The sequence below is a fragment of the Equus caballus genome, chromosome 6 (genome assembly GCF_041296265.1).
Source record: "Equus caballus isolate H_3958 breed thoroughbred chromosome 6, TB-T2T, whole genome shotgun sequence".
Taxonomy (NCBI): domain Eukaryota; kingdom Metazoa; phylum Chordata; class Mammalia; order Perissodactyla; family Equidae; genus Equus; species Equus caballus.
In genome coordinates, this window is record NC_091689.1 from 53201492 (window position 1) to 53320891 (window position 119400).

At 41.1% G+C, this 119400-nt stretch overlaps 2 protein-coding genes and 1 pseudogene across 6 annotated transcripts; 1 reads left to right on the top strand and 2 right to left on the bottom strand.

The window, feature by feature from the left end:
- Window positions 1–6615: 6615 nt before the first annotated feature.
- Window positions 6616–32707, bottom strand: MANSC1 (MANSC domain containing 1). 3 transcript variants are annotated; one of them, XM_023643137.2, is made up of 5 exons: window positions 23544–24260; window positions 20748–20872; window positions 19400–19720; window positions 15631–15771; window positions 6616–8310 (listed from the first exon to the last, which is right to left on the bottom strand). In XM_023643137.2, exons 3-5 carry the CDS (start codon window positions 19620–19622, stop codon window positions 7373–7375), a joined length of 1302 nt encoding a protein of 433 aa, XP_023498905.1. In that variant the 5' UTR covers window positions 19623–19720; window positions 20748–20872; window positions 23544–24260; the 3' UTR covers window positions 6616–7372. The 3 variants fall into 3 exon arrangements, with proteins under 3 accessions (XP_023498905.1, XP_070126020.1, XP_023498904.1); XM_070269919.1 differs by lacking the exons at window positions 20748–20872; window positions 23544–24260 and adding an exon at window positions 32588–32707; XM_023643136.2 differs by lacking the exon at window positions 20748–20872 and having other exon boundaries at window positions 23801–24318.
- On the top strand, window positions 32535–115540 carry BORCS5 (BLOC-1 related complex subunit 5). Of its 3 annotated transcripts, none has more exons than XM_014740554.3 (4): window positions 32535–32775; window positions 35615–35758; window positions 90851–91008; window positions 114819–115540. In XM_014740554.3, the coding sequence occupies exons 1-4, from the start codon at window positions 32535–32537 to the stop codon at window positions 115047–115049; spliced, it is 774 nt and encodes a 257-aa protein (XP_014596040.2). In that variant the 3' UTR covers window positions 115050–115540. The 3 variants fall into 3 exon arrangements, with proteins under 3 accessions (XP_014596040.2, XP_001501395.1, XP_070126021.1); XM_001501345.5 differs by having other exon boundaries at window positions 32711–33167; XM_070269920.1 differs by lacking the exon at window positions 32535–32775 and adding an exon at window positions 32845–35220.
- Window positions 49657–49865, bottom strand: LOC111774066 (U2 spliceosomal RNA; annotated as a pseudogene).
- Window positions 115541–119400: the final 3860 nt, after the last annotated feature.

The following is a 119400-nucleotide window of genomic DNA, read 5'->3' on the forward strand; positions in this document are numbered from 1 at the left end:
CTGAAAGGTATAAAAAGTACAAGTCATTCTCTAGCTACTAGGCAGGTGTCTAATTGTCTTCTCGGGCAGTCTGACCTCTCTCGCCTTGTGTGTATTTTCCTCTGAGAGATTGAATATGCAGACAGACAGTGGCCAAACCATATCTGACAACAGAACTCTGACCTACAGCCTCTGCTGTGACCAGCTGAGGAAGCCAAACCACTTGGCTTCCACTTTGGGATCCCCAACCCCTTTCCAAGCAGGACCAGCCTGAGAAAGCCAAATATGCTCCCCAAACCAATCACACAGGATGCCCTGCTTCTTTGTAGACCAACCCCACCTTTCCCATGCCAACACCCCCTAATCAGAGCATAGCTGAAAAGCCTCCCCTTTTTTCCACTATAAAGCTCCCCCTCTCCTCTGCCTGCCTTGAGTCTCTGCCAATTGCAAATGATGGTGGCTGAGTCCCTTACGACAGCAAGCTCTGAATCAATAGCCTCTGTGCTCATTTGGCTTGTCTTCGTTTATTTCCACACCACTGAATGAATAATGGAGGAGGTTATGAGGCCAAGGTATGAAAAATCATCAGTTATTGAACATTCGTAAAGTGCTTCAGAATCATTTTAGTGTGCCTTGTAAACACCTAGTGAAATACTGATCTCCCCATTCTAGAGCTGAGAAAATTGAGAAGGAACCAGGAGATGAAGCAATTTGCCCGGAGCTGGGATCAGAACACAAACCCCCTGTGTCTGGGGTCTGTTGTTTATGCGCTGAGCTCAGGCTGCACTCTGGAATCATTACCATTTTAAAGCATTTTACTCTGGGTTGAGTGAATATTAAGAAGTAGATCGCATTTCAGCCCGACAGGCGCTAAAGTATTGTTTTTAGTTTGTTTTTCTAAGTCTGAGTAGACGACATATGGCCTCCATTAACTTTACTATGTAGCACAATTTGGAAGATAGTTTCTTTTCCAAAATATTTTTCACCGTAATTTAACATTTTAAAGTTCAGCACACACCATCAACCCTTGATACTTGTTTTTCTCAAGCTTGTGCCCTTTCCCTCTGCACTGCAGTGGGGAGGCAGGGGGGTGGGTCATAAATCCAGCCAAAGGGACGCTCTGTCGCTGTGGCAGGGCCGGGTGAGGGGGCAAGGGTAACCGTGCTGCACTGGACAGAGTCCTCGTAATGCAAGAGCTTTCCTTTTTTTTTTTTTTTTTAAAGATAAGAAGCTTTTTGTTTTTTTCTCCCCAAGTCTTAGGATTGCTGATGATGTTGACCGAAGGGGATATGAAGAAAAGTGAGACGTGCAGAACCTGGCTGGAGGCTGGGAAGGCCTGCCTGAAGGGAGGGGCAGGTGAGAAAGGATGATTCTTGTAGCTCCCCACTGTCTGCAGAATAATCCAGCTGTCTCGGTTCCTCTCTCCCCTGGGGCATTCACCAAGCAGGCTGTGTGGTGGCAGCATTTGGCCTGTGTGCCACTGTACCAGGTTAGCCCAGTGTGGCACATCCCAGTGGTTTGTTAGGGGACCCTGGCTGAGGCTATGTATACTTTCATTAAATATTAAACAATAACAGCTGTTTGCTGGCTAACAGTTCTTCTGTCCAGTCCCTGGAATCCTCTTATTCCCCCCTACTCACTCACTCATGAACTTACGCACTAGCTCCAAATTCCACTTCTTCTACATTATCCTTTCAGAGTTCTTCATTTTGGGGGCTTTTTTTTTTTTATGCGATGTGTGCAAATGTGTGTGATCAAGTGTGTGTCGTGGCAGCTGGGAAAGGTTTGCTTTTTTCCTCTCATCGTGCAAGTGAGCAGCTTTCGGTGATGGTAGAAACAGGCCATCTCCGAGGCGGCAGGCAGCTCAAGCAGAGCCTGCCCATTCCATGTGTCTCCCAAATCCCGTTGGAGCCAAGCCTCCGAAGGCGGATAGGCTGCTGGAGGGGAAGGCAGGTCTCAGGGCCTGAGGAGTTGAGGGGGGTGCTGGGAAGAGAGCGGAGAAGAAGAAGAGTGCTGAGGATGGCGTAGGACGGATCTGTGGAAAAGCCCACCATTCCTAACCTGTAATTCTTGTCTGGCTGCATTTGGGCTTCGTTCATATCATGAAAGAAAGGCCAAAAAGCTGAAGAGTTTGGAAGTCTAGAAGACGTTAAAACTAACAGACCTTTGCTGCTCACTCATTCAGTGCGCGGGCCGCCAGACATCATCCCAGGAGGAAAAGCAAGGCTGGAGAGCAGAGGACCGGGTTGGGCAGGTCTTTCCATTCTGTGAGCTGTGGTTTTCTTATCCTTTACTGCACTGAAATTAGGACTAAATGAGAACAAAGTAGGCCTGAGCTCTAGCCACAGGTGGCAAAGAATAAATGATTCTAACAGATTTTTAAAAAAAGGAAGATGCATTGCTAATCTTCCAGATGCTTTCTGTATTGCTGGGAAGACAAATCACCCACATAAAAAGGTGAATTCAAATAGAAAGTTGCATAGGTAATTCTGTTGGCTCTTGATAAAGACAGTATTTGCATATAATCATTGAAACAGTTTAGTCTTTCGTTAATCCTATGTGTCCTCATTTTCTATTATTTAAATGTCAATGGGTGTTTCTCATTGAGAACAGATGAAAAACAAATGGTTACTAATGACATTATAAATTACATAACATACAATGAGATTGGAACTGAAAATTGGACCCTCACCCCCAGGGTCTGAGTGTGTGTTCGGTGACGCATTATTTCCGTAGGGACACACCCCTGCTCGTGGAAGAACAGTGTGGTGAAGAGAACATTGAATCAGAAGGCCAGAGTGCTCCGTTCCGCTTTTGACTCTTTTGCTAACCAACATCGTAATCTGGGGACCCATCACTTTGATTCTGAGCCTTAGTTGGGCTATAAAAGTGCTCTCACAGTTAACTTAATTTAAAAATTAACCAGGGCTCGGCCGGGTGGCGCAGTGGTTAAGTGCACACGTTCCGCTTCGGTGGCCCAGGGTCCGCCAGTTCAGATCCCGGGTACAGACATGGCACATCTTGGCAAGCCATGCTGTGGCAGGTGTCCCACATATAAAGTAGAGGAAGATGGGCACGGATGTTAGCTCAGGGTGAGTCTTCCCCAGCAAAAAGAGGAGGATTGGTAGATGTTAGCTCAGGGCTAATCTTCCTCAAAAAAAAAAAAAAAAAAAATTAACCAAAAATTTTAAGAGCACAAAGACACATTCTGTCAGCTCATCCTCTCAATAGGCTAAGTAAACTGTACGACCTCAACTCTAAGGAGAGTAGTAAACAAAATCAAAACGCTTATCTACTGATTCCCCGGCACATGGTCTTCGTTAAAATAAGAGTATACACTTCATCTTTGTGCACCTGGCTTGCATCCCGTTCTCCTAAAAAACGCATGTATGTGGGGTCTTGCCTGGATTTTCTCTTCATGATATAGAAGCTGTTGCATGGACAGGCGATCACATTACTGCCTGTTGCAGAAAGGAATGAACTTTAACGAACAGGTTTTAAAATTCACTCATGATCATTTATCGAGTGTCTGCTGTGTGCCAGGGACACTATTAAGAACGGGAGAATCAGATATCACATATCGCGGGCTCGCGGTGTAATACATAAACCGATGCGTCAGAAGATCCCGTGGAAGTGTCTTGCTAATGATATAAATCAAGAGCTGTGCCAGAAATCCTTGAGGAATCACAGCTCTCCTGGGAGGGTCTGGGAAAACCGTGGTGGAGGTGATGTTTGAGCTGAGTCTTGAAAGCTGAGTGGAAATCTGCCAGGCGAAGAAGGCAAAAGGGCCTTTGCATGCAGAGGGAATAGCACGGCTCATGAAAGTGAGAAACAGGGAGAAGGCGTGTGTCGCGGAGGCCCAGGTTGTGTGGGAGGGAAGGCTGGAGCTAGAGCACGGTCATGTGCTGCGCTCAGTGGGGCCTCACGCCCGCAGGTATCAGGGAGGCACAGAGTGCACGGTGTGATGTACTGTGTGTGTTGTGTTTTAAGGTAACTGGAGGTCACATGGAGGGAGCGTGTGACTTGGGAGCGAAGCAAGGAGAAACAGGTTGGGGACACCAAATAGAAGGCGGCCGTGGGAAGCGTGGACTTTGAGAAGTGTTTTTGAAAGAGAACAGATGACATGTGGTAAACACTGGGTGCAGAGGCTAGGGGAGAGGCAAGAGTAGGGTACGACTTTGAAGTTGCTCAATACGGGGAGATGGGGTGGCTGGGGGTACTATTAATAGAGGTGTGAGAACACGGGAATGGGATGGACCCTCCACTCCAGTGGGCCCTTAACTAAAGAGGGCCCGTTAACTTTGGCACAGGTGGTCAGTGATCAACAAGAGGACAGGACGTCAGTGGCTGAGAAAGTGGGTGAAGCCCACCCCGGAATGAGATCGCTGATGGTAATTGCCATGCTTTTGGCTCAAGGTAACATTTAGTTCAACACCATTTAAAAGTTGTTATCTAGAATGTGGCTGATCTACTGCAAACCTCTTTTTTGGTTACACTGTGTATCCTTCCAGTTATGAGAATGTAAAGGGTAAGAACTGTGGAGCCAGATTACCTGGGCAAGTGACCTGAGGCACGTCACTTAAATCTCTTTGTGCCTCAGTTCCTCATCTGCAAAATGTGGATAAAAATTCTTCATGAGGTTGTTATAGGAATGAAATGACTTAGTATATGCAAAAGTGTGCCTGGCATATACTGTAAGTACCTTGAAAATGTTTGTTATCATTATTAATAAGTAAAGGAATACCAGACTAAAAGTGATACAAATATTAGAGGTTTATTATCACAGAACGAGATTGGAAGTGGGCAATTCCAGGGTTAGTGCCATTGCTTAACCAAGTTATCAAGGATCAGACTCTTCCCATATCCCACCCTGCCACGATCAGCTTGTTAGTGATTTCTCCCCTCATGGTGGCAGAAAGGCTGCAGTAGCTCCAAGTGTCAAGTGGTAGTCCCTACATGACCAGCATTCCAAGCAGGAAATAAGGAGTTGGGGGCAAAAAGGGCTTTCTTCCTTGTGGAGTCCTCACTTATCAAGGAGGAGAAGCCCCCATTAGGTTTCTTTTCAGCTAGAACTAGGTCAAAGGCTCATCGCTAACTCCAAGAAGAGCTGGGAAAGCATCGGACACTTCCAACCTATAACAAATGAGGCAAAAGTGGAGCTGGGGCTGGCTGTTGCGTGGATAACCTGTAGTGCCCACCACAGTCTGGGAGCCAGCGTTTCAAGAATGCCTCACTCAGGCCAGGGGTCACTGAGAAACAAGAATGTAGCAGGGCTTCATCCAGACTGAATGGGCCACTGGCTTCATTCTTCAGGGGTCATTAGCTTTTTTAGGAATAGTCTTTTAACCCAGGTGAGTGTTTTGTTGGTGAAATATGGAGACAGGATATTTTTGATCAGGGAGTCTTTCCTGGTCTTCTCACTTGTTCTAGGCTGTTTCCTTCTCCTCCTACAAACCAGAGGGGACTCAAAATTCAGTGCACCTTGTCTAAAAGGTTGGCCAGGCTAGTCACTGTTAAAGTTATTTGAAAGAAAGCAAATGCAAGCTTCTTCCCCTCTGATTGCATTTGCAGCAGCCTTGCCCACTGCGATTGGGGTATAAGCAGAGACCTGTGTGAGAAGAACGCCTGTCTCCTCCTTAGAAGTATGTCTTAAATCCAGCTGTTCCCTTACAACTGCATCCCCACGGTCACTGCCAGAGTGTGGGCCCACAGCATCTCTCATCCAGACCACTGCTACCACCTCCCGTCGGGGCTCCCAGTCAAGTTTCTCCATCGCAAGAAAGATTGCATGCAGCAAGGTGTGCGGAGCCACAAAAGAACCAGGAGAAAGCTTTTATAAACATCCACAGAAAGCCTCATTTCCGCTATCTAATTCCGTTAACAAAGAGAGGAGAAATTTTAAAATTCCAAGGCACTTAGTTACTAATCTGATTGTGGCCTGCATGTGGCTATTCAATAAGTACTTGTTAAATTAAACTGATTCAAGGTTTTATTTATTCAACCTACTGAAAGCTTATGTAAACCCCTTGGAGATTTGTGTCAAGCTGTTAAGTTGGAAAATATATGAAAAGTAGTATTTTCAACAGCCCAGCTTTCCTCTTAATGAGCTTTATGAGCTTAGTGTAAACCAGGGGGGCAGGGGAGGGGCTCCAAGAGAGAGGACAGGGAGGAGGAGGTGAGGAGGAAAGAGGAGAAAAGCCAGTTTCTGTCATTTCCGACATTAGTCTTCATTGCTATACTTGTTAGCCAGCTACTGCCCTCTAGCGCCCACTGTATAAAGATCGCACCTGAATTCCATGTTTATCTTTAAAAACCCTGGTGACACCAGGAAGGGACGAAACCTCTTGATTTGCAGGTAAACAAAATGAAATTCAGAGAGATGAGGGGTCACGCTGACCAGGCGGCCTCCTGAATTGTTAGTTACCCCACTGTAGTTCATCTGGCAAATTCTTTATTAAAAAGCATTTCTCACGTATTTCGGTAACTAATCAATAAAAATTATAGCATACTAACCACGTAATAATAATTTTAAGTGCGATCTATTATTTCCAATGTTATTCCAAATAAAGCCAAAATTGAGGGTTGGTCAAGTTTAGAGAAGGATTTATAAATAAAATTACTACACTTTAAACTTAGTAAAGTTTAGAAAATGCCTTTATTACTTTTGCGGGGGGGTGCGGGGGAATAGTGAACCAGAACAGACCCCAAGTAGATTTGGCCATTTATCAGAACTGACTTATCATCGACTCCATGTAGGCTAATTGTCTGCTAGAATTCTCCCAAAGGAATCTCTTTGCTCATTGATGGGAAAAGGGGGGCGGGGGGTTTTTATCATTTTAACTTAGAACACATATTTTCACCATTTAATCATTTTGCTGGTGGGAATAAACTGAAAGTTATCCAGCTGGATGTGTCACTTACAAGAACATTACTGAGTAACAAAAGATTTATTCAAATATTTAATTGGAAGGAAATACATCTGGAATAAGTTTTATTGGAATTCATATAAAAAGGAAAGTAAATCTATGAGAATTAATATCATAAACAGTTGACTTTATCTGGAACCAGAAATATTAACGAACCGGAGCCTAGAAGTCTTACCCAGTTTTCCTTGCAAAAAGCCAGTCATTTTCCAATTTATATGGCAATTATACTTTATTACTTTGGGGGGAGCTTGTTTTCAGATAATATTTTAGAGACAGATCACTCAAATTACCTATTTATTTCCTTTCCCCGCTTCTCCTCAAAAAACAAGCAAAAAGAAAATGGCAGAGGGCATTGGCCTGTCTTCAAAATACTTCAAAAAATCCTGCTAAGATCAGCGAGTCAGCAGAAACTCACTGTGTTTGGCCCACTAGGAACTATACGAATTAAGAGACATCGAGTTTCGTCCTTAGATGTCAACATAGATCCCATTGATCAAATAATCGAGTCTCGAGTAACGTTTCCTGCGGAGGGACTCGGAGAGCATCCTACCCAGGAGGACAAGGCCGATGGCGAGAAACAGAACACCAAAGAGCAGGGTCCCAGTGAGGAGCCACTTTTCAAAGGCAAGGCCGTGTAGACTTCGGGGAACACTGCTCAGGGAAGAACCACCTGGACTGGCCTTCCCATTTCCCTGGGAAGCAGTGGCATTCGTAGTGGAAGAACCCACATCGGACAAAGGTGGTGTGGCAGGGCTATGGGCAGCCTCTGTGTTCAGAGTTGGGGTGGACATTTCTCTAGAGGGCACCGTGTCTCGTGGGCCCGTCAGAGCCGTGGGTGCCTGAGAGACGGTCATCGGAGCTGCCGTTGTGGTCAGGCCAGCTTGCGGTGTCACCACAGCATGTGTCAAAATTGTAGGAATGAGGACTGTGGGAGGCTGAGATGTGAGCCTTGCTACAGGTCGAGCTGAGGTGGGCTCCTGTGGTTGGGAAGTCACAGAAGGTGTCACTGGCACACTGGCGGCGGGGAGGAGCGTGGGCTCCGGAGTGGCGGAGATGGCGTGGAGGGAAGCCTTGGCCCCTGTCGTGAGGAATGCTGTCACATTTTCAGGCAACACATGAGCTATTTGTTGTTCTGAGGTAAATCGTGAACTCTGAGAACGGCCTTTTTCTTTATAAACAGGGAACGGTGGACCCGCTTGATCCATCTTGAGTAGTTTCTCTGAGTGATCTGAGGACCCCAACTTCTGAGAAAATGCCTCTCTCCACGCGACACCAGTGGGCTTCGAATCACCTGTCACAGGAGGGGCCGTGGGGGTGACTGCTTGTGAAGACCGGCCACGGAAGAGAGGACCTTCTTGGGCTAACTCTTGGCTTGGCAAATCAGTGCGGGCCAAAGACGGGAAATCTGAAAATGTAAAGGAAATAAAAGGGAGACTTAAATATTTCCATGCTGAGGTAGGTTAAAAAAAAGTCAAACGTATCAGCTTGTTCCATAAGTCCCCAAACTGTTGATACTTGACATTTCACTGAAACTTGTGCAAAATGGAAAAATACAGATTGCTAAATCAGAACCTGATGACGCTGCCTCTCCACCAGATGCTGTGGTTTATTTCTAGAGCAATGGGACAGGAGGAAAGAGATGTGTGGAGGAGGACCAGGAAAATTAAGGCAGAGGTGGGAGGAGCAGAGACACTAAGAGGGGCTCAGCACGGGCAGCAAGAGGTTTAGGAAGATGGAGATGCTAAAGGGGCCAAGGCCAGGGAAAAAGGCTGGGCCATGGTGATGTGGCAGGATGAAGACTGTCAGGGAGAATGCCGGTGTGAGGCGCGAGCACCTGCGGGCTGTGCCAGCTGGTACTGCCATGATAAGTGGGAAGCAAGTAGTCACTAGGAGAGATGTCACGGTGGGGACGGGGAGAGCGGGCACAGGCAAGAAAGGTGCATGGAGGCCATGGGACAACGAGGAGAGGAGGCGGAATCCCAGTGATCTGCCTTCGACAGGGAGGAGCAGGCGGAGGGCACTGGAGGATCTGGTCTTTGCGGGCAGAGGCCAAAGCAGCAGGAGACGGCTGATGACATTTCAGTCAAAACACAGGCTTCAGCACCATGCTCAGGGGAGGAAGGCAATCCGGGATATTTAATTTTGACTGACTGTCTTTTTTTTTTTAAGATTTTTTATTTTTCCTTTTTCTCCTCAAAACCCCCCGGGTACATAGTTGTATATTTTAGTTGTGGGTCCTTCTAGTTGTGGCATGTGGGACACCGCCTCAGCATGGCCTGATGAGCGGTGCCATGTCCGCACCCACGATTCGAACTGGCGAAACCCTGGGCCGCCAAAGCAGAGCGTACAAACTTAACCACTCGGCCACAGGGCTGGCCCTAATTTTGACTTTCAAAAATTAACATTTTAGGGGCTGGCTCCGTGGCCAAGTGGTGAGTTGGCGTGCTCTGCTTCAGAGGCCTAGGGTTTCGCAAGTTCGGATCCTGGGTGCAGACCTAGTGCCGCTCGCCAAGCCACGCTGAGGTGGCGTCCTACATGGCACAACTGGAGGGACCTGCAACTGGACTATGCAGGTATGTATGAGGGGTTTTGGGGAGGAGAAGAAGAAGAAGAAGAAACAGAAAACTGGCAACAGATGTTAGCTCAGGTGCCAATCTTTAAAAAACAAATTAAAATTTTAGGGCCAGCCTCAGTGGCCTAGTGGTTAAGTTTGATGCGCTCTGCTTCAGTGGCCCAGGTTCAGTTCCCAGGCACAGACCTACACTACTTGTCTGTCAGTGGCCATGCTGTGGTGGTGGCTCACATACAAAAAGAGGAAGATTGGCAGCAAATGTTAGCTCAGGGCAAATCTTCCTCAGTAAAAAAAGAAAAAAAAGAATTAAAATTCTAGAGGCAATGTCTTAGGGTGTGAGGATCTGAGGACGACAGGACCAATATTTGAAATCACAATGGCCACACTGCTGAAATAAAGAGCAGAAAATCACACAGTCCCAACTCCTGCTGAGGAGAAACAGGCCTCAGATCCTCCTCATGGGCGAGAAAGTTGAGAATTTTGGTCTTAGTCACACACACCACAGCTGGTAAACCACAGCTCAAACCGGAAAGGCTTGTTAAAGCAATCAGGTGCAGCGAATGATCATTGGAATTGCTCTGTATTGTTCTGCTCCCTGGCTAATCATTTCTCTTCAGAGCTGCAGAAAACCCAAGCAAGGAAGCAAAGGACTTTCTTCGCATCAACTGGCTCATTCTCCCCTCTTCTCTTTCCCTTTTCTTCTTCAGCTCCCCTCAGTGCCAGTTTCTAAACTGGCCCTTACTCTTCTCTCTGCTAACAAACGATCCAGAGGCAACTTCAGACCTGCAGTATCTCCGACGACTCTCTAAGCCTCACACCTCTGCGAGCTCCTTCAGAACTGTCACTCTTAATCCATCTACCACAGGGGTCAGCAACTTATGGCCTGAGGGCCAAATCTGGCCTGTCACCTCTCTGGATGGCTTGGAAGCTAAGAATGGTTTCTGTGTTTTCAAATGGTTGGAAAAAATCAAAAAGAATAATATTTTGTGACACATGAAAATTATATGAAATTCAAATTTCAGTGTCCACAAATAAATAAAGTTTTATTGGCGCACAACCACACTCATGTGTTTACATATTGTCTATGGCCACCTCCCACTCTAAGGGCAGAGGTGGAGTACGCAGGATAGATTGCATATGGCCCACGAAGCCTAAAATCCTGGCCCGAGAAGCTTAAAATACTTATTATTTGGCCCTTGACAAAAAAAATTTGCAGATACCTGCTCTAGGATGTAGTACTCTACCCCAAAATAGAATCTGGGTGCCTGAAATTCCTCTTACCATCACCAATGCCAAACAACACTGAAGAGTTTCTGCTGCAGGTGAATTCACGTTCATAGACCTAGCATCACCACGAGATAAATGGCACCTATTTTTTTTTTATTTTATTTATTTTTTTGAGGAAGATTAGCCCTGAGCTGCCAATACTCCTCTTTTTGCTGAGGAAGACTGGCCCTGAGCTAACATCCATGCCCATCTTCCTCTACTTTATATGTGGGACGCCTACCACAGCATGGTGTGCCAAGCGGTGCCATGTCCACACCCGGGATCCAGACCGGAGAACCCCGGGCCGCCGAAGTAGAACGTGCGCACTTAACCGCTGTGCCACCGGGCCGGCCCCAACAACACCTATATTTTTAGGTAGTATCAGATATTTAAAAAGAGAGCAGGACTCAACATATTTCATTTTAAAGTTTTTAAAAAAAACACTATTTAAGAAAATGCTCTGTAATATGTGTGAACTCAGAACTTAAATAAAGCCATTGACAAGAATGACCAAAACAGCTATTTTCTTTCTCAAGAATGCAAGCTCACACAAAGCTGGGCCAGTCCCATTTCTTGAGCAGATTCCTCTACTGGCAAAGATCTTGGAACCGCGCACGGATCCTCCACACCTGCTCCACTGACCTCACCACTGGTGTTTGCCATCAGGGTGGGGTGCTTGCTCCGGGTCACAAAGAAATGAGACACAGAGGGGACCGGGAAACAGCCTTGTGCCCTCAACCCCTCTTTTGAATTTTATTTTCAAGTGATTTCATTAAATAAAAAACTTAGGGACTGACTATTATTATTTGGAAACCAGCTGAGCAAACAGACTCCCTACTGATTCTATGTCTGAATTCCCCGATTCTAATCCTTGGTAGAAATGACACACCACAAAGCTGCAAAAAAATAAATAAATAATGCCAAGCTGCAATGATGTTCTAGAAGAACAGAGTACACTATCATCTTTCAAACTTTCAGTCTGTAAATATTAGTCAATCATTTATAGGAAATAGAGTTCACCTGGAAACAAACCACCCAACAGATATCTATTTAATTTCACTCTAAATAGGAGGCAGATCATTTATTTTCATGGCGTAGTCTCAGTCCAGCAACATGGGCAGATTCATAAATAGAATTACAAACACAATTTGTAAACATCCTGTAGATATAAATAGTCTGCTGCACACCATGTACAGGCTTGGTGCCGCTTTATCACTAGATATCAACCAACCTGCTCTGGGCTGATGGCGCCCCCTGGTGGCCGCCACAGGAACTGTTGGATTCTAAGTCCACTTATTACCTTCACACTTGATCTTAAAATTAGGTTTATGCACCTGCCAAGTTCCCTTTTCTCCCACTTCTATTGGAGAGAACCTTCACCACACACTCCTTCCTTTATACATGCATTACAAAAGCAACCACATTATAGAAGTATTATGAAAATTATAAAACAAATTGAACTATAATTTCCAACATTATGTCCCAGCTACTATTAACATTTCTGTATACCTTAAAGTTAAACATTCTCTTTTTTTTTAAAGATTTTATTTTTCCTTTTTCTCTCCAAAGCCCCCCGGTACAAAGTTGTGTATTTTTAGCTGTGGGTCCTTCTAGTTGTGGCATGTGGGATGCTGCCTCAGCATGGCTTGATGAGCGGTGCCATGTCTGCTCCCAGGATCCGAACTGGCGAAACCCTGGGCTGCTGAAGCGGAGCGCCTGAACTTAACCACTTGGCCACAGGGCTGGCCCCCTAAACATTCTTTTCATGTAACTGAAAAATAACCGGATGCTGTTCACTAGAAATTTAGGTGAAATATGGTTTATTTCTATTCCTCAAACTTATTTCTTTAATACCTGCGTCGTATTCCCTCAAGTTCCATCAAATTTTACACCCAACTATTTTCTGGGAATTGCACATTTATGCTGCTTCTAGTCTTCTTTCTTTTGGTGAGGAAGATTTGCCCTGAGCTAACATTCATTGCCAATCTTCCTCTTTTTTTTTTCTTGAGGAAGATCAGCTCTGAGCTAACATTCATCCCAATCTTCCTCTATTTTGTGTGTGGCATGCCTCCACAGCATGGCTGACGAGTGGAGCAGGTCCGTGCCAGATCTGAACGCATGAACCCAAGCCACCAAAGTGGAGCACACAGAACTTTAACCACTCGGCCATGTGGCCAGCCCCCTCTAGATTTTTATTGTTATAAAATTATACAATAAACAGCTTCACACCAATAGCTTTTTCTTGTTTCGGTGTTGTTTCTTTGGTATAGGTTTTATGGAAGTAGAATTACTGGATTAAATTACCTACAATTTCTTGACTATTCTGCTTTAATTGTGAAATAGATGATAGACGTGGAGAATACACACACTGATAGTGGAAGAAAGGACGGAACGAAGAAGAGGTAGTGAGGAGGGATCATAGAGGTGAAACATGAAGGCCCGACCTCCGCATGCTGGGAGCTCCTGAAGTTCAAGAACAAATGCTCCAATCAGTGTCTGGAGCCCTGACCGGTCTGGACACTCAGACTGGGATGTCCATTTCCTGCTGGATGCTGCCCCCATCCCCACTCCGGCTATCTAACGGGCTCTGCAATGTTCCAGGTGATCAAAGATGAACAGAAAGAAGCCGCAGCCACACCACATCACAGGTCCCCAGTGTTTTTAGCCAAGATTACATACATACAGGCAGTGGAAGTGAAGGAGCCACAGCGATCAGGGCAGCCACTCTGGCTGCTGAAGCCCTGAAAAGGCAAGAGGACACCAGACCCTCTCCAGGCAAGGTAAGGTCTTGAGTGTCCTGAGAAGCCTGATTTGTTCTGTGCCACAGGCTCTCTAAAAAAATTGTTTTTTAAAATCGTGGTAAAATACACATAAGGATTTACCACTTTCACCCTTTTTTAGTATCAGTTCAGAGGCACTGAGTACATTTACATTGTTGTGTAACCATCACTATCATCCATCTCCAGAACTTTTTCATCTTGAAAAACTGAAACTTTGTACCTTATGTGCCAGTCCTTGTATCCTCAGGCTTACATCACTGCTTAGGAAGAATTCACACAAGTAATTTGGGCTTTATGCTCTTGTTTAAGGGGATGTTTATCCATCAGGTTTTCCCGGTTCATGAACAAAACTCAGACACAGCCTCACCCAGGGGACAGAGCAGAGCCAGTGCCCAGGCGCCCTGGGCAATATCACACCCCAAAGGTCCTCGCGAGTAATACAGTCCAGAGAGAAGCCTTGATTGCTCCTCCTCCCAGCCCTGAAAGCAGTTCTCTAATCTTGCCCAGCTCAGCAGACGGTGCCACCATCCGTCTAGAGGCTCAAGCCCAGAACCAGGACTCAGTTCCAATGCTCCTCTTTTCCCCGTCCCCCACAGCCACGCCGTCACCAAGTCCCGTCCACTCTACCTCTGCAACAGCCCGTATGTTTACTTCTCTCCGTCTCCTCTACCACCTGCCTGGTCCACAATGCCATGGCCTTTCACTTGCATCTCACTCCCACCTCCTACCCGTCTTCCCACATCCCCTCTTGCTGCTGCGTCATTGTCCGTTCCCAATAGAACAGTCCCAGTGAGCTTTGAGAAATCACCTTTAAAACACCAGGCTACATGCCTGCTTAAAAACTTCCATCGGCTTCCCATTACACACCTAAAATAACACCTCCCTGCCTGGCCTAGAAAGCTGTATGTCACCTCCCCCCTTGTCTTCGTTCTTGCATATCACTCTTGACATGGTTCACTATGAGTCAACCAGCTGGGAGTTTGTTCTTCAAACACTCTAAAACCATTCTGCCTTAGGGTATTGGAACAGGCTATTTCCTTGGCCTGAAACAACTTCCCACGGCCTTCTCACATCTGGCTCCCTACTGTTCGGATCTCAGTTTACGGGGTTACTTCTTCAGATGCTTCCTCTGATCACCTGATCAAGAGGGGCCACCCAGTGATTATCTATTACACTGTCTTAGCTCAGCTATCTCCATAGCATTTGTGACTATATCTTCCTGATTATCTATTTATTTGGGTTATTCTCTCGCTCTCCTAAAACATAAGTTCCAGAAGCAAGAACCTTGTTTTTCACATTCAGTATTGTATCTTTGTATTCTTGGTACACAAAAAGTGCTGGGCTGGGGGATGCTAAATAATATTTGTTGTTTATTGAATAAATGAACAAACAGGATATTATTAATAGCCAAGGGTATAATGACAAAAACTTTCTAAAACAAATACAAGGAAATTTGATACTGAAAGCATTTCATTCTGAAAAATTAACAAGCCAAAATCTCACCAAGACATAGACAAATAATTATATGATTGTTTGTGTATTTTCTGAATTCTGAACAAGTCTGTAAGTTCCGAGCATGGAGACTGTATTTCCAACGCCTTGCACAGATTTGGCACAAGGCAGACACACAAAAAACACTTCTTGAATGAACTTCCTTCCAGGTCTGGACAATCAAATACAGTGAGTTTAATTTCAGATAGTGTGATTATAAAATAATTGGAATAATGACAAACATACTGAAATTTTATATCTTCACGTGGGTCTTACCCCTTACAAAACAAGAGACCTGTGCACTTATTTCAATGTCGCTGTCATTGTTCTAAAAGGGTGTTTCCAAATGTTTCGACAAAAGGTCTGTGTGTCTTTTATCTTAGGAAGGTAAAAACAAAACTGAAACAAACAAAATACTGTCATTCAAAGGTCTTTCATTGGAAAAATGACTGGATTAATAAATTGAATTTTAAATGAGATTTTTCTGGTGTGCCTCTCTGTTTTGTGGCCCCGCCTTTGGTAGTTTTATTTCAACTCTTTCATAGAAAATATTTCACGTGAACCAGATCCTTAAATAATTCCAGTCACAAAAGAAAAGGAGCAAAGTTTTTATTACCTCTAATTATCCTGTAAGTCATCAGTCCCTTTGCTGGTTTCAGTGGACAGGCTTCCTCACTGGGACAGTAAAATAGGTAGCAATTGGGTTGTCTGGCTGTTTTTCGAGTGTCGAAGATCATCAAGTTACACACCTTGTCCCCTGCAATGAAAGGTTTCATAAGCATTATTTCGAAATAGGATTTTCTTAAGAGTAAGGCCAGCAGGAAGAACTTCATTTATTCTGGCGTCCCGAACAAACACCTCTGTTCACTTGCTTGCTGACCGCTGAATCATTTCCTTTTCCTTAGTTTAGTCCTTAAAGCAATTTTTAAAGATATTGGTTTTAAAAATCTGAAGTAAGGTAATTTTGGTAAAACCAATTTGTGTGTGTGTGTGTGTGAGGAAGACTGGCCCTGAGCTAACATCTGTGCCAGCCTTCCTCCACTTTATGTGGGATCCTGCCACAGCGTGGCCTGACAAGCCATGCTAGTTCTGCCCCGCGCGAACAACCATTATGCCACCGGGCCAGCCCCAGAACCAATTTTTAATGGTACATTTAATTTTTTAGAAATAAGCCTTCCGTTTGCAAAAATATCTATCAAAGTATACATAGAAATCCTGACTTTGCAGTCTTTACACAACTCACAACTGAGTTGGGTCTTAAGAAACGGCTCTAACCCTAATGATTCCATGTATGTCTTGTATCCTGAAGGCATTTTGGACACCTACGAAGCCAGGAGTCTGGCTTTCTTGGGTGGAGTCAGTAAATTCAGCATCATTCATATCATGCCTCCTTCCATATCGGATCTGAGTACTGTATGAAATGCAAAGTCTATTTTTTATTTTTATTAGTACCATTCTTCTTTTGATTCTTTCTTCACATTTCTGCTCTTCCTTATCATTTTTCCTTTTCTGTTTTCTTTCTTTCCTTACTTTTTACTCTTAACTTTCATTTCTGGCCTCTTTTTCTCTTCCTCTGATGTCCAGTAGAAATTACTCTCTCTATTCATCTTGGCCTCCATCTGGTGCTGTCTCACATCTTGGCCTGTGACCCCTGAGGGATCAGTATATCCCCGGTCAGGTTGAAGGTTAAGAGGCCTACAGCCTAATTATTAAAACACATGCTCTTTCTCACCACACACACACCCAAGAAGTAACTATGTGTTGACTAACCTTATTGTGATAACCATTTCACAATATATAGATGTATCGAATCATCACCACTGTGTATCTTAAACTTACACAATGCTATGGACCAAATATACCTCAATTAAACCAGGGGGGAAAACCCACATGGTCTGCCAAGTGTCACCATCACTTCTTCAAGTCAAGCAATGGTTAGGGATCAACCTTGGCTCCCTTGACGGGAAATAAGACTTAGCTAGCTTCTGCAGAGGTTTTATCATGTTCTCTCTCCATTACCCAGGTAACAAGAAAGGTTCTCTAGGTTAGCCTTCTCAGCAATGGGATAATTCTGCAATACCATTTTTGGGGGGCACTTGGGTAAAGGGAAGGGTCCATAAGTCCCCCAAGTTGTATGCAGAATTTTGTGTCCTTTGTATTCATAGGTATTTTTCTAGAGCCTACGGCTATAAACAAATTATCGAAGTGTTTTTTGAACCCCACACAGTTAAAAACCATGGCTCCATAAGTGAGGAAAAAGTCAGATCCATTAACTGAGACCACAATTACCTCTGCCCAGAGCAATAACAGTACTTTTGTGCATAGAATAAAGCAGCAAACCCTCATTTCTCACTAAACATGCAACATGGAATTGAAGAGAATGGCAAGGTTTCCTGTGTTGCCAAGAAATACCCACACGGCCTTCAGTCCTGTTTGCAGGTGAAGTGTCTATTTCACATAAATGTTGATATCAACATTTAAAGAAAAACTAGAAATTTAAATGAAATCTTTGTAATTTTCACAAATCCCTTCTACAAAGAGTGTCCAAAAGTACACTGCTCAACTTGAGAAGACCATTGAAGGGTTTCTGCCTCCTGACACCAAATACGTCGTGTCTTTTCCACGCTCATTCTCCAGTTCTCTGATTCTCTGACACCAACTGGGTGAGCTACAGCTCAATTTGATTCTAACACTAACTACCTAGAGGTAGTGTCAGATTCCATAGGTTTAAGGGCTCAGTTCCATAAGACTGCCCTCACTTCAGATGCCAGTCACAAGTATCAGGTCCCCAGATTACTCACACTGCTGTCACAAATTCAGAAGTGTGAGTACTTAACTACAAATTCACGTTCCCACAATCCCCCACCCCAAGTTCAATAATTTGCCAGAACTACTGTCAGAACTCAGGAGAATGCTATACTTACAATTATAGTTTGTTATGAAAGATACACGTGAACAGCCAGATGAAGAGGTACCCAGGGTGAGGTCGGGAAGGGTCTTTAGCACAGGAGCTCCCTTCCCTGTGGAGCAGGCGTGCACCATCCTCCCAGCACACAGAGGTGTTCACCAACTTGGAAACTCCCAGAACCCATTGTTTGGGGGGTTTTTATATAGGTTTTATTATATAGACATAATTGATTAGATCATTGGCCATTGGTGATTGAATTCAATCTCTAGCCCCTTTCCCTTACCTGGAGGTAGGGGAGTAGGGGGCCGAAAGGTCTAAGCTTCTAATCAAGGTTTGGTCCTTCTGGTGACCAGCACCCATCCTGAAGCTGTCTAGGGCCCCACCAAGAATTCCTTCATTAGCATAAACTCAAGTATGGTTGAAAGGGGTTCATTATGAATAACAAAAGAAGCTCCTATGCTCTGGAAATTCAGAGTTTTAGGAATTCTGTGCCAGGAATCAGGGACAAAGACCAAATATATATCTATTCCTTCCTTCCTTCCTTTCCTCGTTCCTTCTTTCTTCCCTTCCTTTCTTATCATACTACAACCATTATAGAAAGAAAAGGAAGTAAAGATCTAAGAGAAAACATATGATTTGCTTGGTTAATAAGAATCACTAGTCCAACATTCACTAGCTTTTCTAGGCTCCGATGGCAAGGCCTCGTCCGTCTTAGTCATTGTTTCATCTCCAGCACCTAGCAAGGCATTAGATGCCCAATGAATTTAGTGGGGTTTTTTCATTCAGGGAATTAGGACAGGGTCATAAACAACTGAAAAACAACCATTGTTTCACTTATATACTTCTCTTTTCAGGTCATGGGTTTGGAGCCTGAAATGTGCAAAGCCGTGTTCAAACCTGTGGGCCTCAGTTTCCTTCCCTGTCATGGGAATGGGTCAGGCTAAATGAATTCCCAGACCCCTTGGAGTCGTGGAAGCTGTAATTAATGGCCGGTGGCTTCCAGACTCACTTTATGCCACCAGATCCAGGAAAGGGAGACAAAATGGAGGTTTGGGGCTTCCGCTTAAAAATCAAATGCTGATTTTCCTATGGGATGAGTTAAGAATTTTACTTCTTGCCTCAACTCCCTTTCCCTGTTTAAATGTTCTTTGTAATATTACACTGTATTCCAAAACTCTATGATGACGGCAGCTAAGCATTTAAATAGGATTTTGTTTTCAATACCTTAGATGCCTGTTAGAACACAACACTGGTGGTACTCAACATTTTTTCTACCCAAACACCTGAGTGATGTGTGCACACACTCATCAGCTTAGGGGAGGGGGAGGGCACATTTGTGGAACATTCCTCCAGTAATTGTGTCACCCACCATTCCACCCCATTAAGAATCACTAGGATAAACTATTTAGCCACATTGACCAGCTACTTATGTCACAAAACACATGGAATAAAGGGTTGCCACACGACTATTATTTACCTGATATGCTTTTCGTTGAACAGCAAGAATTAATGCAGTCTTCCTGAGTTAATGTGTATATGGGCTCATTGCCTCTGATTCCCTTAGAAAGAGATGACTTGATGTCAATGACAACATCTTCTAGACTCTTGGTGGAGCAATTCTGACTGGCGGCCAGCCTCAGTGTCAAGAAACAAATTATTACAAAAGTGTAAGTTGAGCTCCATTCTTTCCTGAAGAACATTTTAAATTCCAGCGTAGTCAGCCTTCAAAGGTCAAGGATAAACCTCCCTCTGGTCTTAGTTTGCCTCAAGAAGATTGCACAGATGATGGAATTTCTCTCTAGAACAAAAATAGAAAATCATCAATGAGTTTTGTTTTTTTCTTTCTTTATTTTATTTTTTGGTGAGGAACATTAGCCCTGAGCTAACATCTGTGCCAGTCGTCCTCTATTTTGTATGTGGGTTGCCGCCACAGCATGGCTGATGAGTGGTGTAGGTCCACGCCCGGGATCCATACCCATGAACCCAGGCCACTAAAGCAGAGTATGTAGAACTCAACCACTAAGCCACGGGGCCAGACGCAAGTTTTGTTTCTTTTAACAAATCTAAGGAAGATACATTTCATTGTCTTCAAGTCAACGTAAATGACTCACAATTTATAGCAGGACAGAAATAAACAAGTATTTTTTATTCATTTCAATTTTTAATAGATTTGAGACAACCTTTCATTAAAAACTTGTTAAAGAACTAGTAAGTGCAAACACATATACCATCCCATCAATGCTTAAAAGCTGGTAAGTGTCTGTGAAGGAAGAGGTATAAACAGAAGGCATGCTCTGAGTTCTGGAATCCCTCTTCTTCTTGCCTCTCCCAGTCAGAAGGGAGAGGACGCAAAATCTTGAGACCCTGATGAAGCAGTGACAACAGGACCGGGCATATTTTCTTCCTCAGTAGTAACAATTAGCGTTTTTAAACCACCTACTTGGTGGTAGGAAATGTTCTAAGAAATTTACACATATTATCCTATTTAATCTTTATACCAGCTCTGCGAAAAAGCCATTATTTTCTTTATTTCATACATGAGGCAACTGAGGCTGCCTTTTTTGTTGCTGCCTCTCTTTAAGTATCAAACCAGAGGCAGGTAACTCTAAAAATCTAATTCTGGGAATTTGCTGGTCAGCAGGGGGAATACTGTGACTCTGTTGAAGGAAAGTTTGGAGGCAGGTGTTCCTTTTTGACATTCCTAAAAACACAAAAGTCACCCCATGTATAACGCCAACTCCACTGGTAAGCTGGTTCTTCTAGGAAAAATAAAAATAAATGTTAAACTGTCAAGGTAATACCAGAAACTCTCCTCGCCCTCTCACCTCCACATTTCCGGAATACAAATCGTTCACTGAATGACAGCCTAGAGCAGAATTACTGCTTCTTTAATCTTTTTTTCTTTTTTCTCCTGAACCCTTTGGTAGTCTGGTGAAGATTAGGATCTCTTCTGAGAGACGTGTTTTAAAATGCATAAAATGAAATATAGAGGATTACAAAGGAAGCCAGCTATATTGAAGTATAATTATCAAAGTAGATTTTTAAATGAGCCTGCAAAACTCTGATGAGAGAAGTCAAAGAAGATCTAAAGAAATGGAGAGAGATTCCATGTTCATCAATATTGTTAAGATGTCAGTTCTTCCTAACTTGATTTATGGATTCAATGCAATCCCAATCAGAATCGCAGCAGGTTATTTCGTGGGTCTCAACAAACTGATTTTAAAATTTGCATGGAAATGCAAAAAGATCCAGAATAGCCAACACAATACCGAAGAAGAATAAAGTCTGAGGACGGACACTATCCGACTTCAACACTTACTATAAAGCTCCAGTAATCAAGACAGTGTGATATTGGTGAAAATACAAACAGATCAATGGAACAGGACAGTAAGCCCAGAAATAGACCCACCAAATATAGTCATCTGATCTTTGACAAAGAAGCAAAGGTAATTCAATGGAGAAAGGATAGTCTTCCCAAAAATGGTACCAGAACAACTGAACATCCACATGCAAAAAATAAGTCTAGACACAGACTTTACACCTGTCACAAAAATTAACTCAAAATGGATCATAGACTTAAATGGAAAATGCACAACTATAAAACTCCTAGAATATAACATAGGAGAAAGTCTTTGTGACCTTAAATTAGGTGATGTTTTAGATACAACATCAAAAGCATGATCCATGAAAAAAAATTGAAGGTTGGATTTCATTAAAATTAAAAACTTCTGCTCCGCACAAGACATGTTAACAGAATGAAAAGAAATGCCACAGACTAGGAGAAAATATTTGCAAAACACATCTCTAATAAAGGACTGGTAGCCAAAATGTACAAAGAACTAAAACTTAACAATAAGAAAACAAACAACCCAATTAAAAATGGGCAAAAGATGTGAACAGACACCTCACCAAAGAAGATACACAGATGACAAATAAGCATATGAAAAGGTGCTCAACACTATGGTCATCAGGGAAATGAAAATTAAAACAAAAACGAGATATCCAAAAAACTGACAGTACCAAATACTAACAAAAGACTGCATACAAATGTTTACAGTAACTTTATTCATAACTGCCAAAAACTGGAAGCAAAAAGATGTCCCTCGATAGGCGAATGGATAAGCAAAATGTGGTCCATCCATACAATAGAACATTATTCAGCAATAAAAAGAAATGAGCTATCAAGTCACAAAAAGACACAGAGGAAACTTAATCGCATATTGCTAAGTGAAAGAAGCCAGTCTGAAAAGTATGATTCCAACTATATGACATTCTGGAAAAGGTTAAAATAGACTGACAGTAAAAAGATCAGCGGTTGCCAGCAGGAGCAGGGTAATGCATAGGTGGAGCGCAGGAGAGCTTTTAGGGCAGCGAAACTGTTCTATATGATACTGTAATGGGGATATATGTCATTACATGTCAAAACCCAGAGAACTGTGCAACATCAAGAGTGAACTCTAATGCAAACAGACTTTAGTTAGTAAAAAACAACAAAATAGTTTAAAAATAAAAAAAAAATTATATGGTAATAGAGCACAAGTCTCATACTTTCCTTGCTGTTGGGTCCAACTTTTGAAACAGTAAAATAATAAGTAACACTGATTTTTCCTACACACCAGTCTCTATGCTGAGCACTTTACATATATCATGTCACTTAATCCTTTAAGAGTTCTAATGAGATAGATCCCATTATTATCCCCATTTTTAGTTAAAAACAACTGTGCGATGTATGTGCTTCCTTATTAATCTATTAAATAACGAGTGGTATGTCTCAGAACTACCAAAATTTTCAAGTAGTGTTGAATGTAAATGGTATTTTGAGATATGTGCCATAAGTAATATGACATGAAAATATCTGTGATTTCTAGTGGTGGCAAATCGCAGCTACCTCTAACACTACTATGGCTTTTGCCTACATGCCTCTTAAAGAAGATGCTACAATTCAGTTAGAGATGAGTAAAACAATAAACTTTTCCACCGAAGTTCACAGACTTTCTGAATGCTATTCATGGACCCCCCAGGGTCAAGACTCCTGGCACAGGTTACCTTTTTATCCTGCCACATTTTGGAGTCTCTTTTCTAGCCCTAAAGAAAACAAAACAGGAACAAAAGAGAAAAACCAGGCCAGTACTTTACTTTGAATGGATTCTGACATCTCTCCTCAAGCTCTTGCAAAGAAACCTGAACTATGTAAGGAGCTGGGCTAAGCAGCTGTGTTTTCAGTACGCAGCCTCTTTATAGCGCCTGGATTGCGAGAAGTACTGAAGAGTTTATCTCATTAAAGACACTCAACAGTTATTAGGGAAATTAGTTCTTCGAATCCATTATTAGTTAGCCCTTAAAGGTCCAAAGTCAAGTTGAAGACAGAGGAAAAAGGACACAGATGGAAGGCAAAGGAAGTACCTGAGCTCTAACGCCTGCTTACGACAGTACGTGTACACAACGGTGTCAAATATTGCAAATCATTTTACTCACAGCATAACCTAACCTAATTTATCAAGATGTCACATCCTATAGAATATTAGACGATTAGCAGGTTCAATAATGGAGACAGGAGACAAATCATGCAAGAAAAAAATAGGAAAATTTCCCTTTCCTTTGAGGAAATGTATGTCGCTCACTAAACTAGTCTGCCTCTCCTGATGACGACGCGGAGCCAGTGCCATCTATGGCAGGTGCCGCTGGCCTGCCTGGAGATCCCCTCTGGGATGCCGCAGCGCCGCGAAGATCTTGCTCAGCCCTTCTTCGCTCCAGCCTGGTCCCTCGCGTGCTCCCGGAGGGGTGGAGGAGCCTCGCCGGGGAAGGGAGGAGAGCTGCTCTCGGCAGGTGGCGACGCCGCCTGCAGCCGGTCTGGAGGAGAGGACGGAGACGCCTTTACCTGGCGGCGAAAGGACCCCGGGGGTCCCGGTTGCCCTCCCCGGGCGGGGACAGTTCCAACGCAGTGGCGGGCCAGGAGCGGCGAATCCGGGCCAGGGTCTCGGCGAGGGCGGCAGGGGATACTCCGCAGCTCCGCCGCGCCCGGCAGGTTTTGTGCTTCGCAAGTTCCTGCTTCCGTTGCAGCGGCCGAAAGTTTGCCTGGGGGAAGGGCACATTCCTGCACTGCAACCCGGAGCTGCTTCCTAGCAACTTGGAGCGCGGTCCTCCGGGCACAGGCATGAGCCTCGAGCCCCTCCCCGCGGTGATTCCGGGCGCCCGCTGCAGCGCTGAGCCCAGAAGCCGCGTTCCCTGCAGCCCCAACCTGCTCACCCACGCCGGGCACCCGGGTTGTGGGCGCTGCGAGGGCGCGCTGGCAGACCCTCGCGGTTGCCTGGGGTCTGCAGCTGTGCTTTCTCCTTCCTGAAGGCCAGAGAGCGTGCAAATATACATGACGAAAGTCAGACAGTACCAAAATGTACACAGTGCAATCTGCCTCTCACATCTGCGTCCTAGTCTAGCCCAGAGCCAACAGCTGAGCGCAGTTTTTCCACGTTCAAGAGTTTACAGTGTTTTCTCCTTGGGTCATAGTTAGGAGAATCCTATTTCGATCATCGGGGGCACGGAGGGTCCTCAGAGATGGCTACTCTTGAGTTAAGTGTTACGTGCAAATCAAGCCTCAGGGAAGACATTTGGGATTCTGCAGGATTTACTTTTTATAGGTATAGAGTATTGACCTTAAACGAATAGACAGCCGGTTATTTCTCCAGCAAAAATGGATTTGGGATTAGCAAAGAATCCCAGTTCAGGGTCTGCAACCACGGTGAGTCACCTGCAAATACCCCCCAACACGCAGAGAAGAAATTCTTTTATAGAGGAGAAGAGGAAGTTGGGAGGGCTATTGTAAACGGAGAGTTGGAGGTGTAATGGCTTTTCACTGGTTGAGTTGTGCCAGTCTCTCATTTCTCTGAGCTTCTCACTGGTCAAGAAGAGGAAGCCTTTCTTCTTCGGTTGGACTCTGCTATTGCCATGGGCGCTGAGAGTTTCCCCTCTTGGCCTCCAGACTCCAATTTAATGAGGTTCTCTTTATGAATTTCCACAGGATAATAATGATGAAAACAATGGTGTGTGCTATAGTTATTAAAATTGTATCCCTAACAGTTAGCATAGTACCTGGTATGTAATAAGTACTGAGTAAATATTTAACTAAAATACGTTTGTGGATTGAATGAATGGGAAAGAACTACTAGGGCATAGGTTGTAGAAATGTATTTCTAAGTCACTGCTCACTCCAACCTCACCCCCATACACACACACACACACACACACACACACATGGAACATTACTAAACCACTGACACTTAACTTGCCAAGTGGTCTAACCTTCAACAATATCTCCACCTTGGTTGGTGTGAAGAACTTTCAGACCTAAAGCACCATGCCGTGGTAGATTATTCTTCTAGGCCTGATACAGCCAACAGCTACATCCTAGTTTTAACCAATAGCTACAGGAAGCACATGTTGACAGAGAATGCCTGTGAACAATGGTCCATTGTGTGAAACTAACTCTACCAGCTGTATCCAGAGGATGACCTACTCTTGAATTACACTAATGTTGCCAAAACTTGGTTTTAAAGAGTTACCAAAGACAGGGAAATTCCACAGTGATTTCCCATTGGAGTGATTTTCCTGTTGCAATAAGAGACTGATGTACACAGTACATTTTGATCTCAGCAGATGATATACTTGAGGGTCCAGGGGTATAGAGAAGTCACATTCTTTGAATTCTTTGAATGTGACTTCTCTTTTCTATTGATATAAAGAGATGTGACCTCTCTTTTCTATTGATATAAACTAGGTGTTTAAATTAGAAAGTACATCCATTGTCACCTCATCTCCTGAAGAGACTTTTTTTTTTTTTTTTTTTTTGCTGAGGAAGATTCACCCTGAGCCAACGTCTGCTGCCAATCTTCCTCCTCTTTTGCTTGAGGAAGATTAGCTCTGACCTAACATCTGTGCCAATCCTCCACTATTTTGTATGTGGGTTGCCACCACAGCATGAGTGACCAGTGGTGTAGGTCCACACCTGGGATCTGAACCCATGAAGCAGAGCATGCTGAACTTAACCATTATGCCACGGGGGCTGGCCCCAGAGATTCTTGATCTTCTTCTCCTGATCCTTAGAAGTCCCATTTATGTGGAGGCAGGTTTTTTAAAAAGTATTTTATTCAAAAAAACATGTACTAAACACCTGCAGGGGAAATTAAAGATCAATAAGACATGGGACCTACCTTCAAGATGCTTATAGTTAAATAGGGGAGACAGACAAATAAATCAATTGTTGTGTAAAGCATAATCGTTATGATAGAAGATGCTACCTAAGGAAGCTCAGAAGAGGGACATATAATCCAGACTTTTGGGAGGAAGTGCGTAAGCTCAATCCTTTTTTTTTTAAAGACTTTATTTTTTTAGAGCAGTTTTAGGGCCACAGTAAAATTGAGAAGAAGGCACAGAGATTTCCCATATACCCTCTGCCCCAACACATGCAGAGTCTTCCTCGTTATCAGTATCCCCAACCAGGGAGGTACATTTTTTTTACCAAGGATGAACCTACATGGACACATCATAAACACCCAAAGTCCATAGTTTACCCTTGGGACCACTTGGTGCTGTACATTCCATGGGTTTGTACAAATGGATAATGACATGTATCCATCATTATAGTATCATACAAAGTATTTTCTTTGCTCTAAAAATCCTCCATGCTCAGCTTGTTCATCCCTCCCCCTCACCCCAACCCCCAGCAACCACTGATCTTTTTATTATCTCCATAGTTTTGCCTTTTCCAGAATGTCATATAATTAGAATCACACAGTATGTAGCCTTTTCAGACTGGCTTCTTTCGACTTAGTAATAAACATTTAAGTCTCCTCCATGTCTTTTCATGGCTTGATTGCTCTTTTCTTTTTAGTGTTGAATAATATTCCATTGTCTAGATGTACCAGAGTTTGTTTATCCACTCACATACTGAAGGACATCTTGGTTGCTTCCAAGTTTTGGAAATTATAAATAAAGCAGCTATAAACAACTGTGTTTAGTTGTTTTTTTTTTTTTTTAAAGATTTTATTTGTTCCTTTTTCTCCCCAAAGCCCCCCGGTACATAGTTGTATATTCTTCGTTGTGGGTCCTTCTAGTTGTGGCATGTGGGACGCTGCCTCAGCGTGGTCTGACGAGCAGTGCCATGTCCACGCCCAGGATTCGAACCAACGAAACACTGGGCCGCCTGCAGCGGAGCGCGCGAACTTAACCACTCGGCCACGGGGCCAGCCCCATAGTTTTTTTTTTTTTTTTAAGATTTTATTTTTCCTTTTTCTCCCCAAAGCCCCCCCGGTACATAGTTGTATATTTTCAGTTGTGGGTCCCTCTAGTTGTGGCATGTGGGATGCTGCCTCAGCATGGCTTGTTGAGCCATGCCATGTCCACGCCCAGGATTTGAACCAGCGAAACCCTGGGCCACTGAAGCAGAGCGTGCAAACTTAACCACTCGGCCACGGGGCTGGCTCCCTGTGTTTAGGTTTTTGTGTGGACATGAGTTTTCAACCATAAGCTAAGTCTTGAAAAATGAAGTTCAGTTAGCTAGATGGAGAGAAAAAAGCTGATTATTCCAGACAGAGAAAACAGCATGACTATTCAGGGAATTTCATCCTGACTGGCACAGAGGTTGCCTGTGTACATACAGGAGCAGAGAGAGGGGCTGGGGTTAGAGCAAGAAGGTTCTCATATGCTGAATTTTAAACTTTATCCTGAAGCCATGGGGAGTTATTTAAGGATTTAATAGGGCAGTAAAAGGTCCAGAGACCTGATTAATATTCCAGAAAATTCTCTATGCCAGCCACATGTAGATGGATTGATGAAGGTGAGGCCAGAGGCCTGTCTTCCAAGAAATGGAATAAGTGAGGGGGCTCTGAGTGGGGCATGGAGATGGAAGAGAAATTAAAGAGAGAGGCTCTTCAGACTTGGTGAGTGGTTGGATGTGGTGGTAAGGGTAAGCCGATTTCTGGCGTGGGAGACTGGATGGATGGAGTGCCAGGCAATATAAAGATATGGGAGAAGCAGCTAGTCTGGAGTGGATAGAGGCATAATGAACTTTTAAAAACTTAAGCCCTGGTTTTATTACTCATTAGCTGTGTGATGAAGAATAAAATCCTTAACCTCTATGTAAAATTAGGAAATTGTTACCTAGTTTATAGGTAGGTCATTCGGGGCCAATATATATGAAAGTTCTTTATAAACTGGAAAGGCTGTTCGATCGTTAGTTATTGGGCATACAGGCCACATAGGTTGCTGTTCATCTGGAAGTGATTTTAAAGGTGCTAAATGGCATCAGTCCCAAATATCTCCTACCTCTAAAGCTCCTCCAGCAGAATCCTTGTATTATAAATGCCCACTTAATTTTCTTGCCACCAGACTGCAAGCGTCTTAGGGATACGGACCGGGTCTTGTTGCCTCTAGCAAGTGCCTGGTACATTACAGGCTACCACTAAACGCTGAGTCACTGAATGAAGGCATTTTATCTTCTGATATCCTTGTTCCGAATAACAGCTTTACCGAGATATAATGCACATACCATACAATTCACCTATTTAGAGTGATCAATTCAGTGGTTTTTAATATATTCACAGAGTTGTACAACCATTACCACAATAAATTTTAGAACATTTTCATCACCCCCAGAAAGAAACCCCCTCACCCTTTAATGCTCACTCCCCATTTCCCCTCCAGTCCCCTCCTCCTCAGCTTTAGGCAACCATTAATCTATTTTTGTCTCTATAGTGCCTCTTCTGCACATTTCACATACATGGAATCTACAATATATGGTGTTTTGTGACAGGCTCTTTTCACATAGCATAATGTTTTCAAGGTTTATCCATGTTGTAATGTGTATTAGTATTTTGTTACTTTTGGGGGGAGACAAATAATATTCTACTATATGGATATACCATATTTCATTTATCCATTCAGCGAAAAAAAAGGGCAACGTAGGAGACTTCAGTTTCCATGCACCACCCCCTCCTCTGTCCCCAACACACAAAGATTAACAATTAGACAAAACAAAAACAAAAACAGCTCAGAGATTGCTCTGGAGTCCACTTAAGAAACTACAGCAACACAGTAGGAAAAAACTCTGAGAATAACTGCATATGAGGAGGAGGAAGACAGCTTCATTTTGCCTGCATTATCTCCTCCCTCAAGCCAGCACTGCTCAGCACCAGGAGGGAACTTCCCAACTAGAAAGCGTTCCTCCCACCAGGAAAGGAAGAGCTGGGAGAGTGACCAGCTTCCCCAGCCTTTCAGGATGCCTCATGAAAGTCCTGCTTCAGTTTCACTCCACCCAGACTGGCAAATCTGAGACGTAAAGATATAGAGAGAGATAGCTAGGAGCGAAGAAGAAAAGCAGGAGCTAACCATAGCAGCCATGCAATGGAAGCGATTGCAGTTTATAGTCACCTGCTCTGCAGCCAAACCCAGCAGCTTTTACCACTGAAGACACCAACAGCTAGCACAACTACCACAGACCCCTTGCATATTTCACTAGATTTTGCCTCACAAGCATTTACATTCACTGACACTGGCCACCTGTGAGTCCCTGCCTGCTCCATGCCATGCCCAACTGGAGCCCAGGAACCACACTGGCAGGCCTCCGCGGCTGTGAAAGTGCAATACGCCAGCCTAGACCCCCATGGCTGATCTCCATCACGTGTGCATGCTTGAGGCTAGCCCCTTAAGCTACGTACTTGCATGCCTCCTACCCGATACCCATAACCAGCCTCCACTGCAGTGCACATGCTCAGGGGGAGACTGTGCAGCCACAGAGAGCACACTGACAGCCAAGGCCCCCACAGCTGCTTGCAGGCCTGGATCAGGCCCTGTCTTCTGTCACTGGCTTGCAGCACCACTACACTCACCTGCGGCTAGCCCCTCCAGCTGTGCACCTGCATACCCCTGTCACTGGCCTCTACTGCTGTGCACCTGTGGTAAGACCCAGCGGCCACAGTAGTGCACACTGACAGCTAGGGCCCCTGCAGCTGCCAGCGAGCACAAAGCTGGCACTGGCCCACTGCATGCCCTGGCCCCCACCACTCCATGTGTGTCTGCAACCAGCCCCTGCCACTACAGAGGAACCTGCAGCTGGCACCCTGAAGCTGAGTATACATACACCATGAGCTCTCGCTACCACTGCTGACTGCCCAAGTTCCTAGCTGCTGCACATCGACATGCCGTAAGGACCCCAACAGCCCTTGAAGACACTGTTGACCTTCCACAGTGCTCACCAAGGACCACATGGTTGTCAATGCTGTGGACCACAGCAGCCTGAGCCAAAGAGACATCATGCCCCCCCCCCACCCTTACCAGAACCAGCACCACTACACACCCCCACACTTGCTGCCCTGCACCACTAGACCTAGGGCCACAGCATACTCTAGCGTGCTTCTACCCACAGGTGAAAGTCTCCTGTTTCTGAAGTCAGACCATAAAGTCTGGAGGAGGTGACTGCCACTTTAAATGTGCAGACATCTATGCAAGGCTACAGGAATCATGAAGAATCAGAGAAGCATGGCTCTAGCAAAGAAATATAATAAACTTCCAGTAACTGGGCCCAGAGAAATGGAGATCCAGGATTGCCCAACCAAGATTCAAAATAATTGCTCTAAAGATGTTTGGAGAGCAATAAGAGAACACAGATAGACAATTTAACAATATCAGGAAAATAATACAAGAACAAAATGAGAAGTTCAACAAAGAGATAGAAAACAAAAATGAATGAAACAGAAATTTTGGAGCTGTAGAATACAATGACTGAAGTTAAGAATTCAATAGAGAGCTTCAACAACCGACTTGACCAAGCATAAGACAGAATCGATGAACTGGAGACAGATCAATTAAAACCATGCAATCAGAGGAGCAAAAAGAAAAAAGAAAGAACAGGAATGAAGAAAGCCTAGAGGACACCATCAACGGAAACAATGCACACATCACTGAAGTCCCAGAATGAACAGAAAAGAGGGAGAAAGGGATAGAAAGCTTGTTTAAAGAAATAATGGCTGAGAAATTCCCAAACATGGGGAGAAATTTGGACATTCAAGTTTATGAAGCTAATAGGTCAACCCAAAATGATTTTCTCTAAGACATAGTACAATAAAACTGTCTAAAATAAAGACAAAGAGAGAATTTTAAAACCAACAAGAGAAAAAAATTTTCTCTCATACATGGGAGCACTCATAAGGCTATCTATCAGTAGATTTCTCAGCAGAGACCTTGAAGGCCAGGAGAAAATGGTATGATATATTTGTCTATTATTCAGCTGATGAACAGAATATTCCTTTTAGAATGAAATGTTCATCCAATGGGAAGCATAAAAAACACAATCACATCAGTATGGACTAGGGTATGAAACACAAAATAAATTTTATTTCATGTGGAAGAGAGGGAACAGGAGCAAGAACATGAGCTATACTCTCTCCTTTTTCCCATCTCTCTCACCCACCCCCAAATAGGGCAGTCTGGAAGAGGAGCCAAGGGCTCTCCAGGAGGGAATGGTCACATTGCTTAGTGGGCACTCCTTGGTCCCATCAGCCTGGTGGCTTATGTAAACCTCAAGACTACAGTCAAACACCACTTCCTAGGAGCCTATTTGATCTCTCAGGCAGTTTTTAGTTCTATCTTCATATTCCCACAGAATACTAAAATTCCTTACATTCATTTGCACTTTTCTCACAGTATTATAATGGTGAGTAGAAGAAAAAGTGTGAGGTTTGAAATCAGACAGTCCTAAATCCTACTTCCACCACTTGTTGCTACCTGATGACCATGAGGGAGTTACCTGTTTGTGGACCTCAGGGTTGTTGTGAAAATTAAATGAGGTAAAATAGTGGAAATGTCTATAATGTAGTAGACTAGAAGTGACTTAATCATTCAGTCAATTTGGCACTCCTTCTGAGATTATATTTACATATATAAAAGCTCAGGGCATTTGCTTGAAATTTCGTGAAGCAAACAATATAAAATGAGTTGCAAAGTTCTGAGAACCCCAGAGCCACTCAGCTCCTTGATGGCATTGCATTACTAGGTCTACATCCTTGACCTGCCAGCACTGGCAGTTTCTGTTTTGCATTACTTGTACTCCTTCCTTACTTTTGCTTGTTTCAGAATGGCTCATGGATAACTGTCAAGGTCCTCAGAAAGTGCTTAGACTGTAGAGGCATCCACTTTCCTTTGAAGATGCACATACACCCTAACAAGTGAATCAGCATTTTCTATTTCTTCATTTTTTTCTCTCAACTCCAGCTCCTTTCTTCACCATCTAATATTTTTTGTACCGTCATCCACTGCCACACACTGAAACAGCAGCTTTGCATCCAAACAGTTGCAGATTCCAATCCTAAATCTATCTAGCTGTCTCTCCATCTGCAAAACAGGGTTTAAAATTTCACAATATATACAAATAGTGATATATGTTATAATATATAATAAAAATAATATAAAATACATAAAATAATTAAAAAAACATAAAAATCATGTTATATGTCAATTACATCTCAATAAAACAAAGTAAAACCAAAAAAACCCATACACACAACAAAAACCCGTTCTGTAAAGTTCTAATGACAGGGATTATAAAGACATGGATTAAGTGCCCAATGGGTGGGTCATGCTTAAAGGGGACGCATCATCACACAGGCAAGGGGCTTACCCCCGGTGCAGTTCTGGCTTTGAGGCGGGCGGGCTCTTTAAGGCTGCGTGGGCCTAGTCGCCTACGCCAGTCTCCCCGCCCTCCCTCGGACCTGGGGTGGGAACTCTCCAACCCGGAACTGACGGCCGCGCGCTGCCGGCGCCGCCAACCCGCGTCCCGGAAGGAGCGAGCCTGCGACGCAGGAGCAAGTGAGTGAGAGCGGCGCCGCCCGCCGGCCGCAGGCGCGGCTGAAGCCGGGCGTACCCCGCCTCCTCGCCTTGGGTTCCCCCAAAGAAGGCGGGCGAGCAGCGTGCAGCCGCTCCGTGCCTCCTTGCGCGTCGGTTCCCGAAATAGGGCCTGCCCACCCCCAGCCGCCCGCGCCCCTCCCGTGGGCTGGGCGCGCCCTCTGCACACAGCGGCCCCGCCGCGGCGCCCAGACTGTGTAGCATCCCTGCCCCGGTCCCCGGCCCCTGCTCTGTCGCCCGCCGCCGGAGCGGTGACCGCCCGTCCCGCCGTTCCTCCGCTGCCACCGCTGCCGGCACCATGGGCAGCGAGCAGAGCTCCGAGGCCGAGAGCCGACCCAACGATCTGAACTCCTCAGGTCGGTGTCCTAACTCCCACCCTCCTCCAGCCGGCCCTGTCTGCTTGCGGAGGGAGATGCCTCCCGACCTAGTGGGGTCTGGGACCGGCGGCCAGGAACGCACAGAAAGCCCTCACCACGCTTTTTTCTTAAAAAAGGAAAAAATGTCACCATCTGTCCTAGCCTTGAGTCCCCTGATGGAAGTGAGTGCCTGTGACTGCAAGCTAAGTCGGCGTGGGTGCCCATGCGCATTATTTATTTTCGAAACAGCTGTTTCTCCCAGCTACAGCCTCCTCTTTAAAAGACGACCTAATTAATTTTTGGCGTTAGTACTCATGACTGACAGTGAGATTTGGCTCACACAGTGGGTGGATCATAGACAGGACCTCTAAGAAGAGGTTCCTTCTTAAAAACGGATCTTAGAGGTTCTTTTTCAGAAGGGATGTGTGACAGGTGTACAATCGCTTTGAATCCTTGTGTGCAAACGTCTCTAGAAACTGCATTGTCCTCTTAGAAGGTGTCTCGGCTCCTTTTCTAGTATTGTGGAAGTTGGCCAAGATGTTATAGTTGGCCAAAACGATGGATTTTGGTGTTTTCCTGTATTCTCCTTCCTGTCCATATTTTTAAGATCTCTCTCAGCATTTGAGGTAGGAATAGGAGGATTATTGTGCCTGGAGTATAGTGAGCACTCAATAAAGAAAACAGCTGATGCTTAATTAAGGATCATTTGCTGGTTTTTTTTTTTTTTTGTTACCCACAAACGCTAGGAGAACTGGGCCTGCTCTGGCTAAACTGTGGGGTTGCTAATCCAAACCGGTTAAATCTGGAGCCCCAAAAGAGCCCCTGGACATAGAACTTCTCTGTTCCTGGTAGGCTGTGTAATTCAAAATGCAGAAGCTGACAGATGTGGGGGTATTCCACACTCAAGTGTGTCCTTCAAGACTAGCTCAGCCCTGCGTTCTAGAGGCTAGATTGGGACAGCTTTTAATGGTGCAGCAGCATTTACCAGTTTTGCTGCATTCTTCCATTTCCTTGGAAGACCCAGAATATGATATCCTTTATACAAATACGGTTGATAATTGGTACTCCTTACTTTCTTGCCTCTATGTCAGGCCTGAAGCATATTTAGGGGGAGGAAGTGTGGCGTCTTTCTGATGTGCTTGCTTACCTGCTAACCAACAGCATGGGCTCTAACCAATGCTATAGCATACTAACCAATACTAACCAACAGCGTAGGTTAGAGTTTGCCTGTTCCCCTGTGCCAAGTGTTTTACATGTGTTTACGTTTAATCCTCAAAGAGAGCGCGTTTTACAGACACGGGCATAGCTAGAGGCGAGCTAGAATCGAGTGAAAGCCATTTTCTTCTGGGGTCTGGGGAAGGAGGAACCACTTAACTAGGAGCAGGAAAGATTTCTGGTTGGGATTTGTAAAAGGTTAGGTAAATTACCAAAAGAGGTTAAGAGAGATTTCTTGAAGAGCCGTAAAAGTAGCAGAGATTCTAAAAGAGTGAATGCCCAGCCTCGGGAGACACTAGCTTCCAGGAGGTGGGGCTGTTCTCTGGCATCCCTGGATCAGTCTTTGGGCCATGACTACGATGAGCCTGCAAATACTACCTTCTCGAGTGTAAAACACTTTAGAGGTTCATTCTTGCCCCAACCAGAAAGATACTTAGGAAGGGGAGGATATCTTGGTCTAGGGAGTCCTTGGTAGTTTGAATCACTTCCTTCCAAATGCATTACATTCTCACAATGGACCTGAAATTGACCCGCCTCTCTAGCAGTCCTACAAATGTATGAATTTTGCCGCAGCCTAGAAGGGACCTGCAGTTTATTTCTGCGCTTCTGGGACTAATGCCTGTGACCTGGAGGGTATGACAGGACTGGTGCCTCACGACAGACCCATCATCTAGGGTTGAGAAGCAGGGGTTTTCCCGTGACTAGGATCTGTTGAACATTCCTGGCTTGCTGTGATAGGGTGGATAGACAGCTTTGCAACCCCACTGTCACAGGGTTGGGCCATGTATGCCAACAACCATAGACCTCCAGTTCCTTTCCCAAGCACTGTTGGCCTTGGGTAAGTCACAGCCGAATTTTGTACCCTCATTTCCTCATTGGTAAAATAGGCACAAGTGTCAGGAGGATCGAAGAAGTAAATATTAAAAACATAATCTGCCTACGTTTTTATGTACTGAATAATAAAATATTTCTAATTACAAAAGCAGTTTCATACATGTTATAGTGTCCTGTAATATTTGAGTTTTTTTAATACTATAGGAAATAAGGAGTAAATATATATATTATATAGAAATAAAATATGTAGAAAATAATTCATCCCCCTAGTCCATCCCCCACTGCAGGGTAACTATAGTTAGCATTTTTGTGTGTAAAATGACTACACTGAAACAGCTTTGATGAGGCATAGGTGGCTAGCTAAGATGCAGCTCCTGAGCTTATAACTTGATTTTCAGTGACCCCTTCTCCAGCTAAGCACAGAGCCAAGATGGATGATATTGTGGTTGTGGCCCAGGGCTCCCAGGCCTCACGGAATGTCAGCAACGATCCCGATGTCATCAAGTTGCAAGAGATTCCAACCTTCCAGCCACTTTTGAAAGGTAAGGCTTGCATTTTGTCTTCTCTGGACTTGCTGGAAAGCTTTGCGTAGCCCTACTTCTCTCTCTCCAGATAGCCATGTCTTACTCTTTCATCTCCTTTAGGTGTTTGCGTAAATAGCATCTTCTTGGGGAAGCCTTTCTTGATTGCCCTATTTAGAAATTGCAACCTTTTTTCCCACCTGGGTTTCTCTCTAGTACTTAATCACCACTGACTTACTGCAGAGTTTACTTATTTGTGTACTGTCTGTATTCTCTGCTAGAATGTGAGCTCCGAGATGGCAGGAACTTTCTGTGTTTTGTGCTCTGTTTTATTCTCAGCACTTGGAATAGAGCCTCAATAAAGTAGAGACTGAACAAGTGAATGAATGAATGAATGATGTTGGAGTTGGCACCTGCCTGTTTTATTTCCAGGGAAAGATTTTCATTCTTTTTTTTTTGGTGAGGAAGATTGGCCCTGAGCTAACATCTGTTGTCAGTCTTCCTGTTGTTTTTTTTTTTAAAAGATTTTATTTTTTCCTTTTTCTCCCCAAAGCCCCCCGGTACATAGTTGTATATATTCTTTAGTTGTGGGTCCTTCTAGTTGTGGCATGTGGGATGCTGCCTCAGCATGGCCTGATGAGCGGTGCCATGTCCGCGCCCAGGATCCGAACCGGCGAAACCCTAGACTGCTGCAGCGGAGCACGCGAACTTAACCACTCGGCCATGGGGCCAGCCCCTAAGTCTTCCTCTTTTTGCTTGACACCGCCACAGCATGGCTTGACGAGTGGTGTGTAGGTCCCTGCCTGGGATCTGGGCACACACCTATGGGCCACTGAAGTGCAGTGTGCAAACTTAACTGAGCTGGCCCCAAGATTTTCATTATTTTTTGTGGTCTGGACTACAGTTGACTAGTTCAGATCCATAGAGAAAATCTTTGTGACCACTGGTATACTTGTAATTCATCCTGGCAGCCATTTTGTATGAGAGGAGAGAATGTGTGCAAACCATCAGCCCTCCTGATTTGTGTATATTGCGGTAGTTACCTTGTAATATGAATTTTATTATTCAAGAATTTTACTGTATATTTTTATTAACTTTATATTAATATATGATTTTATTTTATTATTTTCATATCTCCGTTGACTAGTGGTAGTGATTTTCTATTAACTGAATGGGGTTTCTGCTATAAGAATCCCTCTTTCTGTCTCCCTCTCTCCTGAACCTAAGGCCCTGGGTTACTTCCTGGTACACTATAACGTAAAACGTCTTACATCTACATAGCAATTTGTATTAACCCTCCCCTCCGCAGCACACACATCATCCCTTTAATTCTTACGTCATTAAATATGTTTGAATGATTCGTGCCAGATCAGACGGGTGGCAGAGAGGTTGAACTTGAACCTCGTCACCAATGTCAAATCCTATACTAGTTACACTATTCCACACTGTACTTAAAAAACAAAAATAAAACAAATGGTGCTTTATAGATGATCCGTATATCATCTCATTCCTCCCAGCACTTTGTCTGCTTTACAGACGAGGAAATAGAAGCTTTCAGTCTTTTCCCACAGGCCTAAGTCTTAGGCTTTGGTGAACTCTTCTGGCTCTCGCATAGAACAACACTTTACATCCTGTTACCCATCTTACTAGTTTTCATTATTTTGAGAAATAATGTGACTCTCCAAAGACGCCACCATTAATGAAATTTTGCATATCTCCACATATCCTTGTATGGTCAGGTTAAAGGGCAATCAGATGAAATTTCTCTTTAGAAATAGAGGTGGACACCTGTATTCTGTACTCCATCCCTTCTGGAGTCGCACGTGGTATTGCCCACAGTCACAATTTTCATGCCTCTGCTTCCTGTTAGTCGTGTCCTTTCTCCTCCCAAAGTCTTCCAGTCCTAGGTGAGGTCTTCTGTGACAAATTTTTGTCCCCACTTTAGAGAAATACTAAAAACAAGCAAAAACAAAACAACAACAACAAGAAAAACACCAGAACTTTGAGATATATTTAATAATGTTTTGGGATTAGTGTTTCTTTTATAAGCATTTGAAATAATACGTATTTTATGATGATAAGTGGACTAGTGGAGAAACATCTCGGAGAAGGCTTGGTTTAAGGGCAGCTAACCTCAGAGTTAAATCGTCGCTGGGAGCCCTAAAAGTGAGTAATTCTGTAGTGCGGTTAATGCCATGCAGCTGGCCTTGGTCGCACTGATACCTGGATTTTAATGGGGACGTGGCCCCCAGCTAGCTGTGTTGCCCTGGCCTTGTTTTCACTTCTTTGAGCCTTGGTTGTTGAGAACATTGAGAATAGGTGTGGGGGAGGGGAAAGCTGGCGGGGAGCAGATTAGGAGGTGATCTGGGATTTGGCTCGGGAAGGTGGAGAAATTACCTGATGAGAGAGGCATGAAAATAGAAATGGCAACATGTGGCAGTGGCCAGACTGCAGGGAACGCAAAAGGCCAGTGAGCATTTGAGTCAATGCTCTTGTTTCAGTTGTGAAGAAGAAACCTCTTGGACAGTTATTAGAAGAGATAGGCAGTGGGGACAATTGCGTGGAAATAATAATAAATATAATTATAATAATAGTAGCTAATCCCAAATCCCCATAATCTGCATCATAGTTATTATTCTTTCCATTTTACAGGTTAAAACATTGAGAGCTAAAATTCATTGTATAAAGTCACATGGCTATTAGTGATGGCCATCTCAAGATGGCATCAGAATATTGAGTTTTTAAGTATTTTGTACATAGAATAAGACTAAACTTCCGATTTTAGCAAAGCCCTATAAAAATCTCTAGGCTGCAGGGGCTGGCCCGGAGGTGCGGTGGTTAAGTTTTTGCACTCTGCTATGGCCGCGCCTGGGGTTTGCAGGTTCAGATCCTGGGCATGAACCTAGCACCACTCATCAGGCCACGCTGTGGCAGCATCCCACATAAAAAAAATAGAGGAAGATTGGCATAGATGTTAGCTCAGCGACAATCTTGCTCAAGCAAAAAGAGGAAGATTGGCAAGAGATGTTAGTTCAGGGCCAGTCATCCTCACAAAAAGAAAAAAGGAAAAACTCTAGTCTGTAACAGGAAGCAGGGTGATGGGTGTGAGGTGGTTTGCATTTTGAAGTGCAGCATTTGTTGCAGAGCCTCCTGCTTTGACATTGTTCTGCCAGGTGATTTAAAGCCCTGCTGGGGCCTGCTGGGCTGCTCCAGGGGCCACTCATCACTGTCCCCTTTATACTCTCTTCTCTTCTTTCCCCCTTTCCTGCTTTCAGGATGAGGCTATTTCTCAAAGTAGTAAAAGGGCCACACAGTGAGGGCTGTACCCCCCCAGGTTTGATTTCAGAAAGCTTTTATTCAAGTTAATGACAGTTTATTCTTTCCAAACAATATATTCCAGTATTACACAGAGTTCACTATTGTTCCATAATGTCATATGATGGAATGCTGCCGCTGGTGGGTGATCTGCAGAGGCAGTGGCTGGGCGAGTTTAGGGCTATTTGTATGACTGAGGTAATGTTTGCATTTTTAATAAGCAAGCAGATTCTTTCTTTGGTCTTAACTCTTTTTGGATAAATATACCAGAGTCTAATTTATGCTCCATACTAATGTCAAATATCTGTTCTTTTTTTTTTAGCCAAAAGAATTTCTGTTTTTCATAGCAGTCTCTGAATTAGCAATTTATTTTGAAATATAAAATATTTAGTAGAAAATGAAAAATTGAAAAATTAGAAAGTAGCAGTAAATGGCCACAACAGAACACGAAAGCACAATGTATTTGATGTAATTAGTCAGATTTTCAGGGGTTAAACCAACCCTATAGATTTCTTGCTTAAAATGCAACCACTCATATTTTTTAATGAGTCACACTATTTTGTGTACTTCTATAGAAATGAAATATTCAACAAGAGAAATGCAACATTAATGTTTTATATATAAAGTTATAAAAATACTTATTCTGTTCATGAATGTATGCTTACATATGCCGGACACGCACGCATGCGTGGGCATGCGTGCACATATGACATTCTTTGCAACTGACCTATTTTTGTTACTGACCTTCGTTACAACATTGGATTGTCTTGCTGCGTAAGGAAGGGGCTGTCCTTGTTACCAACAAGGAAGGTCAAACACATATAGTGTAGATGCTTAAGTGATGCTAATAGCTTTGTTGGGAGTTTGTGTTTGGTTGTTAAAAACATAATGTATGGGGCCGGCCCAGTGGCCGAGTTGTTAAGTTTGTGCGCTCTGCTTCGCTGGCCCAGGGTTTCACCAGTTTGGATCCTGGGCGCGGACGTGGCACCGTTCATCAGGCCATGCTGAGGTGGCATCTGACATGCCACAACTAGAAGGACCCACAAGTAAAAATATACAACTATGTACCCTGGGGGCTTTGGGGAGAAAAAGGAAAAATAAAATCCTGAAACAAAATAAAACAAAACAAAAACCATAATATATGTGAAGTAGATTTTCACAGTTGAAAAGAGCCTGGGGCCTTTCTTGTTGGAGCAAAATCTCATGGAACAGCATTGAAGGCTCTCAGATCACATGGAACATTGAGAATGTGTTGAGATTGAAGCTGGGGAAGAATGAATCAATGGAACATGGTGGTAAGAACATGAGGGAGCTACATTTCAAATGAGCAGTTTATTCCTATCTTTCTCACCCACTCATCCATTAGCCAGACAAATGAAATATAGGTAGAAAGTCTTTGCATTTATCAGACACCTGTCTCTGCCACGCTGAGACCTCATCTCTGCTTTGGGAAATGAAGTGCCAAAGGAGGGGTTGAGAGACTGGATGTTAATCAGAGCACGGTCTTCTCTGAAGGGCCTAAAGATGACCCCTGAGCCTAGGGTTGATCCTAAGAGTATGTTTTCCCCAAACACCACGTTTGAAGAGTTGATAACTTATTGCTGATTGCCTTGCAGGTTTATTTGTGTATGTAATAGCTCTTCAGTTAACCTTTTAAACGTGGCCGTTAGCCAGCAAAGTGTGAGCGTTACTCGGAAGAGTGGGAAGCACCAGGCAAATGATCGCTTTAAACTGGTTGAGTAGGTGAAGCCACTTGGCAAGAGCAGCCCCACTTTTTCCTCACTCCGGTAAATCTCTGTACCTGCCTCCCTTCTTGTTTCTTTTCGTTAAATCTCAGAGAAGAGAGTTTTTTTCAGTTGTACTCCTTTTTCAGTTGTTTCTGTGCCTCTCTGCAACTTCACACTTCTCCATTTCACTTTTTCCTTTATCTGCTGGGACTTTGCATCTGTGCTTTCCTTGTCTCTAACATCTAGCTTAGTGAACCCCTTTCCTCTTGTGCAGACACACGGATCTCCCCATCTTTTAAGTAGAAAAGACAAAAATACCGTCTTTTGATTCCATTGTCCCTCCTGGCTACCATGCTTTCTCTTTTCTTATCTCTGCTGCCAAATTTACTGACGACATGGCCACTCTGTACTGTCACTGCATCCTTTCTGTTTCTTCCATTCTCGAAGTTCTGTGGTCAGGTCGAGGTTCTGTGGTCAGGCTCTCATACATCATTTCATTAACATTTGCTTCTTTGGAGGGTTACTAGTGGTTTCTTCTTGTGCCTAAAGTTTTTCTCAGTTCACCTTCTTCTCTTCTTTTCCATGTTTAACATAGATTTCCATCCCACCTATTAAAGCTCCCTTCCTTTAGCTTTACGACTCTTCTCCCCCCGCCCCCCTGCCATATTCTGGTTTTTCTCTCTCACTCAGTAGCCTCTATTCTCTGCACAGCATTGCCTGTGCTCTTTTGGAGTTTTGAAATATATACATCTAGATGATTCTAAGTCTTTATCATCAGCTTCTTGTCCATTTCTCCAAATATGAACTAATCAACACAGCCAGGTGTTGGTACTTTAAATTCAGCCTGCCCCATCTTCCACCTGTGTATATATTAATTTATTCGTTTCATTTATTTATTCCACAGACATTTACAGGACCTTATTTTTTATGGAAGATTAGCCCTGAGCTAACATCTGCTGCCAATCCTCCTCTTTTTGCTGAGGAAGACTGGCCCTGAGCTAACATCTGTGCCCATCTTCCTCTACTTTATATGTGGGACACCTGCCACAGCATGGCATGCCAAGCGGTGCCATGTCCGCACCTGGGATCTGAACCGGTGAACCCTGGGCTGCCAAAGCGGAACGTGTGCACTTAACCGCTGCGCCATCGGGCCGGCCCCAGGATCTTATTTTTGTTAGGTAAATAAGACGCATTCATGTGCACTTGAAAAGAATGTGTTCTACAGTTGTCGGGGATAATGTTTTAGGTCAAGGTGTGGTTGATGGTGTTTAATTAATTAATTAACTAATTCTATCACTTACTGCAAGAGATGTGTTAAAATCTCCAGCTGTGACGTGAAGTTGTCTATTCTTTTTATCCTGTCTGTGTTTTGGAAATCTGTTATTAGGCATGTACACATTATTATATTGACCCTTTTATCATTGTGAAATGTCCTTCATCTATGGTATTATGCCCTATCTTGAAGTCTGTTTTCTCTCATGGTAATAAAGCCACTCCAACTTTGTACACTTACTGTTTGCATGGTATGTCTTTTTCCATTCTTTTATTTATTTATATTTTTATCTATGTCTTTATATTTAAAGTACATCTCTTGTACACAGCGTATAGTTGGGTCTTGCTTCTGTATCTAGCCTGACAGTTTGCCTTTTAATTGGAGTATAAATTGATATGGTTGGATTTAGGTGTACCATTTTGTTCTTCATTTTCTATTTGTGCTGCTTTTGATCCCTTTCATACTCCTTTCCTGACATTTTTGGATCAACTGACTATTTTTTAGTATTCCATTTTACTTTCTCTATTAGCTTTTTTAGTTGTACTCTTTTGCATTATTATTATTATTATTTTCTTCTTCTTCTCCTCCCCAAAGCCCCCCAGTACATAGTTGTATATTCTAGTTGTAGGTCCTTCTGGTTGTGCTGTGTGGGACGCCATCTCAGCGTGGCTTGATGAGTGGTGCCATGTCTTCGCCCAGGATCCGAACTGGTGAAACCCTGGGCTGCTGAAGCAGAGTGTCGAACTTAACCACTCCGCCACGGGGCCGGCCCCTGTATTGTTTTTCAGTGCTTGCTCTAGGGATTGCAATATACATCCTTAACTTATAGTTCACATGGAGTTAATATTGTACCAGTTCACATAAAATGTAAGAACCTTCCAATGGTATGGTTCCACTCCGTCCTCCTTCTCTATGCTAATAGCTCCGTACAGTGCATCTCCGTGTCAGAAATCCCATGTGGTTTTATATATGTATATGTACTGTTTAAACAATCATCTATCTTTGAAAGAAATTAGGAGAAGAAAAAACTGTATATAGAATGTTATCTTTACCCACATGTCTTAATTCCTTCCTGTAGATTCAAGTTCCATTTGATGTCATTTATTTTTAGTCTGCAGAACTTCTTGTAGCATTTCTTGTAGGGCAGGTCAGTTGGAAACCAATTCTTTCTGTTTTTATTTAGGTGAGGATGTCAGTTTTTGTTCAGTTTCGTTATAAAGTTTCTTTCCTTTTTTTGGTAATTACTAAATTTTTAAGGAGACGTTGTGAGACTCTGTGAAATCTCATTTTTCAGCACACTTGCTTCCACCAATTATAATATGCATTGATGTTTCTTGCTTGAATTAAATATACAGAGATGGTTGCCAAATAGTGATTTTCTAACTTTATCATTCGTTCTACATTTATTAGTTTTCATTATACTGTCAGGAAGAGCTTTCTCTTCTCCCTATTTATTTATTCATTTATTTATTTGTCAGCCTGAAACGGTGAATTCTTATTTTATTCAATGTTATAATCTGTGGCAATCATTATTTTCAATCTCAAAATTCTCCAAATTTAGCCAGTTGGCGCACTGTCAATCTAGCTTTCTGTGTCCTTTTGACATATGCTCTTTATTCTTTGAATATGTTTTTATTTCCTGGCGCAATATAATGTTCCCAGTTTATCTTGTTTTTCCCTGGCCTCAGCCCTAGAATCAGGCATTTCTCCAGGAACCTCAGTTCTTTTAGTGGTGAGTGGTATTTAGAAACTGCTCCTAGGCCCTCTCAGTGGATTTAGCAAGGAAATGTGCATATGTATATACATACATACGCAGTCACACATTTACCCATGTATTTATTTCTATATTTACCTGTGTATTGAAAATGAGCTCACACTGGTGTGCTCCATATGTCTTTGATCTATAGGTTTACAGGTTTTCTCAAATACTTTGGACATTATTTCTTCCGATATTTTTCTGTCCCCACCTCTCCCTCTTTCTGGGTCTCCAGTTTCTGTGTTAGACCACTTGATATTTTCTCACAGGTCACTGATGCACCTTTCAAAATTTTTTTTTTTTAGTCATTTTCCTTTCTCTCCTCACTTAGGATAATTTTTATTGCTATGTTTCCAGGTTCAGTGGTCTTTTTTACTGTCATGTCTATACTGTCCTTAATCCCATTCAGTGTATTTTTAATTTCAGATAATTGTATTTTTCAGCTTTAGATGTTCCTCTCCTTTTTTTTTTTTTAAAGATTTTATTTTTTTCCTTTTTCTCCCCAAAGCACCCTGGTACATAGTTGTGGGACCTTCTAACTGTGGCATGTGGGACGCTGCCTCAGCGTGGTTTGATGAGCAGTGCCATGTCCGCGCCCAGGATTCGAACCAACGAAACACTGGGCCGCCTGCAGCGGAGCGCGCGAACTTAACCACTTGGCCATGGGGCCAGCCTGATGTTCCTCTCCTTTTTAAAAAAAGTCTTCATTTGGGGCCATCCCAGGGGCACAGTGGTTAAGTTTGCACGTTCCGCTTTGGCGGCCCGGGGTTCGCTGGTTCGGATCCCGGATGCGGACATGGCACACTTGTCAAGCCATGCTGTGGTGGGCATGCCACATATAAAGTAGAGGAAGATGGGCACAGATGTTAACTCAGGGCCAGTCTTCCTCAGCAAAAAGAGGAGGATTGGCAGCAGATGTTAGCTCAGGGCTAATCTTCCTCAAAAAAAATTAATAAATAAAAATTAAAAAAAATTTTTTTAAGTCTTATTTTCTCTGCTTATCATGCTTATGCTTTCCTCTACTTTTTGCACATATAGAGTGTTTTTATAATAACTCATTTGTTTGGTTGGTTGGTTGTTTTTTTGAGGAGGATTAGCTCTGAGCTAACATCTGCCATCAGTCCTCTTTGTTTTTTTTTTGCTGAGGAAGGCTGGAAGGCTGGCCCTGAGCTAACATCCATGCCCATCTTCCTCTACTTTATATGTGGGACACCTGCCACAGCATGACTTGATAAGCGGTGTATAGGTCTGCATCCAGGATCCAAACCAGCAAACCCTGGGCCACTGAAGCGGAGCATGCAAACTTAACTGCTGCACCACTGGGCTGGCCCTATAATAACTCTTTTAACTCTTGTTTGCTAGTCCATCATTGCTAGATCTGATTTTTATTGAATGCGCTTTCTCCTTGTTACAAGTCCTATTTTCCTGCGTCTTTGCATGCCTGGAAATTTTTTATTGTGTGCCAAACATTGTATATCTTATGTTTTTAGGTGCTGGATTTTGCTTTAGTCCTTTAAAGGATATTGTACTTTATTCTGACATACTCTTAGCCCTACATGAGTTTCAGAAAATGTTTGCCTATTGCTTTCCTGTAGTTCTTTCTCCAGCCTTGTGACATTTCTCCTCATAAATGCACAGCTCGTTGTGCAGTGGGGGCTGTTTGTGGGTGCCCTGTGTGGGTCTCCAGAGTGCTCTCTTAGTGAGCTCCCACCTCTCCCATATTTTGCTGGGTAACTTCTGATGCTTTAGACTCCCCAAACTCTGCCCTCTCTCTCTTCCACTCGCTGAGGCCGCTGGGCCCTTTGTGGGTATCCCTCCCTGGTCCGCATCCTGGAAACTGCCTTCTGGGAGTAAGCTGGGGAAACGATAGGGCTGGCTATTTCCTTCTCTCAGGGATCAGAGTCCCGCACTGCCTGTTAGACAGTCTCTCCACAGACTGTTGCAGATATTTTGTCTGGTTTCTAGTTGTTTATGACTGGAAGGCATCATAGCAGTTAATCCTTCATGGGCAGAAGCAAAGAGCCTCCAAAAAATGCTTTTGAATCTGTATTTTTTGTCCCTTACCACTTCTTTCATTTTACTTAAAAGCCTCGTGCCAACAGCCTTTGATTACTGTGTTGATCATTCATTTCTACAGTATGTTGGTAAACACCTGCCAAGCGTGTGTTTCAGACAGTGGAGATGCAAAGAATATAAGACACGGTTGCTGCCCCTTGGGAGTATATAGTTTTGTGAGTGACTTAGACAGGTAAATAACTCGTAAAAATATAGTTGAGTAATACGGGCCAGATGCCCAAAGACTAGGCATGTGTGGAGGAGAGTCATTCCTTTGACCTGGGAATTTGAGGCAGGCTTCACAGAGGAAGAAACGTTTGAGCCAGGCTTTGAGGGCCACACAGAGAGGACCGGGTCATGGAGGGTATTCATGGTTTGAAGTCTTCTATATAAGTAAAAAGATATAATTAAAATGTGCCAGAAGGATTCTTGATCAAAATTGTATCTAGGATGTAAGGCTTTATTTTCTTTTCTTGGTCTAGATATTAAAATTCTGATTTTACTATCAAGCCATGTTAAAATTAACTTCCTGGAATAATTAACTGTCAAATAGTTTATGTACTGATTATTCATTTTTTTGGGTTTTTTTTTAAAGTTTTTAATTTGTGTTATATTATGAATTTAAACAAAATCTACATGGTTTACTTCAGCTGGCATCCAAGGATATAGCTTTCTAAGTAACACTGTTTTCTGCCTGAGCTAGCCAGTGACTCCTGGAATATGACTCAAAAGATAGATGAATGTGTTTCCTTTTAAGGCTCCAGTTTGTCAGTAGTTTCCACGAAGTGACAGCCCAGAAACGTTCTAAGCCTGAATAGTATAAAATTTTGTCAATCATCTTCAATTTTTCTACTTTTCCAAAATCACATATAAAAATTCTTCTATTTTTTTATGTATAGTGACAGATGTTAACTAACTTATTGTGTTGATCATTTTGCAACGTATACAGTTAATCTCATCACTGTATTGTACACCTGAAGCTAATTAATGTTATATGTCAATTGTACCTTAATAAAAAAATCATTCTATTTTTGCAAACATTAGCATTTGAGACTGATATGTTTATTTAGGAAAACTGAGGTTTTACATGTGTTCCCAGAATTTAAAAAAATTCCATTCTTCCTACTCCCCAAATTTTAACTGATTATTGGACAAATTGATTTGATGGTAAGTTTTTAGTATTTGAAATTGGTAATAGGTAAGGTTTTTCACTCCTGGACACAAGTGGAAGTCACATGCTCTTATTAGAATGTGATGTTTCAACTTATTACACCAAATATTCATGTAACCAAATTCATTGGGCTCTTGCTGTTCATTAGATATTGTTAGGCTAGAGATAAAAAACCAAAAAACGTTACTTTTTTCCATGAAGAGCTCACAGTCTAGTGAGGGAAACTATATTGTTAACAGATAAATTATGATTCAACCTGGTAAGTGCTGTAAATAAAGTGTAACTCTTTAGAGAACCTAAAGGATGGGACAACTTATTCTGTCTGAGAGAAGCAGGAAGGTTGACTAGAATCAGAATAACATAGAAGAATTTATATTCATAGTCTTAATAGTAATTATTTCTAACACTTTATTACACAGAAGAAGCCACTTGGGGAAACCTTTTTAAAAATGCTGATTAGGGCCCCAAACTCAGTCCTATTTAGTAGGCTCAGTAGTAAGGCATCCTAATGTTAAACTAGCATTCCAGGTAATTCTGAAATGGGTTCATGGACCACACTTTGGAAAACACTGAGCTAGAAGTTTATGAACTTGAATCCTACTTGAAATTACAGACTGTTAGAGCATTCAACTGAATGAGTCCAGATAGTTTTTAGAGGTGTGGTTATCAAAAGAGTATTTTGGAATATGTTATTAGGTTTTTACTATTTGGGGATGAATTCTATTATTAAAACTATGATTCACATTTAATACCTGTACGTTAAATTTTGGTCTCATTGAGAATTTCATTATTTGTAGAAGAATCTGTTAAATATCACAGGTTTTTGATAGTGTTTAAATAATTTTTTTCTACCAAAATTCAGTTTCACAAAAAGCCAATAAAATGCAAAGTGATATTTTAAGGAATGAGTTTGGAGAGATAATTAATTATTTGCCTTAAATGAGCTGATGAAAAGTTTCTAACATGTTTCTAAACATGTTTACTGACATATGAAAGTGTCAATAAGCAAATATCTGTAAACAAAAAGGTGGTTTTGACTTGCAGTGTTTTTGGAGCAGACATATAACAATCGGGGGTCACTTCTGTTCTTCGTTGAGTCTTTTTAACGAGGGCTTTTCTCTAATGTAGGGTTGAAATATCTTTTATTTCAGTAAATCTTATGATGTATCAAGGTTAATATTTACCAGCTACAAGAGAAGGAAAAATGATAAATCCCAGTGAGAGGAGTTAACAGTTATATAGGCCAAAGATGCATTAAAACATTCTTTACTGCTAATAAATACCATAGTTCTTTCTCATATTTTGCCAATTTTTTTTTCATAAGGTGGCCTCCCTTTAATGTAGTTTAATTTACAGCAGTGCTCTTTTAACAGTGCTTTTGCCACTAGATGTCACTAGACTAAAACAATTGGTAAGCTAGTTGAAGCTGCTACAACCTGTGGCAATATTTGCAAAGGCCTTTGGTTAATTAAGTTTACTCTGTACCATCTGGATTTCTCATAAAACCAGGTCACAGCTTGCTTCAAGCACAAGCTGGTTGGAAAATATACATGTTCTGTGACACATTAGTATTCTATAATTAGTTATTTTAGTGCTTATCAGGACAGAAAAGGAAAAAATCTACTGCCACAGGAAACTTTTAGTGACCTTAATTTTTTGGAGAGAAAACTCTGTTTTCAGTCTATCACTATACTCAATTTATTACACCAAAAATTTATCAAGAGTTGGGATTGTGTCTTAATCATCTCTAATTTCTCAGGTCCTAGCACAAAGCTTGGCACTTGGTAAGTATTCGGTGAATGTTATTAAGCATTAGGGTAGTATACTAGATGCCATAGGGCAAAAAAGATAGGCCACGAATCCTCCTCTCAAAAAGTCTCATTTGGGAGACAAGAATCTACAGAAACATAAGCCCACAGCTCAGGGTAGTGTGCATGTACCAAATGAGTACCGTAGTCGTTAAATTCTGTGGGATTTCAGAGGATCGGCAGCTCTTGGGAGCGGGAGGCAGTGATAAGAGGTGTCCTCAAGAACGGGTATTTAGATGAAAAGGGAGGGCAGGTACAAGTGAAGAAAGTAATGCACCAAGGTTCAAGGGTGGAAAATGCAGGCAGCAAAGATTCAGAAAGGTAAGAATTCAAGCGCCATGAATTTAAGGCTTATAGTTGGACTTAATAGTTTTTTAGGGGGGTATGTTAAAAAATATTGGGGTGGAAGAAGAATATATTGGGCAATGCTTTGTAATTTACAGAACACTAGCACTTGAAGAAGGGTGAATTAAAGATGATTACTCTGTGATTTTAAAATGCTTCTGCTCCAAAGTCTATTAAGAACGCCTGTGTTTAAAAGTTATAATGTAGGGGGGCGGCCCCGTGGCTGAGTGGTTAAGTTCACGAGATGCTTCGGTGGCCCAGGGTTTGGATCCTGGGCGTGGACGTGGTACCACTCATCAGGCCATGGTGAGGCGGCGTCCCACATGCCACAACTAGAAGGATCCACAACTGAAAAATACACAGCTATGTACTGGGGGAATTTGGGGGGGTGGGAAAAGCAGGAAAAAAAAAAAGCAGATTGGCAACAGTTGTTAGCTCAGGTGCCAATCTTAAAAAAAAAAAAAGATATAAATAGAGGGCTTAGCATAGTGCCTGGTACTTAGTAAACCCTCAGTAAATGATGCTTGTTGATAATATTATTAAATCAGAAAAAAATATTAGGGACAGTCCACAAAATAACTGACCACTGTTCTTCATAAGTCAAAGTCATGAAAGACAAGGAATGACTCACGAATGGTCATACTACATTTGATCTTAGCCAAAAGGCCGAGAAGCCATGAAAAGTTGTCATAGATTGGAGGAAACTAAGGAGACATGCAGTGTGGGGTCCTGAATTGGATCCTAGAATGGAAAAGGACATTAGTGGAAAAAATGGTAATTTGAATAAGGTGTGTAGCTTAGTTAATTGTATTGTGCCAATGTTAATTTCCTGGCTTTGATAATTGTACTATGGTTCTGTACTATGTTAATATTAGGGGAAGCTGGTGAAGGACATAGAACCTATCTATACTTTATGCAAATTTTCTGAAAGTTAAATTATTTTAAATATAAAAAGTTTAAAAGTATAATATTGTCTTAGAAAAGATTACAATGCTGTATTTGGACTGTTTTCTCCTGAAAGGGCAGGTGTTAGAAGAAAGGTTTTAGAATCTCCTACATTGTATACTTTTTAGAGTAATCTGCTAGGATGGCTTAAGGCAAGAGTGAGTGCCGTTGAAGACAGGGAAGTCGAACTTCTGAGGACCCTGAGTCCATTTTAACACCTCTATACATATTGTAGTTAATAGATAAATTTCGCCAATGTCCTGGCCTTTAAGGCCACTTGAACTTTGACTCTTCAAACTGTTATTTAATACCCTCATCCCCCTTTTCAGGATGTTCACAGTAATCTAATGAGGCGTCCCGGGGCTTTACCATCAACCCATAGTCTGTATTTCAATAAGAAATGCTTTCTTACAGAATTTTGCCTATGGGCTTTCCTTATATATTTTGTCATCTTAACTTAGATTACGCTGTTGGCCCAGAACAACAGAACATCTCCTGTTTGTAGAGGTGTTGGCATAATTAGGTTCTAAAATCAATGCCTGAATTTTATATATACTTATAATCTTGGAAGTTTTTTTAATCCTCAGCAAAGACTACTTTAAAAATATATATACTCCTGTACTTTAAATGTTTAGAATAAAGGGAAGGTTTGAATGCACATATCTGGACATTCAGATGTTTTTGACCTATCATAAACAAGGGATTAGTTTTTAGTTTTTGTTTTGTTTTCCTTGTGATGCCTTTAGTATGAGGGTGATACTGGATTCATAAAGTCAGTCGGGAAGTATTTCTTCCTCTCTTTTCTGAAAGAGTTTGTAAAGGATTGTTATTATTTTTTCTTTACATATTTGATATAATTCACAGTGAAGCTACTGGGCCTGAGGCTTTCTTTACTTGGTATAAGTCTATTCAGATTTTCTATTTCTTCTTGAGTCAGTTTTGGTAATTTTTGTCTTTCTAGGAATTTGTTTATTTCATTTAAGTTATCTAATTTGTTGGCATAAAGTTTTTTATAATATTCCCTTTTAATCCTTTAAATTTCCCTGAGGCCAATAGTGATGTCCCTCTTCCATTCCTGACTTTTGTCATTTGAGTCTTTTCTCCTTTTTTCTTGTCAGTTTGGCTATAGATTTGTCAGTTTTGTTGATTTGTTCAGCAAATCAACTTTTGGTGTCACTGATTTTCTCTATTGTTTTTCTGTTTTCTGTTTCATTGCTTTCTACCGTAATCTTTATATTTTCCTTTTTTGCTTGGTTTGGATTTAATTTGCTCTTCTCTTTCTAGTTTCTTGTGGTATAAGTTTAGTTTATTGATTTGACATCTTTTTTCTGAAATAGACATTTAAAAGCTATAAATTTTCCTTTAAGCACTGCTTTAGCTGTATCTCATAAATTTTGGTATGTGTTTTCATTTTCATTCAGTTCAAAACACTTCTAGTGTCCATTTCTATTTCTTCTTTGACCCATGGGTGATTTAGAAGTATGTTGTTGAAGTTAAAAATATTTTGAGATTTCCCAAATCTTTTTCAATTTTTGATTTATAATTTAATTTCATTGTGGTCAGAGATTATACTTTCTAGGATTTAAATCCTGTTTATTGAGACTTGTGTTATGGCTTAGTATATGGGCTATCTTGGAAAATGTTCCATGTGCACTTTAAAAAAAATTAACAGGTTTTATTTTTACAGAAAAATTGAGCAGGAAGTACGAGAGTTCCCATGTACTTCCTTAATCACTCTCCCTCCAGTTTTCCCTATTATTAACATTCTTGCATTAATGTACATTTATTAGAATTGATGATACCAGTTTGATGTATTATTATTAACTAAAGACCATAGTTTACTTTAGGATTCACTCTTGGTGTTGTACATTCTATGGGTTGTGACAAATGTATAATGACATATATATACCACTACATCTGTATCATACAGAATGGCTTTATTTCCCTAAAAATCCTCTGTACTCCACCTGTTCACCCCTCCTGCCCTACTCTCAGAACCCTTGGCAACCACCGATCTTTTTACTGTGTCCATAGTTTTTCCTTTTCAGAATATTGTATAGTTGGAATCATACAGTATGTAGCCTTTTTAGATTGGCTTCTTTCATTTTGCAGTATACATTTAAGATTTCTCTATATCTTTTTGTGTCTTGCTAGCTTATTTCTTTTTATTGCTGAATAATATTCCATTGTCTGGATGTATCATAGTTTGTTTATCCATTCACCTGTGGAAGGACATGTTGGTTGCTTCCAAGTTTTGGCAGTTGTAATATAACTGCTATAAACATTCACGTGCCGATTTTTGTGTGGATCTTTTCAATTCATTTGGGTAAATCAAGGAGCATGATTCCTGATCATCTGTTAAGAGTGTGTTTAGTTTTGTAAGAAATTGCCAGACTGTCTTCCAAAGAGGCTGTACCGTTTTGCATTTCTATCAGCAGTGAATGAGAGTTCCTGTTGCTCTATAGCCTTGCCAGCATTTGCTGGTGTCATTGTTTTGGATGTTAACCATTCTAATAAGTTTGTAGTGGTGTCTTACCATTGCAATTCCCTAGTGATAGATGATATTGAATCTCTTTTCATGTGGTTATTTGCTATCTGTATATCATCTTTGGTGAGGTGTCTTTAGCCCATTTTTTAATTGGGTTGTTTATTTTCTTGTGTTGCGTTTTAAAAGTTCTTTGTATATTTTGGATACCAGTCCTTTATTACATATGTGTTTTGCTGCTTTATGCGGCTTGTCTTTTCATTCTCTTAATGGTGTCTTTCGCAGAACAGAAAGTTTTTAATTTTAATTAAGTCTAATTTATTTTATGAAGCCTAATTTTTTCTTTCATGGATTGTCCTTTTGATAGTTTATCTATAAAAACTCATCACCAAACCCAGGGTCCCCTGGAATTTCTCTTGTTATTGTCTAAGAGTTTTATAGTTTTGCATTTTACCTTTAGCTCTTTGATCCATTTTGAGTTAATTTTTGTGAAAGGTGTAAACCATGTGCACTTCTAAAGATTGTGTACTCTGCAGTCATGGGATGGAGTGTTCTATATGTGTCAGTTATGTCAAGTTGGTTGATAGTGTTCAATTGTTCTATATCCTTACTAACTTTCTGTTTAGTTTTATTGATTACTGACAGTGAAGTACTGAATTATTCACCTGTTATTGTTGAATTGTCTATTGCTCCTTTCAGTTCTATCAGTTTTCCCTTCATTTGTTTTGAGGCTATATTGTTAGGTGTGTATACATTTATACATATTGTATCTTCCTAAGGTACTCACTCTTTATTATTATGAAATCTCCTTTGTCTCTAATAATACTCTTTGTCTTAAAATTTGTTTTATCTGATATTAATATAGCCATTCTCTTATGGTTCTCTGTATCGTGTATCTCTTTTTTCATTCTTTTACTTTCAACACATTTGTGTCTTTGAATCTAAGATGTATCTCTTATAGAAAGCGTGTAGGTGGATCTTGCTGTTTTGTCCAGTATAACCCTCTTTACCTACTCTCTGCATTTTGCCTTTTTGCTATTTCTTTTCCATACATTCAGTCCTTGTCTCTTTTGTTCCTCTGTTTCCTCCTGGACTACCTTCTTTCATATTAAAGTTTTTAGTGTATTGTTTTAACTCCTCTGTTTATTTTTTTAACCATATATTTTTTGAAGTTGTTTCCTTAGTGGTTGCTCTAAGGGTTACAATTTGCATGTTAATTTATCACGATCTACTTCAGATTAATACTAACAATTGTAGTAAAATATATAAGCTTTGCTCCAATATAGCTCTGTTCTTTTCCTCTCCTTTGTGCTAGTATCATAAATAATATCTGTAACATCTATCTATATAATATCTATATCTAAAAATATAAATATATTAAAATATATATATTGTAAGCCCCAAAATATAGTGTCATAGTTATGGCTTTAAAAATGTTTACATCTTTAAGAAAGTTAAGAGAAGAAATGAGTAAAAATATTTATGGAATCTTTTATATTAACCCACATATTTACTATTTTTGGTGTTCCTCATTTCTTCTTGTGGCTTTGAGTCACCAACTGGTGTCATTTTCATTCAGCATGAAGAGACTTCTTTGAGTATTTCTTGTAATAGAGATCTACTAGCAATGAATTTTCTGTTTTTGTTTATGTGCATGTCTTTGTTTTATCTTTAGTTTTGAAGGATAAATTTGCTGGATGTGGAATTCTTGGTTGACAAAATTTTTTTGCCAGTACTTTGTATGGCATTCAATTATTTTCTAGCCTGCATCGTTTCACATAAGTCGTTTTCCTCTTGCTGTTTTCAAGATTTTCTCTTTGCCGCCGGCTTAACAACAGTTTGTTATATATCTAGGTGTTGATCTCTTTGTATTTTTCCTACTTGGAGATTATTGAGCTTCTTAAATGTGTAGATTAATATTTTCATCAGATTTGGTATACTGTTTTCTTTTCTCCTTCTGGGATTCCCATTGTGTAAGTGTTGGTATGTTTGATGTTGTTGCACAGATCTCTGAAGCTGTGTTCATTTTTCTTCAATCTTTTTTTCAGTTGTTAAGGTTGGATAATTTCTGTTTTTAGGTTCAATGGTTGTTTCTCCTGCTGTCTCAAAACTGATGTTGAACTGCTCTCGTGAATTTTTCATTTCAGTTATTGTAGTTTTCAACTCCAGGATTTCTATTTCCTTATGGAGAATCTCTCTTTGTAGATTCATTGTTGCCATACTTTTCTTTCTTTCATTGTGATATCTTGTAGTTCTGTGAACTTTGAAATATATTAACTACTTTGAATTTTTTTTTAATTTGTTTGTTCCTTCAAATTTTTTTCTTTTTTCTTTTGGTGAGGGAGATTCACCTTGAGCTAATATCCATTGCCAGTCTTCCTCTTTTTGCTTAGGAAGATTGTTGCTAAGCTAACATCTGTGCCAATCCTCCTCCATTTTGTACGTGGGATGCTACCATAGCATGGCTTGATAAGCGGTGTGTAGGTCCACACCTGGGATCCAAACCTGCCAACCCCAGGCCGCCAAAGCAGAGCATGCGAACTTGACCACTACACCTCTGGGCCAGCCCTGCTTTGAAATTTTTGTCTGCTATATCCAGTTTCTGGGATACTCAGAGGCAGTTTCTCTTGGCTGCTTTTTTCTTGAGTATGAGTTACACTTCCCTGTTTCTTTGTATGTCTTATAATTTTTTGTTGGGAACTGGACATTTTAGATAATACAGCAGCGCTGGATTCCGATCTCCCCAGGATTTTTGTTGTTTTGTTTTTTTAAATTGAGGAATATTTGACAATTAAAAATTGTATGTATTTAAAGTGTACAATTTGATGATTTGATATATATTCATTGTGAAATAATCACCACAATCAAGCTAATTAACATATCCTGTTGTTACTTTTTTGTTTGTTTGTTGTTTCTTTGTCTAGTAACAAACTTGCTTGCTAAACCTATGAAATCTGTCTTCCCTGTGATGTGTGGCCATTGATGTCACTGCTCATTTTTTAAACTTGTTTTTATTTTTAAGTCTGCTTTCCCAGGGGTTGTCCCTGTGTCTACATGGCTTACTAGTAAGCCAGTGATTGAACAGAGGTTGTTCTCAATCACCTTGATCCAGTAAGGTTTCTGTCATCTGCCAGTGGATCTGTGTGTGGTAAGTAGCACATTCAAAGTTCAGGTTGTTTTCAAGCCTCTCCCATCTTTTACATTCCGACGAGCCCTTTTACCTCTCCTCTTAGCATGCACATAGCCTCGTTGTCAGCCAGGAGTGTGTGACTTGTTAGACCCTCTTGGGTCTTTGCTGTAAATGCACACATCTTCACCCAGAAATAAGCTTGCCCTAAGTGTAATCACAACCTTGTGCTAGTGGAGCTTTTGGCCCTTCCCACTTGCCTGTCTCTGAGATAGTCAATTCCACTGATACCACTGCTGGCCGTGGGTGTTACTCACTGCTCCAAATCAACTGAGCCTCTTCCTACTGCAGGAGAAAAGCTACTTATTCTTAGAACCTGCCACATTCAGGCACAACATCCGCTTCAACTGAGGCAGGAGGGATAGAAGCCTCAGTCAGAATGCCACAGATTTCCACTGTTCTTACCAGTTCATCTGGTTTTTTAGACATAAGTGCTTCTCAGATTATTGTATGCCTTTGGTTGATTGCTCAAGCCTCACAATGGTTATTTTTATGAATTTTGTCCAGCTTTTTAGTTGGTTTTTGTGGAGAGGATTTGTTGAGTGCCTCACTTGGCTACAACAAGAAGTCGTACCTGTCCTGTCCATTTGCTTTTAATCTAGCTATGTGTTTATATTTAAAGTGGGTCTCTTCTAGCCAGCATATGGTTGAGTCTTGCTTTTCTATTCATCTTAAAAAACTTATGTCTTTTTAAACAATATCTTTAGCCTTCTTCCAGTCAATGTAATTTCAATATAGTTGGATTAGACTCTTCCATCTTGCTGTTTTCTCTTTGCAGCATCTGTTCTTTATTCCTTTTTCCCTCTTTTTCTATCTACTTTAGCATTAATCAAATCCTTTTATGAATCCAATTTTTATTTCCAATATTGGCTTATTATTTAAATCTTAAAATATTTTTTGTGGTTGCCCTAGGATTTATAATACACATCTTTAATTAATCACCACTTCACATATAGTGTAGGGTTTTTATCACAGGAAGGTTTTTATACTCCAATTTCCTCATCATATTTTGTGCTATTGTTGTTATACATTTTTCTTTTACATATGCTATAAACCCACAATACATTGCTATTTTTGCTTTAGACCAGGGGCAGCAAACTTTTTCTGTAAACGGCCTGATAATAAGTATTTTAGGCGTTGTAGGACATCTGGTCTTTGTCTCAGCTACTCAACTCTGTCGTCGTAGCGTGAAAGCAGCCGTAGACAATACATAAAAGAATGGGTGTTACTGTGTTCCAATGTAACTTGACTTACAAAAACAGGAAGTGGGTGAGATTTGGCCCTTGAGCCATACTTTGTTGACCCCTGCTTTAGACAATTATTTAGAGCTATTAAAAATAAAAAAAAAACGTATTTCATATTTACCTTCATTTCAGCCATTTCTGGAGATCTTCATTTCTTTCTGTAGATCCAGGTTTCTATTTGATATCATATTCCTTCTGCCTGAGGAACTTGCCTTAACATTTCTTGTAGTATGGATCTTTTGGTAAGGAATTCTTTCAGTTTTTCTTGGTGTGAAAAAGCCTTTATTTCTCCTTAATTTTTAAATGATAATTCTCATCTTTGTTCCTCTGCATGTAGTGTATCTCTTTTCTCTGGTTGTCTTCAAGATTTTCTCTTTTTTCCATTTTTCTTTTTTTTAAGTTAAGATATAATTTAAATATGGTAGAATTTACCCATTTCAATGTATAGTTCTGTGAATGTTGATGTTTCTGTACAGTTGTGTAACCACCCTAACGTTCAAGATGTAAAATAGTTCCATCCTTCCCCAAAGCTTTTTCTATGTCCCTTTGTAGCCAGGTTCACCTCTTACCTCGACTTCTGACTACTGTTGATCTGTTTTCTGTCCCTATAGTTTTGCCTTTTCCAGAACGTCATTTAAATGGAATCATATGGTACGTGGCCCTTTGAGTCTGGCTTCTTTGACTTAGTATAATGCATTTGAGATGCATCTACGTGGTCGTACCAGTAGTTTGTTCCTTTTTATTGCTGATTAGTATTACATCTTTTGAATCTACCGTAGTTTGTCTAGAAAGCCACTATAACAACAGTTTTGTGGCTGTAACAATGTTGACAGGATTGTTTACCAAAAGGTTTAATAAACCAGTTCATAGTAAGATCATTAGTGGCTGAACATATCAGTTTCATAATATCCTCTTCAACAGTGGGCATTATTTAAATATTTTTCTCCAAAAGGGAAATATCTTTATTCTGATTGTAAAAATAATATATGTTCATTTAAAAATTGCACAGTCTCTTCTCTAGGCTAACAGTTTCAGATCTTTGTATAACATGCTTTTGTGCATCCAGCCCTCTGATCTGAAACCTAAACGTACTCCATTTTGGCCCTTTTTTTAGAGTGTGAGCTTGAGCACTGAACAGAGTATTCCAGGTATGACCTGGATCTTCTGCCTTGCTCTGCATGCTGTATTTCTTTTAATACAGCCCAAGTTTGAAGTCGTTTATTTGGCAGCCACATTCATTTAAGTCATATTGAGTCATCTAAAACCCCGAAGTCTTTTTCACATGTGCTGATGTTAAGCCACACTGCCCTCAATCTGTATTTCTTCAGATAGTTTTTTGGACCTTCAGTGCAAGACTTTATAATCATCTGTAGGTCTGTGTCAGATGTAACCTGTGCTTCTAGCTTGCTGAGGCATTTTTTGAACCCTCATGATTAACCTACTATGAGTGACCTCATTCAAGTCACTGAAAAATGTTTAACAGGACAGAACCCAGATCAGGGAGCCAGAGAAGAGCCCTTGCCATATCATAGTCAACAGACACAGAGCTCTTGCCATCTGTTAAGGATATTTATTTTGTTTGCTAATTTCTGTTTAGTGTTTTTGGGGATAACGAGATTGCCATCTTATATGCAATTAGTGAGCTGTAATGTCAAATATTGTAAAATTTACTGAGACTCCTTTTAGTGTCTTTTTATTAGCACCGTGTTTTAATATATATACATTAATGCAGTATTTATTATGGTATCCTATGTATTGCCACTACGTATGTTTATTCTTACTACAGTACTTAATTAAAATGTTGAGGTGTTTTTCCTGAGACTTTAAACCATATTGTGGACCACACTTGCCAAACATTTGGTGGCAATGACCAGAGATAAAAATCACACCGTTGAAGGGAGAGTAAAAATTCTATTTTAAGACCTGCCCCAAACCTAAATAAGACAGCAGTGTCATGGCTGCTGCTAATTTAGACGGCATGAAATCAACAAAGAGGAACTGCTAGCCAGGGATAGTTAATATCCAAAAGCAGAAGAAATATATCTGTAAATAAATTTCATCATGACAGCTACTGTTTTCTTTGGCTGTGGTCATTGAGCAGTAGTAGATAAGCATATTAGTAAAACCACTGTGTCAGGCAATGTTCCACAGCAATGCAATAAGGAAAAATAGGGCAAAGCGTGAATATTATGGAAAGGAAACCAGACTCATAAGGGGCACATACAAGGAAAGGTAAGAGTTGTTTGGAAGTCTGGTCAAGGCCTGGAGGAAGACTAACATTAACATTGTGGCCACATAGGCTTTATCTTTCTGCTGTTCTTTCCATTTCCTGCCAATATAGTGGAAGAGATTGAAGCAGAATATCAAGGCAGCCTCACATTAAAAGCATTCGATGGACGTGAAAAAAATGTTCCCAGATATGAGCATAGCCCCTTTGGTTAGACAACTAAGCAATTCTTGTAGCAAGTTGAAGCTAATCCTCCTCTGAATTGCAAATTCGGGCAAGAAGCTGCAGTCCTGGGCCCTCTTTATTTTGGTTATGTTTTATCTCCACTTTTGTTTTGTTTTGTTTTGGTGACACTCATTGACTCTTACTCCTTCCAGCATGGGGACAGGACACAGGTTGTTGAGGCAAATACTTTGAGTTCAAATAGAAAGTATGTAGAAAGATATTAACTTTCCCTAGCCAGAGTTTTTTTTACCTAGGCCTGTACAAATACAGACATTTTTAATGAACATTTATAGTTCTTTCTAATTAATTTTGCCCACCTCTGCCAGAATCTTTCTTAAGCCTATCTCAAGTTATGTGATTCCCGCTCAGAGTGGTTGCTCCATACGGCCTGCCAGATTCAGATCTGAGCTTCTCAGCTTGACCTGAAGATCGCAGAAAGTCTTTCTGTCCTCGTCTCCTATTGTGTGCGTGTGTGTTGAGCTCCAGACTGGACTGCTCCGTTTGCTTTAGCATCTCCAGGCCTTATGCTGTTCTGTCTGAAAGCTGGCTTCTCCATTGTGGCCTGGTAAAATCTTACCATTCTTTAAGATTTTGATTGTTCTTTTATTCCACAAGTATGTGAATGGCTACTCAGAGCTCCAGGCACTGTTCTGGTAGGTGAGCCTCTAGCAAAATGTGAAGTCTTTGCTCTCGTAAAGCTTACTTTCTCATAGTTCACCCCACTAGAATGTAAGTTTGTCTCAAACCATCTCCTTCATCATCTTTTTTACTTTCTCTAAATTGATATGATACGTCTTTACACAAATTGTGATGATGAGAAAGAAAAAGGCAAGATATTTGAAGTGATCACTGTGGCTGGGCAGAGAACATTCCAAATGCTCTGGTTTTAAAAGTGTGTGTGCTAAATGTAGAAAGGAGCAAATGTAACCAAAGACAGGTATGAAAAAGTGATATGGACTTGAATGGATAGTGTCAGGATATATAAAAGCTGGGATAAACAGGCTTCTGAGGTGAGGGCCATGAAAGATAACTAGAAATACAAAAAGCTTTTTTGAGAGCAAAAGCAGCAGTAAGTAGATGGAGTCAGCTTCTTGTGCCAGCTGAGGTCATATTAACGTATGACAGAGCAGAACTATTTAACACCTCTTTGCTTCCGTATTTTCTGTCAAGAAGTAAGATAAGTAACTGGAAATGAGAGAGAAAAGGAGTAGCTAAAATCCCACGTGGAAGACATCGTAAATGCACTTAGCTGATCAAAATGCATTATTTTCTAGTGCTTGTCTCTTCACCCTCACTCTGTCCCTCCACCCCTTCCACACCCCTGCAGTCCAGGGAACTGAAAGAATTTGTAGATGAAATTACTAAACTGCCATGTTTAATGAACTGTGGAGAACAGAAGAGGTGCCAGAAGCTTAGACATAGAAAAAAGTATTCCCTTTAAAGAGAGAAGGGATGGGGGGAAAGGGGGCAATTGAAAGAGGAGAGATGATTCCAAAATGTGCATCACTGTAACATTCCATCTCTTGGTTCCAATTCTTTGTACCTACAGAGCTTACTCCCTTTAAAAATATTTATAAACTGTTATTGTGCCTCCATCAGCCTTATCTTTGCCAACTAAAATTTTTCAAGATAAGCTCCCAAGAAGATCACAAGTAAGATGCCACAGGGTTCTGACTTTTACTTCTATCTTGCTCAACATCCTGTCAGTTGACTTAGCTCCTACCAAGGGACCCTGGACATACCTGATACTCATTAAAGATTTGTTGATTGACCTTAAATAAAGAGGTGGAGGCATATTAATCAAATCTGCAGATGCTAAAATGTTGTAAGGAATATCTGACATGATGGATAACAAATCCAAGGTTCAAAATTATCTCAACAGACTTGAAAGATGGGCTGAAACCACAGTGACATTTAAAAGCAATATGACGTTTATTGACATTAGTCCTGCATTTAGATTAAAAGCAATCAGTTGCATAGGGACAAGATATGGGAAAACAGGCCCAACAGCAATTCAGTGGGGGCTTTTATTGATATCAAGATCAGAAAGTGGAAGCAGTAGTCTCAGGCCCAGTACCTGGCACTGGTCACTCTAAACCTGCGAGAGTATCCTGGGTGCCTTGTCTAAGAAGATGTTTATAAACTAGGGTATATCTGAATAGAGTGACCAGAAGGTCCTTGTCTGGAAACCTCGTCATGGAAAGAAGTCTTGAAGCAGATAAGAGTTTTTAGGTTGGAAAAGAGATGAGTTAAGGGAACATGTCTCTCTTCTAATATTAAATGCCTGCCAAATAGATAAAGATCTGATCTACTTTTGTGAAGTCCCAGTGATCAGATCTGAGGCCAATGAGGAGAAATTATTTGGAGGTAGAGTTTGGTTTGATATAAAGAACTTTCTCTAATAATCATTTTAATGGTAATACTTATTGAGCTATTACGTCAGGCAGTGAGCCAAGCACTTTTCATGCAGCATCTCACATTTGATCCTCACAGCAGGCTTGTCTTATGTGTACTTTTCAGTCCCATTTTATAGATAAGGAAACTGCTGTGCGAAGACATTGATTTGTTGAATGTTGTGCAGCTAGAAAGTAGCCAAACAGATGTTCTTAACCTAGATCTGACTGGTCTCAAAATATGCTGTCTTGCAAAGTAATGAACTCTCAGTTACTAGATATGACTAAACGGAACTGGAAGGATCCTCTTTCAGAACTTAGAATCAATTCTTGAAATTCACGAGAGTGTGGAGGGGCAGGGTGGCATAGTGGGAAAAGAGCAGAGACTTTGGAGTGAGTTCAGGGTCAGAAAATGTCGCACATTGGCCATATGATCTTGGGCAAGTCACTTAACCTCTCTGAGCCCTGTTTTCCTCCTCTGTAAAATAAGGATGCTAAAACCTACCTCAGGGGGTTAATGGGAGGATTAATTTGTGTGAGCAGCATGGCTAATGTGTAGTATGTATTTGGTGTATATCAGGGGTTCAACAAATAATTGCTCTAATTGTGCAAAAAATTCCTTCTAACTTTAATAATTATGATCATTGGCCTTAGACCGCCATTATTTTAACTTTGTATGTTTCTCTCTGTATTTTTTAACATTAGGGCTACTTTATCTCTGAAACAATACTTTCTAATACCCCAATCAGAACAGAAGCTTTGGCTGCTGGACTTGATTTTGTTTACAATTTTGTACAGATCAGGTGTGTATATTTACTTTTTCTAGTTTTTCTGTTGTCTCCCTTGCTGATAGCAAATAGCAACCACCCTCCAGTTTGCTCCTGTTGGCTTGGAAACCAAAATAAAAATCAGTAAGCCTGTAGGGGCGGTCTGAAGGGTTTCCTGTTACTAAAATACATTGGCATTAATGCATGGAATTTATAATAATTATTTGGGTGACCTGTAGGCCCTTTCCCTATTTCTTGGCTGTCCAGGAAATTGAAATTATTAAATAAGTCAGCTGCAACTGGACGTGACAGTATTTTTGCACTTGAGGAGTGTTACAACCTAGTAGGAAAAAACCCCATCATTATCTACTTAAAGCCTAGGATTTTCGAAGCATAGTGCTCAGCTACTATGTCATGTTATAATACCTACCATTTGTTGAGCGCCTGGTTCCCGGGTACCAAGTGCTACGCTAGTTTCTCTCCATGCAGTCTTTTTTAATCTTCAGAACAGTCCTGTGAAGGAGGTATTAACATCATCCTCATTTTGTAGGTGAGAATGCTGAGCTATGAGAGAGACATTAGACCACTTGTTCAGCTTCCACAGACGTTTAAACTTAGGTCTGTCATATTCCAAAGACCCAGTTCTTTTCATCACGCTGGAAGGGGTGGACCGTAATCATGGAAAACAGTTATGTAGAGGAATTAGCAATTGAGCTGAGCCTAAAAGAACAGGCAGGATTTGGGTGGGATGTGTTGGCTTGGGCTGGGACGGGTGGAGGAAGGAATTCCTGGGTGGGAGGATAGTTTGAGCCAAGTGGACCGCGAGCATGCTGCTCTTGGGGAGGTGGCGTGGAGACAGTGAGGTAAGTGCTTGCTCAAAGAGGAAGGTGCATCTTGAGGAGGAGTGAGAAGTAAGGTGGGAAAGCTAAATTGTGGCCAGATTATGGCTGCCCCTAAAAACGAGGGAGAGGAATTTGGAGGAGATGCTGTAAGAAGCAGTTGTAGTTTTGTTTGTTGCAATAGACAGCAGAGTGTTGACATGTTGAAAGCTGTGTTTTGTGGGTGATTCGTGTGACAGTAGCCAGAAGTGGGCATAGCAGTTAGGAGACTGTTGTAGTTTTCTAGTGATGAGCTGTTGAGAGTCTGGACTGGGGTGGGGACAGTGAAAGGAAGAGCGTAGTTGAGAGACATTTTCGAGGAAGAAATGACAGGACTTGATAGATTGGGTATAGGAAATAAAGGAAAAGGAAAACAGCTATAGGGTTGCTTGCTTAAGGGAGAAGAATAATGGCAGAATTGGGAAGGGAGATTAATTTTGTAAATTGGCCCTGCCAAACCATATCTAGTAGGAGTTGTTGTGGTGCTGCACACCTATGGTGTGCCTAGCTCCAGTGTAGTGCCCCTCTGGTCGTGGGGGAGAACACTTGAGAAGGAGGGGCAGGGGATGGAGTCGGGTGGGGATGTGGGGGGCAGTGGGAGGGGCAGGTGTCTTTCAAAGTTTGCTGTTTTCCTGACTTGATTTGCTGTGGGTCCTTTAAATGCAGTGTTACTGTCATGACACACGCCTCTGTGCCCATGTCCTTAGACACAGATGTAATGTTTTCTAAAGGGAAACTAAAAATCTTGGGTGGAAGTTGGGGGGATTATGAACCTTTCTTTGTATTATTATTTTACTGTTCATGCCAAGGGCCAGTTGATCCTTCTGCGTCTGTATCTTTAAACAGAATGAATGCTAATGTGAATTTACAGTACTCATGTTGGAAATTGCTACCCTCATTTAGCAGCCATTAACCTTTATGTTGATAAAATAGTGTTCTTAACTGAGCATGTGAAATCTGTGCTGAACAGCTGCAGTCTTTCCGGAACAGTAACTTAAAAAGCACTCGTCATACTTTTTGAAAATCAAAAGCGTGTGGGTGGGATGAAGTCACCTGAGCAATTTTCTATAATTACAACTTCCAAGGCCTTTTCCTTTGTCTTTTTCAGGCTGATTTAACACACAGGCACACACACACCAGAAGTCAGGCTGACTTAACATACACGTGCACACACCAGAAACACAATTTTATGACTTTCTCATTTTTTTCTGTAGACTTTTTGCACTTATTTTTGTTAAATTGTTGCAGGCTCCCAGGAAGGTGTATGTTTTCTTATTCCTCTTCTAGTTTATTTGGAACCTTGTATCTCTGAGGACTTTGGAATCCTCCAAAGAGAGCTAGCTAGCTGTCTACCTAAAGTCTTCCGAGCTCTGAGTGGCCCCTCTGAAAGTATGTCTTAAGTGTTTTGGATCTAAACTGACTCCTCTAGGGTAGTACTGGAAACCGCAGAATGCCTTGACATCCTAGGAGATGAGCCAGGAAAATGTTAGCATCATCACACAACATTTTGTGTGTGGATTAGGCTCCTCGGTGCCATCCTGGTCAGCAAATACTGGAATGTGACAGAATTGGCACTCATGCCCAGCGCCAACCCACATTGGGAATTAACTTCTGCATTCTGATAATTAAGTGAGGTTTGCTGCTAAAATTCCCTGAAGGAAGGAGACCTAGGGACTAATATTGTATCCAGTCATGCCTTTTAATTAACAGAGGAATGGAACGGAAAGTGTTTTAAAGAAGACTTCATGAGGGAGATTAGTACCTGACATTGTTCAGGAGTTCCATCATAGTTGGACAGATGTTAAGAATACCAGGACCAATTTTTCCAATAAGCTAACTGAAAATAACTCTCAATTCCAGCTTATTTTATGTGTAGCATAAAATTGTTGACTTTCCAAAGTTATTCATTAAGTAGTACTTTGCCAAAGTGTTGTTAAGCATGAAGGAGTGTAATACGTCTGTCTTGGTATTTTAAGGGTCACTCACTTTTCTTCTTTTTCCCCCCCTAAGTAACAAAAGTTCTTCACCTAGAATAGGATTTGGAGCTTGCGTTTTCTTTAGTATTGATACCTCTTTCTTGTTACTGAAAGCGGAGGTATGTTTTTTAGGGAGGTTAAGTGATCAAGTTAACCATTACCATGTTATCTTTTCCCTCCAGTAACAGAGGCAATCCTTTGTCTTGCTGAAGCAGTTTGAAAAGATTTTTGTATACGTACATGTATAGTGCCTTGGGTCACAGAAATGAGCTGTTATGTCATTTGTTTCCAAAGATACACTAATACATCAAAAACAAGTGACAGGGAAAACAAAACGCAGTCAGTAACCTTGTTGCTTCAAAACGAGCAAACGTTTTGGGAGAGAGAGTTCTTGTTGGACATCACTAAATAAGAATGAGTTGAGGTCACACTTGGCAAGAAGCAACTCTTAAATTTTTTTTCCATACAAATAGTACAACATGGCGGGGAGGAGGGCTTGCGGGCAAAGGGTAAAGAATTATGGGGAAAAAGTAAGCAGGAGAAGGAATGTGAGAATGAGTTGCTTGCTGCAAAAGAATTACTATGATATAAAAGCTGTGTTTGTTTTGTCAGGAGGAATCTGAGTTGGAACATGAACTCATGAAGGGGAGAGATGTTTACCGGGCTCCTCCCACACTTGCTCCAAGGCTGTTGTGCACTGATCCCTGTGGAGGGTTGTGTAACTGCCTTGACTCATTTTCAGGGAAGAATGGCCCCTGTAGCTGTTTTGGCTCAATAGACTGCTGCATCAAGGATGAGTGAAGAAGTTTCTAAAACAGTGATATCAAACTCAGAACAAAAGTCATTTTAATTAGGATTTCCAAACACCAGGAGGTCACACTGCAGCCTGGAGTGCGTGCCACCACTACTGCCTCCCCTTCCCAGAATTCTTTGCAACACTGGGAATTGGTGCAACCTGATGGCTGATTTTACGTATTCCTAAAAGCCAGGAAGTGTCAAGATTAGTCAAATATTTATTGAAATTAGCTGGAGTTATCTGGCTCAGTGAATGTCTGTGGTCCCGTGTTTCATAACAAGAGTTGGGGAGTGGGTTGGGGGCACTACTGGCATTTTGGGTGGACTAGTCTTCATTGTGTGGGACTGCTCTGTGTTTTAGAGGATGATTAGCATCCCTTCCCACTAAATACAGTAATGCCCCTACTCTCTCTGATAGCCAGAGGGGCCCTCATTCTTCCAAATCTCCCCACCCCGGAAAGGGGGCAGAACTAAAACCAGTATGTGCTTTACAGTATTATTAAGCAGCACAGTTTTCTTTGTTACTGTTTGTTTCTTTTGCATAAAGGTCTTAGGAAGTTGTGCATTTATAATATAGTACAGGTTTCATTCAGAGTAGATTTCATAAAAAACATTATTGAGAAAAGAAGTTTGGAAAGATGGATGGCAGGGAAGGACACTGCCGGGAAAGAAAAGAGTGAGGTGGAAATGACTTCTTGACTAGCTCATTATTGTTCCCCCAAATCTCTGATTCTGTGGGTGGTTCCTTTTTTCTGAGAGGCAGCAAAATTTATAGCCCAGGAGTAGAGGCAGGGGTAGGAGATAAATCCGGGGAAATAATATGACAGGGGATATGGAGGAAGAGGAATGCATGAAGAGAAGATTTGGATTGGGATATAAGGATGAAAGACATAGAGATAATGAAAGGCAGTAACGAAGACACTGGAGATTTTACATGACATCGTTAAGCTTACAACCTTGGTATTTCCAAGACAATTTCATGTATCACAGATCTAGAACTTTGGTGGGAAAAACTTGTTTGAGATAATTATTAAATCATTTAAAGACCTTCACATGCATGTTGCATTGTAATATTTACTGTCCCTTTGTAGTTTTGAGTTTTTAAACTTTTCCTTCAAAAGACAATGCCTTGAAAAGTTTGTCTAGGTACTTCGCCAGCCAGGGAGATATACTGTCAGCCATTGCTTTCATTATGGCTTCTTGGTCTCAACAGCCGTTTTCCTTAGGCTTTGTTAACTGAGTCACTAACAAAAACATCATATTTTTCCATTCATCTGGACTTTCAAGATAGAACAGTGCTTTATTGGAAAAGTTAAGCATAAACATTATCCAAATATTACCATAAAAATTGCCAAATTAAATGTTATTGAATAAGATGTGCAAATAGAAGAAAGTTTTGAGAAATATGAACAAAAATCTCACTAATCGTCATTATCAGTCACTTTAACTTATTACCTTGGTTTTGCACCAAGGCTTAATTAACTATAAGAACATTTCTTTTGTTTCGAAAACCTTTTAAATTAGTTTTGAAAACATTCAGTTGTGGGCATGTCACTGGGTTTTCACCTTTCTCGCTAGTTGTACAACACTCTGGCAGTCTTTCTTCAGTGAATGTCTTGCTTTGTCATAGGCTGTCTTTCTGAGCAGCCAGTGTGTCGCTCCCTCCGCTGACTGTCTAGTCTTGCTAACTCTTAGCATGAGTAGAAATTACCTTGGTCAACCACATGGCTAAAGAGAGTATAAGTTTCCTTGAACGCCTCCTAAGATGGCTGAGGGTGGAGTGATGATGGTGTAATGAACCTCCGTGGAGGTGGAACCATAGCTTCCGTCAGGTTTGCAAAGGGGTCTCGGACCCAAAAGCGTTTACGAATTTCTGCTGTGAATAGAGAGCCTTGCCCTCAATAGAAATTGCCACCTGCTGCCTAAAATTTCTTTTTTCATTTGGATTCTCTCAGCATAGAGCAAAAATAGCAAACGCCTAAGTCTTCACTTATCAGCTTGTCAGATTTCCTTCTTCTTTTTTTGGCTTATGTTTTTGAGATTTATCCATGTTGATGTATTCCTCATTTTTCACTGCTCTGTAGTATTCCATTGAATGAGTATTTTACAGTTCATTTATCCATTGTCCTGTTAATGTTTGAGTTGTTTCAGATTTTTTCAGTATTAAACAGTTTTGCAGTGGGCATCCTTGTGCACGTATATGAATTTTTTCTCTAGGGTATGTAACAAGAAAGAAATTGCTGTCTAGTAGGTGACACGTATTTTTAGCTTTACTAGATATAGTAGAATTACTCTTCAAAGTGATTGTGCTGATTTATAGCCTCACTGGCTATGTATGAGAGTTCCTGTTGTTCCGCATCCTCAATAAAACTGGATATTGTCCCAGCTGTTCCTTGTTTACCAATTAATTTAAAGACAGTGCTATGCTTAGCAACCCTATCAAACGTAAGGTCATATGCAAACTTATTTTTTTATACCAGGCTTCCTCCTTTTAAAGGACTTGTTGTTCCTTTCAGAGTTACAAATCCAAGATAACTATAACGTAGCTTGTTTTGCTCATATTTTTAAAAAATAATGTTTATTTTTTTGTGATCACAAAGTGAATATATGATTATTTTAGAAAATTTGGAAAACACAGTTACAAAAAAGAAAATTAAAAGTTCCACCACCCAGACATGGCCATTGTTAACATTTTGCTATGTATTTCCTTCTAGCGTAAACATATGTATGATATACGTTTACAATTAGAATCATGCTGAATTTGTCATTTTATATCAAATTTTCACTTAAAATTATATTGTGACATTTCCCATATCATTGAATATTATGTGCAAACGCCATTTTAATAGCTGCACAACATTTCTTTGTGTGAGTGTCTTATAGTTTAATCATTCTCCCCTTGAAAGACCTTTTTGTTATTAAGATAGTATTGCAGTAAACGATCTTGATACATAAATCTTCCTGAGTTTCACTTTGTTTCTTAGGGATAAATTTCTGGAAGAGGTTAGTAAATATTTATGAAATTAGATTGAGTAGATTATAAGCAGGGTATCCAGGGAGGAAAAAAAGCCGTCAAGAGAGAGGAAAATGGAACATGGTTCAGGGGGTCATGAGATCTATTAATTCAGCTCCTCTCCTATTTGAATTGAGTGGCAAATCTGTCTCTTCCCTGGATTTGGAGACTCTTCTCTTGTTAGGGACAATGTTAGAGGGAAACTCTGCCCTACCGTGGACACCAGAAAGTTGTTTATTGTAGTGTCCAAGGAGTGTAGAATCTTAGACGTGGAGGGGACATTTAAAGTTCTGTCATCCAGTCTTCTGCTTCTTGCAGAGTCCCTGAATTGAGTGTAGTTTGCAGACCATCTCTTCGAAATAGACTTCAGCCTCGACTTGCTGAATATCTGCTCCCAAGCAGCTCATTGTCGTAAAGGCAGTCTGCTCCTTTGGACAGCTTTGCTTTGTTGAGTGCAGTTCCTCTCCTAAAGCCCAAATTTGATTTCCTATAACTTTCACTTATTGTTTAATTTGGGTTTGTTTGTTTGTTTGTTTCCGAGGAAGACCAACCCTGAGCTAACATCTGCCATTAATCCTCCTCTTTTTGCTGAGGCAGACTGGTCCTGAGCTAACATCCATGCCCATCTTCTTCTACTTTATATTTGGGACGCCTACCACAGCATGGCTTGATAAGTAGGTCCACACCTGGGATCTGAACCAGTGAACCCCGGGCCACCAAAGCAGAGTATGCAAACTTAACTGCTGCGCCACCAGGCGGGGCCCCTGTTTAATCTGTTTTTTAATGAAAGGCTCCCTAAAAATAATTCTGGAAATATTTCACCTTTATGTGTTTATCCATTAGCTTCTTCTCTAATTAACATGAAAACAAACCTGTGTTTGACCTACTTTTCGTCTTTGTTACCTTCCAAGGTATAATTTAGCTTTATTTTGTCTTTGTAGTGAAAGTTGTATATGTGAAGATAGGTAGGATAGAAAAACTTTTCACACATTTTTGTACTTGGTGGACAGAAAAGTTCCAAAGTGTTTATAGGTACTACTCATTTTATTATTATTTCTTCGAAGTTGCATGTAAGCAGTGGTTTGGGTAAATACAGTCCCACTTTTCCGTTAATAAAATAGCAACCAACCTTATCTTTCTTTTTTTATTCTTGACTCTTTTTTTTTTGTGCAGAAGTGTTAACATATATTATCTCCTTTAGTCCCTGTACAGCCTCTTAGTGTAGCATTTTCATCATTTGACAGATTAGGATGCTGAGGACCAGAAAGGTTTAAAGACCTTTCCTGTCACACAGCTTTTAAAGGTAGAGCCAGGATTTAAACCCAGTATTTCTAATTCTAAAACGTGTGTATTTAACCAGTTTGCAAGTCTGTCTCCCTAATTTACTTATATTAATTCCGTCATAAAATCAGATGTATTTCTGTTCAAAAGATGTTTGTGTCTTTGGGTTACTCGGTCAGTGGATCACATGGGTAGTGTGTGTCCTTACTGGAGGTGTATTGCTTCTGCTTGCTTCTCTTTAATAATCCCAGCTCCTCTCCCCTTGGTTTGGGCCCAGCAAGGACTTCCTTCCTGGGATTGCCCATCGCTCCCTAGTCCCCTATGGGTCTCCTTCCTGTTTCTGGGAAAACTAAAGCACAGAATGAGAAAAGAGTAACAAATAATTACATAATTTTCTTTTAATATTATCAGCTGCTATGTTCCATAAAGGAGGATGTTTTCACAGCTGTGTGCTTTAGGGATGGGGGAAAAGTTTGAATTTTTGTAACTTGTGTGTCTTGTACAACAAAGGCAGTGACGCACGTGCTTGCTGGACTTGGAATGTAGAAGCCCGTCCTCAGCCCTGTGATAGGAATCTTTGTGTTTATGGTCATATTGGGACTGAGATATGTTATCTCAGTGAACTTGAGGGCAAGGGTCAGAGAACCAAGGAGTGAACTTGGAGAATAAATGATTTAATTACCCCAGATCAATCAAGCTTTGACTTAGTGACTACAGGATGTGTTGTGTGTGTATTTTTACGTAGTTGCTAGGGGAAAGGAACAAAGTTTAATCCTTGGTATTGTTGACCTTTGGTATCACTTTTATCTTGTAGTTCCATATAACTGCCTTTGCTGAATTTTCAAAGGCTGCGGTCAAGTGATTTATAGATAAGGCCTCATTCACTACTTGTACACGAAGAGCCCATATCTTCAAATATGGGTGACGTAAGTTTACTTTAGAGACAGGAATGAGTTCATTTCTTTGGAGAGATATGAACAGAATGTGTCTCTTGCTCTGGTGAGAAATAAATTTAACTCAGTGCTTTGCTTGGAGGAAGTGGAATGGAGTCACTGAACACTTGAGCTTTCAGGACTTAGGGACCTTTAACCAAGGCCCAAGGGGGTACCAATTGTGTGTTTGCAGAACTTATCTAAATATGAGCACTTCTCAATAGATGAAACAGCAAACATCTAAGGAGAACTACTTTATATACTCCTATGAGGCGCTTCTGTACCTCGGGTCTTTCAGAGATTAAAAATACACGATTTCTTCCCTCAAGGACCTTACCAGGTTACTGGGGAGAAAGGAGGACTGTCAGTAATAATACATGAAAAGGATGCTATGGTCGATGCCAGAAATGAACCTTTAACCAAGTGTGTTCCAGAGATACAGTCATAAAGAGTAAGGTTCAGTTATCAATGAGCTATGTTGCTGATGAAAACATTTGATTCAAGGTATAACCAAGTCTCAAGTAAGCAAAACTGTCTTAAGTATAAATTAAGGGGAAAATGGTATTTTAAATTAATTCCTAAGTTGCCAAATTATAGACACTAGAATTTCAAGAATTGGCAACTCCAGAGCTCTCATGGCTTATCTCCCTTAATTTACAGTAATATTTCTGTCACCAAAAATCATTAATTTACAGTATTTTTTCCTTATGTTAATTCTAACACTTACTTCCAGCACTGTGATTTGTTGTCATGACTATTATTATTGTTACTTTACTTACTTACTATAGGGGGTAATAAAATCGGCCTCCTAAGGTTGTCCTGACAAATAAGGTAAAATACATAAAAACATGCTTAGCACAGTGCTTGGCCACGAGAGTGCTATCATTAATGTTAGCTATTGTTTTTCTTACTCATGAAATAAATGCTTTATTAGTGCCTGACGTATAGTTAAATTTTAGTAAATTATACTAATATCTGGCTCACTGTTTATAAAGCACTTTAACATGTATTTTCTCATTTGATCCTCTCAGCTGCCTTCAAGGTACATGGTATTAACCCTCTCTTACTGATAGAGAAATTGAGGTTAAGTCTATCAGACAGATGTTCTGGCAGATTTAAGCAGATAGAGAATTCATTGAAAGATCGTGGAAAGCTTACAGAATCTCCAGAAGAGCTCTAGAATCAGGTTTTGGGCTACCTACCCAAGCAGAATGGCCAAAATCATGCCACAGAACCTCCTACTGAGGTCACTCCTGCTGTCACGACCAAGCACTTGACACGCCTTGTACCCAAACAGTGCTTAACTGGCAGTGGAGACTGGACTTTGCCACTGGTTCTGCTTCTATTGCTGCCTCAGATACACTGTTTTTTCTAGAAACCTCTGTCACCAGGGAATGTACCTCGTGGAAGGTCCCTATTTTGCAGCATTTGCTCCCTAATTAGATTCTGGGTAGATGTATAGATTGTGGACCTTCTGTCCTGTGCTTGTACTCTGGCTGCAGGGCAGGTGGGGAAAAGGGGTTCTTGGTTCTTCAGCTTCTCAGTGTGACAGGCAACTAGGCTCACATAGGTGACGCTTTGCTTTATTACCAGCTCCTTGGGTCTTAATTCTCTCTCTATCTAGAAGAAATACTCTATATTTCCTGTTAATTGTATGTAAGCTGAGTAGAAGTTGAGATTGTTTTCCTTATTAGTAGACTTCATGTATGGAAAAATCAGTTTTTTCCTAAAATCCATCTTGTTCTCAGAAATTAGCTGTTATAAATGAACAGTATTGCTTCAGCAGTTTAAGCTACTACTGAGTGAGAACTTTCCATCTCATCAGGGTTTTTCCTCCAGTGTAAACAATCCTGTGTTTCCCCTTGTCCATCAGAGTACAGGGAAGCCATGCGTTAACACCTACAGGGGGGGCGACTCCTTTGAGCAAGGAAGTCCTGGCATTAATATTTCTTTTTTGTTGCATCCTTTTCTTAGTACTTTATTTGTTTTTATTTAAAGCAAATCTGTGATTTGTCTTTCTGAAAATCTAAAAAAAACCAAACGATTTCAGGTCCCCAATGTGATTGCTGTCGACTTTATAAAGATAAGCCTCCCCTCTTTTATAGTCAGTCTCGACGTGCCCTGCAAAGTCTGTATTTCTAAGAAGTTGTGTATACTTCAGACTACTGTAAGTAGAATCATGTGTTCAATGCCAGTTTTTAAAAGAACACTTTCAGTTCCTTAAAGCACTTTTTTAGAAGGGGAAGAATCCTTCGGTGCTCCAAACCACCATGCTCACTTTGTCTGGAAAGCTGCACTTTTGGGGTGTTGACGTTTCAGCAAGTGAAGAACACCTGGGGGTGGTGAATGCTAGCTGCCCAGTTGCAGGGAGGACCCAGGTCCCCATTTCTATGGGCTGGCCTTTGTTCTTCCAGATGAGTGAGACAAAGTGGGCTTTCTGTGTTCATCCAGGGAGAGATGTTGAAATGTTGTGGCATCCAAACTATGAATGTTTGTAGTGAACTGTGTTTTGTTGTTTTTTGGGGGTGTTTTTTTTGGTGAGGAAGATTGGCCCTGAGCTAACATCTGTTTCCAATCTTCCTCTTTTTGCTTAAGGAATATTGTTGCTGGGCCAACGTCTGTGCCAATCCTCCTCTATTTTGTATGTGGGATACCACCACAGCATGGCTTGATGAGCAGTATGTAGGTGTACGGCCAGGATCTGAACCCACGAACCTCAGGCCGCTGAAGCGGAGTGCATGAACTTAACTATACCACCAGGCCAAACCCTAGACTGCGTTTCTTTTATTTTCATACTCAGAATAAGGGTCTTCTGGATTTAAATATGTTCTTTTCTGTGAATCCTTCTAAATTAGTCTTGATCCTGTAATAAAACATGGTATAGCAATATAGAATAATACTTTATCTCTCTCCTCATAGAAACATGGAATTTCAGTTTAGACTTGGAAGAAAACATAGTTAAACTCGCTCAGTTTTCAGAGAAGGTAATGAAACTTATTTTTCCCTTGGTTTATCCTTTTATATTTCCATTTTGTTTCTATTGGCCACATTTTTTCCTTGGCCACTTTATTAGAGGGGTATCGTGGAATATTTTTGCATAGCGAAAATTAAAATCAATCTCCTTGACTTTTGTTTGTTTAAGATTTTATTTTTCCAGGGGCCAGCCTGGTGGTGCAGTAGTTAAGTGCGCACGTTCTGCTTCGGTGGCCCAGGGTTCGCCAGTTCGGATCCTGGGTGCGGACATGGCACCACTTGGCAAGCCATGCTGTGGTAGGCATCCCACATATAAAGTAGAGGAAGATGGGCACGGATGTTAGCTCAGGGCCAGTCTTCCTCAGCAAAAAAAGGAGGATTGGAGGCAGATGTTAGCTCAGAGCTAATCTTCCTCAAAATAAATAAATAAAATCATAACAGTTATTAAAAAAAAAGATTTTATTTTTCCTTCTTCTCCCCAAAGTCCCCTGGCATATAGTTGTATATTTTTAGCTGTGGGTCCTTCTAGTTGTGGCATGTGGGACACCACCTCAGTATGGCTTGATGAGCAGTGCTAGGTCTGCACCCAGGATCCAAACTGGTGAAACCTTGGGCCACCGAAGCACACGTGTGAACTTAACTACTCAGCCAGGGGGATGGCCCCATCTTTGACTTTTTTTTATTGTGATAAAATATACATAACATAAAACTTTCCATCTTAACCCTTTTTGAGCGTATAATTCATTGGCATTAAGTACATTGACGTTGTTGTGCAACATTACTACCATTCATCTCCAGAAGTTTCCCATCATCCCAAATTGAAACTCTGTGTCTATCAAACAGTAGCTTCCTATTCTCCCTCCCCTCAGCCCCTGGCAACCATTATTCTACTTTCTTTCTCTGTGAATTTGATTATTCTGTGTCAAACCTCATGAAAGTGGAATCATACAATATTTGCCCTTTTGTGTCTGGCTTATCTCACTTAGCTTAATGTTCTCAAGGTTCATCTGTGCTGTAGCATGTGTCAGAATTTCTTCCTTTTAAGGCTGAGTAATAGGACATTGTATGTATCTACCACATTTTGCTTATTCGTTCGTCCATTGATGGATGCTTGGGTTGCTTCCACATCTTAACTTTTGTGAATAATCCTGCAATGAACATGAGTGTACAAATATCTCTTCAAGACTCTGCTTTCAGTTCTTTTGGGTATTTACACCCAGAAGTAGAATTGCTGGTAATCATATGATAAATCTGTTTATTTTTTTGAGGAACTGCCAAGCTGTTTTCCACAGTGACTTGTACCATTTTACGTTCTCATCAACAGTGCACAAAGGTTCCAGTTTCTCCACATCCTCACCAACACTTGTGCTTTTCTGTTTTTTTGATGATAGCCATTCTAATGAGTGTGAGGTGGTATCTCGTAGCTTTGATTTGCATTTCCCTTATGATTAGTGATGTTGAGCATCTTTTCATGTGCTTCTTGGTCATTTGTGTATCTTCTTTGGAGAAATGTCTGTCTAAGTCTTTTGACCAATTTTGAATCGGGGTTTTTTTTATGTTGAATTTTAGGAGTTCTCTATATATTCTGAATATTAATCGCTTATCAGGTATATGATTTGCAAATATTTTCTCGCATTCTGTAGGTTGCCTTTTTACTCTGTTGATAGTGCCTTTTATTGCACAAAATTTTTAAGTTTTCATGTGGTCCGATTTTTTTCCTTTTTCTTTCTTTGCCTGTATCTTTGGTGTCATATCCAATAAATCATTGCCAAATACAATGTTGTGAAGCTTTTGCCCTATGTTTTCTTCTAAGGGTTTTGTGTCTTTGATTCATTTTGAGTTAATTTTTGTATGCTGTGTTAGATCAGAGTTCAGCTTCATTCTTTGGCATGTGGATATCCAGTTTTCTCAGCATCATTTGTTGAAAAGACTGTCTTTTGCCCCCTTGAGTGGTCTTGGTCTTGTAGAAAATCATTTGACCATACATGTGAAGATTTATTTCTGGGCTCTCTATTCTATTCCATTGATCTATATGTCTGTCTTCATGCCATTGCCGCACTGTTTTGATTACTATAGCTTTGTAGTAAGTTTTGAAATCAGGAAGTGTGAGTCCTCCAGCTTTGTTCATCTTTTTCAGGATTTTTTTTGGCAATTGGGAGTCCTTTGAGATTCCATATGAATTTTAGGATAGGTTTTTCTATTTCTGCAAAAAATTTTGGATTTTTGTTAGGGGTTGCACTGAATCTGTGGATCACTTTGGGTAGTATGGACGTCTTAGCAATATTGAGTCTTCCAATTCATGAGACATGAGTTGTCTTTCCATTTATTTATGTCTTCACTTTCTTTCAGCAATGCTTTGAAATTTTTATCGTCCAAGTCTTTCACCTCCTTGGTTAAGTTAATTCCTAAGTATTTTATCCTTTTTCATACTATTGTAAGTGTAATTGTTTTCTTAATTTCCTTTATGGATTGTTCATTGTTAGTGTATAGAAATGCAGCTGATTTTTATGTGTTAACTTTGTACCCCACTACTTTACTGAATTCGTTTATTATTTCTAAAAAGTTTTTTGTGAAATCTTTAGGATTGTCTACATATAAGATCATGTCATCTGCAAACAGATAATTTTACTTCTTCCTTTCCAATTTGGATGCCTTTTATTTATTTTCTTGCCTAATTGCTCTGGCTAGAACTTCCAGTACTGTGTTGACCGGAAGTGGCGAGAGTAGGCACCCTTGCCTTGTTCCTGATCTTAGAGGAAAAGTGCACCATTGAGTATCATGTTTGCTCTGGGTTCTTCATTTATGGCTTTTATTATTTTGGGGTAACTTCCTTCTATTCCTAGTTTGTTGGGTGTTTTTATAATGAAAGATTGTTGAATTTTGTCAAATGATTTTCTGCATCAGTTGAGATTATCATGTAGTTTTTATCCTTCTTTCAGTTAATATTGTGTATTACACTGATCAGTTTTCGTATTTTGAACCACCTATGCGTTCTAGGAATAAATCCCACTTGGTCATGGTGTATAATCCTTTTAATATGAGACTGAATTCTATTTGCCAGCATCTTTTTGTATCGATATTCATAAGGAATTTAGGTCAGAAGTTGTCTTTTCTTGAAGTGTGTTTGGCTTTGCTGTCAGGGTAATAATGGTCTTATAGAATGAGTTAGGGTATTCCCTCCTCTTCAGTTTTTTGGAAAATTTTGAGGATTGGTGTGTGTTCTTTTTTAAGTGTTTGGTAGAATTCAGCAGTGAAGCTGTCAAGTCAAGGGCTTTTAGGGGAGGGTTTTTATTACTGATTCTATCTCCATACTAGTTATAAGTCTATGCAGATTTTCTATTTCTTTATGATAGTTTTGGTAGCTTTTGTTTCTAGGAATTTGTCCTCTTCATCTAGGTTATCCAATTTGTTAAGGTACAACTGCTCATACCATTCTCTTATAATCTTTTTTATTTCTGTAGATTCAGTAGTAATGTCCCCACTTTCATTTCTGATTTTAATAATTTGACTCTTCTCTCTTTCTGCCTTGGTCTGTCTACCTAAAGCTTTATCAGCTTTGTTGATCTTTGCGAAGACCAGAGTTTTGGTTTTGTTGATTTTTCTCTGTTTCATTTATCTTTGTTCTAATTGTTATTATTTTCTTCCTTCTGTTAGCTTTGGGTTTAGTTTGTTCTTCATTTTCTAGTTCCTTAAGTCACAATGTTAATTTGAGATATTCTCTTTTTTAATGTAAGCATTTATAGCTATAAATTTGTCACTTAACTTTTCTGTGTCCCTTAAGTTTTGGTATGTTGTGTTTTCTGTTTCATTTCATTCATCTCTAAGTATTTTAAATTTCCCTTTGATTTCTTCTTTGATCCATTGGTTCTTTAAGAATGTTATTTAATTTCCACAAATTCGTGAGTTTTTCAGTTTTCCTTCTGTTATGATTTCTAACTTCATCTGGTTGTGGTCAGAGAAGATACTTCATATAATATGTAGCTTTTTAAATCTGTTGAGACTTAAGTTGTGGCCTACTGTATGGTCTGTCCTGGGAAAGGTCCCATGTGCACTTGAAAAGAATGTGTGTTCTATTGCTGTTGGGTAGAGTGTTCTGTATATGTCTGTTAGATCTAATTGGTTTACCGTGTCATTCAAGTCCTATATTTCCATATCTTTTATGTGATTGGTCTATCCATTATTAAGAATGGGGTATTGAAGTGTCCAACTATTATTGTAGAACTGTCTATTTCTTCAGTTTTGTCAATTTTTCCTTAATGTATTTTGATGGTCTGTTATTAGGTACATAAATTCTTATAATTGTTATGTCTTCTTGCTGTATTGAAACTTTTATTAATATATAATGTCCTACCTTGTCTCTTGTAAACTATTTTGATTTAAAGTCTATTTTGTCTGAATTAGTATAACCACTCCGGCTCACTTTTGGTTACTATATGCATGAAATATCTTTTGCCATCCTTTAACTTTAAACCTGTTTGTGTCTTTGGATGTAGAGTAAGTCTCTAGTAGACAGCATGTAGTTGGATCAGGCTTTTTTTAAAATCCTTAGTGCCTGTCTCTGTCTTTTGATTTGAGACTTTATTCCGTTCATATTTAAAGTAATTACTGATGAGGAGGGACTTAGTTCTATCACTTTGCTCTTTTTCTTTATGCCTTATAGTTTTTTTTGTCCCTTATTTCCTGCATTACTGTCTTTGTGTTTAGTTTATTTTTTGTAGTAAAATGTTTAAATTCCCTTTGTATATTCTATAGCTATTTTTTTGTTATTACCATGAGGATTATATATAACATAAAGTTATAACAATGTAACTTGAATTTGTATCAGATTAACTTCACTAACATAAAAAACTCTGCTCCTGTACAACTCTATCTTTGCCCCTTTGAGTTGTTGGTGTCACAAAATTGTATCTTTATACATGTCCAAAAACATAAACTAATAATTTTTAAAAATCTATTAGTTTCTTAAGTCATGTAGGAAACAAAAACTGGAGTTACACACCATTGTTATAATAATGCTAGCTTTTATAATTGCCCCTGTTTTTACCTTTACTGAGATCTTTATTTATTCATACAGCTCTGAATTGCTGGCAGATATCCTTTCATTTCAACTGGTAGGACTCCCTTTAGCATTTCTTGCAGGGCAAGTCTAGAGGTAAGGAGCTCCATCAGCATTTGTTTATCTGGGAATGTCTTAATTTCCCTCTCATTTTTGAAGGACAGTTTTGCCACATACAGGATTCTTGGTTGACAGTGTGAATATAAAAGCACTTTGAATATATGAGCCCACTGCCTTCTATCCTCCAAAGTTTCTGTTCAGAAATCTGCTGATAATTTTATTTAGGGTCCCTTGTATGGAAGGAGTTGCTTTTCTCTTGCTGCTTTCAAAACTCTCTCTTTGTCTTTGACAGTTTGGTTATAATGTGTCCTGGCGTGGATCTCTTTGACTTCGTCCTACTTGTAGTTTGTTGAACTTCTTAGATGTTTATATTCATGTCTTTCATCAAATTTCAGTTTTCAGCCATTATTTCTTCAAATATTCTCTCTGCCTGTTTCTCCTTCTTGGACTTCTGCAAAATGTATGTTTCTGTGCTTGATGGTGTCCCACAGATCCTTTAGGCTCTGTGTGCTTTTCTTCAGTCTTACTTCTTTTTGTACTTGGTAATTTCCATTCTCCATTTTCAAGTTCACAGATTGCTTCTTCTGCCTTCTCAGATCTGCCTTTGAATCCCTCTAGTGAAATTTTCATTTCAGTTAAGATACTCTTCAGGTCAAGAATTTCTTTTTGGTTTCTTTTTAGAGTTTCTGTCTTTTTATTGATATTTCCATTTTGTTCATACATCATTTTTCTTGACTTTCTCTACATCTTCCTTTAGTTCCTTGAGCACCTTTAAGACAATTGTTTTAAAACCTTTGTCCAGTAGATCTGACATCAGATCTTCTTCAGGAACAGTTTCTGTTGTTTTGTTTTTACCTTTTAATGCTTTTCTGGTTTTTTTTTTGTGGGCCTTGTGATTTTTTTTGTTGAAAACTGAACATTGAATCTAATATGTGGTAACTCTAGAAATCAGATTTTCCTCCTTCTCCAGGGTTTGCTGGCTTTTGGTTTTATTTTTTTGATTGTTGTAGGCTGTCTCTCTGCCAAGGATCAGCCTGGGATTTAAACATAAGGTCTTCTTAGGTCTATTCTGAGCTGTTCCTTTCCTGGGCATGCACAGTGACTTTCTAATTTCCCCCATATATGTGGTTGCTTTTAAATGTTCTGGTTTTCAATGTCTAGCTCCAAAAGGGGGAAAAAGAAAAATGAAGGAGAGGAAAAAAATGTGCTGGGCTTTTAAATCCCCTGGAAGACATTTCAGCTGGAGCGGGAGGGAATTGCAACAACGGAGGATGTGCAACAACGGTGGCCACTGCCTCCTTGTTTGCACTTTTGTGATGAGAAGCACCAGTCACCGATCAGAACATAGATCCCTGATGTTTGGAGGACAGGGTCCCTTTTGCCCACCCTGGCTCCTACAAGCTATGTGTAGGTTGCTCCAGGAACAGGTATACAGCTGCCTGGCACAGGAGTTGGGAGATGGATGGATAGCTACTGCTGTGCTAAGAGCTGAAATTGACCCAAATTGACCTCAATTTACCATCCAAACCTTCCCCTGGAAGTTGGCATTCTTAAATGGACTCCAGACTTCCAAAATAGTTACATCAGACAGATTCTGCCAGTGCACTTGTTGTCTAGATGGGAAGACAGATTCCTGGTGCTTCCTAGTTGCCATTTTCCCAGAATTTTCTCTCTGTTTAATTTTTTTTTTTTTTTTAAGATTGGCACCTGAGCTGACATCTGTTGCCAATCTTTTTCTTTTTCTTCTTCTTGTTCTTCCCAAAGCCCCCCAGTACATAGTTGTCTATCCTAGTTGTAGGTCCTTCTGGTTGTGTTATGTGGGACACTGCCTCGGCATGGCTTGAAGAGCAGCACCATGTCCGCGCCCAGGATCCAAACCAGCGAAACCCTGGGCTGCCATAGTGGAGCAGGCCAACTCAACCACTTGGCCATGGGGCTGGCCCCTCTATGTTTAGTTTTTAAAGGAACTATCACATTGTCTTCCACAGCAGGTGCACTATTTTACATTCTCACCAGTAATGCACAAGGGTTTCAGTTTGTCCACATCCTCACCAATACTCATTATTTTCTGTTGTTTGGATAATAGCATCCTAATGGTTAAATGGTATCTCATTGTGGTTTTGTTTTGCATTTCCCTGATGATTAGTGATGTTGAGCATCTTTAACGTGCTAATTGACATTTGTATAGCTTCTTTGGAGAAATATCTACGTTAAGTCCTTTGACCATTTTTGAATTGGGTTTTTGGGTGTTTTTGTTGTTCTATCTTACTTTTTAATTTTAGTTCCTGTTCACATTGGCCTTCCTTGTATTTAACTCCTGCTTCTTCTGGTAACCAGTGTGAAGAGTGGGATCACTTCTTTATTTTTCCTGCAGTGCTGGTACACAGAAGGAGGTGCTGGCAAGTACTCATCGTATGTAGGGGTGGCCAGTCATACAGCCAGATTTTGAAACCCTGCTTATTTGACTGTGGCAACAGTTAGTAGTTGAGGACTTGGGGACAGTGAGGAAATTAACAAGAATTGAGTACCTACTCTGTGCCAGATACTGTGCTGGGCATAACTTCATATAATTCTCACAGTACTCCTTTAATGTAGATAGTAATTAATTTATAGATGAAGGGGTTGAGTTCAGAGAAGTTAAATGACTCCCCTTACATCTCACAGGTAGTAATAGCAATCCCTGGATTCAAATTCCCTGGTCGACCTGACTCCAAATCTTATACTTCTTTTGTTATATCATGTCACCTCCCTTCTCTGGCCTGTAAGTTCAACCAGAGAGCAAGCCTCTGAACCTGGAGATTGTTGAAGGAGGATGAGTTGAACGGTTTTCTGAATTCTTTGAGAGGAAAAAGTGGAGGAGATTATGAAAAGCTAAGTTTAGTTCATAACAGTGGACAAGATTCCTTAAAGACACTGAGGTGTCTTATTTATGGATACTGATCACCTTTGGAAAAGTTGTATGTACTTTTGGCTGTGACATCCTCTGTTCTTGTTTCTTTGATACCATAAACCAGGGTCATTTCCCAGGGAAAAATGGGTCCCTGAACCTAGATGGGTGAAGAGCTTTCCAAAACCTACCACAAATTCCCTTAAAGCCCGAGTGCCCCTTTACCTCCCTGAGTCTTAAGGAAGGTGAGTAAAGGGAACAGATATTTATCCAGACCCTACTGTACGCTAGGCAAACCCTAAAAGGGACGTGGTTATTATCCCAGTTTTGCATATGAGAAAACTGAGGCTCAGAGATAAAAAGGTAAACTGTCCAAATTCACACAACTAATAAATACTGGGGCTGAATTCAGCTTTTCCCAGGCTCCCTGTGGTAGTTCATTTGGGCTGTTATAACAAAATACCAGAGACCGGGTGCCTTACAAACAACAGAAATTTATTTCTCACAGTTCTGGAGGCTGGGAAGTCCAAGATCAAGGTGCTGGCAGATTCACTGTCTGGTAAGAGCCTGCTCCCTGCTTCATAGACAGTCATCTTTTTGCTGTGTCCTCGCGTGGTGAAAGGGGCGAGTGAGCCCTCTGGGGTCTCTTTTATCAGGCAACTAATCCCATTCATCAGGGCTCCAGCTTTATGATGTAATCACCTCCCAAAGGCCCTACCTCTTCATATCATCACATTTGGGATTAGGTTTCAACATACGAATTTGGGAGGGACACACACATTCAATCTATAGCACCACCTTAGTGAGAAAGTTATTCTCTCTTGGCCTCTGGTAGTTATTGGAAGCTCTTAGGAGGGAGATCCTGGGAGCATTGTTTCTGTCCATACCAAAAATTGTGCTGGGTTGGCATGTTATGTTGGGCTTGTCTGCACTTGCAGTCTCTGCCACATTGTTTAACCAAAACAATGACGATAGCCTTTCTGGGTGGCTCCCCCTGGGTGAGACTGGTGCTTCTCGGAGATGACGAAATGGAGGTAAAAGTCCCTAAGGGAACCAGTCATGGAGGGCACCCTTTTTCCAAATACCCCAGAGGAATTGATCACTAACACACAACATGAGATCCTGTCCACGCTGGGCAAGTGTTTTTAGACTTTTCCCTTTCTTTAAGAGAAGAGGAGGGAGTGCCTTTGAGAACCAGAGTTTATATTAAATAAAGAATACACGTGGCTTATGTGCTTTTGTCTTTGAAAAATAGCATGACCAACAGAGTCAAAAATCCCCTATTACTTCTGGGCGGAGTTTCTTTTTTCATAATCAGTTGCTTCATTGTACCTTCACAATAACTTCCATCAAAGTTACATAGATTCTGCTTTCTGGATTCTATAGCAGGAAATGGAGCTTGTTATACTGTTTCTCAAATATGGGCCCCACTACTCATAATACTCATTTGACTAGTCCGGGAAGTGGCTAAGCCTCTAAAAGTTAAGGAATTCAGTTGGTAATAGCCTAGGTTAATACCCGTATGGTTCTGTACTATACTTTAGAGAAACTTTTTTTTCCGACCTGACGTTTCAGAAAGAAAAAGATTGCTCAGCAAAATATTTTCCAAATTTCTAACCCTGATGATTTTTCCACTCAACACTTTACACAAAGAGGTAGGTACAGATGGCATGTTGCCGGATCTGGGTAATAGTCAGTCTTGGTCCTCACCCATCCCCTGGAGCCCACTCTCCATTCCTGTATAAACAAAGTGGTTTCAACAAGGTCTTAGGAAATGTCTCCAGTATTTACCGTTTGCAAACCCAGCCCTTAATATATGGAATCTATTAGGCCAGGTATTTAACTCAGTAACAACTACTTTGTGTGCATGACTGTTTTAAGCCAAAGAAGAACTAGAAAACTGAGGGTAACGGCCCTGTTCCTTAGCACAGTAAGGAAGACATAATTTAGAAACTTTTATTTAACATGAAAAACTAACCATAAATATATGGAAAAATGCAGTATTAGGAGTGAAGTGTCATGATGTCTATAATTTTTTAAGGGCTCAGGAAAAGAAAAAATACAGACAGAAAGATGAAGTAGATATGTTAAAATAGTAGTTGTTGGGTCTACATGATGAGTATTTGAGTATATATTTTTTCTTACTTTTCTATATGTTTGAAAATTTATGTAATAAAAAGTAAAAAATGAAAAAATCGTATCCATAAAGAACATTTATATAGCTATACAGAGAATAATTTCAAGGTGATATGTGGTTCATTTTCTGTTATCTAAGGGTTTGGGTTATTATTAGAGTTGGTAAGTAAGAATTAAAACAGGTGTAAACTAGAGGCCCCCAGAGGCCGGGCAGGGATGTATGTGACTGAAGCTGGCTGGCCATGAGATAGTAGGAAGTGGTGAGGATTGAGGGAACGGGAGAGTACGCACCTCATTGAAAACATCTATAATTTTTTAAAAACTTTAATGTACATTCAGAATGAAAACCGTTCTGAGGGCTGACAGTTTGTCATCTCCTAAAAATGACAAAAATTTACCATCTCTGAATTTACCCAGCTTTCTGTTCTCTCTCCTCCTTTTATCAAAAGATAAAGGGATGGTTCAGTTGTCAAAATGAGGAGATGAGTCCCGGAGACTCAAGAGTGATAGGAAAGCTTTGTGTTCATTGCCTCTAGGATTGGCCTGGGTTTCCATAGCTTTGTAGCTTTAGCTATAGGAAAAGTGGCCTCTCTTCTTTTTTTTCTGTCTTGCTCCTTCTATGATCTGGACCAAGATTTGTGGTAGATTTTCAGAGATTCCTGTGAGTCCAGAAAAGCAGAGTCTGATAAAAGACCCATGTACCTGGGCTTTGTTTTTAGATGATTCATTACGGGGAGGGTACAATGATTATTTATAAAGGTGATTTAGAGTGTAATTTCTTTGATTTTGAAGTTGGTTGGGCAACTTAATTTCAACACTTTAGTACGCCTTCTAGACTTGGCAGCTTTCTTGAAATCCGCCCCCCTTTCTTTTTTTAAGGGGTAGAGTAAGGGGGTTTTTGCGAGTTACTGTTGAGGTCTGGGCCCTCTGCTTCGGCCCTCTGGAAGCTCAGGCTGGCCCTGTGGCTTTTCTCCTCCCCACTCTTCAGTACAGCTCCCAGTAGTCTTCTCCAGCGCTGGCTGGAAATCTTCCCCGTTCACTTTGGAAGAGCAGATTCAGACTGAGACCACGCCCCACTCTTAAGTGTTTGTGGAGAATACTGACTAGGGACCCGAGAAGCCTGTTTTCCTCCTGAGTTTTCCTCTGCTCACTCTCCTTGGAATTCCAGCAGAACTGCATCCTCTTAACCTAATATGAGAACGTTTTATGTCCCAGATACTTTATGCTCGAGATAGGAAGTAAAAAGATAAGTAAAACATGGTCCCTGTCCTCTCCCAGCTCAGTTTGTTATGAGACTTTTAATTGCCTTGGAGAAGATACTGTTTTAAGATGTATTCAGCCATATAAACCTTAGTGAGAAGGAAAGATATGGAACTGGTTTTGGCTTATTGGGTTGGGGATACTTAGGATGAGGGAAGAGGCGGGAACTGCTCAAGAAGACATTACTAACAGATGGGATGGACTGTAGCCACTTTTTTGTTAAAATAAATTTATTTATTTAAAAAATTTTGAAAGGGAAATTCATTCATATGTTTAAAAAAATGTTAAAAATATACTATGAAAGTCTCCCTTCCTACCCTTGTTCCCTGTCTAATTCTTGTCATTTCAGAGTTTGTTTATATAAATATAAGCAAATAGGAATATATATTTTTATTTACGTATACCCCTCCATTTTTACCCTGTGGTGACACTCTCTACACACTATCCTGTATACCTTTCTTTTATTACTTAATATCTTTATTGTTTAATTTTTTTTAAAGATTGACACCTGTGCTATTATCTGTTGCCAGTCTTTTTTTTTTTTTTTTTAGCTTTACTGAGTCTTTATTCTTTTTTTTTTTTTTGAGGAAGACTAGCCCTGAGCTAACACCCACTGCCAATCCTCCTCTTTTTGCTGAGGGAGGTTGGCCCTGAGCTAACATCCGTGCCCATCTTCCTCTACTTTATATGTGGGATGCCTGCCACAGCATGGCTTGATAAGCAGTTCTAGGTCCGCACCTAGGATCCCAACTGACGAACCCTGGGCGACTGAAGCGGTTTGTGCGAACTTAACTGGTACGCCACTGGGCCAGCCCCCAATCTTTTTTTTCTTCTTCTTCTTCCCAAAGCCCCTCTAGTACACAGTTGTATATTCTAGTTGTAGGTCCTTCTGGTTGTGCTATGTGGGACACTGCCTCAGCGTGACCTGATGAGCGGTGCCGTGTCCACGCCCAGGATCCAAACTGGTGAAACCCTGGGCTACCAAAGCAGAGTGTGTGAATTTAACCGCTTGACCACAGGCTGGCCCCTGTTACTTACTATCTTACAGAGATTTTTCTGTGTGAATACATGCAGAGCTTCCTCATTCTTTTCTATGGTCATATAATACTGTTTATGCATGTACCTTGATTTAAGTAACAAGCTCCCTATTGATGGACATTGAAGTATTTGCTCATCTTTTACTATTGCAATCATTGCTACAATGAGTAATCTTATATATACATTCTATATCATTTAGCATGTGTGCTGATATATGTGTAAATTTCTAGTAGTGAAATTGCTGCATCAAAGGCTTTACGCATTTGCAATTTTGATATCCAGGCCAAATTGCCTTCTACAGAGATGTTAATGACTTACACACTGATCAGCAATGCCTATTTCCTCATAGTTCCACCTTTGGAATTTTTATCATACTTGTGATTTTTACCAATTTGATAGGTGAAAAATGGCTTACAGTGAAGTTTTAATTTCTGTTTTTCTTATGAGTGAAGTTGTGTATTTTTTCTTATAGTTGAGTCATTGATACTTCCTTTTCTGCGAAATGCCTTTTCATATCCTTTGTCTATCTTTTGCTGACTTTTTACTTGCCAGTTTCTCGGAGCTCTTTATATAATAGTAATATTACCCTTTGTAATATGAGTTGCAAATAAATTTCCCAGGGTTTTTTTTTTTTTTTTTTAATGACTTATGGTGTTTTTTGCCATGAGGAATCTTGATTTTTATATTGTTGGGTTTATCACTGTTTTCCCTTATGGCCTTTGCAGTATCCTGGCCCACTATTGATGGCACAAAATCATTCATTCCTCTTTCCACGGTGCCTCCTCACTTTTCCCACTTCAATTTTGGATTGACAGCAGAAAGCTGTTGGTACCTTCCTCCCCAAGTCTGTTCCTGGGACTGTATTCTTTGTCAGTGATAGGGTAGCCCTGGATAATTTTGTTAGGAGATTTTAGTGTTCTGAAAAATCCCCCATTTTCTTAATTACTGGCACTCTAGAAAACTCTTTGGCAGTTTCTTACAAAACTAAATGTGCAATTACCATGCAGCCCAGCGATTGCACCCGTGGGCATTTATCCCAGAGAAATGGAAACTTATGTTTACACAGAAACCTGTACATGACTGTTCATAGCAACTTTGTTTGTAATAGCCTCAAACTGGAAACAACCCAAATGTCCTTCAGTGGGTGAATGGTTAGACAAACTCTGGTACATACATACCATGGAATACTACTCAGAAATAAAAAAAGAATAAACTGTTGATACATGCAACAGCTTAGATGAATCTCCATTGTATTATGTTGGGTGAAAAAAGGCAGTCTCCAAAGGTTACATATTGTATTACTCCATTTATAAAACATTTTTGAAATGACAAAATTTAAAAACTGGTGAACAGATTAGTGGTTACCAGGAGCTAAGGATGGGAAGGAGAACGAGAGAGAAGTGGATATGGTTATAAAAGGCAATGTGAGAAATCCTTGTGGTCATGGGCTAGCTCAGTATCTGACTGTGCTGGTCTATACACGAACCTACACATGTGAAAAAATTAAATAAAATAACAATTGAATAAAAAAGGAATTAAATACACAGGCACACACACACACACAAATGAGTGCCAGTAAATTGGGGACATCTGAATAAGGTCAGTGGATTGATCAATGTCAGTGTTCTGGTTGTGATATTGTAGTTTTGCAAGATGTTACCTTTGGGGAAAACTGGGGTACACAAGATCCTGTACACAGGATCTCAATAAAAATTTCAATTGAAAAATAAGTCCTCATTTCTGCAAATACCAGCCTCCCCAAAAGCTGCTATGTAGAGGCAGGTTCAGCCGGAGTAAGTGGTGCTCTCCTGTGTTAGGGTCAGCAGGGGGACAGCTGAGGGACCTAGTGCTGGCGGCGGAATGTCGGGAAGCAGAGCAGTGCCTCGGGTTCAGCCCAGCGGTCTGCTCTGTCAGCTGGATGAAGATCTGAGAGCACTGACTGGCATTTCCAAGGATTCTCTGGGACAGCCCCACTGGGTAGCCCATCTTACAGCCTGTTTGAGAGGAAAAGAACGCTGGCTTAGGCTCCAATACCTCAGAACCAGTGAGGATTTGACACTGGTGGCTGGGGAACAGGAATGGGGGAGGGTTCCCCTGCAAGACGAGCTTCGATGGGGTGGGCCCACCCTGATCATGCCTAGCACGTGTGCCATGGTCATATTTATTTCGGTGCACCTTGTGTTAGATCGTTGGCTCTGTATGAGACAGAGCGTGGCCTAGCACTGTGGTTCTCAGTGTGGTGGGGGATCCCTGAGATCCCCAGGCCCCTGCTAGGATTCTCTGAGGTCAAAACTATTTTTACAGTAATACTTAGACATTTGCTAATTACTCTCTTCGTTTACAAGTGTACAGTGGAGTTTTCCAGAGGCCGCGTGATGTGAAATGGCAACAGATTAAATACAGAAGTGGAAGCAGATACGAGTCTCCAGTTGTTTTCCATTAAGCCAGACGTTAAAAAGACTTACAAAAATGTAAACCAGTGCCACTCTTCTCACTTTTGTTTTGGAAAATATGATTATTTTCCTTAAAATATGTTATTTATGTTAACTTGTTATGGGGTTATTATTGTTACTTTAAAATGATTTAATAAATATTGAAGAATTTTCTCATTGTAATTTTTTTTTTTTGGTGAGGAACGTTTGCCGAGCCAACATCTTGCCGGTCTTCCCCTTTTTTTGTTTGAGGAAGATTGGCCTTGAGCTAACATCTGTTGCCAATCTTCCTCTTTTTTTTGCTTGAGGAAGATTAGCCCTGACCTAATATCTGTTGCCAGTCTTCCTCTTTTTTTGCTTGAGGAAGATTTGGCCCTGAGCTAATATCTGAGCCAGTCTTCCTCTATTTTGTATGTAAGTCACCACCTTAGTACGGCTGACGAGTGGTGTAAGTCTGTGCCTGGATCCGAACCCAAGCTGCCAAAGCAGAGCACACTGAACTTAACTACTAGGCCACAGGGTCGACCCCTTCTCATTGTAATTTTTAATAGGTGAATATTGATATAAACTACATAAACAAAAGCTCTTTAGGATCCTCCATAATTTTTGAGAGGGTTAAGGTGTCCTAACACCCAAAAGTTGGTGAACCTTTGGCACAAGCCACTTGGCCAGAAGTCGGTGGGCTTGAGTTCTACTCAGGACTTTGCTGTGTGACCATGAGCAAGTGACGTAGCCTCTTAAATTGATTTCTTCTTCTTTAAATGCTAGTAATTATCCTGTTTTATACACCTTAAATAAACATAAGATAATTCTGTGTGAAAAGCTTTGAAAATATGTCCTATGCAAATGTAAGGAATTTAATAGTTATACAACTAAACAGATGTTGGAAGAAGATGTAAAGAATCAGGTTTATGATATGTTAGCCGACATTCTGTTCACTTTTTAATTTGTTTTCATTTTTGCATCTTCTGACAGTTTCTGTATACATTTTATTTCTTTTTCTCAGTTTCTCAGACAACCATTTCAATTATTAAAAGGAATTAAGTCAATACATCTTCCAGCGTTTTCAGTCAAGAAGGGATTTATATTCCTGATACCTTGAAGTAGTGTCATAAGGTCAAGAGCGCTATCTTGGAGAAACCACTTACCAGCTGTGTGACTTTAGGAAAGTTACTCATTCTCTCTGTGTCTTGGGTTCTTCATCTGTAAAATGGGGCTAATAATACCTCACTTTCCAGGGCAATTATGAGTCTGAAAAATAATAAACATGAAGTACTCTGCCAAGTGCTTGGTACAATATAGATGCTCCATAAATAATCATTGTTATGATTGTTATTAGCATATAATAAAAGATGTAAGAATAAACTTGTCTTTTACTCTGTCTTCAGTAAAAAGAAAAAGCTACTTTATTCATAAGTTTATTAGCAGTAATTTCTGTTTCATTTGATTTCGTTCTTTTTTTCTGCTTTGAAGGGCTGTTGAGTGGCCAGACTTCCCCCACAAATGCCAAATTGGAGAAGCTGGATTCTCAGCAGGTGTTGCAGCTCTGCCTCAGGTACCAGGATCACCTCCACCAGTGTGCAGAGGCCGTGGCTTTTGATCAGAACGCTTTGGTTAAACGAATCAAAGAGGTAATGTATTGTGGGAAAATAACATCCCTGACTCATTATTGGGATTCCCTCTGATTCCTGGTTCTTTTGTACTGGGTTTTCTGAGGAAAGAAGAATCATAATTCATGTGAAAGTACTTAATAAACTAAAGAGCATGGCACAAATGTTGAGTAATTGTTAATAATAGTAAGTAGGTCCTTCTTTTAAGCACTTAAATATCTCATTGACTGGACCACTGCTTGGCACAGCTCTGGGAGCACCAAGGTATAAGTAAATACATTTTCCAAAGGTTTCAATCAAGAAGGGGTTTATGTTCCTGATACCTTGAAGTAGTGTCATATAAAGAAAAGGCCAAGAGCTCTATCTTGGAGAAACCACTTATGTGAATGGCACCCCTGGAGTTGCTTAACAAAAAATTCCTGGTTATTGAGTCAGGCGAAAGAAGAAGATGGACGTGAGGAAACGCAGGAGAAGGGTTGAGAATCACTACAAATTGATTATCAATTAGTAATGGATGTAGTACATCCTTGAGATTACAAAGTTGTCATCAGTTATATTGATAGATTTAAATTTGCTAACACCTCCAATATTTTAGTACTTATCTTTCATAAAATATATGCATGTATGCTTCTCTCCTGGATTAAATACTTTTATTTGGACGAGTATTAAACATGACCTTTCATATTGGTTGGCATTGATGTGGCCTTTCCAATATTACAAGCTTATTTTACTACATTATGATCTGCAGAGCTTGAAATCCCAAACATGACTGTGCATTAGAATCACTTGGGTTTTTTGTTTGTTTGTTTCAGTATTGTGTTCTTTTCTCCGTCCAGTCGGTCTGGACTGTGATCTGTGAATCATTATTTTAATAAACTCACCAAATGATACTGGTGCCTTTCTCCATTACCTGGGATTGGGGAACCACTGGTCTAGAGCACTATTTTCCAAAAGTTGTTTTACAAAACTAGTTCCATGTAAAACTCAAACTTTTTTCTTATCTCGTCACCACCCTTGGAAATTCAACGGATGTTGTCTTATTGAAAATTCTTAGGAATCTCCTAGTAAAGAAAAGCAACACTTTTCAAACTTATTTGATTTCAGAACCCTTTGTTTAGGTAACAGCTATTAACATCTTAGAGAAGTAGTGTTTTTTAACGTGCTTTGGGAAATGGTTTTGTGGATGTAAGACCTTACCATTTTTGACTCCTATGCTAGAAGTTAACTATGATATTAACAGAGAGAAGACTTTAGAATAAATCAACTTTTTAATGCTTTTTATCTTCTTTTTGAAAGGTCCTCTAATTCATACCTGTCATTTTGTGGTTTAGGAAAACGTGGTGCAGAAAAGTCCAGTGGCTAGTTCGTTGTCAAAGAGCAGGGTGACATATCTTGTAGCTGATAGTACCAGACAAAGGTCCTTATTATACCACATTTTCAAGACTCCAGAGCACTGTTTCTTGGCCTGGAATGTGTGATAGAATCACCTGGGATTTTTCTCCTCCAATATCTGTGATGAAAAATTTTATACACATGCTGAAGTAGACAAATACTGGGAACTTTCATGTCCTCGTTGCCCAGCTACACAGGTGTCAACTTGTGGACACGCCTGTTTCATCCAACCCCACTCACTCTCTGCCTCCTCCCCAACTGGTCCCTTTTGCAGCAAATCTCAGGTATGTCATTTCATTCATAAATACTTAAGTATATATCTTTAAAAGTAAAGGAGTCTTTTTAAAAAACTTTTTAAAAAACAGCCACAATGCAGTTATCATACCTGAAATATTTAACAGTGTTACCTCAATTCATTCACTATAGCTGAGGTGCTTTTAAGAAAATACTGCTGTGTAGATCGCATTCAAAACCAGTTGGATTGAGGGTGCCGGCCCCGTGACCGAGTGAGTGGTTGAGTTTGCGCACTCTGCTTTGGCGGCCCGGGGTTTCGCTGGTTCGGATCCTGGGTGCGGATGTGGCACCGCTCATTAGACCATGCTGAGGCGGCGTCCCACATGCCACAACTAGAAGGACCCACAATTAAAATATACAACTACATACTGGGAGGATTTGGGGAGAAAAAGCAGGGGGAAAAAAAGCCAGTTGGGTTGAAATCTTTGAAGGGTGGTGGGTGGGGAAGGGTGGAAGCTGGGCATTGGTATTTATGAAAGTATTCTAGATGATTCTAACATGTAACCAGAGTTGAGAACCAGTGTTGTGGAGCGTTCATTTAAAACAAGTAAACTGAGTTTAAAGTTCTGTTTGAGGAACTTTGGGATTTACCTTGGGTAGACATTAGTGACCCAGGATTGTTGCAAAACAGAGAACTGGACTGTTCACAGTACTCAGCAGTTCTCTTAGGGCAGAGGACATGAGCGCTCTTTTAGGGTTGTCATTGGTGACTTGTCATCTCTGTTGGTAAGTGTTAGCAAACTCCTGAAACATACACATCCATCTGTGCTCACTTCAAACCATAGGGTTGAAATTAGTCACTTCCAAATGAATAAAGCAGAGGATGTAGTTTTGATCAAGCACCAACTCTCTGATATTATTCCAGATGTTTCCTGGAAATTTGGCTGCAAGTGTGAGGAAGTAACATAATGCTATACGTGTTGAAAAGTAAGGGAACTTAATAACGATGGAGACTATGTGTTAAGTGGAAGTGGAGAGCTGGACCAGCCAGAGGCCCATAAAGTTATAGTGTTTGTGATCACTGAAGTTTGGATAAAAGGAAACATGGCTATAACTGTTTCTGATTTAGATAAAAGAAAATCAAGGAGTTAGCTAAGCTTTCCTGTTGCTAAATTTGGATGACGCTCTTGAATGGAAAGTTTCTGTTTTACAAACGTGTGTATTGAGAGAGGATTAGAAGATACAGGTAGTCTTCCTTCACAAACAGGGAGTCTTGTAATATACTTGGACCGCTAGTTTCCTTAATGGCTATAGGATGATGCCTCAGTCTACCAACCCACATTGCTGAGCAACTATTGCAGACCTGCTTGGTGTGAGGTCCTTTAGGGGTTAGAGAGAAGTGTGACGTTGTTCCTGCTCACTGAGAACTTAGTCTAGGTGAGAGAACAAAGATACACAGAACAGTAGCATGAAAGATAAGGCACTGTCAATGGAGATTATTTAATTGTGGTTTATAACTGAAGTTCTGTAAGAGTTAAAGATCAGGATATCCTGGAGTAGGATAGGTCTTAAAGGAAAACTAGGATTTGGGAAATGAATGGAGAGAAAGAGCAGAGCTTTGCTGGATAAGGAAACAGTTTGACAAGTCTTAGAAGAAAATTAACTTTGGGGCTTCAGGGGACAGTGAAGAAACTAAACTTGTTCAAAGAAATCTTCTCTGTGTTAAGAACCACAGAAGGGTGGAAGATCTTAGAGACCTTCTGGTCCAGTGCCGTCACTATTTAGATGCAGAAATTGAAGCTTTTTAGAGAAAGTAAGCAATTTATCCAGGGTCACAGAGTGAGATAGTGGCCAAAATTATGGAATTAAAAGCGGATGAAGATCAAAGGATTTTTTGGTTTTTGGGTTTTTTTGCAGGTGGCATCCTTGACCGTGTTTACAGGTGAGGGGGAAGCGACAGATGAGAAGAGATCAAAGGTGAAGGCTAGAAGGGAATTCTTAGAGTAAGGTCCCTGAGGAGGCGAAAGATGGTAGGATTTAGAGCCCTGGGGGCATTGGCTTGGAGAGAACAGGCAGGAGATGGGCAAGTTTATAGAAAGAGGGTGCCGGGTGGAGCTCAGTCACACCCGAGGAACTTGTGTGTTCTCTCTGAAGAAGGGGGACGTCGTTTGTGGAGGGTGACCGTTGAGTAGTAGTACAGCCGTGAGCACTGAGAGTCCCTCACTGAGGGCTCAGCTAAGGGGGATACCTTCTACTTGTATCTGTGGGCGATTTAGCATAGTGGTTCTGTGTGTGAACTCCAGAGCCTCAGTGCCTGGGTTCAAATCCTGGCACTGCCTCTAACTAGCTCTGTGACCTTGGACAAGTTACTTAATCCTCTGAGCCTCAGTTTCCTCTTCTATTATATGGGGATAAGAATAGTATCCACCTCAGAAAGGTTTTATTGAGGTTAATTGAGGTACTGTATGTAAAGTACCTAGGAGTGGGTCTGCCTATAGTAAACACTATAGTGTTAGCTCTTGTTATTGTTTACATATTAATAATGACCAAAGGAGAAAAGCCAGTTTATTGCCATGAATTGGCCCATGTGAAGTTTCTTGATACTGGTAGCAGCCTAAATATTGGCTCCTTTTACCTCTACTCTCAACCTAAGTGTGGTAAAAGAAGTAAATAGAAGCTAGACAGATCATTTTTAGCCCACCCTGGTTTCCTCGAACTCTGCGTCATTTCTTTCATGCCATGGGTATATGACTTGTGGAATTTTTGTAGTCAGTTTAAGTGTTTGTTCTGCTTTGTGAATAGCAAACTGGTGCCTGGGGAACATGGATCATGAGAAATTTGGAACTGAATGGCAGCAAATGACTAGTCCTTGGCTTCTAGGCTGTGGAGTCAGCATTTCTTATCATTTCAGTGATTTTCTGTGATATCTCATCATTTCTTGTTAAGGATTTGAGTTCACAGGCAGACACTTTTAGCTTTAGGTTCCATCTGTCACTGAAATTTGGGTTAAGTGAAGGGAGAAAGGAATATGCATCCTCCTAATGTGAGTACTTTCCCTGGGTTGGGGGAGGTAGGGGAGGAAGGCAGGTGACAATTACACAGCCCCAGGAGGACATAGTTGGGACCTTTGGAGCAGTTCTCATTGCTGAGCTGCATCATGGTTCTGCCTCACTCTAGTTGTGTCAGTGGGTAAATATGTTCATAGATTAGACGACCTTCTTAACTAAGGTAAATTTTGTTTATTTTGTTATGGTTATTGTGTGCTTGCTTAAAGCCTTGAAACTAAATTCATGATTGATTCTGGTAGTCGCTGTGTTTTTCATTCTTAGATGTGTTGATAAGCAGGTTATTTTAGCATAAACCAATGTGGAGCATTGAATGGAGGTTCAGATGAACAAGTAAGAAAGAATTGCAATTCTTAGAATATGATTACTTAGGATTAGAAAGAGACCCTAAAGTTTCTCTAATTTAGTCCTGTCATTGCATAAATAAAGATACCAAAGTTGTAGGAGTTTATTTGGGATTTGCCCAACATTTTTCTCCTAGTTAATGACTAAGATGATAGAAGATGAGCCTGCCTGATCCCCAGTTCTCGTTGCCAGTTTACCATATTACTTACGTTGTGCTGCTTTGGAGCCTTCCATTTTGTTTGTAGCCGGTCCTTTCTTGCGCAGTAGGCACTCAACTGGTGCTTGACGGAGTGAGCTCCTGTTCCTGGGCCTGCCCACGGAGCTGGGCAGGGGTTCCTTTCTGTTGACAGTACTGTGATGTTTGAGACCTAGCTGGCATCATTTTCCAAGGGCTGACCTGACTTCCTGTACCACATTTCCTCCCGTGGGGCTGGGAGAGCGACTGATCAAGGGTAAACGAGTTGCTTACAGTGTTGCACAGAGAATCAGTGTCTGAACTGGCATTGGCATTCATTCTGAGCCCCTCCATTGAAAGCCTGGTTTGAGTGAGCCATTGGCCTGGTGAGGCTGCTACTCTTCTGCAACCTTGAACTGAATCCCCTTTAAATGATAACATTGTTGGATTCTTGTTGCTGCTTTTAAACATATCCCGGCATCAGTTGCTGCTTGCTTGGCCTCAAATTATAAAATGATTTGGGAATGTTTATTTAAAACTGTAAATTTTGACAAGAGTGTAGAGATGTGTTGGGCTTCTTTTTTTGCTGAAATGCTGAAGGCAAGACATTTCAAGAAAGTTTTGTATTCCCTTTCTAACTTACAAGTTACTCTCGTGTAAATTTCAGATTGAGACCTTACAATATAATTATAGTTTTCCCCACTCATTGTCCTTTGGGCAACCTTTCCTTTTGGTGAGAAATACAGCTGGTCCCTTGGGTGGCAGGAAATACAGATGGGGGACTGGGCTCATTCTGGTTTGTCTGGCTGTAAGGTATGCTGTATGGTACTTCCTTGAGCCTAGCCTCACACTTCCTTTACACCAGCATTGTCTTGCCAAAAGGCAGAAATCCTGGAAGAGGGCCCAATCTAGTTTATGACTTGCCTGTTGGAAATGTAGGCTTGTGTTTTTTTTGGTGACACATGAGCAACTCCCAGTTATTTGACTGCTCCGAGATTTAACTCCGTGCAGATTCTGGGTACTGACATATGCCTATGTGTGAAGAGTAGCCCCATTTCCCCCCAGTTTGCCTGCCCCAGACACGGCCCTAGAAGGCTGGCTCTGCCAATTTTCCTAGTACTGGCCGCATGTGCCAGGCACTGGAGCCCCTTTTCCTCTTCCTCCCGCAGCTCATTTCCAGTTTACCAGGTTGGGCAATGCTAGAGGCCCCATGTAGCTGCCCCTCTAGTGAGGAATGTCAGAGTAACTGCAATCTGTAAGCCAGCAGGTAAGCAATATTCAGGGCACATGGGTTATAGAACTGGAAGCAGGGCTGGGAAAAGATATTTCCTGTCCTGTATCTCTTTCAGTGAAGAAAGACAAAGAATTTTAGCAAATTTGAGCATTGCTGCAATGCCGAGAACAATGCCTGGCACAGTAACATTTAATAAATATTTGTTAAATGAACAACTTAATATATTGTTCAATTTTCTCAATATCTTTATCACGGTGACTGATAAGCTTTCTTATTCTACTAGAGAAAATAAAGGTTCTAAGGGTTGTATTAGGTAGGGTAGGCTAGACTGCCACTATAAATAGACTCAAAAATGTGTAATGGCTCAAATGCAGCAGCAGTTTATTTCTTGCTCATGTTTCTGGTTAGCAGATGACTCTCCTCCGTTGAGTTCAGGGATTTGGGCTCCTCTCATCTTGTGGCTCGGTCATGGCCAAAGACCACATTGTTGTTGGCATCCAGTTGGTGAAAAGGGAAAAAGAGTGGAATAGCACAGAGGGGAGGTTTTTATGGGCCGAACCTGTAAGTCTTGCACATCACATGGCCACAGCTGACTCCAGAGGAGGCTGAGAAATGTAGTCAGTGTGTCCCCAGCGTTATACTAAATTTTGAGCATCTGTGTCACCTTTGAACTTACATCTCTAAAATGCATCTGTAGCCCAACCTTGAGATTCAGAAAAGCTGGTGCAGGGTTCCATGGTAAATTTCACTTGGTTTAAATCCTTCTGTCAGTGAAAACCAAGTGATATTAAGAACACACTTAAGTTTTTAACATTAAGTGAAAAAACTAGGACACAGCATTATGTAGTCAATATTAGCAATTTCAACTATGTTAAATCTTCTTAGAAAAAGATTAGAAGGAAACAAGACAGTTAGTTGTGGTTGCCCTTTGGTGATGAGATGATCAGTGGTGTTTATTTTTCGCCTGCTTCGTTCTATTTTCTTAGATTTTACAAATCTCATCTTGAACATAGCCAGCCCTGGTGGTCTAGTGGTTAAGATTCTAGTAGCTCTCACAGCTGGGGTTCATTTCTGGTCAGGGAACCACATCACCCATCTGTCAGTTGTCATATGGTGGCGGCGGCGTGTTGCTGTGATGCTGAAATCTCTGCCACTCATATTTCAAATACCAGTGGGGTCACCCATGGTGGACAGGTTTCAGTGGGTCTTCTACTAAGACAGACTAGGAAGAAGGACCTGGCCACCCACTTCCAAAAGAAGAAAAACAAACTGGCCATGAAAACCCTGTGAATAGCAGCAGAGCATTGTCTGATAGAGCGCCAGAAGGTGAGAGGATCACTCAAAAAGACTGAGCAGGGTTCTGCTCTGCTCTACACAGGGTCGCTAGGAATCGGAATCAACTCAATGGCACTGTAAACAAACCTGAAACGTGCAATTTTTTTCAAATTTGCAATTCATTTTTCTCAAAATATATGAGCCTTATTAGGATTCTGTCTCCCTGGCTGCAGATTTGTGACTCATGGACATAAGGATATGCCTTTCAGAACTTTGCATGCGCGTGCCTTTACATGTCTGCTTCATTTATGAACTCATTCAGCTCTGTGTCAGGCTCTGTTCTAGGTGTTGAGGATATATCACTGAATAAAACAGACAGGCTCCCTTCCTCATACACCTTCTATTCCACTTGGGAAACAGAAAATAAACGAGGTAAAAAGTAAAACATATATAGATGCAAGATAAGTAGTAAGAATAAAAATATAAAGCAAGAAAAAAGATTTGAAATGTCAGTGGGGTGGAAATTTCAGGTAGGGTGGGCCAGGAAGGCTTTACTGAAAGGAGCTTTTAATCTGAAGTCCTCCTGGCTAGTATACAGTGAGCCAGGAGACTCTTCCTCGAAACTATCTGTACCGAAAACTTATCAGATTTTTTGACCAATGACAATCATAGTACACAAGATTCTGTTCATTATTAACAATCCATTCACTGTCGTACTTATCTGGCTGTTCTGAACTAGAGACTTATTTGCTATCTCTGTTGTCAGTTGGAGGACACTTGCAGATCCAAACTCCTTTTAAAGACATCTCTAATTCTTTCAAGTCTCAAGGATTCACAAAGGATTTCTCTAGGATGGGTCCCTAGAGGTTGAGGCAACAGTTAAGTTTTTTCTGCCCATGTTGACAGACTATACTTTATTTTTGTTTTTTTGGGATTTTTTGCAGAGGAAGATTCGCCCTGAGCTAACATCTGTGCCAGTCTTCCACTATTTTTAGTATGTGGGCTGCCAGCACAGTATGGCCGCTGACAGAGCAGTGTAGGTGTGCGCCCAGGAACCAAACCCAAGCCACCAAAGTGGAGCATGCTGAACTTAACTACTGGGCCACCAGGGTTGGCCCAACACACTATACTTTAATATTGTAAGATTTTGGATGCCATGCTGGCATTACTCCACAGTTCTCATTCTGCACGTGAATAGAGAGCTTATCACACATCTAAGGTCATATCAGACCATTACTAGAAATTGCTCATACGGAAAGTTAAGGTGACAGCCAACCTGCAGCCCAGAGAAAATAGGATAATGAATGTGCTCGTTATTAATGAATCTGCAGGACTGCAAGGAGCTATGTAAAGGAAAGGATTATTTTAGGGAGGCAAAGTCATTTATTTAGATGCAGCAAGACCAACAAGGAGGTGATTGCAAGATGTTATTCTACAGGAGTATGAACCTTAGTGGCACCATTGAAGCATAGTTTCAGTAGTGATTTCTTCCTATATCCTGAGGTACCTCAGCCATTCTCTTTCACCCTTGCTGACACGTAGATTCTCTGTAACCATTTGTTTGCCTGCCTTTCCATCTTGTAATAGTCAGAGTTATATTCTCTGAAATCTACCAAGTTCAGACTGCTCTCTGTTCTCCACTCCTGCTCCATGCCTTCTCCAGTGCTCTCCTGCTAGAATCGGCTCCCCATCTCTGCCTGATGAATCCTCTACTCCCATCAGTTTATGTCAACAGCCTGTACATAAAACGTTCCTGGTTTCCCTTAGTCAGAAGGGACCTCCTGCCTCATTTCTTTCCTAGTGCTTAGGAAATGTTTGCTGGATGCATTTGTGTCGTGAAGTTGAGTTGTCACCTCAGCTCTCTGCATGGGTGATGATATGGGCCGTGGACTCTAGGTCAGGCTCTTGCATGTCAGGAGAGGTCATCCAGCATCCTGTTTAGCAACACAGATTCTGGCATCAACTGAGATATGCCAGATTATTATATTAGTAGCATCATCATCATCATCATCGGATATTGAGTATCTCCCCATTCTTTCTTCAGGCATAGGGTAGAGGATTTTATCTATAAAATATTTATCTCCATACAACCTCCAAAGTCTGAGTCAAAAAAGGGATTGTGTTCATGGATAGTTTGGTACATAAATGAAGGACTCATAGAGCACATAAATAATCCAGTTTTACATTGTTTAGTCACCTTAGCTCAGGTTTTAAAATATTTAATGTATCACTTAGGTCATACAAACTGACTGTTTTTTCCCTTTAATCCTGGACATCGGGAAGGAGAGTCGAGGTTAGTGATGGGCCTCTCAGATTTTCTCCACTGTCCACCTACTCCATCTGCCGACATGGCTTCTCCACCTCCTCTCCTAAGGTAGTAGGAATAGTAGTAACAATAATACAGCCGTCATTTTGTACACGTTTTCCATGTGTCAGGACTGAAATAAGCATTTTACATATGTTATCATCTGCTTCTGACAGATAAAGAAACTGAGGTTCAGAGACCCAAAAGGTCACTCAAGGTTACACGGTTGTTCAGCGGTGGAGCTGGGGCTCAAACCCAGGTGTAAAACCCACATTTGAGCCTCCACAGCCCATGGTTTTTCTACTGTCCTTTTGTGTTTCTCTTCATTTCTTTATCCAAAAGCTTTTTACTGCCAGCTCCTCTCATTGGTGCGTAATGCTCACTCTCCCTGGCCCAGCACTCCTTTACGACCTTCCCTTTAGAGTTTCACACTATACTTTTGTATTTCACAGGCAATCCTTATAGGACGCAGCTACACTTAAAAAAAATAACCCTGAAGACCCCACATTTACGTCTTTAAAATGACAACCCTGCCTACTTTGAGGCTAACTTTTCCGTACTCCCAGTTGATCAGTTTTTGAGAAAGGGGCCTTTTTCCAGCATCTCAGAGGACTGTGGTTGGAGTGAAGGGGGACCGAGGGAGGCACAGTCAGGGGAGCGGAGAGTGGGCTCGTGCGGGGCTCTGTCCTCCGCCCTGCACTCTGGAAGGACCGCAGAGAGGGGCTCTTTGCCTCGTCAGACAGAAAGCTGAGCAGACTTCTCAAGGAAGCAGAAGGTCTTCTAAGGTGTGTGTCTGCCCTGAACTCAGATCTTTCCTGGAGTCCAGAGACAGCCCTCCTAAGGGAGAGGGGGGAGTGCAATTTCTGCCCTCCAGCTTTTATTTTTACCCTGATCTTCTTTTTTCTTTTCCCGATTTGCTGCCTTTCGGTCTAGTGTCACTTTCTAGCCCTTTCCTGGGAGGGGGAGGGTAATCTCCCTGACTGTAGCATGTTTAGCTTTGGGAACTACTTAAAGGTTTTGAGATTTCTCTCCTAAACATAAGGCCGAGGGTAAGAAGGCATAGGAGATTGGGCAAGTGATAAAATAATTATTGGAACGAAGTGATGCAATTAGAATTCCTGAGGTCCTGGTATCTCTTAATTCTTTTGAAGACCCAAATAAAATTTGTTCCTTTATGGAGACATTGTATTTAGGCACATTGTTTGAACAAAGGAAACAGGGTCACTTCAAAATATCCACTATGTGGTAATCGATGCTGTTCACCCTGTGGTGTAATTAATGAAAACATTGGCGACAGTCTGCCCATTGTTTGTCCGTTGCGCAACAGGAAATGGCAGACTAATAAGGAGCTGGAGAAGGCTTACGTAATTCCAGAAGGAAGCAGAAACTGCACACAGTTTTGACTGATATCCTCCAAATTGCAGATCTAGGCCCACTGAGCAAGTTCCTGTTCCAATAGGCATGGAGATTTTGATTTGACTTTGTCATTTGATGTTGCCGTCAATTAACTATAGATTTTTGTTGTCCTTATGGCCAGAAATCATGTCTTGAAAAGCTTTGTTTTAGATCACGGTTTTCACACACGGTTTCAATCGGTTTGACAGGGTACAGCTAGCTCTAGAGGAGGAAATGGCCCTGGCTGACTGTCGTTGCTCAGGGCAGCTGGCAGTACCGTGGTGTGGTGGCCCTTGGGCTCGAGATCTGGAGCCCAGTCCTGGCTCTGTGGCCTTGGGCAGATCGCTCAGCCGCTCTGGAGTAGTTTGTGTGTGTGAAGTGAGGGGTTGGGATTGAGTGATCTCTCAGGACCCTCACAGCTCGAAAAGTCTGTGTTCCAAGCCCCTTGGTGAAGTCAAGGATTGTGAAATGCTTGTACAAGTGAAATGTCAGAGTACAAAGTGTACAAACAGGCTTTGCCAGTGAAAATGTCATTCACGTTTATCTGCTGACAAATACTTTATTCCCTTTAGTCTCTGTTCTCAGTTTTTGTTTTGTAAATGTCCGTGTTATGTCTGGTAATTTGTTATTAAAAAAATAAATATTGGTGGTTAAATTAGAAACAAAAGTGTTCTTTCACTTCCCTTGAAAATTGTAAAAATTGCCATTTAAATTCATTTGCTAAGGGTTTCGAAAAGGTATTGAACACATTGCTCAACATAATATGTTTTAATTGAAATGAGTTGATATTTGAATTAATTAGCTCCGTAGAAAAGATAGGCGGAAATTAGGCGAAAAAGCACGAGTTTGTATTCTGGCTTCCCTGCTAGTACTAACTGTGTGACCCTTGGCGCCTTTTCTGATCTCTAAATCCCAATTCCACAACTCTAGTAGCAGAATTCTATTGTTCCTATAGGATCGTTGAGGAGTAAAGATAATGCATGTATAGTACACAGTACAATGCCTGGCATTCAGTAGATACTCAGTGGATAGTAGTTACAACTGCTATACATTATTTTATTAAATTAATTAAGATAACTAGGGAATTGCTGAATATTACATACTGTGTTCGATCTACCTAGTCATCCTAATATGATATACACATATTACTCAAAGAAATAGTCCCATGAATATAGACTTCAGTTTCTGTTTTTGGTAGACCATCCACGTAGACTGAGATTTGCCAGGGATTCTCACCTGATTTACAGATCATGGGTGTGATATGAGAATAAATGGCAAGAGTTTACTCTTATAGGCGTCATTGCAAGCTATTGTCTTCAGAAACAAGGTTACTTCAGAATGTCCGGTATGTGGTAATTGGTGCCATTTAGCCTGTGGTGTAATTAATGGAACCATCTGCCCATTGTTTGTCCATTGTGCAAGAGAGAGGCATCCTAGAGAGGATTCCCACAGAGAACTCTGGAAATGGTGATCTGGAGGAGGGTCAGAAAGCCAGAAACGCACAGTTGACCTGGAAAAGTTTTTCTTGAAGCCTGGCCTACCCTAACCTTTATAATCTATCTTAATCCCCACTAAAGGTCAAATGGTGAAGATATGGTGGGGATAGAAGATGGAGGGTGGGCTAGAATGTGCCAAACTTTGATTGGTGGCAAGAGTCATTCCACTCTCTGAGTGGAGACAGCTAATAATACGAGTCAAAGACAAAATCGGGAGGTAGCTGGTGTATGAAAGGTAGAGCAACTAAGCTCAAGCACCAGAGCTTAGAGTGGAAGAAAGATCTTAAGAAGGTGCCTCCAGTCAGAAGTGAGATTGAGAATGTGGTCATCATTGAGTCAGTTTAAGAACAAGCAAGAAAGGTTCCAAGACATTTCTGACAACTCTACTTTGAGACCTCTCCCCTTTTCATAGTACACAATTCAGTAGTTTTTAGTATATTCACAAAGCTGTGCATCTAACACCACTATCTAATTCCAAAACGTTTTCATTATCCAAAAAGAAACCCCATATAAATTAGCAGTCACTCCCCATACCCCATTCTCCTATCCCCTGGCAACCACTAATCTACTTTCTGTCTCTATTGACTACCTATTCTAGGCATTTCATATAAATGGAATCATACAATATGTGGCCTTTTGTGTCTGGCTTCTTTCACTTAGCGTAATGTTTTTAAGGCTCATCCATGTTGTAACTTATATCAATATCACATTCCTTTTTCTGGCTGAATAATATTCTCTTGTATGAATATACTACATTTTGTTTATCCATTCATCAGTTCATGGATGTGTGGGTTGTTTTCACTTTGGGGCAGTTACAAATAATGTTGCTGTGAACACTTGTGTACAAGTATTTGTGTGAACATAAGTTTCAGTTCTCTTGGGTATATACCTAGGAGTGAAATTGCTGGGTCATATGGTAAGTCTGTGTTTAGCTTTTGGAGAAACAACCAAACTCTTTTTCAAAGTGCTGTCCTATTTAACATTCCCACTAGAAGTCCACAAGGGTTCAAATTTTGCCACATCCTCACTGACACTTGTTATTGTCTGTCTTTTTATTTTAGCCATCCCTAGTCAGTGTAAAGTGATATCTTTTTGTGGTTTTGATTTTCATTTCCCTAATGTCTAATGATGTTGAACATCTTTTCATGTCTTTGTTGGTCATTTGTGTATCTTCTTTGGAGGAATAATGAGCTGTATTTGCAATGCAGATTTTGCCCTTGGGACAGTGCTAATTTATATATCTATGCTGGCTGTTCTTTCTTCAGGAGGATTAGTAGTTCTGAGATCCAGAACACGTGAAAGGGTGAAACTTTGTGTAAGACACTGAAGCAGTTTCCCTTGAATGTGGTCATATAATTTGAGAATTTCTTAGTTTTCTTTTAGTGCCGTGAAAAACAAATCTCCCAACGTATTTGGCCACTCAGTGGAATTTGTTATAATAATATAACTTACATTTTTATAGCTCTGTTCTGTTTTTAGATCACTCTTGTATATATCTTCTTCTTTATAATCTTCATAATACCACTGTAAGATAGAATGGATGGATGGATAGGTAATAATAATATTATTATTACCACTTTTAAAAAGTAGAAGCTGAGGGGCCAGCCTGGTGGCACAGCGCTTAAGTGTGCACATTCCACTTCGGTGGCCTGGGGTTTGCCGGTTCGAATCCTGGGTGCGGACCTGGCACCGCTTGGCAAACCATGCTGTGGTAGGTGTTCCAGATATAAAATAGAGGAAGATGGGCACAGATGTTAGCTCAGGGCCAGTTTTCTTCAGCAAAAAGAGGAGAATTAGCAGATGTTAGCTCAGGGCTAGTCTTCCTCCAAAAAAAAAATTAAATTAAAAAAAATTAAAAATAGAAAAAAAAAAAATAGAAGCTGAGACTCAGTTTGTAAGATTTGTCCAAGGTCACACAACTAATAGGGTTTAAATTCAAACTTTGTGACTTTCTATCTTTTTTTGAAAAAAAAAAAATTTATTTTTCCTTTTTCTCCCAAAGCTCCCTCTTACAAAGTTGTCTATTTTTAGTTGTGGGTCCTTCTGGTTGTGGCATGTGGGATGCCACCTCAGCATGGCTTGATGAGTGGTGCCATGTCCGCACCCAGGATCCAAACCAGTGAAACCCTGGGCTGCCGAAGCAGAGCACACGAACTTAACCACTCGGCCTCAGGGCCAGCCCCTGAGTTCTGTCTTTTTATGGTAATAAATTATGAGCCATGTCAAGGCTTTGTTGGGTGAATCTACCTTGCTAAAAATCAGTAATAGGCCCATCTCCATCTAGACATTTGAGGCATGGCCAAGTGCCCACAGATTGTTCCTGACCTCAGAATTCATTAGTTATATAGCTATAAACAGGATGAGTTGTCATTTTTCCATTTAATTCCTTTAGCTAGAAAAACTTTACAATAAAAGAGAATTGTGGGGCCAGCCCCAGTGGCCTAGTGGTTAAGTTCAGTGTGCTCCACTTTAGCAACCTGGGTTTGGTTCCTGGATGCACACCTACACCACTTGTCTGTCAGTGGCCATGCTGTGGTGGCAGCTCACATACAAAAAGAGGAAGATCGGCAGCCGATGTTAGCTCAGGGCGAATCTTCCTCAGCAAAAAAAAGCACACATAATTGTATATCACTGTGTATTCATTACATTTTGGGGCATAGAAGGATGTCCATCCTCAGGAAGAACAAAGCTGGGGCTGGATTTGGTATGTGCAAAGAGAGGCAGACAGACCTTGGTTAGCTGGCCTTGGTCTCCCCACCGCTGTATTCCTAAATTGACATCCTTGGGAAACAGGAATTTAAATGTAGGAGAGTGCAGAAAGAATGAACTATCTTTTGAGACCAAATAAAAATTGACCTGAGGCTTAAGTTACCTGAGAGACATCACATTTAAAAGCTGAACATTATTACTTTTAAAGAGTAGAAAAGATGAATGACTTTTTAAAATGTACTCTCAGTTACATCCTTAAGCAATCTTTTTTCTTTTTAACCTTTTTTTAAAAACTTAAGTACCTTAGGGAGAGGAAAAACAGCAGTCTATCGATTGTATAGACCTGAATTTTGTTAGCTGTGGAAATAATTTACCTACTCATTTTTCTTTTTGCCTTTGAAAAAGTTATTAAAGTTGCTATGACTGTCTTGTACATATGTACAACTTAAGGTTTTAGAATTTAGAAGATGTATAATGTCTTTATGAAACTCTTATGGTTGTATCACGCATCTTTTCTAACATAAAACTATAGGCCCTTATAGTATGTATCAGTACTTTGAAAAATTTACCTTTACGGGTCCGGCCCCATGGCCAAGTGGTTAAGTTCGCGCGCTCCACTTCGGTGGCCCAGGCTTTCGCTGGTTTGGATCCTGGGCGTGGACATGGCACCGCTCATCGGACCATGCTAAGGCGGCGCCTCACATGCCACAACTAGAAGGACCCACAGCTAAAAATATGCAACTACGTACCGGGGGACTTTGGGAGAAAAAGGAAAAATAAAATATTTTTTTAAAAAAAATGACCTTTACTTTGAAAAGGAAATTACATCAGGTATTTAAGACATCATCTGTAGAATGGCCCTTCTGTCCCAAACCATAATTACTTATTTTACCAAACTTATTTTATCAGGAAATTTTATGTAACAAATTTTTCAAAGCAATGTACTCTCATTGGAGAAGATATCATTTATTAAAGCTCTTGTGCTTGCTTTCAAAATATGTTTTTAAAAAATATATATAATGCATATCCATTTATGTAGTTTTATTTTACCATGTTGGATAGTGCTAAACAAACAGTGGTAATAGTTACTCATTCCCATGGCTGAATATATGAGTCAAAAATACATGGAAGGACTGGTAGGTAAATAATGATTTCAGTTATTACACAGTGTGAAATGTTTCTGTAAGGAAACTTTGGGATGAGTAATGTGACTCTGTTGTAAGATTTTCAGTAGCAGAAATGAGGAACAAAAATAAAACATGTCAGCAAAAAACACAATGGTAAGTTGTCATCTGAGTGGTTGTGTAAGCCTCGAAGATAGTTCATGTAACAGAGATGAGGCATAACGACAGCGCCGCGCCTTCACACCAAAGATATTATTGTGTCTATGTGGATACCTTGCAATGTCATCATTCCTTTTCTGCCCTTATTTACTAAATTTCTTACCTTGCTTTTCCATTGTTCATGTAAAAGAGGTTTCTAGACATAGTTTCTATTTCAGTTCACATATATTTTATATTTCATGGAGCTCTATTTTTCTGGGAGCTGTCCTAGGTGTTTTGTGCATGTTGTCTCCTTACTCCTCACCTCAGCCCTGTGAGGTAGGTACTATCATTATCCCCAGTTTGAGGGTGAAGAAGCTGAGGCTCAGAGAAGTTAAGTAGATGGTTCAAGGTCACAAAGTAGTCAGTCATATGCAGAACCAAGATTTTGACCCAGTTCTGACATTGCTGTCTTCATCTGCAAGCTGTGTACAGTTGTTGGTAAAGCTGGAAGGGTTGCTCAGCTTCTCATTAGTTCTTCGTTTATTTTGTTGCTTCTCTAGAAGCCCTCTCCCCTCTCAGAGTGACTCTGAGTCACCGAGCTCCGGCTCAGGAATGCCTTCAAAACGTCTAGATAGGTCATTTGCAGAGTGTGGATGGTCAGCTCACACCTGAGGTAAAAGCTCAGGCTAAACCTTGGAAGGTGAACTATTGAGAATTTAAGCCAATGGATCTGAAAGCAACTGAGTCCTACTCCGCCATTCCAGCTCAGGATGGAAGCTTCCATGAAACAGGTCCCTCCTGAGCTTGTGTGTGCAACCTCAGTGGGCACTGGTGTCATGAAGAGCCACTTCTCTACCCGGTGATAAAGGATTGGATTCAGGACAGTCTTGGTCGTGGGCTGGAAGTCTCCAGAGCCCTCAAAGTGATTTGAGAATTGCTCAGAATGTTTTTCCTTCCACACTGTGTCAGGGCTTCAGCACGGGAGTTCTGTTGAGACTACTGGCTGGTTAACATCTAGCTACTCATTTTTTCCTGATCTGTGGTCCACCTTACTTAACTGTACCCACGGGGACAAGCTTCACTCTCACACCTTCTTGGATCCATTGTCTCAAAAGAGCTAGATGCCACTTGGAGGTGACTGCCTGCAGGAGCTTCCCTGGGCTCCTGGCCCATTTCCAGTGGCTCTTCACGGCCCTCCTCCCCTACTTTCCTTTTTAATAAATTCGGTTGATATTCAACTGATCTGTTGGAGGCTCACTTTCCTGGAAAGGATCTTAATTCTTTTTTAAAAGATCTTAAAAGCAGGCTTTCCTTAGACATTCAATTAATGTTTTAGTGAAACAGAGGCCATAGGTCAGCTCTCCTGAAAAAATCCCAAATTTGGACTTTTTCTTATTATTGAGTCGTAAGAGTTCTTTATATATTGTGCATATGTCTATTATCATATATATAGGGAATATTTTCTCTTAGTCTGTAGCTTGCCTTATCATTTTCTTAATAATGTCTTTCAAAAAGAAGTTTTAGAGCCAGCCCTGATGGCCTTGTAGTTAAAGTTTGGAGCTCTGCTTCAGTGGCTGGGATTTGGTTGCTCAGTGCAGAACCACGCCACCCGTCTGTCAGTAGCCATGCTGTGACAGCAGCTCACATAGAAGAACTAGAAAGACCTGCAACTAGAATATACAGCTATACTGGGGCTTTGGGGGGAGGGGGAAAAAAAGGAAGATTGGCAACAGATGTTAGCTCAGGGTGAATCTTACCCAGCAAAAAAAAAAAAAGTAAAAAGAAATAGGTGAAACTAAAAAAATTATAGTGATAATAAAAAAAGTTTTAAATTTTGATGAAGATCAATTTAACCGTTTTTTGTTTTATAGTTAGTGCTTTATCCAAGAAATCTTTGCCTAGCCCATGGTAGCAAAGGTTTTTCTCTTATGTTTTCTTCTAGAAGTTTTATAGTTTCAGCTTTTATGTTTAGGTCTGTGATCCATTTCATTTTAGTTTTTGTGCTTGGCAAGAGGTGTAGGGGTCCACGTTTTGGTCCCCCCCCCCCCCATATAGATATCTAGTTCTTCTAGCACAAATTGTTGAAAAACTTTCTTTTCTCCATTGAATTACCTTCGAATCTTTGTAAAGAAATCAATTGACCACATATGTTTGATCTATTCTACACCCTCTGTTCAGTTTCATTGATCTGTATGTCTCTCTCTATGCCAATACCACACTATCTTGATTACTGGAGCTTGATAGAAGTTCTTGAAATCAAGTATTACAGGTCTTTAAACTTTGTTATTTTTCAGAATTCTTTTGGCCATTCTGTGTACTTAGATTCAGCTTATCAAATCCCTACAAAAAAATGGCTTCTAGAATTTTGATTCAGATTGCAAATGAATCTGTAACTCAATTTGGCAAGAATTGACATCTTTTTTTTTTTTTAATTTTTATTTAATTTTTTTTAAAGATTTTATTTTTCCTTTTTCTCCCAAAGCCCCCTGGTACATAGTTGTGTATTTTTAGTTGCGGGTCCTTTCAGTTGTGGCATGTGGGACACCACCCCAGCATGGCCTGACAAGCAGCGCTGTGTCCACACCCAGGATCTGAACCAGCAAAACCCTGAGCCGCCAAAGCAGAGTGCGCGAACCTAACCACTTGACCACAGGGCTGGCCCCAAGAATTGGCATCTTAATAATATCGAATCTTCCAATCCATGAACATGGTATACTTCTCCATGTTTTGAGATCTCCTTTAATTTTTCACAGTAGAGTTTTGTAATATCAGAGTACAGGTCTTGCTTGTACATATTTTTTGTAATTTTTCCTAAGTTTTCAGGTTGTTGATGTAATTGTAAATAGTATTTTTTTATTCTGTTGTCCACTTGTTCATTGCAAGTATATAGAAATATAATTGATTTTTGTGTATTGACCATGTATTTTGCAACCTGGGTAAATTCACTTGTTGGTTTTTTTAATTTTTGGTAGATTCCTCAAGATTTTCTGAGAATGCTGTCATGTCATGTGCAGATAAAGGCCCTTTTATTTATTCCTCTCCAGTTTCTATGCCTTTTATTTCCTTTGTTGATTTATTATACTGGCTAGGTCCTCTGGTATATAATGTTGAATAAAAGTGGTGAGAGTGGACATCCTGGGCTTATTCCTGATGGTAGGGAGAAAAATGTCTTTCACCACTAACTATGATGTTAGCTGTAGGTTTTTCATAGATGCCTTTTATCAGATTGAAGAAGGTTCCTTCTGTTCGTAATTTGCTGTAATTTTTCATAATTGAATTTGTCAAATGCTTTTTCTGCATCTATTGAAATGATTTATGATTATATGATTTTTAACCTTTATTCTGTTGAAATGGCAAATTACTTTGATTCTCAGATGCTGATAAAGCTTACATCCTTGAGATAAAGCTCACTTGGTCATGATGTATTATCCTTTTTGTATATTGCCAGATTTGATTAGCTAATATTTTGGATCTGTTTCTGGCAGTGGACCGACCAGGTGGGCAAATAGGCTGCACCAACCACAGAAGGTAGTTGGAACGAGTTTGAGCACAGTCTCCGGATAGCTAATGTCTTAGTAAAGCCTGCAACGTCACCTACAAATACTCTCACCTCCTTTTTCACGTGTCCTTTGAAATGTACTGCCACCAGAGACAGTATCTGAGTATGTACGGCAAGGTTTGAAGTTTTAAGAGTAAGCAATGAGTTCCTTAAAGGCAGGGACTTTAGCTCATTCATTTCTATTAGAATAAGATTAAATTAAACTGGTGTTACAGTGGCTTATAGAGAATGGAAATTTCTTCTCTCCCAGGCCTGGTACGACTCTCACCCACAAAAGTCCTCATGGAGCCAGACTTCTTCTGGCTCACTGCTCTGCCAACCCAAGGGTGTGAACTCAGTTATTCTTGTGGTCTAAGGGGGCCGCGTCTGCCTTACAGCAGCAGCAGAGTGAAGGAAGGGATGACAAAGAGGAGGAGCAAAGAGTGCATGCCAGCTAACTCTTAGGGAAGATACCCAGAAGCTGCCGTGAGAGATGTTCACGTACATGTACCACTGACAAGAACTTAGTCAGTGTGGTCACAGCAAGGCAAGGTTTTGAGGCAAGGGTCATGGAGAATAAATAGTCATTCTCTGTTTATTGGAAAATCGAATCGTTTTCTCATTTAACTGGTTTTTCCTGGAAGTTCCTGAAACAAAGTTATTTGCAACATTTCCCCATCTGAGCCTGAGTTTCTTGGAATAGTAAAGTCATGTTAACAAAGACAATGGAAAAGCAAACTCACATTAGTGTACACAGTAGGCTGTGTGGGTGTATGTAGTTTGGTTCTCAATATCTGTATCCCCAGGAGCTCGCGTGGCCCATGGTAGTATTCAGTCAATGTCTGTTGCCTATGTATGTTATATATGGCCTTCCTGTTGGAATCTTTGTCCCAAAAGTACAACTAGGAAAGGTGAATGAGGACGTCTTCTAGATGTCAGAATGGTAAGATTCAGATTGCGTTAGATACTGACTGACTGCCTGGAGTCACATGGATGCGCTGGGCTGAGTCTGCACCTGGGTTCAGGGTGCATGCGGAGATCGGGCTTAGGGATCAGGGATCAGGAACAGTGTCGCCTCAAGAGAGCAAAGGGAAGGGTATGAGAAATAGGCATGTTGCCAGTTTTATTACACTTTTCCAGGTATTAAAGTCTTACTTACACCAAACTGAGATTTTTTTCTGCAGCAATCAGAAAGAATGGGAAAAGATTTAAAAGGCAGTAAGTTTTCCGTCATGTGATTTGATGTTCTTTAATACCGTGCCATGTACCAACTAAAATCTCCTGTACCTCTAATGGTACACTCTCTTGCTTAGGAAATACGTGTCCAAGGAAGATGGTGGACTGTGTAGATCTGGGTTCTGGTCTTGGTCCTGTCACTGTGCGACCGCGGAGGTCACTCAACCTCACATTGCCTTTTCTGTGTTTTTTTCCTCCCATGGGCTGTCATAGAATTGGCTCCTGAAAGACATACTATAAGCCTACTACTAGAGACATGCTACAAGCACTACTACTACTCTAAGACATACTGTAACCTACATAGGAAGAGCTTGCGTGAATCGTTTGTGCTCACCTGAGCACTAAACATGGCATGGCTTTGGACAGAAGCTTTGGATACATTAAACATGGCCCCAGCTGGATGTGGAAACGTGGAGGGACGTGTATGCCATTTGAACAAATACCTTGCTACGATGGTTTGGAAAACTGTCTGATCAGGTGTAAATCAAGGGCAATGGGTTGATTGCCAAGGGCCTCGGACATGATAAGTTAGAGCCTTGGAGGCCGTTTCAGAGAAACTCCTCAGGTGTCTGTCTAGTCTGGTGGAGTTGGGGTGGGGGCATGGGAATGCCCCCGCCAAGTGGAATGTGAAAGCCCGAGAAGGTTCTGAGTTCTGGAGCGGGCTGTTCCATGAGCCGCGCTGGTTCTTGTGAGGACTCCAGCTGGCTCCCGCACCTCCCGTTGGCTCTCGGAACGTGGAGTATTCTAGGTGCTGGATTGAACTGTCGTCCGGAAAAGGCCTGGTGGTGGACTGTCATGAACACAGTAGTTCACTGGCTCGCTCCCTCCAGAGTGCTGAATGGTGAACAGGGTTGCAGAGAATCCTCAGAAGGTATAAATTGTTTTCACATTATTTAGAGTCTCCCGTTCAGATGGATTTTTTTGTCCCCTGTGCCCTCCTCCCACTAGCTGTCTTTTTGTCCCCTGAGCATTTCAAACCAAGTGAGAGAAGAACCAACAGAAAAAACAAGCACGGAGCTCTTCTGACACCTGCCCTCTCAGCATCCCTCTCTCCCCTGACACACAACATAAAAGAGAACTGGTTCTTTTTTCCTGGGGCTTGCTTGGGTCTCTTGTATGTTAGTTTGGTTTGTTTTTGTTTCTATCACACTGTTTTAAGAGGCGCTGTGGTAGTACACACTGAGGGCCAGCCTGGTGCTGGGCTTGGGAAGGGCACGCTCCTGGAATCAACAAGAAGGAAGGGCTGGAGTAGCATTTGAACTTGGGGAGAGAGATGTGAGTCTTGGCAGTTTGTTTCTTCCCTGGTTAGGGAAGGAAGCGGGCGGCAGGGAGTGGATGTGGGATCCATGCGGGGGGGAGGAGGGGTACAGCATCTGACACGCTGGAGGTTCCCTCCCTCCTCCTATTTTTATCCAGTGATGGGTTCCAAAGAACTTCACCAAGAGAGGAACAGAGGTCACAAAAATGGGGAGCTCAGAGCTAAAGCTTGTTAACCTGGGGGAGAGAGTGCATGAAGCAGCCTCAGTTTGCCTCACATGGTGTGGACCTGAGCCTTGGTTGGCATTTTGGTCCTGGTGGGACCTGCACTTCTCCCCCGAGGCCTGCCTATCCCAGCCATTCAGGGAGCGGGAGGAACAAAGAAGACATGGGAAAGCCCCGCTGTGCCGCGCCGAGGCACCGCTCGGTGGGTTTGCCTGTGATGATATCTCATTTCACCCTCACAGCAGCCCTGCAGCCCTGGAGTTAGTTCCCTGTTTTTTGCAGGTGAAGTCCCTGAGACAGAAAGGATAAATAGTATCAACTCAAGTGGCAGAGCCGGATTCAGACCCTGGTGTGTGATTTCCAAACCCAGGATTCTTTCCTGCAGAGAGAGAAATCCCGGGGTCTCAACAAGGTGTAAATGGCTCACACTCCCAAAACACAGAGCCGGAGACAGTCGTCTCTTCGTCTCCCTCTGAAGCCGGTTCTGGGGCAGCGGCTGATGAAGCTGTGTTTGGGAAGGGTTTGTGTGGGTGTGTTTTATCCCGCAGTGCTTCCTGTGAAGCTGGGCACCTTCACTTGACCTGTGCCCTCTGTACCTCACGCTGATCATGTGATCACCTGATCCTCTTGGGAGGACTTATTTCAGCTAGACCTAATGAATTTCACTTCTTTTCCCCTCTGACAGATGGATCTGTCTGTGGAAACTCTCTTTAGCTTCATGCAAGAGCGCCAGAAAAGATATGCCAAATATGCAGAGCAGATCCAGAAAGTCAATGAAATGTCCGCCATCCTCCGCCGCATACAGATGGGCATTGACCAGACGGTGCCCCTGATGGAGCGGCTCAACAGCCTGCTGCCGGAGGGCGAGAGGCTGGAGCCCTTCAGCATGAAGCCGGACCGAGAGCCCCAGCTGTAGAGCTGCTGCTCCCCTCCTGCTGGGCGGGGGTTCTGGGACAGAGCCCGGCACCGCCAATACCCTGAGGACATTGGGAACCAAAGTCATGTGATGTGACCAGCGCTCGAAGCTGGTTGGAGGTTTTGCTTGTCCCTGAAGCAGAGGTGAAGCGGTCCAGCTGGCCTGAAAATCTGACTTTGTCCTCCCCCTTTCCTCGGTGTCCTCCCTGTGCAGAGCGAACCACACTGGTTCTCAGTGATCACCGAAGTTGGAGCGTTCGAATTACTAAGATGTCGTTACAGAACTCTGCATCGGGAATTATTTTTATTTTGTTTAGTTTTTTTTTAAATTGAAAGTATATATTATCTAGTCTTGCTTATGGAGTGAAAATATGGAGAGAAGGGGAGAAATATTTTAAGCAGCTCTGTGTCCTCGATGCCTTTATGAAATTTTACTCAATAGGCTATCTGAGTTACGGGTTTACTGTAAACATAAAGAACTAATTTAATCCAGGTCTGAGTGTTGTTACTCTTCCTACCCTGACGATTTACATCATATCAGGTCTTTATCTGGGCACCCTCTTCCTGCCCTGGAGAAACACTGGTATTTTTGTCCTGTGCCAGGTTATGGTGTCCCTCGTATGTCGACATCGGAACTGAAGACGCCCTTTCTACACGTGTCCTCATCGGGTTCATCTCCCACCGATAACTGCTTTCCTTGATGCAGACAAAGTTTAGGTTTCTTTTCATTACATCAGCACTATCGTGTAAATGTCCATATAATTGCGGACCTAGTTCTGGTCTAAATTCTAATCCATTCATTTTTCTCTCCATACTGTTTCATGCTGTGTTTCATTTTTTCCATACTGTTTTAATATTATGATTTCACAATACATTTTAATATCTGATATGGCAAGACTAGGTCCCATCTACCCTGACTACTATTTTCCTATCTTTTTTTTTTTTTAATTTCAAACTGGAGAAAAGTTGGGAAAAAAAATAGAAGGAATACTCATGTTCCCTTTGTCTAGACTGGCAGGAAGTGGCATTTTTAAGCCATCGCCATCTTTGTCTCTTTTTGAGTTCCTGGAACCCAGGAACCAGCTCTGAACACAGGGACTTGCTTGTTGCTTTCTAAGAACAAAGGGCTGGTTGTCTACACAGCTATAAAAACAACTCAGGAATCAGGTGCCATTAACCTCCGCGCACTTAATGCAATTGACAAATAAAAGCACAGGACAAATAAAGTGAGATGCAGCTTGAGCCTGTGAAGCCAGAGCTGTCTCCCCGTTTCAGCAGTTAATGGTGTGAACGTGGCAGAAACATTCCTAGCGTGGCAGGAAGACCTCGGCTAGCCAGCTCTCCAGCCAACTCATTTTCTTCTCATAAAGAAGTTAGACAAAACATGGTATTAACTTAGTTTGGGGTCCTAAGTAGATAGGCTACTTATTACTGGGTAGCAGAGAAGAACAATAGGCAACTTCTATACGTTTTTAACGAATTCTAGTTAATATTTATGGTGTGTGGTTTTGCAGTGTTGTCTACTTGGCTAAGCTGAACTGTGTTCCCCAGAATTCATTTCCCTGTTCATTTCTGGGTAGGGTTGGCCACAAGAGAAATTTACATGAGATTTGTTAGTGGAAGTAAAGCCATAGCCGTGCTTATTGGCTGAAAGTCGCCGTAGGTCAGGCCCTGTTGCATCGCATGCACATTTTCAGGGATGTGCTGCACCTTCGGTGTGGGCAGCAGCTGGGCCCACAGCTCTGCCGGCTCCCATAGAATTCTCCAGATTTTCCAAGTCCTGGGCCAGGTATGCTCCTAGCTTCTCCTTCAGGTCATCTGCAGCAAGGAGGACGAAGGCTGAGAGACGAGGAGAGGCCAGCATAGGTCCCGGTGAGAGACAGATGCCGGGTGCAGCTTGTTGCTTGCAGGCTTCAGTTGTCCTGGCTCTCCCCCACTGCATATCCAGCTTCTTTCCCAACCACCTGCCCGGTGACTTCAGGTGACGGAGAAACAGCTGAGCCAGGACTCTTACTAGCTTCTGTAACTAATTGCTTAAGGTCAGTCTGTTTAACCACCCCCTTATTCTACATCATTCCTAGTGGTTCTTCTCTGATTGAACCCCAGCTGGTAAGATGGTATTACCAGTCCTTTCTCTCCTCAGTATTTTACTTTTTCCAGTGGATTCTGGGAATCTGAGTGATTTGCTATTTCAAGAGATAGTCATGCTAGATCTGTTGGTTAATGCCCAGTGACCTATCTGGATGTTATAGGATGTTTCAGGGATGGGGACACAGCCTGGAGTAGTCAAAGAGCCCTGGCTAGAAGTTTCCAGCCTTGATCTTTGGTGAGTCATTTAAATTTCCCTGAGCCTCAGTTTCCACCTCCCTGCGGCACGAGCTGGTCTGGATGGGCTCTCAAGCCCCTTCCAGCTCTAAGATTCCAAGTCTGCAATTGATCCTTCACTCTAGCAATGAGGAGGAGCATCTTTACCTGTTGTCTCTGAACAATGGCCTTAGGTTCTTCTGAGTTCTCAAGGGAGAGCTTCTGTCCTTCCTTTTGTCAATTTTACATTAGACAGGTGTCCGTGGCTCCCTTCTTTCAACAACCTGTTTTGCTTATCAGTCTATTCATCCATGTTTTTGACCACCACCAAGGAGGCCTCTACTGCAGTCTTGTTTCACCAGTTCAAGTGGAAGGCTGGTAGAAGCTCGCCTTTGCCCCTTGTGTTACGTACATACAAATTTACAATAAATGAATTGTGGGGTTAAGAGCAAGTGAGATTGTAGAGTTCATGAGCACCTTTATAATTTTACAGATTTCATGTCTTTCCCTCAAAAGTTGTATCATTCTCAGTAACTTATTTTATGTTCTCTGCCAGAGTAAATATTTGATGACATGAGATTTGCGGACTCCATACCCTGACATATAGGCGTGCACTCAAGAAACGAGGGATATTTTGGTAAAGTATTCGCTAGGTATTTCTTTGCTTTTTCCTCCAGTGTGTGAAAAAGGTACATTCTAGGTATTACACTTGTACCTGCCGTTTCCAAGGTTACCTAAACTTACGGCCCTGGGGGACTGACACAGGCCACCGGTTGTGTTGATTTGTAGAATTTACTTAGTTTCAGCATTTCCCCCAGCAAGTCCCAAAGCAAAACCAGTGATCTTCAGAAATGAGAGCTACGAGCAAATGTATTAAAAATCTAGAGATCCAGTGTTTGTCTTCCCAATTTGTTTACACCTCAGCTAAACCCAGATATAGAGTACTCAGTAGGAAATTACTGAAAATATACTAAAGATTGAAGGGGAGAGTGAACTGAAAATTTTTCTTCTGGTGGACTTTCTAGGTGCAAAATTGTTCTTAATCAAGAGAAGTAATTTTGCTTTTCTTTCCCCAACCCTGACTTCCATTCCTCTGGTGGAGTCCTCCTCCACATAGCGCTGCAGAGATGTCATCGTTGTTACTAACTGATAACAGCGCTGCATTTCTTGCCCCCACACAAGGCACATACCTTCCATTCCAATATCATCACTACCGAGGGGAAGGCTGACCAGGTAACTTGACCATTCACATCCTTCAGACCAAAAACAGCACTTTTTTGGCAACTAAATCTAGCTGCTCACTAGTGTAATGGGATCTCACGTGGTCCACTGGCGTGTGTGTCCGTTACTCTCAGGGATTTGCTCAGAGTCATCAGTGTCAGTGTAAGACCTGATGGAAGTTACTGATGCCTCCATTTTCTTCACCGATCAAGGAATACTGCCACTGCTACCTGTTATCACATGGTGAGGCATCATTTATGCCGGGAGCTTTTGTGAACCAAACACTTTTAATTCAGTCTCGGAAACTGTCATAATTCCCCAACTAGGGGGGACCCAGGCCACAGCTGAACTAACCCATCCAAGTGACCGTTTGCCTGTGACCCTGCTCCTGCGGGGCTGCCTTCTGCATGTCCCGTGGGAGAGCATTTCCAACTGACTCTTGTGTTTTAGCTGGAACCAAAGGCAAGAAACTTGTTTCTATATAAACCCAACTTGATGTCTCTCCACATAAACTGCAACACTGATTGATTTGTAAACATCCTCCGAGAGGGGGCTGTAATTTTCCGTTGATTTTGCAACACTTTAAAGCTATAACTGAGTATAATTATGCTGTACAAGAATGAATAGGCTCCACAGAATGCCAGAAATAACTTACTTCCTCTTCTACTTCTATAGATGCAGCAGAGTAACATTCAGAGGAAAGCACCTAGGCAAATTGGGTTTCCTACACATTTTTGTTTAGTGTCAGAAAGACAAAACCAGACAGGAGTATTTAAAATAAAACAACAGGGAAGTTTTGAGGGTAAAAGGTTCTGTCAGTCAGTCCC

Coding starts and splice junctions, on each gene's coding strand:
- MANSC1 (XM_070269919.1), bottom strand. CDS start 19,622: ATGTTCTTCAGGAAAGAATGGAGCTCAACTTACACTTTTGTAATAATT. Junction 15,772..19,399: donor TTCAACGAAAAGCATATCAG/GTAAATAATAGT, acceptor CTTTCATTGCAG/GGGACAAGGTGTGTAACTTG. Junction 8,311..15,630: donor GACTTACAGGATAATTAGAG/GTAATAAAAACT, acceptor TTACATTTTCAG/ATTTCCCGTCTTTGGCCCGC.
- BORCS5 (XM_014740554.3), top strand. CDS start 32,535: ATGGGTGGGTCATGCTTAAAGGGGACGCATCATCACACAGGCAAGGGG. Junction 32,776..35,614: donor AGCCTGCGACGCAGGAGCAA/GTGAGTGAGAGC, acceptor CTTGATTTTCAG/TGACCCCTTCTCCAGCTAAG. Junction 35,759..90,850: donor CTTCCAGCCACTTTTGAAAG/GTAAGGCTTGCA, acceptor TCTGCTTTGAAG/GGCTGTTGAGTGGCCAGACT.